This window comes from Coregonus clupeaformis, chromosome 13 (assembly GCF_020615455.1).
Source record: "Coregonus clupeaformis isolate EN_2021a chromosome 13, ASM2061545v1, whole genome shotgun sequence".
Classification (NCBI taxonomy): domain Eukaryota; kingdom Metazoa; phylum Chordata; class Actinopteri; order Salmoniformes; family Salmonidae; genus Coregonus; species Coregonus clupeaformis.
This window is the reverse complement of record NC_059204.1, coordinates 20137865-20282043: the sequence shown is the minus strand read 5'-3', so window position 1 is coordinate 20282043 and position 144179 is coordinate 20137865. Positions and strand designations below refer to the sequence as shown.

The following is a 144179-nucleotide window of genomic DNA, read 5'->3' as shown; positions in this document are numbered from 1 at the left end:
GGTGCGTCAATCAGAGTAACATCATAAAAAAATCCCCATAAGAATCTATCAGTTTAAGCTAGAGATATCTGTTTTTTGCATTGGATGCGTCTCAATCCACCGCATCCGCCAATATCGCACTTCTGCATCTGCGGTGAAAGGTGGTAGAGCTAGAGCGGTGTTTGTCAGACCATGAGACATCCCGAAAATCTGTCTTCTCATGAAAACGTCTGTAGCTTCCGAACGGTTTGACGTACACGATGGTGGTATCCGTTTTGCTCTACCATTGTCTGAAGGTAACCGGTACCGGTTTCAAAAAAATGAATGGAAGGATGAAGGTACTGTAGTTTAGTGCCTACCCAAAAAAAGGGGTTAAATATGTGTTAAAAAAATACAACAAATATTTCCTGAGCTTTTTCATATCTCCTAGATATAGGACAAACCTTGTTTCTTATGATACATTTTTTGACTGTCTTTTTTGCCATTTATGAATGTGTTATTCAATGCGTTTCTCTAGGCTACAGTAGTAAAGGCCAAATTTAATATTTTACCATTTTGTTTTTAAATATACAGTTGAAGTCGGAAATTTACATACACCTTAGCCAAATACATTTAAACTCAGTTTTTCACAATTCCTGACTTTTAATCCTAGTAAAAAATTCCCTGTCTTAGGTCCGTTAGGATTACCACTTTATTTTAAGAATGTGAAAGGTCAGAATAATAGTAGAGAGAATTATTTATTTCAGCTTTTATTTCTTTCATCACATTCCCAGTGGGTCAGAAGTTTACATACACTCAATTAGTATTTGGTAGCATTGCCTTTAAATTGTTTAACTTGGGTCAAACGTTTCGGGTAGCCTTCCACAAGCTTCCCACAATAAGTTGGGTGAATTTTGGCCCATTCCTCCTGACAGAGCTGGTGTAACTGAGTAAGGTTTGTAGGCCTCCTTGCTCGCACACGCCTTTTCAGTTCTGCCCACACATTTTCTATAGGATTGAGGTCAGGGCTTTGTGATGGCCACTCCAATACCTTGACTTTGTTGTCCTTAAGCCATTTTGCCACAACTTTGGAAGTATGCTTGGGGTCATTGTCCATTTGGAAGACCCATTTGTGACCAAGCTTTAACTTCCTGACTGATGTCTTGAGATGTTGCTTCAATATATCCACATAAGTTTCCTTCCTCATGATGCCATCTATTTTGTGAAGTGCACCAGTCCCTCCTGCAGCAAAGCACCCCTACAGCATGATGCTGCCACCCCCGTGCTTCACGGTTGGGATGGTGTTCTTCGGCTTGCAACCCTTCCCCTTTTTCCTCCAAACATAACGATGATTATTATGGCCAAACAGTTCTGTTTTTGTTTCATCAAACCAGAGGACATTTCTCCAAAAAGTACGATCTTCGTCCCCATGTGCAGTTGCAAACCGTAGTGTCACGTTCGTTGAGTAAAGGATCGGACCAAGGTGCAGCGTGGTATGCGTACATGGTCGTTTATTAATATAAACACCGACAAAATAACAAAATCCAAAAGAACGTGAAGTTCAAGAGGCTAAACATCCAACAAGCCAAACAGAAACAAGATCCCACAACATAGGTAGGCAAAATGCCCCCCCCCCAAGGTGCGACCTCCGGCCGCAAAAACCTGACTCATTAGGGGAGGGTTCGGGTGGGCATCTAGCCTCGGTTCCGGCTCCGGGCGCGACGTCGGTCTTAACCTCTTCTCCCATGCTGCCTCCCCTTTGCACGTCCGGTCTGGACCCCGGCGCGATGCTCCCCCTCTCAGACCTCCCACAATGCACCAAGCCCTTTCTGGACCCTGGTGTGGGAGACCCCGACCCTGAAGAGGGGCCGACGTCTGGTTCCGGCATGGGGGAAGAGTAGACGACCGGACCCGTACTAGGCACCGGTGAAGCGGATTTCCCCGGCTCTGGTAAGGAGCAGATAACCGGTGCTGGACTAGGCACCGGTGGAGTGGACTGCTCTGGCACTGGAGTGAAGCGGCTGACCGGAGCTGGACTAGGCACCGGTGGAGCGGACTGCTCTGGCACTGGAGTGGAGCAGCTGACCGGCGCTGGACTGGGCACCGGTGGAGCGGACTGCTCTAGCACAGGAGTGGAGCAGCTGACCGGCGCTGGACTGCAAACCGTCGCTGGAGACTCTGGACTGCAAACCGTCGCTGGAGGCTCTGGACTGCAGACCGTCGCTGGAGGCTCCGGGCCATGGACCATCACTGGAGGCTTCGTGCCATGGATCATCACTGGAGGCTTCGTGCCATGGATCATCACTGGAGGCTTCGTGCCATGGATCATCACTGGAGGCTTCGTGCCATGGATCATCACTGGAGGCTTCGTGCCATGGATCATCACTGGAGCCCGGCAAGTGCGGGGTGCTGGCACAGGACACACTGGGCTGTGAAGGCGCACTGGCGACACAGTGCATAGAGCCGGCGCAGGATATACTAGGCCGTGGAGGTGCACTGGAGGTCTGGAGCGTAGAGCTGGCACAACCCGTCCTGGCTGGATGCTCCCTTTAGCCCGGCAAGTGTGGGGCGCGGGCACAGGACGCACTGGGCTGTGAAGGCACACTGGCGACATAGTGTGTAGGACCGGCGCAGGATATACTGGACCGAGGAGGCGTACTGGAGACCAGGAGCGCTGAGCCGGCACAACCTGTCCTGGCTGGATGCTCACTTTAGCCCGGCAAGTGCGGGGCGCAGGCACCAAGCACACCGGGCTGTGAATACGCACTGGAGACATGGTGCGTATCACCTAGACAGTATTTTTTTTATGGCGGTTTTGGAGCAGTGGCTTCTTCCTTGCCGAGCGGCCTTTCAGGTAATTTTTTTACATTTTAGTAATTTAGCAGACGCTCTTATCCAGAGCGACTTACAGTTAGTGAGTGCATACATTTTTCATACCGCCCCCCTGTGGGAATCGAACCCACAACCCTGGCTTTGCAAACGCCATGCTCTACCAACTGAGCTACACGGGGTTATGTCGATATAGGACTTGTTTTACTGTGGATATAGATACTTTTGTACCTGTTTCCTCCAGCATCTTCACAAGGTCCTTTGCTGTTGTTCTGGGATTGATTTGCACTTTTCGCACCAAAGTACGTTCATCTCTAGGAGACAGAACGCGTCTCCTTCCTGAGCGGTATGACGGCTACGTGGTCCCATGGTGTTTATACTTGCGTACTATTGTTTGTACAGATGAACATGGTACATTCAGTCGTTTGGAAATTGTTTGTTAAAAACGAGTTTTAATGACTCCAACCTAAGTGTATGTAAACTTCCGACTTCAACTGTATGTCTATTGGTATGTTATGCAGATCACATGTACCATCCTCCTCCCTTACCTCTTCAATGAAAATCCCATAGGCCTCTACATTATGGACAAGGTATGTGTATGAAAACCATTATCAAAATAGTTTTTTTCATTCACATTTACCACAAAAACCAAGGTATGAATATTGTTGTGTGCATGTTTTGTTAATCATCTGTATAATTACTAATTTTTGGATTCACAGACTTCACCCTCTGTATACCTCTGATGAATATAACAGGAAACCTGTTCGATCACCATGCACTGCAAAATCATACTGGCTATGGCGTCAACATGCCAACATCAACATGCCAGAGGATATATCCATGCAACTTGAGGCTCTGCTGGGAGTTTACCTTATATTTGGATTGTTCTTATTCTGCTTTGCCACTAAAATCCTAATAAACACTGACAATTAAAATATTGTGTTATTGTTAACATTTACTTTTACATCATTTAGCAGACGCTCTTATTCAGAGCGACTTACAAATTGGTGCATTCAACTTATGATAGCAAGTGGGACAACCACTTATTTTCTTCTTTTTTTATGGGGGGTGGGGGAGGGGGGGAGAAGGATTGCTTTATACTATTCCAGGTATTCCTTAAAGAGGTAGGGTTTCAAGTGTCTCCGGAAGGTGGTCGGTGACTCCGCTGTCCTGGTGTCATTGGGGAGCTTGTTCCACCATGGGGTGCCAGAGCAGCAAATAGCTTTGACTGGGCTGAGCGGGAACTGTGCTTCTGTAGAGGTAGGGGAGCTAGCAGGCCAGAGGTGGATGAACGTAGTGCCCTCGTTTGGGTGTAGGGTCTGATCAGAGCCTGAAGGTAAGGAGGTGCCGTTCCCCTCACAGCTCCGTAGGCAAGCACCATGGTCTTGCAGTAGATGCGAGCCTCCACTGGAAGCCAGTGGAGTGTGCGGAGGAGCGGGGTGACATGAGACAACTTGGGAAGGTCGAACACCAGACGGGCTGCGGCGTTCTGGATAAGTTGTAGGGGTTTAATGGCACAGGCAGGGAGCCCAGCCAACAGCGAGTTGCAGTAATCCAGACGGGAGATGACAAGTGCCTGGATTAGGACCTGTGCCGCTTTCTGTGTAAGGTAGGGTCGTACTCTGCAAATGTTGTAGAGCATGAACCTGCAGGATCGGGTCACCACTTTGATGTTAGCAGAGAACGACAGGGTGTTGTCCAGGGTCACGCCAAGGCTCTTTGCACTCTGGGAGGAGGACACAATGGAGTTGTCAACTGTGATGGCGAGATCATGGAGCGGGCAGTCCTTCCCAGGGAGGAAGAGCAGCTCCGTCTTGCCGAGGTTCAGCTTGAGGTGGTGATCCGACAACCATACTGATATGTCTGCCAGACATGCAGAGATGCGATTCGCCACCTGGTTATCAGAAGGGGGAAAGGAGAAAATGAATTGTGTGTCATCTGCGTAGCAATGATAGGAGAGACCATGTGAGGATATGACAGAGCCAAGTGACTTGGTGTATAGAGAGAATAGGAGAGGGCCTAGAACTGAGCCCTGGGTGACACCAGTGGTGAGAGCACATGGTGCAGAGACAGATTCACGCCACGCCACCTGGTAGGAGCGACCTGTCAGGTAGGACGCAATCCAAGAGTGAGCAGCGCCGGAGATGCCCAACTCGGAGAGGGTGGAGAGGAGGATCTGATGGTTCACAGTATCAAAGGCAGCGGATAGGTCTAGAAGGATAAGCGCAGAGGAGAGAGAGTTAGCTTTAGCAGTGCGGAGAGCCTCCGTGACACAGAGAAGAGCAGTCTCAGTTGAATGACCAGTCTTGAAACCTGACTGGTTTGGATCAAGAAGGTCATTCTGAGAGAGATAGCAGGAGAGTTGGCTAGAGACGGCACGCTCAAGAGTTTTGGAGAGAAAAGAAAGAAGGGATACTAGTCTGTAGTTGTTGACATCGGAGGGATCGAGTGTAGGTTTTTTGAGGAGGGGAGGGGACATGGCCAGCGGTCAAGGATGAGTTGATGAGCGAGGTGAGGTAAGGGAGAAGGTCTCCGGAAATGGTCTGGAGAAGAGAGGAGGGGATAGGGTCAAGCGGGCAGGTTGTTGGGCGGCCGGCCGTCACAAGTCGGGGGGAGAAAGAAGTCAAAGCATAGGGTAGGGCAGTGTGAGCAGGACCAGCGGTGTCATTTGACTTAATAAATGAGGATCGGATGTCGTCAACCTTCTTTTCAAAATGGTTGATGAAGTCATCCACAGAGAGGGAGGAGGGAGGGGGAGGAGGAGGAGGATTCAGCAGGGAGGAGAAGGTGGTAAAGAGCTTCCTAGGGTTAGAGGCAGAGGCTTGAAATTTAGAGTGGTAGTGGCTTTAGCAGCGGAAACAGAGGAAGAGAATGTAGAGAGGAGGGAGTGAAAAGATGACAGGTCCGCAGGGAGTCTAGTTTTCCTCCTGCCCGGAGCCCTCTTCTGTGAGCTCGTAATGAGTCGTCAAGCCACGGAGCAGGAGGGGAGGACCGAGCCGGCCGGGAGGATAGGGGACATAGAGAGTCAAAAGATGCAGAAAGGGAGGAGAGGAGGGTTGAGGAGGCAGAATCAGGAGATCGGAGGGAGAAGGATTTAGCAGAGGGAAGAGATGATAGGATGGAAGAGGAGAGAGTAGCAGGAGAGAGAGAGTGAAGGTTGCGATGGCACATTACCATCTGAGTAGGGGCAGAGTGAGTAGTGTTGGAGGAGAGCGAGAGAGAAAAGGATACAAAGTAGTGGTCGGAAACTTGGAGGGGAGTTGCAGTGAGATTAGTAGAAGAACAGCATCTAGTAAAGATGAGGTCAAGCGTATTGCCTGCCTTGTGAGTAGGGGGGACGGTGAGAGGGTGAGGTCAAAAGAGGAAAAGAGTGGAAAGGAGGCAGAGAGAAATGAGTCAAAGTAGGGAGGTTAAAGTCACCCAGAACTGTGAGGGGTGAGCCATCCACAGGAAAGGAACTTATCAAGGCGTCAAGCTCATTGATGAACTCTCCAAGGGAACCTGGAGGGCGATAAATGACAAGGATGTTAAGCTTGAATGGGCTAGTGACTGTGACAGCATGGAATTCAAATGAGGAGATAGACAGATGGGTCAGCGGAAAAAGAGAGAATGTCCACTTTGGAGAGATGAGGATTCCTGTGCCACCGCCGCGCTGACCAGATGCTCTCGGGGTATGCGAGAACACATGGTTAGACGAGGAAAGAGCAGTAGGAGTAGCAGTGTTTTCTGTGGTAATCCATGTTTCCGTCAGCGCCAAGAAGTCGACATTTCTATGCGGCTGCCTATTGAATCGATGATAGGCTTTCTGTGGTGCCAGGGCATGTAGCTTATAGCTGTGCTTCAGCTAATGTATAAATGTTTATTGGTAGGCCTATTTGGTCATCATTTTCTCATGTTAAGCCTAACATTTCAGGAAGCTATACATGGTGTTGCAAGGCTGCTATGATTTAGACTGCTGGCTGGTGGCAGACCTGGTGCCAAGATAAAGTGACTAAGGGGGTAATTTTTGGGGGGTTCTTGCATTGGAATTATATAGAATTTTGCTTACATACCACAATAAACATAAAGTTAAAATGCCATTGATCATTGAGTGCTTTTGAAATCTGTAGCCTATCTGTGCTGCACTGTATCAGCACAATGGACAGCACCCTACAACAGCAAGGCCGTTTTGGTGATGAATATAGGCTACAATATAGATAAGTTGTTTGTAATAGGTAAATTGCCCTATGTGAATGAAGCCGAACACACAGCTATCTTACCAAAATAATTAAAGTAGTAGCCTAGTTATTCATGCATGCAAACATCAAATACTGAATAGCAGTTTGGCTTAGAATACTGACAATTGCGAAAGAATGAATGTGGACAGAACAAAACAGCAGTACCAAGTAGTAGGCCTAGTAAATAAAATATCAGATCAATAAAGGCATGATACAATCTATATTTAGGCTAGTTACATTAACAGTAAACAAAAGGTGAACAGAGATCCAAATAACCAAAAAATAGCTTACAGCCTACTACAGTGAGATGCAGCCATGTACAGCTGTCTTGACAAATAAATAGGCCTATATAGGCCCGCTTCAAACATGGAATATCCTGCCACTCGCTCATGAGTTCAGCAACACGTTTGTGATATGGCACAATACACTTCTGTGAATCAAATTCGACCAATATAATCAATTAAGCAATGCCAGCCTACCATAAACATGTTTTCAATACCTACAGTTCCATTTACAGCAAGGGAAACCAATAGGCTACCAAGAAAAACATAATAGAATGTATCTATTTCTATGACGAAACATACCGATTCTTGCATTGGGATTATATTGACATTCTGCTTAAATCACGCTATACCACAATAAACATAAAAGTTCAAATGCTTTTGACCAAGACGTGACAGGTTCAATGGCACGAAATCTTCACTGCGCTCTATCAGTGCCATGAACAGCGCCCTACACACTAAAGCAAGATTTTGATAAAAACCAACCAGCTAGATTGTTTCAATTTTACCCTTTCAAAAGAGTTGCAGCCTGTTTGATGTTCTGTGGAATTTCCTGAGTAATCGATCATTCCATTCTCCCTGAAATCGTCTTGTAAGATCCCCCTCAAATGCCAGTTGGACTGGTTGAGTTTTCCTCTGGTGTAGCATGCTTCTTCTGTGTTGACTGAACACGTTTATCATAGTGGAAAACGAGTTCTCGCATGTACCTGTGGACGCCCCAAAAGTATTTCAGTGCAGTAAGCACGGTCGGCATAGCGAAGAGAGGCCCAGAAAATCGTTGCAGGACATTTCGCCATTGACAGCATCCAACGTGCTGAAGAACAGTCTTTTACACTCAGTCTCTCCTCCTCTGTCCTTACTGTACTGTTCACCACGTATTGCTGGAGATTTGTAGTTACATAAGGTCATCATTTGCTTGGAGCTGGTGCATCAAATCCTTTGGTACTATCAATATTATTCTTCCAGTTAGAATACCCAGCTTGGGTAAATGCCTTGTCTGTGTTAACATTTGACCCAACACAGAACTTTCGACATGGGAAACAAAATGCTGCATCGGCACTAACCGAGTATCCCAGCCACTCTCTTCGTCTGAACCAGTTGCTATGAAATGAATGTTTTCGGACAGAAATCCTGCGGCTAGGGTAGGATTCTAGGCTAACCTGGGCCGGCTCCTCTGTTCCAAGATCATCAGGAACAGTCGGAGGTGGAGCCGGCAGTGGAGCCATTATCCTGGGGGAGCTTGTGGAAGGGTGGGTAGGCTCTCCACACAGAGATAACTGGAGCTTGGCAGCATCATCACTGCTGGGCTTGGCAGCAGCCTCCGTGGTTTGATGCTGCTGCTCATCGCTCTCCTCCTTTGTTTGGGTACTTTGGAAAAGCCCATTTCTGATATCCATTGTGGCAGATTAGCTGGTTCGAGCTAGCTAAATAGGCTAAGGCTAATAACACTAACGCTTCAACTGTAAACTTGACCCAGCCCTTAAAAATTCAAATCAAATATTACAGGCAGAGGCATATCACGTTATTCACTTAACCTACCACAGAGATGAGAAGTGTTTTTTCCCGCTTTTTATGGAAACCCAAAAGGAGTCATACCTAACCGCCCAGTGGCTTTCCATAGCCCCCCTACACACACAGCAGCGAGCCCTGTCCATTGTGCTGACACAGCACAGCGGAGATCTATTGTTTTGGTGCCAACCTGTTACTCAATCATTTGAACTTATTTGCTATTTTTATATAGGGACATACAGTAAAACTAAAACATGGAGTTGGGTCCATCATTTAATTACTTGTTCAGTAATTAAAGTTGGAAATTCAAACATTGAAGATTATAAAATTAATTTGATACAACAGCATACTAATCAGCAACCAATTGATTAAAAAAGATAAACAACTGTCCTGAATAGCCTACCTGAACCTGCATGACATGAGCGGTCCTCGCTCTCTCTCCCAGCTTGGATAGAAAGTTGTTGTGCGTAAAACCAGTCTATTAATGCCAAATAATACAGTCAGTCCACCCTCAAAACACTAGCTTACTAGGGATTGTTTCATTATGCAGTGTAGTCTACTATCTATAGCTATATAGCTTGCCATATTTAGCTGATATTTATAAACTTTTTATAAAAATTACACATCAAATTTGATTTTTGAGTAGTCAGCTTGAGGATAGATTTAGCCACTATTTACTGTTGAACTCAGCAGGTTGTCTGGCCAATAGCCTACACAAACGGGCTGCAATCAAGGTAATTAAATTAAATCCAACTTGAGAGACTCCCCTGGGCTCCTGAAGTCCTCCTGAGACATTGTGCATTATGCAACAGAGAAAATGGATACCTTGACTGCAGAGCTCCACACACAACCCCCCCAGCACAGCAACACGTTACCTCTCTCACACCAAAGTAGAAATACCTTTAAAATACTCCACACTGCCCGCTCACTCACACTTGTAGGCAATTGGGTGTCTTCTATGTGTGCACTACTGTGTGTGTCCTGTAGGTGTCAGCCAGGTAAACACTCATGCTGGACTGGGCTTGGGCACCACATTATTTGTCAAAACAACCTTTTTTGCAATATAATGCATTTGATACAACCAAATACAAGTTATTATCACATAATGTCCTTGCCCTCTCTGGAAATGTAAGTTTCAACAGCAGATCCTCCTCTCCACAAGAAAATAGATTGATAGGGACTCCATGATTATTGTCAAGTGGAATTATCTGGCTATGCTCCAGTGGCCATTAGGTCCTATCATCTCTATCGAGCTGATGTCAAATGGTTAGAGACAAATTATCAAATTCTATTTTCACTGTCGGAAGAATGGAGCACTCTGGGTTATATCAAATGAATGTCTGCATCCAATTTCCGGTAGAATAGGCTGCATAACTTAAAGGGACATTTCTAAAATGTTCTATTTCATATTTATCATCTCCAGCACCCCCCAACATCAACATAAGTGAAAATTGCACATTTCTATATTTTGTAGCAAAAAAAGATAGAGGAAGAGAAGTGTTTCTAATGACATCATTGGTATGCATCTCGTGATTTTAACCAATTATGAGTAGGCGTTGCCTACTAATTGTCTTCTAATTGTCTACTAATTGGTTGATGATGTCATTGGAAATGCTTATCTTCCCCTATCTTTTTTACTACAAAGCATAGAAACTGGCCATTTTCACATATGTTGATGTTAGGGGTGGTGCTTGAGATTATGAAGTTGACATTTTTATTTTAGTATATCTAGAGGATGGATTTGCAAAAGTTAGAGGGGCTTGGGGGCATGGCTTCAGGCCTCAACTGGGCTTGTAATACCCACATTAACATTTCATTTAATGGAAGAGCTAATTTAGGTGAATTACTCTGACAAGTTGGAAGGTGTTGGGGCCTTGATTGGAAGCAGTGCATGCAGGCATGCTAAGTATGAGAGGTGGTTTGTGTATACAGTTGTGTGTCAGAGCTGGATAAGTGAACCCTAGACCTGCAGTTGTCCATAAAAATGTACCATGTTGAATTGTAGTTGCATCAGACTGTAACAGACACGTCAACCTTACATTTGACCAATGTCACACTAGAGTAAACCCAGCATGTGAAAAATACTAATCAAATCATATAATCATACTTTGGGCCCCATACATTCACATGTGTTCCTACAGGCATGGATATCTTGAGTATTTATGTAATTACATTATTTGACATTTCCCTTCCTACTTTTCACTCTGCTGACTTGGTTCAAAAGCTGAGGGATGTATTTCTTAAGCCATTCCCAGAAAGCAAATTAAATTATTGTTTGTTCTAAACAAATTACCCAATAATGCCATTCCTAATCCCCCAGTCAATAAGGATGTTTACCATTGCTAATTCCACAAACAAATAATTAATCATCCGAACTGTGAGATGATCCATTGCATAGTTTATATTGTTTGATGCGGGCATTATATGTCACACCTGAAAGTTATGCACTTAATGTCACTAATTATTAAAGAAATCCCCTCACCTGGTTGTCTAGGTCTTAATTGAAAGGAAAAACTAAAACCTGCATGCCCTCCATGGAATGAGTTTGACACCCCTGGCCTAGAGAGTGCCAACCTTTCCTGCCCACTTCTCTCTTCATCACTTCTACTTCCTGTACCACTAAGGACAGTTTGAAATCACCTGACATCACCTGGCATTACTAATTCATAGACAATGATTAAAGTAATGATGGTATTTATGAGGAGAGGGTGCTGGTGGTAGTGGTGATGGTGGTTGAAAAGAGTGACCTTCAGAGAGACAGGCAGATCAGCAAACTTAGGTACAAAGTCAATGACAGGATTTTACAGCAACAAAGCGGACTACACAGGTCAACTTTGAAATCTCATCTTTGTTTAAATGTCTGTCTTTAAAGATGTAAACAGTCTACTGTATACTGTAGCATGATGGTAGTAGTGGCACTGCAAGCATATAAATAAGACGAATGTGTTCAAATCAAATCAAATTGTATTGGTCACATGTGCCGAATACAACAGGTGTAGACTTTACAGTGAAATGCTTACTTACGAGTCCATTTCCAACAATGCAGAGTTAAAAAGTAAGACAAATATTAGCTAAATAAAAAAGGAAATAGTAACACAATAATGAGGCTATATACAAGGAGTACAAGTACCGAGTCAATGTGCAGGGGTACGAGGTAATTGAGGTAAAACAGTATGTACATGTGGGTAGGGGTAAAAGTGACTAGGCAATCACGATATATAATAAACAGTGTAGCAGCAGCGTATGTGAAGTGTGAAAGTGTGTCTATGTGTGAATGTGTGTGTGTGTAGCGGGTGATTTGGATGGCGTCAGGCGCAGGAGGGTAAATCACAGAATAAATGGTTTATTCGGTAAGACAGCGGTACGCAGCAATGCGTAAAACACTCCAGTGCACTGGAGAAAACAAGGCACACGGGTGAATATCCCGGCGATACAAAATACAATAGCTCCTCCGAGCTATAATAACCTCCACAATAAACAATCACACACAAAGACAAGGGGGGCAGAGGGAATACTTATACATGTACTGATGACGGGATATGAACCAGGTGTGTGTAATAAACAAGACAAAACAAATGGAATGATGAGATGATGAGCGGCAGTGGCTAGAAGGCCGGTGACAACGAACGCCGAATCCTGCCCGAACAAGGAGAGGAGGCAGCTTTGGAGGAAGTCGTGACTGTACCACCACCCCCCCCCCCCTGACGCGCAGCTCCAGCAGCGCGCCGGCACCGGCCTCGGGGACGGCCAGGAGGACACGGAGCAGGGCGAGCCAGATGGCGATGGTGGAAATCCCGCAACAGGGAGGGATCGAGGACATCCCTCACCAGGACCCAGCACCACTCCTCCGGACCGTACTACTCCCACTCCACGAGGTACTGAAGGCCCCCCACCTGACGCCTCGAATCCAGGATGGAACGGACAGAGTACGCCGGGGCCCCCTCAATGTCCAAAGGGGGTGGAGGGACCTCCCACACATCAGTCTCCTGGAGCGGACCAGCCACCACCGGCCTGAGGACACACACATGAAACGAGGGGTTAATACGGTAATCAGGAGGGAGTAGTAACCTGTACGTAACCTTGTTTATTCTCCTCAGGACTTTGAACGGCCCCACAAACCGCAGGCTCAGCTTCCGGCAGGGCAGGCGGAGGGGCAGATTCTGGGTCGAGAGCCAGACCCGATCACCCGGGTACAAAGACCGGGGCCTCACTACAGTGGTGGTCAGCGTTGGCTTTCTGGCGACGCACTGCGCACTGGAGGTGGACGTGGGCAGCATTCCACATCTCCTCTGCACGCAGAAACCAGTCGTCCACCGCAGGAGCTTCGGTCTGGCTCTGATGCCACAGTGCCAGAACCGGCTGATACCCTAAGACACATTGAAAGGGAGTTAGGTTAGTGGAGGTGTGGCAGAGAGAGTTCTGGGCACATTCGGCCCATGGCAAGAACACTGACCACTCCCCCGGCCGTTCCTGGCAGTAGGACCGCAGGAACCTACCCACATCCTGATTTAGCCGTTCCACCTGCCCATTAGACTCAGGGTGAAACCCAGAGGTCAGGCTGACTGAGAACCCCAGACATTCCATGAACGCCTTCCAGACCCTGGATGTAAACTGGGGACCCCGGTCAGACACTATGTCCTCTGGCACCCTGTAGTACCGGAAGACGTGAGTAAACAGGGCTTCCGCCGTTTGCAGGGCCGTGGGGAGACCGGGCAGAGGAAAGAGGCGGCAGGCTTTAGAAAAGCGGTCCACAACGACCAGGTAGTGTTTCCCTGAGAGAGGGGAAGATCAGTGAGAAAGTCAATTGACAAGTGGGACCATGGTCGTTGTGGAACTGGTAAGGGATGTAACTTACCCGCTGGGAGGTGCCTAGGTGCCTTACTTTGGGCACACACCGAGCAGGAGGAGACATACACCCTCTAGTCCTTAGCCAAGGTAGACCAACAGTACTTCCCGGTCAGGCAGCGCACTGTATGGCTGATACCTGGGTGACCAGAGGAGGGGGACGTGTGTGCCCAATAGATCAGACGATCACGGACAAGAGACGGCACGTACCGCAGCCCAGCTGGGCACTGAGGTGGAGATGGCTCTGTGCGTGACGCCCGCTCTATTTCCACGCAAGATCTCACCCCGTGGGGTCAAAATGATCACAAGAACGGTGAGCAAAAATCCCAGTACCACACGGGGGGACCTAGTGAATGAACTGCAGAGAGCTGGGACCAAAGTAACAAAGCCTACCATCAGTAACACACTACGCCACCAGGGACTCAAATCCTGCAGTGCCACACGTGTCCCCCTGCTTAAGCCAGTACATGTCCAGGCCCGTCTGAAGTTTGCTAGAGTGCATTTGGATGATCCAGAAGAGGATTGGGAGAATGTCATATGGTCAGATGAAACCAAAATAGAACTTTTTGGTAAAACCTCAACTCGTCGTGTTTGGAGGACAAAGAATGCTGAGTTGCATCCAAAGAACACCATACCTACTGTGAAGCATGGGGGTGGAAACATCATGCTTTGGGGCTGTTTTTCTGCAAAGGGACCAGGACGACTGATCCGTGTAAAGGAAAGAATGAATGGGGCCATGTATCGTGAGATTTTGAGTGAAAACCTCCTTCCATCAGCAAGGGCATTGAAGATGAAACGTGGCTGGGTCTTTCAGCATGACAATGATCCCAAACACACTGCCCGGGCAACGAAGGAGTGGCTTCGTAAGAAGCATTTCAAGGTCCTGGAGTGGCCTAGCCAGTCTCCAGATCTCAACCCCATAGAAAATCTTTGGAGGGAGTTGAAAGTCTGTGTTGCCCAGCGACAGCCCCAAAACATCACTGCTCTAGAGGAGATCTGCATGGAGGAATGGGCCAAAATACCAGCAACAGTGTGTGAAAACCTTGTGAAGACTTACAGAAAACGTTTGACTTGTGTCATTGCCAACAAAGGGTATATAACAAAGTATTGAGAAACTTTTGTTATTGACCAAATACTTATTTTCCACCATAATTTGCAAATAAATTCATTAAAAATCCTACAATGTGATTTTCTGGATTTTTTTCCTCACTTTGTCTGTCATAGTTGATGTGTACCTATGATGAAAATTACAGGCCTCTCTCATCTTTTGAAGTGGGAGAACTTGCATAATTGGTGGCTGACTAAATCCTTTTTTCCACCCACTGTATACAGGGCCGTCTGAAGTTTGCCAATGAACATCTGAATGATTCAGAGGAGAACTGGGTGAAAGTGTTGTGGTCAGATGAGACCAAAATGGAGCTCTTTGGCATCATCTCAACTCACCGTGTTTGGAGGAGGAGGAATGCTGCCTATGACCCCAAGAACACCATCCCCACCGTCAAACATGGAGGTGGAAACATTATGCTTTGGGGGTGTTTTTCTGCTAAGGGGACAGGACAACTTCACCGTATCAAAGGGACGATGGACGGGGCCATGTACCGTCAAATCTTGGGTGAGAACCTCCTTCCCTCAGCCAGGGCATTGAAAATGGGTCGTGGATGGGTATTCCAGCATGACAATGACCCAAAACACACGGCCAAGGCAACAAAGGAGTGGCTCAAGAAGAAGCACATTAAGGTCGTGGAGTGGCCTAGCCAGTCTCCAGACCTTAATCCCATAGAAAATCTGTGGAGGGAGCTGAAGGTTCGAGTTGCCAAATGTCAGCCTCGAAACCTTAATGACTTGGAGAAGATCTGCAAAAAGGAGTGGAACAAAATCCCTCCTGAGATGTGTGCAAACCTGGTGGCCAACTACAAGAAACATCTGACCTCTGTGATTGCCAACAAGGGTTTTGCCACCAAGTACTAAGTTATGTTTTGCAGAGGGGTCAAATACTTATTTCCCCCATTAAAATGCAAATAAATTGATAACATTTTTGACATGCGTTTTTCTGGATTTTTTTGTTGTTATTCTGTCTCTCACTGTTCAAATAAACCTACCATAAAAATTATAGACTGATCATTTCTTTGTCAGTGGGCAAACGTACAAAATCAGCAGGGGATCAAATACTTTTTTCCCTCACTGTACCCTCCTGCGCCTGACTCCTTCATCACCACCTCATCACAGAGAGATTGAAAATGTCAGTGAAGACACTTGCCAGTGTCACACCCTGACTTATGGGACTCTTGTATGTTAAGTCAGGGTGTGGAAATCTATGTTGTATATTCTATGTTCACATTCTAGTTGTTGTGGTTCTATGTTTGGCCGGGTGTTATTCCCAATCAGAGGCAGCTGTCGCTCGTTGTCTCTGATTTGGGATCATACTTAAGTAGCCTGTTTGCATCATTAGTTGTGGGATCTTGTTCCGTGTGTAGGCTTGTTTTGTGTGTAGCCTTAGGACTTCACGTTACGTTGTTTTGTTCGTGTGTTTATCATTGAAATAAACATGTACGCATTTCACGCTGCGCCTTGGTCTGACCCGCCCTTAAACGAACGTGACAGAAGATCCCACCAAAAATTGACCAAGCAGCGTGCCCAGGAGCAGACATCTTGGACATGGGAGGAGATCCTGGACGGAAAGGGATCCTGGACATGGGACGAGATTCAGGCTGGGATGGATCGCCGTCCTTGGGAGGAGACAGTGGAGGCCCGGTTTAGAGAGGAGCAACGGCAACGCAGAAGGCGCCGGCCCGAGGAGGAAGCCCGAGAGACAGCCCCAATAAAAAAATTTGGGGGGGCTAAAAGGGTGGTCGGGGATCGATGGAGAAGAGCCCCGACCACTGCACTTGTTGGGGCTCAGGGAGGAGTCCTCACGGGAGGAGGACTGGGCGCGGGGAGTGAAAGACTGGTACAGTCGGTGATCTCTAACGTCAGTTCCCAGTCCGGTACACCTCGTGCCTGCGTCTCGCACCAAGCTAGTGGTGTGTGTGCCCAGTCCAGCCCGGCCCGTTCCTGTTCCTCGCACCAAGCCAGTGGTGCGTGTTCCCAGTCTGGTACGGCCCATGCCTACTCCCCGCACCAAGCCAGTGGTGCGTGTCGCTAGCCCGGTACGGCCCGTGCCTGCTCCCCGCACCAAGCCAGTGGTGTGTGTCGCTAGCCCGGTACGGCCCGTGCCTGCTCCCCGCACCAAGCCAGTGGTGCGAGTTCCCAGTCCGGCCCGGCCCGTGCCTGCTCCCCGCATCAAGCCAGTGGTGCGTGTTCCCAGTCCGGCCCGATCCTGTTCCTCGCACCAGGCCAGTGGTACGTGTTCCCAGTCCGGTACGGCCCGTCCCTGCTCCCCGTACCAAGCCAGTGGTGCGTGTCGCTAGCCCGGTACGCCCCGTACCTTCTCCCCGCACCAAGCCAGTGGTGCGTGTTTCCAGTCCGGCCCAGCCCGTTCCTGCTCCCCACACCAAGCCAGTGGTGCGTGTTCCTAGTCCGGTTCGGCCCGTGCCTGCTCCTCGCACCAGACCAGTGGTGCGTGTGTCCAGTCCGGCACGGCCCGTGCCCACTCCCCGCACCAAGCCAGTGGTGCGTGTCGCTAGCCCGGTACGGCCCGTGCCTGCTCCCCGCACCAAGCCAGTGGTGTGTGTCGCTAGCCCGGTACGGCCCGTGCCTGCGCCCCGCACCAAGCCAGTGGTGCGAGTTCCCAGTCCGGCCCGGCCCGTGCCTGCTCCCCACACCAAGCCAGTGGTGCGTGTTCCCAGTCCGGCCCGATCCTGTTCCTCGCACCAGGCCAGTGGTACGTGTTCCCAGTCCGGTACGGCCCGTCCCTGCTCCCCGTACCAAGCCAGTGGTGCGTGTCGCTAGCCCGGTACGCCCCGTACCTTCTCCCCGCACCAAGCCAGTGGTGCGTGTTTCCAGTCCGGCCCGGCCCGTTCCTGCTCCCCACACCAAGCCAGTGGTGCGTGTTCCTAGTCCAGTTCGGCCCGTGCCTGCTCCTCGCACCAGACCAGTGGTGCGTGTGTCCAGTCCGGCACGGCCCGTGCCCGTTCCATCGGTGCTTGGTCAGGCACCGGTCAGCAGCTCCAGTCCGGAGCCAGATCAGTCCGCTCCACCGGTGCTTGATCCAGCTCCGGTCAGCTGCTCCACTCCGGAGCTAGAGCAGTCCGCTCCACCGGTGCCCAGTACAGCTCCGGTCAGCGGATCCACTCCGGAATCAGAGCAGTCCGCTCCACCGGGGGGCCTCCGAGGCGGAATGCCCACCCGGACCCTACCCTGTTATGTCAGGTTTGTGCGGTCGGAGTCCGCACCTTTGGGGGGGGGGGGGTACTGTCACACCCTGACTTATGGGACTCTTGTATGTTAAGTCAGGGTGTGGAAATCTATGTTGTATATTCTATGTTCACATTCTAGTTGTTGTGGTTCTATGTTTGGCCGGGTGTGATTCCCAATCAGAGGCAGCTGTCGCTCGTTGTCTCTGATTGGGGATCATACTTAAGTAGCCTGTTTGCATCATTAGTTGTGGGATCTTGTTCCGTGTGTAGGCTTGTTTTGTGTGTAGCCTTAGGACTTCACGTTTCGTTGGTTTGTTGTTTTGTCGTGTGTTTATTCAGTTAAATAAACATGTATGCATTTCACGCTGCGCCTTGGTCTGACCCATCCTTAAACGAACGTGACAGCCAGCTGGTCAGCACATGCTCTGAGTACACGTCCTGGTAATCCATCTGGCCCTGCGGCCTTGTGAATGTTAACCTGATTAAAGGTCTTACTTAAAGGTCAGTATGACAATGTATGCACTCACTAACTGTAAGTCGCTCTGGATAAGAGCGTCTGCTAAATGACTAAAATGTAAATGTACTCACATCGGCTATGGAGAGCGTGATCATACAGTCGTCCGGAACAGCTAGTGCTCTCACGCATGGTTCAGTGTTACTTGCCTCGAAGCGAGCATAGAAGGAATTTAGCTCGTCTGGTAGGCTTGCATCACTGGGCAGCTCTCAACTGGGTTTCCCTTTGTAATCCGTGATAGTTTGCAGGCCCTGCCTCATCCAACGAGCATCAGAGCCGGTGTAGTAGGATTTGATCTTAGTCCTGTATTGACACTTTGCCTGTTTGATAGTTCGTCGGAAGGTGTAGTGGGATTTCTTATAAGCGTCCGGATTAGTGTCCTGCTCCTTGAAATCGGCAGCTCTAGCCTTTAGCTCAGTGCGGATGTTGCCTGTAATCCATGGCTTCTGGTTGGGATATGTATGTATGGTCACTGTGAGGACAACTTTGTCAACAAAACAATAACACAAAGCATTATGGCAGATGAAATGGTGGATTAATCTTTGCCAAGATCCATTTGATTTCCACGATTGATTCTCCACTCACCCTTATTTGGGGGTAATTGGTGCTCTGAGGCAAGATAATGCCTTTTATAAAAGGCCAACCCACTAACTAATCTGCTACAAATGGACTGGTGTGTTTCTATATGTTGAGCGGATTTTGTGGAGATTTTACACAAAAACAAAGGTTTCATTGTCTTTCTTATTGTCTTGACATCAAGCAACAGAAAAAGTGTATCCCACTATGCACACTTGACACTAAGAGACATGCAATAAGTCATCACATTAAGAGTCAGCTTTATACAGAAGTGTGTACTACTCTAGGGACACAGCAGACTGCCACACTCAAGTGGATTTAGACATGGACTGTGAGAAATGAGGCACAAAAATTATGTGCAAAAAGGATTTTGAGGAAGCACGCTTTCTTTTTGCACTCTGTCTACCAAAAGGGCACTCCTTTTTAATCTTCAAACCCAGTCTTTATGTTCCACTCATCTCAATCTTCTCTGTGTGAGGCCTGTGAAGGCTCACAGTGCTGCCTTGTTGTGGAGTGCTGCCAACTTCGACAGATGCTTCAGCCGCGGTGCTACGGAGTGCATTTCAAGTCGCTGATCAAGTGCAACAGTGTTTTTCTCTAGTTCACATAATAAACACACTCGTACATGCATGTATACACACATACATCTTCACACATACACAAACACACATGAGTGCTCATGTATTCACACACGCACATGTACCCATGCATGCACACGCAAGTGTACACACACACACAGATCTGCATTCTCCCTTTTCTCTACCTCTCCCACTCTGTGCAGTCACACATACTTAAGGTTCGGTTCATAAACAAATTACTTTTTGTTGACTTATTTATTTTGTCCTCTCTCTGTGTATTATGCTGCTGTAGAGAGGAATGGGAAAAGGCTTTGATGCTCCGTTGCTTAGCTGATGCTTTCAGTTTGCTTACTGAATCCCTACACTGAGCCCTCTCATTCTCCTTGGCATGACAGGGGCTATTGACTGCCAATGCAGATGGGATCACAGGGGCCTGGGCTTCCAAAAACTGTTAGAGGAGGGAACTAACTTAGCCATTCCACTTACATACTGAGCATGATGCAACAAAGGGGCCACTCTCCAAGACCTAATTCAACAGCTCCAATACCAAGCACTGCTACTTTGAGGATGTCTTGGAAATCTCACAGCGACATTAGTGAATGAAAGACACTTGCAGTTTAGTTAGTGGATATATGGGTCTCTTGGCCAAACAGGGAGAATATTTGTCATGTAATTTGTCATGGCATGGAATAAAAGCATGCACAAAAATAAACAAAATAAACAAAAATAAACACACCCACAAATCTAGTTGTTTCAACTAATTATTATTAAGTAACTGGTTCCACAGCCTTTGTTTTTTGGTTCACTCAACTTTTTGATCCAAGTGTTATCTGAACTAAAAAATATTAGTTGGCCCAAACTTTTGTCAATTAAAAATGATGTGTTTGCTCAACTTGTCTCATATGTTCAGTATTTGGTCATCTTAACTAAAAAAAGGCTGCAGAACTGGTTACACACACTCACAAACAGTGCTATTAACATACGACTTACGTATTTGACACACGATCACATTTTGCATATTAATTTACAGTCATTATTAGTCACCTGGGATTACAACTCACATTCACAACCTCTTGATTCATCGCATTCTGATCTTTCTGCTACGCCACTGTGTCTGTGTCAATTATCAGTTAATCTGACTATTCCCTCATTATTGATTTGATTTACTTATTTAAGCAATTTTAGGTTTTCAGTATAGTTGTCTAATGTTGGTACTCTGTCTTTAATGTTACTCCTTAATCACTATGATAAATACAATTGTTTTTCTTGAGTGTACTTTTAACAGAGCTGAGATTTACTTTGAAGTGCAAAGTGTAACCATACAGGTGAAATCAGTTATTGACACAGACATGGTGGCGTAGCAGGAAGATTGGAATGCTGTGAACCAAGAGTTTTTTAGTTCAAATCCCAGATGAGGATATGTTGAAAATGAATTACTGTATAAATTAACATGCAGAATGTAATCATGTGTGTCAAATATGTAAATTGAAAACATTGTACAGTACCAGTCAAAAGTTTGGACACACCAACTCATTCAAGGCTTTTTCTTTTTTTTTAAACTATTTTCTACATTGTAGAATAATGGTGAAGACATCAAAACTATGAAATAACACATATGGAATCATGTAGTAACCATAAAAGTGTTAAACAAATCAAAATATATTTTAGATTTTAGATTCTTCAAAGTAGCCACCATTTGCCTTGATGACAGCTTTGGACACTCTTGGCATTCTCTCAATCAGCTTCATGAGGAATGCTTTTCCAACAGCCTTGAAGGAGTTCCCACATATGCTGAGCACTTGTTGGCTGCTTTTCTTTCACTCTGCGGTCCAACTCATCCCAAACCATCTCAATTGGGTTGAGGTCGGGTGATTGTTGAGGCCAGGTCATCTGATGCAGCACTCCATCACTCTCCTTATTGGTCAAATAGCCCTTATACAGCCTGGAGGTGTGTTTTGGGTCATTGTCCTGTTGAAAAACAAATGATAGTCCCACTAAGGGCAAACCAGATGGGATGGCGTATCGCTGCAGAATGCTGTGGTAGCCATGCTGTTTAAGTCTGCCTTGAATTCTAAATAAATCACAGACTGTGTCACCAGCAAAGTACCCCCACACCATCACACCTCCTCCTCCATGCTTCACGGTGGGAACCACACATGCGGAGACCATCCGTTCACCTACTCTGCGTCTCACAAAGACATGGCGGTTGGACCCAAAAATCTCACATTCTGTTAATTACCCTCCTGCGCTTGACAGGACAGATTTCCACCGTTCTAATGTCCATTGCTCATGTTTCTTGGCCCAAGCAAGTCTCTTATTGGTGTCCTTTAGTAGTGGTTTCTTTGCAGCAATTCGACCAGGAAGGCCTGATTCACACAGTCTCCTCTGAACAGTTGATGTTGAGATGTGTCTGTTACTTGATCTCTGTGAAGCATTTATTTGGGCTGCAATCTCAGGTGCAGTTAACTCTAATGAACTTATCCTCTGCAGCAAGTGCACTTGAAGAAACGTTCAAAGTTCTTGAAATGTTCCATATTGACTGACCTTCATGTCTTAAAGTAATGATGGACTGTAATTTCTCTTTACTTATTTGAGCTGTTCTTGCCATAATATGGACTTGGTATTTTACCAAATAGGGCTATATTCTGTATACCACCCCTACCTTGTCACAACACAACTGATTGGCTCAAATGCATTAAGAAGGAAAGAAATTCCACAAATTAACTTTTAACAAGGCACACCTCTTAATTGAAATGCATTCCAGGTGACTACCTCATGAAGCTGGTTGAGAGAATGCCACGAGTGTGCAAAGCTGTCATCAAGGCAAAGGGTGGCTACTTTGAAGAATCTCAAATCTAAAATATATTTTGATTTGTTTAAAAAAAAAATTTGTTACTACATGATTTCATAGGTGTTATTTCATAGTTTTGATGTAGAATGTAGATTCTACAATGTAGAAAATAGTAAAAATAAAGAAAAACGCTGCAATGAGTAGGTGTGTCCAAACTTTTGACTGGGACTGTATGTTAAAACCACAGTGTGTGTAACTAGTTCCAGAGCCTTTTTTTAGGTAAGATGCCCAAATGATAATTTATAGTTTAATGAACATATGAGACCATTGTAAGTTGACTGACTTTTTGCCTATGTTTTCTCATGTTGGAGCTAAGTTTGGGTGAATACATTTTTTAAAGTTCAGGTAACACTTTGACCAAAAAGTTGAGTAAACTAAAAAAGGCTGTGGAACCAGTTAAATAATAATATTTAGTTGAAACAACTAGATTTATTTTACAGTGTGTAATTACCACACAACTTTGGCAACAGAGACTTTGGCAAACCTTAAAACAATTCTGATATATAGTGGACTCCTTAAGTGCTACTGTTGTTGAATTTGTGCCTTAAATGGGGCATGCTGATATCTGGAGAGCTTGTAAAATTATATATTTAATATAATATGCCATTTAGCAGACACTTTTATCCAAAGCAACTTACAGTCATGTGCGCACATATTTTTACGTATGGGTGGTCCTGGGGATCGAACCCACTACGCTGGCGTTACAAGCGCCATGCTCTACCAATTGAGCTACAGAGGACCACATTTGAAGTGGGACTAGTGAACAGTGAACTGTACTGTTAATGTTATACAGTGCCTTGCAAAAGTATTCATCCCCTTTGCGTTTTTCCTATTTTGTTGCATTACAACCTGTAATTTAAATGGCTTTTATTTGGATTTCATGTAATGGACGTACACAAAATAGTCCAAATTGGTGAAGTGAAATGAAAAAAATTACTTGTTTCAAAGAATTCTACAAAATAAATAACGGAAAAGTGGTGCGTGCATATGTATTCACCCCCTTTGCTATGAAGCCCCTAAATAAGATCTGGTGCAACCAATTACCTTCAGAAGTCACATAACTAGTTAAATAAAGTCCACCTGTGTGCAGTCTAAGTGTCACATGATCTGTCACATGATCTCAGTATATATACACACCTGTTCTGAAAGGCCCCTGAGTCTGTAGCACCACTAAGCAAGGGGCACCACCAAGCAAGCGGCACCATGAAGACCAAGGAGCTCTCCAAACAGGTCAGGGACAAAGTTGTGGAGAAGTACAGATCAGGGTTGGGTTATAAAAAAATATCAGAAACTTTGAATATCCCACGGAGCACCATTAAATCCATTATTAAAAAATGGAAAGAATTTGGCGCCACAACAAACCTGCCAAGAGAGGGCTGCCCACCAAAACTCACGGACCAGGCAAGGAGGGCATTAATCAGAGAGGCAACATAGAGACCAAAGATTACCCTGAAGGAGCTGCAAAGCTCCACAGCGGAGATTGGAGTATCTGTCCATAGGACCACTTTAAGCCGTACACTCCACAGAGCTGGGCTTTACGGAAGAGTGGCCAGAAAAAAGCCATTGCTTAAAGAAAAAAATAAGCAAACACTTTTGGTGTTCGCCAAAACGCATGTGGGAGACTCCATAAACATACGGAAGAAGGTACTCTGGTCAGATGAGACTAAAATTGATATTTTTGGCCATCAAGGAAAACGCTATGTCTGGCGCAAACCCAACACCTCTCATCACACTGAGAACACTATCACCACAGTGAAGCATGGTGGTGGCAGCATCATGCTGTGGAGATGTTTTTCATCGGTAGTGACTGGGAAACTGGTCAGAATTGAAGGAATGATGGATGGTGCTAAATACAGGAACATTCTTGTTTCAGTCTTCCAGAGATTTGAGACTGGGACGGAGGTTCACCTTCCAGCAGGACAATGACCCTAAGCATACTGCTAAAGCAACACTCGAGTGGTTTAAGGGGAAACATTTAAATGTCTTGGAATGGCCTAGTCAAAGCCCAGACCTCAATCCAATTGAGAATCTGTGGTATGACATAAAGATTGCTGTACACCAGCGGAACCCATCCAACTTGAAGGAGCTGGAGCAGTTTTGCCTTGAAGATTGGGCAAAAATCCCAGTGGCTAGATGTGCAAAGCTTATAGTGAATAGTTATGCATGCTCAAGTTGTCTGTTCTTTTGTCTTATTTCTTGTTTGTTTCACAATAAATAATATTTTGCATCTTCAAAGTGGTAGGCATGTTGTGTAAATCAAATGATACAAACCCCAATAAAATCAATTTTAATTTCAGGTTGTAAGACAACACAATAGAAAAAATGCCAAGGGGGGTGAATACTTTCACAAGCCACTGTAACTAGCTAAGAAATATGTTTCTCTTTTACATAACAGTTATGAGACGGAACATGGAAAATGTCTTCTACCTGTCTCTGACAACAAGAAGGAAGAAGAAACTGTTCAATAAATGTTTCATGAGTTTCATTACTGCATATCTCATAGTGAGCCTGTCACTCTGTAAATCAGCAAAGACACCACAATTAATCTTTGAAGATCAGAGCTAGAAAGTGGAGCAGTGCAGTCAGACCAACTCATCTAACTTATTGTCTCATTGCAACTAAAAGAGCCCAGTTATTACTCTGAGCAAAATTGCAACACCAGTAAAATATTATTTTCTTAGCTTATCTATTGTGGCGTGAAATTCCCTTTTGAAACTATTACAAGATGGAACAACAGGAACAACAGATAACGGCTCAAGCATATTGCAAATTGGGCTATGATAAATCACAGAGAATAGTTAGTGAAACACACTCCAATAAGGCACTTGCCTTATAACTCCTATGAAACTTCAGAATGGGCTGGAGCTGAAATTATACTACAACAATCAACAAGATTGTAAGTATACGGTGTGATGTCACGAGAGGCTGTGTCCTGGAGGGACGTTACATCCCCCTGAGGTGGCTGCAAACCCAGACAGCTATGGCTCCATCTGCTGGTATGGTCGGGAACTCCACCCCTCTATGGCCAATCTTCCCACGCAGCTGAAACAAATCAGGAGCTGATGAGCTGAATGTTTGGGAAGGGAAGAGACACACTGAGGGAGTGTGTGGGGGGTGAAGAGACACAGTCTCCAACCTGGGCTCTCGGGAGGACAAGAGTGCTGCACGTCCACTTCCATGAGGAATATAAGGATTTGGAGATACTTACCTTTGGGAAATAATCACCTTTGGATATATGCACCTGTGGAAATACGTGTGGAGATACATTTGGAAGGACGTTTTGCTGGGTTGGCCACTAGCTGCAACGTGGAAGACAGTAAGACTGGGGAAAAGTTATTTGAGCGAGGGAGAGTTATGATTTTGGATGTGGAAGAGACATCCCTGTACTGTTAACCCTGAAAGAGCCACCAGAGTACAGAATTGTGTTATACTTTCGTTAGTTTCCCAAGACCTTTAATAAAATCCTTGTTTTGGTTGAACCTGGTCTCCTTGCACTACTTGAGCAATCCCGCTGAAAGCTGTGTAGCCTCTCGTGACGTCACAGATGGTGGAGAATACGGGCACGCTCAAGCGTTAATAGTGCATGTCAGAGGAGGATACCGAAGGTTTGATCACCCAGTTTTCCAAGTTGGCCGTAGGCTCCCCGCCGACTGAAATGGAGGACATATTGAAAGCCCTTGTTGCTGGCCAGCAAGCTCCAGATGCAAGCAACCGTGGCTCTCTTGGAGGAGCAAAAGAAAGCCAACCTTCTGAAGGCAGAGGAATTGCAGTTGCAGAGACAGAGGGTTGTCCAAAATACCCGCCCAATAAAGGCAAGTGACTTTATATCTAAGATGGGAGCTACCGATGACATTGAGGCATACCTGCATGCATTTGAGGCCACGGCCACTAGGGAAGCCTGGCCCAAGCAACAGTGGGTTGGTCTGTTAGCCCCCCTTTCTAACCGGGGAAGCGCTGAATGCTGTCCGGGACCTGGGCCCTGACCAGGTTACTGACTATGATGCCCTGAAGTCTGAGATCCTCAGCAGATATGGACTCACAAAATTTGGTATGGCCCAGCGCTTTCACAGTTGGACCTTCCAACCAGACCAACCTCCTCGGGCGCAGATGCATGAACTTGTCCGAATCGCAAGGAAATGGCTGGGTCCGCAGAGGAATACAGCAGCGGCGGTGGTGGAGGCCGTTGTGGTGGATCGTTACCTACGCGCCCTGCCTTATGAGGCAAAACGGTTCATCAGTCAACAGGCCTTGACCACGGCTGATCTGACCGTGGAAGCTGTGGAAAAGTACCAGGCCACAGCGGAGATGCTGAATGCTTCCCGAAAAGACCCCAGGAGTGCGGCCCCACCACAAATGGGAAGGACCCGTCCAAAGGACCCCAAGGTCTCGAACCCAGCCACGTCAGGACTTATCCCGGCTCCAGGGGGAGCCAGAAACCAGGCGGGTCCAAGAAGAGTACACCAGGAGGGGGAAACTCGACAGTGTTACCGGTGTGGGGAGATGGGACATATCTCCTGGCAGTGTGGGAAACCAGCCGATGAACCTATGCCCACTGCGGAGTCCTCCAGCTCAGCACCCACACACCGGGTTGCCTCGCTCTTGGGAGTCGTAGATGGCGGCCCAGATCGACCCCCCCACCTGCCCGGTAACTGTGAATCACCATGATGTGGAGGCCTTACTGGATTCTGGTAGCCGGGCCACCCTGGTGCGTAAGGATTTGGTGGGCCCAACGTGTCTGACCCCCGGGGAAAGTCCTCCCAGTTTCCTGTGTCCATGGGGACACCAGAGAATACCCCATTACTGAACTTACAATGACCAGCACACGGGGAACCATACACACGACGGCGGGGGTGGTTGATTCCCTCCCCGTCCCTGTCCTAATTGGACGAGACTGCCCAGCCTTTTACCCACTCTGGAGAGAGTCTCAGGAGAGGATAACCCGAGTACCTCGGAAACGGAGAGGCAAGACTCATCCTGGGAAGGCTCCGGTGCAATCCTCCGAGTTACTCACTCCCGCCCGGGCTCTGATAGGGATGGCAGGTGCCCAGACCGACACAGAGACGGAGCTACAGAATCTGGACAAAGAACTGTCTGGTCTGAAGGGGACCGCTGAGAGGTATCGTTTGTTAAAGCAACAGTTAGACATGAAGACAGAAGAGTTAGATATCCTCCAGGCTAAACTCCAACAGAGCTCCTTCCATAAGCAACAGGAGGAGCTGGAGAGGCTGCGCAGGACCATCGAGGAGTGTGAGGAGACCCTGCGCAGTAGTAAGGAGGTCCAGAAGAAGGCAGAGGAGAAGTACAAGGTGTTGGAGAACAAGATGAAGAATGCGGAGGCAGAGAGAGAGAAGGAACTGAAAGCTGCTCAACAGAAGCTAAACTCTGCTAAAACCAAGGCTGATGCGTTCAGTAAGAAACTCAAGGAGAGACAACAGGAGGCTGAGTCCCTGGTCCTAGAGGTGGAGGAGTTGAAGAGAGAGCAGGCTGGCAAGCACCACGGCAATGCGGACGCCCTCTCCCGGCGTGATGCCTTCTTCGCTGCCTTTACCCCGACGAGGACGTCGGTCCCGAGGAGGGGGATGTGTGATGTCACGAGAGGCTGTGTCCTGGAGGGACGTTACATCCCCCTGAGGTGGCTGCAAACCCAGACAGCTATGGCTCCATCTGCTGGTATGGTCGGGAACTCCACCCCCTCTATGGCCAATCTTCCCACGCAGCTGAAACAAATCAGGAGCTGATGAGCTGAATGTTTGGGAAGGGAAGAGACACACTGAGGGAGTGTGTGGGGGGTGAAGAGACACAGTCTCCAACCTGGGCTCTCGGGAGGACAAGAGTGCTGCACGTCCACTTCCATGAGGAATATAAGGATTTGGAGATACTTACCTTTGGGAAATAATCACCTTTGGATATATGCACCTGTGGAAATACATGTGGAGATACATTTGGAAGGACGTTTTGCTGGGTTGGCCACTAGCTGCAACGTGGAAGACAGTAAGACTGGGGAAAAGTTATTTGAGCGAGGGAGAGTTATGATTTTGGATGTGGAAGAGACATCCCTGTACTGTTAACCCTGAAAGAGCCACCAGAGTACAGAATTGTGTTATACTTTCGTTAGTTTCCCAAGACCTTTAATAAAATCCTTGTTTTGGTTGAACCTGGTCTCCTTGCACTACTTGAGCAATCCCGCTGAAAGCTGTGTAGCCTCTCGTGACGTCACAACGGTCTTTGATATTTTGATGAGGAATATGAATATGTTTGCATTGAATTTGAATCATAGCTGATTTTTCAACAGAAAGGGACCAAATATCCTGTTATTTTATTGTATGCAGTTACTATTGACATGGAGAAAGGATGCCCTATGCTGAATACGGTAAGTGTCCCTGGTAGACCAACACAGTAACCATACCACAGGTCCTAGGTTCACGAGTCACTCACTACCTCAATATGAATGGGAAATGGGCTGTAATGCTGCATAAACCTTCACAACCTCACTACCTAACATTTTCACCTGCTACCTTAGGTGTCTTATGGAGATGTCCCTTACACGGCCATGTTCCACCCTACAAACGTATCGAATCGAGAGATCTGACCCCAATATGTCCCCCCGGGTCCCCAACCTGCCACCAGTCATCATGCTTTCCATTAGTCTATGACAGCAGGCCCTTCCTAGACAACCTTATAGAAGAGCAGGTTAGCAGTAATTATTCAACAGAAAGGTTATGAGTGGAACAGTCCTGTCACCCCCCTTCGTTTCATGGTCTTAGTGAATCAGAGCCCCCAAGGACTTCCTGTCACAGAAGATATTAGTCACTCAAGCAGCTCCAACCTCCCCAGAGGACTCAGACACACCACTAGTACTGCTATGGGACTACTGGATTGGCTTCTATTCTATTAGTCCTACTCTGACTTACCAGGCCCGGTATGATAACAAGTCGTGTCTTTATCTCTTGGCTGGTACATATGACTAATGCTTCTATTAGGCTGGTTCAGTCATGTACTAATATGCTGCTCTTTATCGTGACCCATTTCTGCAAATATATTCCAGATAAGAGTAAAATAAAAGCCATCGCTGGGAGTTTTTAAAATCATTGCATGATTCAATTTACAATTTTTGTTTCATTTCAGTGTCAGCCTCATATCTCTTTTTCCTTTTCGTGCTGTCAGATGTTCATATCTCATATTATCAGGATAATTGGTAGCAATTAAGAGGGTGTAGGCGGAGTGCATAATGTTTAAGAAATGGGATGTGAAATGAATGTGAGGTCAGTCACCCCACACAAAACCGACTGTGGTTCAAATGGATTGACAGCTGGAATAGTACAGGCAAAACAGTTTTAAAGGCTCAGATGTCAAAGTTCATTGGGAGGAAAGAAATTGCTTCAGGGCTTTTTCTACTCACTTCTCTTTTCTCAAAACTTGAAGCAGAATATATACTCAACATATTTGAGTTTCTTATCCGTTCTATCTCCTGAAGTCAGATGCTTTTATTTCCATTCCTGCCACCTGTACCCAGAATAATCACTAGATTATATACTGTATTATTGCATTGTTCTGTGTCTGAATACATTACACATGGGTAAAGTACTGATGGGGTTCATTACAATGATGCTTCATAGGCAGCCAATCTTTACTCAGAAGTTTCTGTGATTTGCAAAGGAAGAAAATAAATAATCTCAGACATTTATGTATTTTTAGACCTATTTATTATTATTTTGAAACACTTCATTTGTGAGCTCTACAAGTTAGACTTCAAGGTCTACAATCCCAAACATAACAAAAGCAGGTTATAAATGTTAAAGCAGGTTAAATCTGTCATTTAGTCCTTGAGCAAGGCACTTAATCCTAATTTGCTGTACTACTAAGGCTGACCCTGTAAAACAACACATTTTACTGCACCTATCCAGTGTATGTGACAATAAAACATCTTTATTATATTTTATAATGAGTTGGCACCTAATGTTTTCACCCCGGTGGTTGAAAAAAAACTGGTTGAATCAACGTTGCTTCCAAGTAATTTCATCCCAAATAATCTATGTGATGATGTTGAATGATTTACAAAAGTCATCAATGTAAGGGCATTTAGTCTTTTTTTCACCCAACTTTTAACCTAAATCCAATGACATGGTGACATTTTTTGTTGATTTCATGTTGAATTCCCTGGAGGTCAGCAGCAGCCCATTCTACTCCTGAGCTCATGGAGGCCTCTGCTTATGCTCAATCTATGAGTTTTGTAAAGCACATTGTGAATGCCTTCACTGCTTTTCAGTAGCTTTGAATGGAGCTAAACAATGCTATGTGTTCACTGTTCATAAAGCCAAGGTAAAACTAGTCAAAATAATTATTTAAAAACATCAGTTACATGCTGTAGATTTGAGTTCATACTGTAAGACCTTATTTACAATATTAATGTTTTGTTTTTTTACTTCATAATTTCACATCTGAATATAAATGAGCCCTTCAAATGTCATCTAACTATTCATCAAACTATGCAATGCAAGGCAACGCGGCAGTCCTGAGGTATACAATAATCAATTATGTGGGACTGGGGCAATGAATCACTGCACCTATACACGCAAACAAACATGTAAACACACTATCACACACCCCCACACACAAGCACACACCTTTGGACCAACAGCAGTGAGAAATTGAACTAGTCTTCTGTTGTTGAAGTGCATTTGTTCAAAGTCCTTCAGTAAGATAAGAGAGTGCCAGAGAAGCACAACTCGTTCAGCCAATTCATAATTTGTTCTATAATTGAGATTTGTTCTATACTTGAGGCTAATGAAGGAATTAAGTAATTAGCATTAGTGTATTACCCATCTTTGATTAAATTCAATGAATCAAACCTCAAACTTTACTTTTAAATTCAGACAAAACAGAGATGCTAGTTCTAGGTCCCAAGAAACAAAGAGATCTGCTGTTGGATCTGACAATTAATCTTGATGGTTGTACAGTCGTCTCAAATAAAACTGTGAAGGACCTCGGCGTTACTCTGGAACCTGACCGCTCTTTTGATTAACATATCAAGAATATTTCAAGGGCAGCTTTTTTCCATCTTCGTAATATTGCAAAAATCAGAAACTTTGTCAAAAGATTATGCAGAATAGCTCATCCATGCTTCTGTCACTTCTAGATTAGACTACTGCAATGCTCTACTCTCCAGCTACCCAGATAAAGCACTAAATAAACTTCAGTTAGTGCTAAACACAGCTGCTAGAATCTTGACTAGAACCCAAAAATGTGATCATATTACTCCAGTGCTAGCCTCTCTACACTGGCTTCCTGTTAAGGCTAGGGCTGATTTCAAGATTTTACTGCTAACCTACAAAGCATTACATGGACTTGCTCCTACCTATCTCTCCGATTTGGTCCAGCCGTACATACCTACACGTACGCTACGGTCACAAGACGCAGGCCTCTTTATTGTCCATCGAATTTCTAAGCAAACAGCTGGAGGCAGGGCTTTTCTCCTATAGAGTTGAGGAGATCTTTTTTAATTTTTTTTAAGGGGGAGGATCAGCTTTAATATTGCAGATAGATTGTAACTTCCATCAATGTATTTGTCTGTCATAGTTGACGTGTACCTATGATGAAAATTACAGGCCTCTCTCATCTTTTTAAGTGGGAGAACTTGCACAATTGGTGGCTGACTAAATACTTTTTTCCCCCACTGTATCTGCAGGGTCAGCTCCATGCAAATATTGCAATCCTTCAGCCATTCCTGGACCTGTGTCCAGAAACAAGCTACAAATGGACAGTACCAAAACAAATGATCTAATGATTCTGTCTCTTCACAGCCAAATCTGCAGAGCTGGGAAGATTGTATCCCCCATACAAATAACATTCTATTGGTAGCAAGAATTTTATATAATAATTTAAATTGAAAAATTCTAAGTTTTGAATCCGGCATCGTTTTGCGTATCAGTTCATAAACACTATGCCATGGAATCGGTACGTCAAAAATCTCTTCCCAACTATTTTGCAATCTATATGGGACAGCTGTCAATCTTTTGGTCCTTAAATGAAATTGGTAAACTTTTTTATTTATCACAATTTTCTTTAACCAATTATGTTCTTTAATGCAAGGCCGACAGACAAGTTCCTTACTTTTTCCTCTTTCCACTTTCCTCTTCCATTTTTGCGGTAATGCTGCAATTATTTGTTTGTAATTTTGGGTAGAACAGACATTTCCATATGTTTTTGTTAGCTGCATGTGCGACATAACTCCACCATTCCTACCGATAATATAATTTACGAAGATTATACCTTTTTTAAACATTTTCTAAAAAAAGAACTTTTTTTAATCAATTAGTATATTTGAGTTTAACCACAATATTTGTTGCAATAACTCCACCACCAATATATTGTTCTGGGTGAGACAATCTTACTAGTTTGCTAGAGAACCATTTCGGATTTAAGTATAATTTTTGTATGACTGAAGTTTTTAGTGATAGGTCTAATGCTTTAATAATTTCTGTCCTCCTAATTCATATTCATTATATAAATAGGCCCGTTTAATTTTATCTGGCTTGCCGTTCCAAATAAAATGGAATATTTTTTTCTCATATAATTTAAAAAACTGTTCGCTAGGCGTAGGCAAGACCATAAGCAAATAGGTAAACAGGGATAATACTAAAGAGTTAATCAGGGTGATTTTTCCACAAATTGACAGGTATTTACCTTTCCATGGTAGCAAGATCTTATCTATTTTTGCTAACTTTCTATTAACTCTTTTTGGAGTGAGATCATTTATTTCATTTGGGATATGTATTCCGAGTATATCCACATCACCATTAGACCATTTTATTGGTAAACTACATGGTAATGTAAATTTTTTATTTTTTAGTGATCCAATATGTAATATAGTACATTTATCATAATTTGGTTGTAATCCAGAGAGGTTAGAAAATGTATCTAGATCCTCTATGAGGCTGTGGAGGGATTGAAGTTGTGGATTTAAAAGAAAACATGAATCATCAGCGTACAATGACACCTTTTGTTTTTAAGCCCTGGATTTCTAATCCCTTGATATTATTGTTGGATCTGATTTTAATAGCTAACATCTCGATGGCAATAATAAATAGATATGCCGATAGTGGACAACCTTGTTTCACTCCTCTTGACAGTTTAAAACTTTCTGAGGAATAGCCATTATTTACTATTTTACACCTAGGGTTACTATACATGATTTTAACCCAATTTATAAGAGATTGTCCAAAATTGAAATGCTCCAGGTATATATATATAAACCCTAGTCATACTTTATCAAATGCCTTTTCGAAGTCTGCTATGAATAGTAGGCCTGGTTTCCCAGATTTTTCATAGTGTTCTATAGTTTCCAGTACTTGCCTTATATTATCTCCAATGTATCGCCCATGTAAAAAACCTGTCTGATTAGAATTAATAATGTCAGACAATACCTTTTTAATTCTATGCGCTATACATTTTGCTAGAATTTTTGCATCACAACACTGAAGTGTAAGGGGCCGCCAATTTTTTTAATGGACTGGATCTTTATATTTTCCACTTGTATCCTGTTTCAGTAATAATGAAATCAGACCTTCTTCTTGAGTATCTGATAATCTACCATTTACATAGGAGTGGTTAAAACATGCTAATAACGGTCCTCTGAGTATATCAAAAAAGGTTTGGTATACCTCGACTGGTATGCCATCCAACCCTGGAGTTTTACCAGACTTAAAGTCTTTAATTGCATCCAGAAGTTCCTCCTCTGTAATTTCACCTTCACATGAGTCTTTCTGTATGGCTGTTAATTTTACATTATCAATAGATAACAAATCTCTACAATTTGCTTCAGTTAGAGGAGATGGAGGCGACTGAAACGAAAACATATGCTTAAAATACTTTGTTTCCTTCTTCAAAATATAATTTGGTGAATCATGGGTGACTCCGTCATTTGTAACCAGTTTCAATAAATTATTTTTGGTAGCATTCCTATGTTGAAGATTAAAAAAGAATTTGGTGCATTTTTCCCCATATTCCATCCAGTTTGCTTTATTTTATAATATATTACACTTGATCTTTCTTGAATAAGTTTTTCCATCTTTTTGTTTTTCCTCTAATTTATTCTGAGCCTCTATGTTACAGTTTTTATTGCTATCTATCTGTTCTGTTAGACCTTCTATTTCCTTTGTTAGTGTGGACTCTTTTGACCTAAATTGCTTTTGTTTTCGAGATGAGTACTGAATTGCATGGCCTCTAAAGGCACATTTAAAGGTGTCCCATACAATAAGGGGATTTGCTGTACCTATGTTATGTCGGAAAAAATCAGTTATAAATTCCTCTGTCCTAGTTAAAAACAAGTTATCATCCAATAGGCTTTGATTGAGTTGAGATCTTTGTGGGCTACACTCAGCCTTGTCTCAGGGTAGAAAGTTGGTGGTATATTGATATCCCTCTAGTGGTGTGGGGGCTGTGCTTTGGCAAAGTGGGTGGGGTTATATCCTGCCTGGTTGGCCCTGTCGTGGGGTATCGTCAGACGGGGCCACAGTGTCCCCCGACCCCCCATCTCAGCCTCCAGTATCTATGCAGCAATAGCCTATGTGCAGGGGGGGCTAGGGTCAGTCTATCTGGCCTGATGACTCCTGGCTGTCCCCAGTCCACCTGGTGGTGCTGCTGCTCCAGTTTCAACTGTTCTGCCTGCGGCTATGGAACCATGACCTGTTCACCGGACGTGCTATCTTGTCCAAGACCTGCTGTTTTCGACTCTCCCTCTCTCTCGCTCTCCCTCTCTACCGCACTTGCTGTCTCGACCTCTGAATACTCGGCTATGAAAAGCCAACTGACATTTATTCCTGAGGTACTGACCTGTTGCACCCCTGTGATTATTATTTGACCCTGCTGGTCATCTATGAACATTTGAACATCTTGAAGAACAAGCTGGCCTTAATGGCCATGTACTCTTATAATCTCCCACCGGCATAGCCAGAAGAGCACTGGCCACCCCTCAGAGCCTGGTTCCCCTCTAGGTGTCTTCCTAGGTTCCTGCCTTTCTAGGGTGTTTTACCTAGCAACCATGCTTCAACATCTGCATTGCTTGCTGTTTGGGGTTTTAGGCTGGGTTTCTGTATAAGCACGTTGTGACATCTGCTGATGTAAAAAAGGGCTTTATAAATACATTTGACTTGAAACACACACCGAGGAAAGAAGAGGTAGGTAGTAAGAGCATCACACTGTGGTGTCTACAGTGCATTCGGAAAGTATTCAGACCCCTTGACTTTTTCCACATTTTATTACGTTACAGCCTTATTCTTAAATGGATTCAATTGTTTTTCCCCCTCATCAATCTACTCACAATACCCCATTATGACAAAACAAAAACAAGTTTATACGTTTTTGCAAATTTATAACAAATACAAAAACTGAAATATCACATTTACATAAGTATTCAGACCCTAGTACTTTGTTGAAGCACCTTTGGCAGCGATTACTAAAGGACATTCAGAGACTTGTCCCGAAGCCACTCCTGCTGTGCGCTTAGGGTTGTTGTCCTGTTGAAAGTTGAACCTTCACCCCAGTCTGAGGTCCTGAGCGCTCTGGAGCAGGTTTTCATCAAGGATCTCTCTGTACTTTGCTCCGTTCATCTTTCTCTCGATCCTGACTAGTCTCCCAGTCCCTGCAGCTGAAAAACATCCCCAAAGCATGATGCTGCCACCACCATGCTTCACCGTAGTGATGGTGCCAGGTTTCCTCCAGATGTGACGCTTGGCATTCAGGTCAAAGAGTTCAATCTTGGTTTTATCAGACCAGAGAATCTTGTTGCTCATGGTCTGAGAGTCCTTTAGGTGCCTTTTGGCAAACTCCAAGCGGGCTGTCATGTGCCTTTTACTGAGGAGTGGCTTCCGCCTGGCCACTCTACCATGCTGCAGAGATGGTTGTCCTTCTGGAAGGTTCTCCCATCTCCACAGAAGAACTCTCGAGCTCTGTCAGAGTGACCATCGGGTTCTTGGTCACCTCTCTGACCAAGGCCCTTCTCCCCCGATTGCTCCGTTTGGCCGGGCGGCCAGCTCTAGGAAGAGTCTTGGTGGTTCCAAACTTCTTCCATTTAAGAAATAAGGTAGTTCTGTTTTTTATTTTAATACATTTGCAAAAATGTCTAAAAACCTGTTTTATGGGGTATTGTGTGTAGATTGATGAAGAACAAAATGTATTTAATCAATTTTAGAATAAGGCTGTAATGTAACAAAATGTGGAAAAAGTCAAGGGGTCTGAATACTTTCCGAATGCACTGTATGTCCCTGTACTAGTTTGTCCCTATTGTTCTTACTGTTTACCTGAATGAAGCCAAGTAAGTTACTGTCTTTGACTGCCATTTAACCTAAATGGTATTCAAATGTAATCTTAACAATGTATAGTCATGGCTAGAATACAAACCCATTTCACATGTAGGCAAGTGGGAATCATGTATGTAGAGCACATGCCATTAGGTGTGACTCAACAGTGATAATGAAATGGTTATTCAACCTTACTATCAATTGTCCCTATAATTATCCAATATGACATTTAATTTCACGAAGAAGTATTGCTTTTGTCCCACCCGAGGGACCCAAGAAGGCACTGTAAAAGTTCTGTGCAACACCCCCACCAACTGGAAATATTGCAGAATTACACCTATTACCCTGAGTCAAATTCTACCTAAACTTCATTTTCTATACTGAACAAAAATATAAACATAACATGCAACAGTTTCAAAGATTTTACTGAGTTACAGTTCATATGAGGAAATCAGTCAATTGAAACGATGGATTTCACATGACTGGGAATACAGATATGCATATATTGGTCACAGATACCCAGTGGTGTAAAGTACTTAAGTAGTTTTTTTGGGTATCTGTACTTTACTTACCTACTTATATTTTTGACAACTTTTACTTTTACTCCACTACATTCCTAAAGAAAATAATGTACTTTTTACTCCATATATTTTCCCTGACACCAAAAAGTACTCCTTACATTTCAAATGCTCAGGCAGGACAGCAATATGGTCCAAATCACGCAGCTATCAATATAACGCGTTGTCATCCCTACTGCCTCTGATCAGGCGGACTCACTAAACACAAATACTGTGTTTGTAAATTATGTCTGAGTGTTGGAGTATGCCCTGGCTGACCAAATGTTTTTTGTTTTGTTTTTTTTGCCGTCTGGTTTGCTTAATATTAGGAATTTTATGTATAGTATTTACTTTTACTTTGTACTTTTACTCAAGTGTGACAATTGAGTACTTTTTCCAACACTGTACTTAAGTACATTTAAAACCAGATACAGTTGAAGACGGAAGTTTACATACACTTAGGTTGGAGTCATTAAAACTTGTTTTTACACAACTCCACAAATTTCTTATTAACAAACTATAGTTTTGGCAAGTCGGTTAGGACATCTACTTTGTGCATGACACAAGTAATTTTTCCAACAATTGTTTACAGACAGATTATTTCACTTATAATTCACTGTATCACAATTCCAGTGGGTCAGAAGTTTACATACACTAAGTTGACTATGCCTTTAAACAGCTTGGAAAATTCCAGAAAATTATGTCATGGCTTTAGAAGCTTCAGATAGGCTAATTGACATCATTTGAGTCAATTGGAAGTGTACCTGTGGATGTATTTCAAGGCCTACCTTCAAACTAAGTGCCTATTTGCTTGACATCATGGGAAAATCAAAAGAAATCAGCCAAATTGTAGACCTCCACAAGTCTGGTTCATCCTTGGGAGCAATTTCCAAACGCCTGAAGGTACCACGTTCATCTGTACAAACACCATGGGACCACGCAGCCGTCACACCGCTCAGGAAGGAGACGCGTTCTGTCTCCTACAGATGAACGTACTTAGCCAGTAAATGCAAGCACTTACAATCACAGTCACTTTGCTTTAGAAAAAAACATCCTATAATAGAACCCTATACATAAAAATACAAATAATTGATGAGCTTATCAAAAGTACATGTTCAGAACGGCACAAAACCGCACTGTAGGAATATGAGGACATCACCACTGATACAACTGTATTAGAAATCAGTGTGTCAGGTCATGCCTTTGTAACAAGGACACCTATAACTTGTGAATTTTAAACATAAATTAACAAAACGCATAAGGAATCTGTGTCCTTGGGCTTGCTAGCGTTAAGCTGTCATTACTTGAAGTTGAAGAATTTACGGTTCATCTTCAGTAAAAGCAGGTTTTCAAAGTTTCTGGAATCCAGCCTTGCTCTCCTGGTGCAGAAAACAAGTCATGCAATGCTGAACAGCCTTTCACATGCAGCTGATGAAGGTAAGGGTGTGTTTAGCCTCAGAGATAGCTTACAGACTGCCGGGAAGGACTTGAGCAACTCCATATGATCAGCTGAACAGGCCAGGTATCTGTCCAGCTGTTTGGAGCTTTCTTGTGCTTGAGACGTCTTCATGGCAGAGAAGAAGTCCTCCTCATCTGATGAACTGGTGCCATCACTCAGCTGCAGCAAGGGTTCTTCCAGGTGGTCCTTTATGTAGTCCATTCCTGAAATACAAGGAAGATGACAATAGAAATCATGCCGTTATGAGCCTACATTAATCCATCCCCATCCCCCATCTATATAAACCAAGCAACAAGGCTAAGTATTGGACTGAACCACAAAGTCAGGACTGTAGTTTAAAGGGGTGGTTCTCAAATATATGAAGTGTCAAAATGTACACTATACACAGTTGATTATGAATAATAAAATACTGTTAATTAACCACGTTGTCTTACCCATTCTGATGGTGGCGTCATCCTTTGTCCATGTTGTTTTGAATTTGGGGAGAAGGATTGCAGCTGCGATCAGCTCAGGGTCGTGAAACATGTGGCTGAAGCGCTTCTTTAGTCCCAGTTGTAGCGCATCCACCAGAGGCTTACAGTACTTCAGGGACAACTTGATTCGGTCAAGTTTTGTGATCAGCAGGTTGATAGTTGGAAGTAGCAACACCATCTGGTCATTGGTTTCAGCCTGCAGGATGTTGATGGCCTTTGCGACTGGGCTCATGGCGGCAGCATACTCTGTGTGGAAGGCGAGTTCAGCTGGACTGAACCTATGAAAACATTTATAATAATAATAATAATAATACTGTTTCCTAACCCTATACAAAGGGGACCACTAACCATTTAACCTGATTTAACTACAGTAATCAATAGCTGGATGAGTAGTTAACTAAATGGATCAATGATAGTGTATGGCTACAACATGTGAAACAGTTATTAGTCCCCAAGCAAAGGGTCAGGAAACACAGCAACAGATTTAGACAACATTCAAGACCTTAAATTATGACAAAATAATACAAAATCCTTACTTACATTGGAACCTCGAAGTCTGTGCAGAGAACTCTGGCGGCCGCCTCTCCTTTGTCTTTGACGATCCTCAGGAGTCTTTCTACAGCCATGAACCAGGAGTTCCACCTTGTAGCATTCAGCCGCAGCAGCTGGAGGTCGCAAGCATCTTCAACCATTTCAGCTGCAAGTGTGGATCTTCCACATTTGTTCCAAAGTGCTTGGCACTTGCCAAATGTTGTAAGCCTCACTGGATGTTGCTTTCAGGGCATCGACTGTAGATACTAAGTTGAGTAGGTGGCAAGAACAGCGCTGGTGCTTCGGCAGCTGGTACTCAAAACCATCATCTTCATTCAGGATCGTTGTCACATCAACAAACTCCACTTCTTCACTCTCCTCTTGTTCCTCTTCATCATATTCATGTCCTGGCTGATCTGCTTCACCACCCACTGCTTCCACTGCCTCGTTGTTTTCATGTTCTCCAAAAACTTGGAAAGCTTTCAAGAAGTTAGAGCCGTTGTCTGTTGATGTTCTCACAATCTTACCCCGGATTTCAAACTCAGAATGGATGTCATTTAGGGTGCCTGCCAACACATCAAAGGTGTGCGATCCTCTCAACCGTTTACAGGCCAGGGCTGCAGAGCATCTGTTGAGACTGTCAGGGTCTATCCAGTGGGCTGTAACACCAATGAAGCTCTGTCTTCTTGCAGACCAGCAGTCGGTGGTGATGGCGATGTGGTCAACTCCTCAGTCACCTTCTTCATTTCCGTGGAGGCTTCATCAATACTGGAGCGCAGTGTGGGCCTTGATAAGATCTTTGAGGTAGGCTGCAGATCCTTAACAAACTCTCTGAACGGTTCTTGTTCTACAACAGCGAATGTGGTTGAAGCCCTTGGACCACATACTTCACCACAGCTTTGTCAATGGATTTTTGAGACACTGTCTTCAGTAATGTGCTCTACTTGATGGTGGAGGGAGTCTTAGGGGCATGTTTTCTCTTCAGTGTGTTTGCCATCAGTTCTCCATATTTCTTAAAATGGTGTACATGCCTTCTCTGAAATAAGAAGAAAAGGAAAAGAGAAAGACAGTTACTTAGCTACATAACAACCATCACCGAATACTTATGGTATAGGATCCTAATTTTAAAGCTATAAACAACATTAGTTAAGTGAGAGTTTGTGACCACCATTTAATATTACAATGAGAAAAAAACTGTTATTTGATCTAGCCAGTAGGTTACCTCAATAACTTAAGTCTACAGTAATTAGCTAGGTAAGAACAACTTTATCAACTAACACAATGAATAAAATGGCTAGCTAACACCCGAAAGCTAACATTAGTTCGATAGCTAGCTTGACCAGGTGTTTAGAGAAAAGGTATTTGGCTAGACTAACGTTAGCTGACTAAAATGTGCCCAGATTCGGAAACTACTAGTTAGCTAGCTTGTTAAGAAGCTAGCTAGTTAGCTCGTGTCAGTTTAGTTAGATTGCGTTAGCTAACAAAGCTTCCGAATCTGGCCACAGTTTAGCCAGCTAAATTAGGTAGCTACTAGCTAGTGAACTACTTAGGTATATAGGATTAGCTAGCATCAACTAACACTGCTCGTTGCATTAACAAATGTGGGCTAGCTAGGTTAGCTAACGTTAGCTAGCATGCTAATTAGCAATCTCACGTTATTCTAGCTAGTAAGCTAACAGTAGGCTTACCTCAATGTGTTTTTTTAGGTTCGAAGGAGAGTTCTTGAACGCTAGTATTTCCTGAACTTTTGGTAAACATAGCAGACATTTCATCCGGTAGGATGAATCCTTCATTCCGAGAAAATACAACATTTCTTTTAGATACAGCCAAGGGTGTTCGTCCTCATCAGGAGGTCGTTTTGGAGCGATGTCGGACATGACTGTGCTACTGAGTGGATGACTGTTTTGCAAGTGACAGGCTCCGGGTGGTTGGGGTTTGCACTTTAGGACCCTTGGATTTGCGCAAACGGATGAGGATTGGATCAACTCTGCATGTCGTCGCCTGCTGCATTGCAAAACAAGTTCACCCATGTGTGCGGACTCGCTGATGTTGCTTGCATCTTTTTTCCAACATGATTCATTTTTTTCTTACAGCTTCAGATTGATTTGATTTTGTAGCCAGTAACGAAGGTGTCAGGGGAAATGTATTGAAGTAAAAGTCGACAGAAATATAAATAGTAAAGTAAAGTACAGATACCCCAAATAACTACTTAAGTACAGTAACGAAGTATTTATACTTCATTACTTTACACAACTGTCTGCTTCTCACTAAGACACCAAACATCTCAAATTTGGACTCATCAGACCAAAGGACAGATTTCCAGTGATCTAATGTCCATTGCTCGTGTTTCTTGGCCCAAGCAAGTCTCTTCTTCTTATTGGTGTCCTTTAGTAGTGGTTTCTTTGCAGCAATTCGACCATGAAGGCCTGATTCACGCAGTCTCCTCTGAACAGTTGATGTTGCGATGTGTCTGTTACTTGAACTCTGTGAAGTATTTATTTGGGCTGCAATCTGAGGGGCAGATGACTCTAATGAATTTATCGTCTGCAGCAGAGGTAACTCTGGGTCTTCCTTTCCTGTGGTGGTCCTCATGAGAGCCAGTTTCATCATAGGGCTTGATGGTTTTTGTGACTGAACTTGAAGAAACTTTCAAAGTTCTTGACATTTTCCGGATTGACTGATCTTCATGTCTTAAAGTAATTTATCTAGCTTATTTGAGCTGTTTTTGCCATAATATGGACTAAGTCTTTTACAAAATAGGGCTATATATATACAGTTGAAGTTGGAAGTTTACATACGCCTTAGCCAAATACATTTAAACTCAGTTTTTCACAATTCCTGACATTTAATCCTAGTAAAAATTCCCTGTTTTAGGTCAGTTAGGATCACCACTTTATTTTAAGAATGTGAAGTCAGAATAATAGTAGAGAGAATGATTTATTTCAGCTTTTATTTCTTTCATCACATTCCCAGTGGGTCAGAAGTTCACATACACTCAATTGGTATTTGGTAGCATTGCCTTTAAATTGTTTAACTTGGGTCAAACGTTTCGGGTAGCCTTCCACAAGCTTCCCACAATAAGTTGGGTGAATTTTGGCCCATTCCTCCTGACAGAGCTGGTGTAACTGAGTCAGGTTTGTAGGCCTCCTTGCTCGCACACGCTTTTTCAGTTCTGCCCACACATTTTCTATAGGATTGAGGTCAGGGCTTTGTGATGGCCACTCCAATACCTTGACTTTGTTGTCCTTAAGCCATTTTGCCACAACTTTGGAAGTATGCTTGGGGTCATTTTCCATTTAGAAGACACATTTGCGACCAAGCTTTAACTTCCTGACTGATGTCTTGAGATGTTGCTTCAATATATCCACATAATTTTCCTTCCTCATGATGCCATCTATTTATCTATATATCTATTTTGTGAAGTGCACCAGTCCCTCCTGCAGCAAAGCACCCCCAAAGCATGATGCTGCCACCCCCGTGCTTCACGGTTGGGATGGTGTTCTTCAGCTTGCAAGCACCCCCCCTTTTTCCTCCAAACATAACGATGGTCATTATGGCCAAACAGTTCTATTTTTGTTTCATCAGACCAGAGGACATTTCTCCAAAAAGTATGATCTTTGTTCCCATGTGCAGTTGCAAACTGTAGTCTTGTTTTTTTATGGCGGTTTTGGAGCAGTGGCTTCTTCCTTGCTGAGTGGCCTTTCAGGTTATGTCGATATAGGACTCGTTTTACTGTGGATATAGATACTTTTGTACCTGTTTCCTCCAGCATCTTCACAAGGTCCTTTGCTGTTGTTCTGGGATTGATTTGCACTTTTCGCACCAAAGTACTTTCATCTCTAGGGGTCAGAACGTGTCTCCTTCCTGAGCGGTATGACGGCTGCGTGGTCCCATGGTGTTTATACTTGCGTACTATTGTTTGTACAGATGAATGTGGTACCTTCAGGCGTTTGGAAATTGCTCCCAAGGATGAACCAGACTTGTGGAGGTCTACAATTTTTTTTCTGAGGTCTTGACTGATTTCTTTTGATTTTCCAATGATGTCAAGCAAAGAGGCACTGTGTTTGAAGGTAGGCCTTGAAATACATCCACAGGTACACCTCCAATTGACTCAAATGATGTCAATTAGCCTATCAGAAGCTTCTAAAAACATTACATAATTTTCTGGAATTTTCAAAGCTGTTTAAAGGCACAGGGAACTTAGTGTATGTAAACTTCTGTCCCACTGGAATTGTGATACAGTGAATTATAAGTGAAATAATCTGTCTGTAAACAATTGTTGGAAAAATTACTTGTGTCATGCACAAAGTAGATGTCTTAACCAACTTGCCAAAACTATAGTTTGTTAACAAGGAATTTGTGGTGTGGTTGAAAAACGAGTTTTAATGACTCCAACTTAAGTGTATGTAAACTTCCGACTTCAACTGTATATATATACACACACAGTACAAGTCTGTATACCACCCCTACCTTGTCACAACACAACGGATTGGATCAAACATGTGCAAAGCTGTCATCAAGGCAAAGGGTGGCTACTTTGAAGAATCTGAAATATAAAATATATTTCGATTTGTTTAACACTTTTTTGGTTACAATATAATTCCATATGTGTTATTTCATAGTTTTGATGTCTTCACTATTATTTTACAATGTAGAAAATAGTTTTAAAAAATAAAGCAAAACCCTGTAATGAGTAGGTGTGTCCAAACTTTGGAGTCCACTTTAACATTATGGGGTATTGTGTGTAGGCCAGTGACAAAAAAATCTCAATTTAATCAATTTTAAATTCAGGCTGTAACACAACAAAATGTGGAAAAGGTCACCACATTTAAAATACCCAACACAGTGATTTTGCGGGACAGTGTAGCCTACGTGAATACATGTTGGCCTCATCGCATCCAAATCATTTGATCTCAATCAGTTTCATGGGAATATGCATTTAGTCTAATGCGGCCATTTAATTAGGCTACTTTTGTACCTCTTCATCAGAAGCACTCATTTTGTAAGTAGTTACACCTAACTGGCCTCTCTTCAAGTTTAGCTGGAATTTAGCCTGAAAGGATTTGATAAAAGTTGGTTGCCTATGATATTGGCCTATGTCTCCTCTTGCGCTGCGCAGAATATCAGATCTCAACAATGATTTGAGAAGTGTTTAACATCACCAGTAGATATATTTTCATAAGCGCAACGTGACTGCAAGAGACTATTTGTAATGTCTGACTGAAATACGGGACAAATCAACTTTGTTTTCCTAAATTAGTAGTGTTTGAATTTGTTGATAAAAGCGGAACATTATTGTTTAGTTACGGGACACGGAACTAAGGGCCAAAATGAGGGACTGTCCCGCAACAGGGACATGTGGTTACCCTAGCACTCAAGGGCTGTGAATACTTTCTGAAGGCACTGTATGTATGGTAGTCAGAATCTGCATAGATAGACCAACGTGGAAGTTCAAAGTACAGTATGCTGATTTACATTTACAATGTTCATTCTATTGCAAGTTGTTATCTCTAGTTACCTAGGCACTTTCTTTGGTTTTGATTTTGGCCCTAATATACTAATAAACGCAACTGGGGAATGTTTTTTCACTCCAGCTCAGCAGGTGGCGGTGTGTACTGTTTTGTACAGTAAATTCACGCGACTAGTAGAGGAAACCCTCAACCCAAACAAATCGTCGTGTGACGTGGCTAGTCGCGCAAGACCTTGCAAGATAAATAATAAAATCAAGAATATTATACGAAATTTCGGATACAATTGCTAGGTTTGTAACCTTTATCTAAACAATGTAACTTCTTTTGTAGAGTTATCTATCACCTTTCTAGAAGAAATGGTAGCAATATTGGATAAAAGCAGGCTAGCTAGCTAACGTTAGCTAGTAAGCTAACAGCTAGCTAAGGGAACGTGCAATGTCTAGCCATTAAAGTGGAACTGACAGCGTTTTAGCTACTTTGCAGATATGAAACGAACAGACAATCATAATATCAGTAAAAATATAAAATTCCCAGTTTATGCTTCAAAACTAACTTCATACGAGGTTTTAAAAATATGTTCTATTTGACTCAGAATTCCATGACGTACAGTAAGGCATTGTTGGCAGAATAGATGGATGCAGTTCAATGCATGATTCATATAATTAACCAATACATTTCTTGGTAGTCCAACAAATATTGCTATCAGGTTCTAAATCACAGCTTGCCTGGTACATTGTTTTCTGCCTCCACCTATTCGGGATGCACTGTTTCAGTTTCAATGACTCGGTATTTTTAACAAAAATTGACAACTGTGACTAAGGCAGGGAATGTCTACAATGAAACTAGAAAAGGCAATTATCACAAGTCAGTCTTAACGTGGCTAATAGGTTAGCGACCATGGCAAACACAAGGCCCGCGGGCCGAATAGGACACACAAGCGAGTATAAATGAGTCAACAGTTGAGTCATCTACTTTATGAAATTATAGCCTGATGCGCTTGTATTAGTGAATTCAACTTCAATTGCGCTGCTTTCATGTGTCCCCGGTTTACAGCGGGCAGCCGAGGGAAAGTGTACAGACACATGCCACAGTCCTAGTTAGGCTACTAAAATGTTGCAGTATGGCTTTGGTTTTTAAAGCTTGACAATGAATAGCCAAAAAACTAAACCTGCAACAAAACACCATGCAAAGGAGAAACATGTAGGCCTATTACAGCAACATTTGAACAGTAGCCTAGGCTGGCTACTCAACTACAATACATTTTGAGTGCACCATACAGCAGTGCTGCAATTAACCGCGTCGGTGATCCATGCATTGCAAAAAAATGAAAAAGATGTTTTAAGTTCAAATGTTACAACAACTTATAGCTACGTTTTTGTTTGGAGTTAAATATTTTTTCATTAGCGTCGCAGCATATTATGCACATCTGCAAACATAGCAGCAAAGGCTGGACAAATATGTATCTCTTTGTTTAAACATGTTAAAATGCTATATACAGCATTATAAAGTGGACATTATAAAGGGCCATATTTGTTTCTAATAAGACAATAGCCAGTTTGGGTCGCAGATGCACGTTTTTTTAATTAAAACAAATAGACTATGTCTGGCCCTCGAATTCGTTTTCAATATGGCCCTTTTGCAGATTGAGTTTGTCACCCCTAGGCTAGCGGATCTATTTATGTAGCTATTTATTTATTTATTTAGCAAGCTAAAACAAGGAGCCTAACGTTAGCTGCTGGGAGGATGTCTTGTCATTGGAGGAGTGGGTGAGTGACCGACTTTTTCCCCTCATCATTTTTCGGTGGCTACAGCTAAAGATTCAGGTGTCATTTGGTTAGCTAGCAAGAAATGTGAATCGCTTTGCTAGATAGCTAGCTATGTTGAATTTGAACCATTGACGTCATCAGACCCGGGCTTTTAGCCTCGAATGATTTTGGCTCAGCCCGCGTCTTTTGCCCACAATTGGAAATGCACTGATATTATTCTGCATCTACATAGAGAGACATAGGCCCACACAGGACAGACAGAGGAGTGTACAGGAGAACAGAGAGAGAGAGAGAGAGAACACAGGTATTGTGGTTAGTGATAAGTTAAGACAGTTAAACGTTCATCAGGTTTAAGATTGAGTGAACTGCTATTATCATTAAGGAACAGAAATGATCCCATATTTTACCTTTAGCTGAATTCAGGTAAACATTATTTGACTGTTCTCCTGTTCTTCATATTGCTCCTCTCTCTCTTTCGCTCTGTGTGTGTGTGTGTGTGTGTATGTTCAGAATACTCCATATTGCCACAGTACTGATACTATTCAATCTCTGTAATAATATAGGGGATTCAGGAAAAGCAGAACTTCAGACAGCAAGGAAAAGAGGGGAGCGAGTGAGAGAAAGGAGCAGACAGGACAGAGAGAGGGGAGGCCCACACAAGACAAACATGTATCATATTCCTCTCAAGCCAGAGGAAGTAGTTGTTGCTAAACATTACCTCAAAAAAAGAAAGCAAGATGCCACTTCTGGCATGTCCTGTGTGTATAAACTGTTAGACCCTGATATGTTCCCATCACTGAAGGCAATCATACAGGTTGCGCTGACCATCCCAGTTAGCAGCTGTGAGAGATCTTTCAGTGCATTAAGATGTCTACATACCTGGCTTAGGAGAACAATGACCCAAGATAGAATGCATCACCAGGCTGTCTTGACAATTGACAAAGATATAGTTAACACCCTTGGAAAAGAGTGAAATCATAGACAGGTTTGCACAGCTGACAAATAGGTGATATAGATTGATGCTACCCTCAACAGGAAAGTAGCTTTCTTTTACTGTTGTAACGCAACACACACACAAAGAGTTGGGATTTTTTACTTACAGTATCATTTTGATTAATTTCTAATCTGCATGGATGGACTATCATCCTATTACTGTGTAATATAACTCGCAAACATTGTGAATATTTAGTTGGCGAAAGGATTTTATGCTGGTATGTACATGTGTGTAAAAGTGTTGTCACTACAGTAAAACCCACAAACTTTGTCAGGGTCCTCAGGGGAAGAGGGGGGTTGGAGGGGGTATATTTGTTTTTGTGTAATTAAATGGGTAGAAATATTGCCCTGTAGCTAATTTACCTTGGAATCTGTGATTTATTACCACAAATACTATAAAATTATGATTTTCAAGTCTGTTTGGTTGCTGAGTTTGTACATATTATCAGCAAAAGTTGTATATGTCCCCCACTCTACAGTTATAATACAAGCCTACTGCTAAACTGAGTTTACTCAATTCCAACATAATCCAAAGGATGGCAGCCTAAAATCCCAATCCTGCTATATTGCAGTAACCATAACATTATTTCATGCAAAACATTAATTTGTGGTCTAGGCTGCCACCTTTTGGATTATTTTGAAACTGCACAGTGCGCGCAGCATGACAAACTCTCATTATTTAGCAGTAATGTGACTAACATCATCAATAGGCCAATCAAATATTGTACATGGTTTATGAAAACATTGCAACAAAATTATGATAAAAAATACTTTTCCCAAAAATATTTCTTCATGGAAAATGACCATCTAGTTATGCACTTGTAATACATTTTTATAAATATTATTAACAGGAGGTATGCAATTACCTAACACCATATTCCATTGGTTTACTGACCACAATCCATTGAATTAATATTAAGAAGTGTTGATTATTTGGCGTCAGGAGAGCACAGTGCATGGAAGAAACCAGTGAGATATGCAACAGAGTTAAAACCAATTTATGCTTAATCTGAAAATGTGGTCGAGGGCGCCCTTACGAAAAAATATATACACACAACTGCAGTTAGAGTGCAGTATAACTGCAGTACGCTACAAATACTGCATCCAAAAGAGCACTTTCTTTTACTGCAGTACTTTTGTAGTGTAACTGCAGTTACAGTGAAGTATAACTGCAGTTCAACTGTAGTACACTGCAGTTATTCTGCAATTACTGCGTCCAAAATAGCACAGTCAACTGCAGTTAATGCACTTTTACTGTAGTTTCAATACTGCAATCTTTTTTTGTAAGGGCTCGGTATGGAGGGTGTGACGCAATTGGGAAGCCTCTCGGAGGCCAAATTGCACTCCATACCGCATCGCGGTGCGCCTCGTAAATGTAACAATGCGGAGGGCTCCATATAGCTCCGAATTGCCATGATTGGTTGACTGTAGGTGGAGGCGGGAGGTCCTGTATAAACACAAACTCGCTTCCTTGACAATTTCCTTCACAAGCAGGGACGAGCAGGTTACTATTCCCCATCGGTTATCAGTGCAAGTTTGACGGCCAACTATCTGAAAAAGTTTGAGAGGGTTTATATATTGTTCCCTCAGATTTTAGCTCATCTCGCTCTGCTAGCAATAGTTGATAATCTTGTTGATGACGTGCATGGGCAACTGAGGGAGAGAGAGCCTACCTTTTCATGGTTGTTTGATCGATAGGACTGTGATGTTCCCAAATGTAAGAGGACTCCCGTGGTATTTACACTGATCAAAAATATAAACGCAACATGCAATTTCTACGATTTTACTGAGTTACAGTTCATATCAGGAAATCAGTCAACTGAAATAAATAAATTAGGCCCTAATCTATGGATTTCACATGACTGGGAATACGGATAGGCATCTGTTGGTCAAGGATACCTTAAAAAAAACCAGGGGCGTGGATCAGAAAACCAGTCAGTATCTGGTGTGACCACAATTTGCCTCATGTAGCGCTACATCTCCTTCGCATAGAGCTGATCAGGCTTTTGGTTGTGGCCTGTGGAATGTTGTCCCACTCTTCAATGGCTGTGCGAAGTTGCTAGATATTGGCGGGAATTGGAACATGCTATTGTACAGGTCGATCCAGAGCATATCAAACATTGTCAATGGGTGACATGTCTGAGTATGCATGCCATGGAAGAACTGGGACATTTTCAGTTTCCAGGAATTGTGTACAGATCCTTGCGACATGGGGGCCGTGCATTATCATGCTCAAACATGAGGTGATGGCGGCGGATGAATGGCACGACAATGGACCTCAGGATCTCGTCATGGTATCTCTGCATTCAAATTGCCATCGATTAAAATGCAATTGTTTGTTGTCCGTAGCTGATGCCCGCCCGCCTGCCCATATCATAACCCCACCGTCACCATGGGGCACTCTGCTCACAACGTTGACATCAGCAAACTGCTCGCCCACACGATGCCATACAGGCTGTCTACCATCTGCCCGATACAGTTGAAACCGGGATTCATTGGTGAAGAGCACACTTCTCCAGCGTGCCAGTGGCCATTGAAGGTGAGCATTTTCCCACTGAAGTCGGTTATGATGCCGAACTGCAGTCAGATCAAGACCCTGGTGAAGACGAGCACGCAGATGAGCTTCCTTGAGACTATTCATGACAGGTTGTGCAAACCCACAGTTTCATCACCTGTCTGGGTGGCTGGTCTCAGTGAAGAAGCTGGATATGGAGGTCCTGGGCTGGCGTGGTTACACGTGATCTGTAGTTGTGAGGCCGGTTGGAGTACTGCCATATTCTCTAAAACAACGATGGGGAGGCAGTATATGGTAGACAAATTAACACTAAATAATCTGGCAAAAGCTCTGGTGGACATTCCTGCAGTCAGCATACCAATTGCACAGGCCCTCAAAACTTGAGACTTCTGTGGCATTGTGTTGTGACAAAACTGCAAATGTAAGTGGCCTTTTATTGTCCCCAGCACAATGTGCACTTGTGTAATGATCATGCGGTTTAATCAGCTTCTTGATATGCCACACCTGTCAGATGGATTTATTATCTTGGCAAAGGAGAAATGCTCATTAACAGGGATGTAAACACATTTGTGCACAACATTTGAGAGAAATAAGCTTTTTGTGCGTATGGAACATTTCTGGGATCTTTTATTCCAGCTCATGAAATATGGGACCAACACTTTGTGTTGCGTTTATATTTTAGTTCAGTACACATATTTTTAAAATCCGTTCAGGTGTATTTTGTGGCTTTTGGCGAATGCGTTCTAATGCTCTAAAGTCGCGCTGTTCAAAGTGAATGATGGCAGGCCCGTGTGGCAAATGGCTATTTTGCATACAGGCCAACTGTACCTCTGATTGGTTATGGCGCACCGGTCTGCGTAGACAGATGTTTTTATTTTATTAGGTTTTATTTACTGCAGTGTCTATTAATTTTCCAAACGCAGGGCAGCTTTCCCACTCTATATTGCTATAGAATTTTCACAAATGCCTTACTATATGTAATTCCCAAACATTCTATGAATTTATGAGAATGTGAAAATTACCATATCTAAGTGCTGGCTTGTCAGAAAAAAAGAAGGAAAAAAATCATAATGTTCTTCCTGGGAGTGTATAATTACTTCCACTTTAATGTGCTGTCACTGGTGTTTTATGTTACACTGCCTACCTTGGCATTTTACGTTTGGCTCAGACAACTGTTATCTTAGTGTATCAGTCCCTAATCTGTAATTGAGCTAATCTAGCTAGCTAGGTAAACTAAATCTGCAAGAATAGCCTATGCCTTGTCAATATGGCAAGGGACCTCTACCTCCAGCTAATGATTGGATAGAATGTCCTTTTTAAAACTGTTTTTAGTTGCCATTATACACATTATGTTCTTATTTTATTTTCATCAAATAACAAAAGGTATGTGTTAAGATGTCGGACAGCGAAGCCCCCAGTGACCCTGTTGGGAGTTCAGAGGTGGCAGAGACAGAGGCACCACTGCAGCAACCCTCCCCTGTGACACTACCAGACAGTGCTCAACAGACACCAGACAGCGCTCCAAAGACACCAACTGGAGACAGCACCACAGATAACTCCACAGATGTCGCCCCGACCAGGAAGGGAAGGAAGACCAGGAAGAGACCAGAGCCAAAACCTCCAGTTCAAGTCCAGGAGACTCAGGAGGAGAAATCCAAAGTAGAGGAAGAGCCAGGCAAGGTAAGACATGCTGTGATACAGCTGGGTGAAAGATTCAACAAGCTTCACTTCTAACCTTAAAAGGCCAATCAGCAGTTGAAACAATAACAAAGCGTGTTCCCACCACTGTTTTGGTAAAATTCTGAGGGATGGAGCTGGAGAAATGTGAACTCTCAAATTTATAGACAGAGCTATGGATGCAGGGACTGACCATCCATGATATCAGAATTATAGTTTTAAACATGTTTTGAGGCTATACAGTGTTTGTTAACATTTACTTTGCTTAGAAACATTGGAGTAAAACAAGGTAACATTTTGGGTTCTGATGGTATGCAACTAAGCTCATGAGGCATTTATAAATTGTATTCTTCAAGAGTCAGTGGGTACATATACAGTGGGGAAAAAAAGTATTTAGTCAGCCACCAATTGTGCAAGTTCTCCCACTTAAAAGGATGAGAGAGGCCTGTAATTTTCATCATAGGTACACGTAAACTATGACAGACAAATTGAGAGAAAAAATTCCAGAAAATCACATTGTAGGATTTTTTATGAATTTATTTGCAAATTATGGTGGAAAATAAGTATTTGGTCACCTACAAACAAGCAAGATTTCTGGCTCTCACAGACCTGTAACTTCTTCTTTAAGAGGCTCCTCTGTCCTCCACTCGTTACCTGTATTAATGGCACCTGTTTGAACTTGTTATCAGTATAAAAGACACCTGTCCACAACCTCAAACAGTCACACTCCAAACTCCACTATGGCCAAGACCAAAGAGCTGTCAAAGGACACCAGAAACAAAATTGTAGACCTGCACCAGGCTGGGAAGACTGAATCTGCAATAGGTAAGCAGCTTGGTTTGAAGAAATCAACTGTGGGAGCAATTATTAGGAAATGGAAGACATACAAGACCACTGATAATCTCCCTCGATCTGGGGCTCCACGCAAGATCTCATCCCGTGGGGTCAAAATGATCACAAGAACGGTGAGCAAAAATCCCAGAACCACACGGGGGGACCTAGTGAATGACCTGCAGAGAGCTGGGACCAAAGTAACAAAGCCTACCATCAGTAACACACTACGCCGCCAGGGACTCAAATCCTGCAGTGCCAGACGTGTCCCCCTGCTTAAGCCAGTACATGTCCAGGCCCGTCTGAAGTTTGCTAGAGTGCATTTGGATGATCCAGAAGAGGATTGGGAGAATGTCAGATGAAACGAAAATAGAACTTTTTGGTAAAAACTCAACTCGTTGTGTTTGGAGGACAAAGAATGCTGAGTTGCATCCAAAGAACATCATACCTACTGAGAAGCATGGGGGTGGAAACATCATGCTTTGGGGCTGTTTTTCTGCAAAGGGACCAGGACGACTGATCCATGTAAAGGAAAGAATGAATGGGGCCATGTATCGTGAGATTTTGAGTGAAAACCTCCTTCCATCAGCAAGGGCATTGAAGAGGAAACGTGGCTGGGTCTTTCAGCATGACAATGATCCCAAACACACCGCCCGGGCAACGAAGGAGTGGCTTTGTAAGAAGCATTTCAAGGTCCTGGAGTGGCCTAGCCAGTCTCCAGATCTCAACCCCATAGAAAATCTTTGGAGGGAGTTGAAAGTCCGTGTTGCCCAGCGACAGCCCCAAAACATCACTGCTCTAGAGGAGATCTGCATGGAGGAATGGGCCAAAATACCAGCAACAGTGTGTGAAAACCTTGTGAAGACTTACAGAAAACGTTTGACCTGTGTCATATTCAACAAAGGGTATATAACAAAGTATTGAGAAACTTTTGTTATTGACCAAATACTTATTTTCCACCATAATTTGCAAATAAATTCATAAAAAATCCTACAATGTGATTTTCTGGATATTTTTTTTCTCATTTTGTCTGTCATATTTGACGTGTACCTATGATGAAAATTACAGGCCTCTCTCATCTTTTTAATTGGGAGAACTTGCACAATTGGTGGCTGACTGGTACTTTTTTTCCCCACTGTCCAAACGGTAGAGTCCGGTACAAATGTTTTCTCTCCATCTCTCGCTCTCCTCCAGGCATCCAGTGAGTTGACAGTATCCCAGGGAGGATGGGGCTACTGGGGGAGCTGGGGAAAGTCCATCATGTCAACGGCCTCAGCCACTGTGGCCACTGTAGGTGAGGAGATCAAAAAATGGATGGACATATTTTGATGTCAGAGTTTTTGGTTTGTCTCTGTCTGAGTAATAGCCCTTTTGTGTTCTCATTATGGTGTCATGTTAAATGTGTTTTTTTGTGAAACAATATGTCTGCCCTTTCAGTCAGCATATGTAAACTTTAAAAGATCTAAAAATAAATGTATTCCTTTCGTTTCATTCTAAGGCCAAGGGATCACCCAGGCTATTGAGAAGGCAGAGACTTCACTGGGAATCCCCAGCCCCACAGAGCTGTCTGCACAGATTAGAGAGGAGGACAAACAAGAGGGTAATGATGGCACACACGGGTCATCAACATGATCAACATGAGTCATCACTGTTGTAACTATGCACATTAGGTTGATGTCTGACATGTATATTACTTCTAGGTGAACCCAGTAATGAGACTGATAAAGGGGAAGGAGATGGAGCATCGGCCATGGGAAGCGCCATGGGAATGTTCTCATCCCTCAGCAGTGTTGTTCAAAGCACTGTAAGAAACAATGCTTCTCTGCTTTTTTGACGATTACCATTATCATATGTTGTTTATGGGCAAAAGTGACTTGGTTACTGACTTAAATATCTATGGTCTATAGTCCTCTGTAGCTCAATTGGTAGAGCATGGCGCTTGTAACGCCAGGGTAGTGGGTTCGATCCCCGGGACCACCCATACGTAAAAATGTATGCACACATGACTGTAAGTCGCTTTGGATAAAAGCGTCTGCTAAATGGCATATTATTATTATTATTATATTCCAGGGGAAAACGGTCCTAACAGGAGGTTTGGATGCCCTGGAGTTCATAGGCAAGAAGACCATGGATGTCATAGCAGAGGGAGATCCAGGGTTCAAGAAAACAAAGGGTCTCATGATCAAGACTAACACTCTTTCTCAGGTGAATGGATGTTAGAGAAGCCACCTCCAGTGTTGTGCTTACACCTTATTTGTGCTGGAAAGCTTTCTGACCAAGATTGAATGAGGATTTTGTTTTGGCTGAAGGTCTTACGGGAGGCCAAGGAGCGAGAGGAGCAGCAAACAGCCGAGGAGTTTTCCTCCGACACGGAAAAGAAGGCCCATTACGGAATGCTGTTTGATGAATTCCAGGGCCTAGCCCACTTGGAAGCTCTGGAGATTCTCTCCAGGGAGAGTGAGTCAAAGGTAATACTGGGCAAGTTCCACATTTCTTACCTTGTACAAAGAAACAAGTAAACAGCCTCTCAAAACATTATTGATTGTGCACAGCCTTCACTTGATATTAAAACAACTTTTTGCACACTTGTAAATGGAGAACCTACAACCATGGCAACCTCTTGAGATATTTTAGCTCCTTTTAGTACAGGGGTCAGCAACAGATCAAAAAAGACTCTAAAATCACCAGGAATTCAGCTAAAATTGAGTTTAATTTAGGAAATCTGTTCCAAAATTGAGTTTAATTTAGGAAATCTGTTCCCAAGTATTCCCATAAATATGAAATGATTGTTATTTTTAAATACAATCTCTTTTTGGGCTTAGTTGTAATCAATTTGCGATGTACCAATTATTCTATTATTTTCCGGCCCCCTGACCATTCGCTCCGACAAAAATCGACCTGCTGCTGAATCTAGTTGCCTACCCGTTTTAGTAGATCTTATCTATGACTGAATCAGTTGTCTGTTGTGTTGTGTGGTGTAGGTGAAGTCTGTTCTGACCACTCTGTCTGGAGAGGAGCTGGCCCAACTCAAAGAGGACCTGAAGCTCATCAAGGAACCCTTCTCTCTGGTAGAGTTTGACGACGAGGAGGTGGAAGAAAAGAAAGGTAGCCTACTGTCACAGAACAGTCACATAAAGTCTACTATCACAATGTTACATTTACAGTCTTTTAGTACTCAAAACAGTGGTTATTTTAGCATGTAAATCTTGGTGGGGCAAACTCAACCAATTTTTTTTTGATGGATGCCAGCAAAGCCACTACAAAACATTAAACTATACATTAATAGCACTATAACGGTGACAAACAGTGCCCACAAACTGTTAGGGCCTACATAAAGCTGTCCCAACAGCGGAGCTTTCCTATCAGCACCATGGAATTGGACTGAATCTTTACCACCGCTACACCTGGCTATCAGCGGAGTCTGGCGGCGAAACAGTTCATTCATCCTCATTTACTGACTTTTTAAAAACCATAGCTGATATGGCTGACTTCTTAAATAAATATGGTTTCTACTGACTCCTTGTGGATTTGTGTAACTCGATAAGAACCGCATTCTCCTTCAATAATAATGAATGTCGACATGAGTTGTTACTTTTGAACCATACACAAACATTATAAAATGTATGTTCAGTAAATTCATAATGTTTGTTCTTTCATCATTAACACTTAACTCTAAGTATAAGCAAGTGCAAGCAAACGAGGTAGGCCTTGATTCAGCACTTTCAAAATGGACACAGACAGATTCAGATGTTAGTTCAGATCAATTCAGCAAGATGTTGAGGCCTTAACTTTACTCTTCTGTAAGTCACCACACGGAGAGCGAGAGAGAGCGACGCGGTTAGCCTAACATTTGAAGTATTTTATTAGGCCTATGTGGTCTAAAAAGGAATTAAAATACAATCACGAGCATCCAGTTACCACTATACCGACCAACAGACAGTGCATTGCGCAAACAAAACAACATTCGCAATATCAACTGGAATTACATGGGACTATTACTGAAAAAATATGGTAGATATAACGTGATTTGACATTTTATTTGTGGCCAATGACCTTGAGCCTTCTTGGACGGGCACCTGTATTGTAAATCTATAGCAGCACCCAAGGGCCAAGCTCTCCCTGTAGATTATGCAGTGACGTAGTGTCCCCATGAGTGACCGAACACTGAGCCAATCACGGTGCAACTAGAGAACATTACCAATACCTACGCTCTGTGCTTTCGCTGGCTGCCCCTCCACCACAGAAAGCACTGAGTTAGGCTGAAACACCTGCTTTTGGAGCTGTTACTCAAGAAAGAGAGTATGCGGCTTTATTAACTCAATTATTATAATTTTTGTTTGCAAACTGATTTGTAACAAGAATTAATGCCAAAATAACATGCAAAACAGGCAATATATATATTTTGCTACATTTACATTTACATTTTAGTCATTTAGCAGACGCTCTTATCCAGAGCAACTTTCAGTTAGTGAGTGCATACATTTTTCATACGGTGCATTCAAGTGCAGTCGCAAAAACCATCAAGCGCTATGATGAAACTGGCTCTCATAAGGACCGCCACAGGAATGGAAGACCCAGAGTTACCTCTGCTGCATAGGATAAGTTCATTAGAGTTACCAGCCTCAGAAATTGCAGCCCAAATAAATGCTTCTTCACAGAGTTCAAGTAACAGACACAAACATCAACTGTTCAGAGGAGACTGTGTAAATCAGGCCTTCATGGTCGAATTTCTGCAAAGAAACCACTACTAAATCAATAATAATAAGAAACCTGCTTGGGCCAAGAATCGCGAGAAATTTGTCCTTTGGTCTGGAGTCCAAATTTGAGATTTTTGGTTCCAACCGCCGTGTCTTTGTGAGACGCGATGTGGGTGAACGGATGATCTCCGCATGTGCATTTCCCACCGTAAAGCATGGAGGAGGTGGTGTTATGGTGTGGGGGTGTTCTGCTGGTGACACTGTCTGATTTATTTAGAATTCAAGGCACACTTAACCAGCATGGCTACCACAGCATTCTACAGCGATACGCCATCCCATCTGGTTTGGGCTTTGAGGGACTATCATTTGTTTTTCAACAGGATAATGACCCAACACACCTCCAGGCTGTGTAAGGGCTATTTTACCAAGAAGGAGAGTGATGGAGTGCTGCATCAGATGACCTGGCCTCCACAATCCCCCGACCTCAACCCAATTGAGATGGTTTGGGATGAGTCGGACCGCAGAGTGAAGGAAAAGCAGCCAGCACTTGCTCAGCATATGTGGGAACTCCTTCAAGACTGTTGTAAAAGCATTCCAGGTGAAGCTGGTTGAGAGAATGCCAAGAGTGCGCAAAGCTGTCATCAAGGCAAAGGGTGGCCACCTGAAGAATCCCAAACACAAAATATATTTTGATTTGTTTAACACTTTCTTGTTTACTACATGATTCCATATGTGCTACTCCATAGCTATGTTGTCCTCACCACCACTCCACAATGTAAAAAATAGTACAAATAAAAAAAAAACACTGGAATGAGTAGGCGTGTCCAAACTTTTGACTGGTAGTGTATATCATCCAGATGCAGCGCTCCTAGTGGCCGGGGACTTTAATGCAGGGAAACTTAAATCCGTTCTACCTAATTTCTACCAGCATGTTAAATGTGCAACCAGAGGGAAAAAAACTCTAGACCACCTTTACTCCACACACAGAGACGCATACAAAGCTCTCCCTCGCCCTCCATTTGGCAAATCTGACCATAACTCTATCCTCCTGATTCCTGCTTATAAGCAAAAACTGAAGCAGGAAGCACCAGTGATTCGGTTAATAAAAAAGTGGTCAGATGACGCAGATGCTAAGCTACAGGACTGTTTTGCTAGCACAGACTGGAACATGTTCCGGGGATTCTTCAGACAGCATTGAGGAGTACACCACATCAGTCACTGGCTTCATCAATAAGTGCATCGATGATGTCGTCCCCACAGTGACCGTACGTACATACCCCAACCAGAAGCCATGGATTACAGGAAACATCCGCACTGAGCTAAAGAGTAGAGCTGCCGCTTTCAAGGAACGGGACTCTAACCCGGACGCTTATAAGAAATCCCGCTATGACCTCCGACGAACCATCAAACAGGCAAAGAGTCAATACAGGTCTAAGATTGAATCATACTACACTGGCTCTGACGCTCGTCGGATGTGGCAGGGCTTGAAAACTATTACAGACTACAAAGGGAAGCACAGCCGCGAGCTGCCCAGTGACACAAGCCTACCAGACGAGCTAAACCACTTCTATGCTCGCTCGAGGCAAGCAACACTGAAGCATGCATGAGAGCACCAGCTGTTCTGGATGACTATGTGATCACGCTCTCCGTAGCCGATGTGAGTAAGACTTTTAAGCAGGTCAACATTCACAAGGCCGCAGGGCCAGACGGATTACCAGGACGTGTACTCCGAGCATGTGCTGACCAACTGGCAAGTGTCTTCACTGACATTTTCAACATGTCCCTGACTGAGTCTGTAATACCAACATGTTTCAAGCAGACCACCATAGTCCCCGTGCCCAAGAACTCTTAAGATAACCTGCCTAAATGACTACCGACCCGTAGCACTGACGTCTGTAGCCATGAAGTGCTTTGAAAGACTGGTCATGGCTCACATCAACAGCATAATCCCAGAAACCCTAGACCCACTCCAATTTGCATACCGCCCCAACAGATCCACAGATGATGCAATCTCTATCGCACTCCACACTGCCCTTTCCCACCTGGACAAGAGGAACACCTACGTGAGAATGCTATTCATTGACTACAGCTCAGCATTCAACACCATAGTGCCCTCTAAGCTCATCACTAAGCTAAGGATCCTGGGACTAAACACCTCCCTCTGCAACTGGATCCTGGACTTCCTGACGGGCCGCCCCCAGGTGGTAAGGGTAGGTAACAACACATCTGCCACACTGATCCTCAACACGGGGGCCCCTCAGGGGTGCGTGCTCAGTCCCCTCCCTGTACTCTCTGTTCACCCATGACTGCATGGCCAGGCACGACTCCAACACCATCATTAAGTTTGCCGACGACACAACAGTGGTAGGCCTGATCACCGACAACGATGAGACAGCCTATAGGGAGGAGGTCAGAGATCTGGCCGTGTGGTGCCAGGACAACAACCTCTCCCTCAACGTGACCAAGACAAAGGAGATGATTGTGGACTACAGGAAAAAAAAGAGGACTGAGCACGCCCCCATTCTCATCGACGGGGCTGTAGTGGAACAGGTTGAGAGCTTCAAGTTCCTTGGTGTCCACATCACCAACGAACTATCATGGTCCAAACACACCAAGACAGTCGTGAAGAGGGCACGACAAAGCCTATTCCCCCTCAGGAGACTAAAAAGATTTGGCATGGGTCCTCAGATCCTCAAAAATTCTACAGCTGCACCATCGAGAGCATCCTGACTGGTTGCATCACCGCCTGGTATGGCAACTGCTTGGCCTCTGACCGCAAGGCACTACAGAGGGTAGTGCGTACGGCCCAGTACATCACTGGGGCAAAGCTTCCTGCCATCCAGGACCTCTATACCAGGCGGTGTCAGAGGAACGCCCTCAAAATTGTCAAAGACTCCAGCCACCCTAGTCATAGACTGTTCTCTCTGCTACCGCACGGCAAGCGGTACCGGAGTGCCAAGTCTAGGTCCAAAAGACTTCTCAACAGCTTCTACCCCCAAGCCATAAGACTCCTGAACAGCTAATCATGGCTACCCGGACTATTTGCACTGCCCCCCCACCCCATCCTTTTTACGCTGCTGCTACTCTGTTAAGTATTTATGCATAGTCACTTTAACTCTACCCACATGTACATATTACCTCAACTACCTCAACTAGCCGGTGCCCCCGCACATTGACTCTGCAACGGTACCCCCCTGTATATATAGCCTCCCTACTGTCACTTTATTTTACTTCTGCTCTTTTTTTCTCAACACTTTTTTTGTAGTTTTTTTATTCTTACTTTTTTGTTTAAAATAAATGCACTGTTGGTTAAGGGCTGTAAGTAAGCATTTCACTGTAATGTCTGCACCTGTTGTATTCGGCGCATGTGACCAATAAAATTTGATTTGATTTGATTTGATATCATATTTGAGAGACATAGGCTATTTGTGGTTGGAGTCAGTGATAAACTTAGCTTGGGTTGTTTTAACCTAGGCTACTGTAGGTCTAATTCAGATTAAGTACCACGATAAAGACATTTGAAAGTTGTTACCTGGTTGTGGCAAAAAAAATACAAAAATCAGCAAAAAAAGAAACGTCCCTTTTTCAGGACCCTGTCTTTCAAAGATAATTTGTAAAAATCAAAATAACTTCACAGATCTTCATTGTAAAGGGTTTAAACACTGTTTCCCATGCTTGTTCAATGAACCATGAACAATTAATGAACATGCACCTGTGGAACAGTCGTTAAGACACGAACAGCTTTCAGACAGTAGGCAATTAAGGTCACAGTTATGAAAACTTAGGACACTAAAGAGGCCTTTCTACCGACTCTGAAAAACACCAAAAGAAAGATGCTCAGGGTCCCTGCTCATCTGCGTGAACGTGCCTTAGGCATGAGGACTGCAGATGTGGCCAGGGCAATAAATTGCAATGTCCGTACTGTGAGACATTTTACATTTAAGTCATTTAGCAGACGCTCTTATCCAGAGTGACTTACAGGAGCAATTAGGGTTAAGTGCCTTGCTCAAGGGCACATCGACTTTTTCACCTAGTCGGCTCGGGGATTAGAACCAGCGACCTTTCGGTTACTGGCACAACGCTCTTAACCACTAAGCTACCTGCCGCCCCAGAGACGCCTAAGACAGCGCTACAGGGAGACAGGACGGACAGCTGATCGTCCTCGCAGTGGCAGACCACATGTAACAACACCTGCACAAGATCGGTACATCCGAACATCACACCTGCGGGACAGGTACAGGATGGCAACAACAACTGCCCGAGTTACACCAGGAAAGCACAATCCCTCCATCAGTGCTCAGACTGGACTGAGGGCTTGTAGGCCTGTTGTAAGGCAGGTCCTCACCAGACGTCCCTGGCAACAACGTCGCCTATGGGCACAAACCTACCGTCCCTGGACCAGACAGGACTGGCAAAAAGTGCTCTTCAATAACGAGTCACGGTTTTGTCTCACCAGGGGTGATGGTCGGATTCGTTATTATCGTCCAAGGAATGAGCGTTACACCGAGGCCTGTACTCTGGAGCGGGATCGATTTGGAGGTGGAGGGTCCATCATGGTCTGGGGCGGTGTGTCACAGCATCATCGGACTGAGCTTGTTGTCATTGCAGGCAATCTCAACGCTGTGCGTTACAGGGAAGACATCCTCCTCCCTCATGTGGTACCCTTCCTGCAGGCTCATCCTGACATGACCCTCCAGCATGACAATGCCACCAGCCATACTGCTTGTTCTGTGCGTGATTTCCTGCAAGACAGGAATGTCAGTGTTCTGCCATGGCCAGCGAAGAGCCCGGATCTCAATCCCATTGAGCACGTCTGGGACCTGTTGGATCGGAGGGTGAGGGCCAGGGCCATTCCCCCCAGAAATGTCAGGGAACTTGCAGGTGCCTTGATAGAAGACTGGGTAACATCTCACAGCAAGAACTGGCAAATCTGGTGCAGTCCATGAGGAGATGCACTGCAGTACTTAATGCAGCTGGTGGCCACACCAGATACTGACTGTTACTTTTGATTTTGACCCCCCCCTTTGTTCAGGGACACATTATTCAATTTCTGTTAGTCACATGTCTGTGGAACTTGTTCAGTTTATGTCTCAGTTGTTGAATCTTGTTATGTTCATACAAATATTTACACATGTTAAGTTTGCTGAATAAAAACACAATTGACAGTGAGAGGACTTTTCTTAAACAGGTGGGGCTTAGTGACGGGTCGCCACTGTACTCACAACAGAAACAAAATACTTTTGGTGTATGATTTTCTTTTTCTGTGGGTGATAAGCCAACTGAAAAACATCAATTGTTATCTTGTTTTAGGGAAAGATGGCGGTATGTTTCTGTGATAAATACAGTGAGCAAAAGCAATACATTTTGTTTATTCATATTTTATTTTCAGATGAAAATGGTGCTGAGTTTCTGAGGGAATTAACAGAGGCCCTTGATGGACTACACATATCCACAACAGCTGACAAACTTGGCAAGGTTGGCACAATACATTTCTGTCTTGATTGAATTTCAAGCCAGTGATCTTGTGGTCTCATGCTAGCGGTCCAATAATATAGCAGTGTTTGTTGCCATTTTCTGGAGAGTTTTGGTAGGACTGAGTTGTGAAAGGACTGAGCACTACTTCACTTTGCTTTTTCTGCATGGTAGATCACTAATCTCTAACCAATTTTCTCTCTGCAAACCCTCATCAGGCAAGTAAGAATGCACGTGACCAGATTGCCCAAATGACCAAACCCATAAAGGAAGAAGAAAGGAATGAAGAGGAAGTGGAAAAAATCTATACTGTTGAGGTATGAAAAACAAAAATGACATTGTGACTATTGGAATGGAGCTTTACTCATTTCTGTTGTAACTACTGATTTGAGTGTTGTTGATTCCTCTCAGGATGTCCACTCGTCAGCGATCAGAAGCCTGGCTGAGCTAACAGCCAGATCCATAGAGCAGTTCCACAAAGTGGCCGAGATGATCCTGTTCTGTACCAGCCAGGAGGTCACCAATTTGGAGCAGGCCAAAATCCTCTCGCAGTAAGTTCCATCAGCCATCTACAGAGAGTTCTATTACTAGTCATAGATATAGCTCTGGTTCACACCTCCCTAACCTTCAGATATAACGTGTGTGTATTGATACCCTCATTGTTGTCATATCCTAGTATGTGATTGTGCTCTAACTCAACATTTTGTACTCCCCTTACAGAATAACAATTGTTTTGTGTAAAGAGATATCACTACTTTCCAAGAAGTTCACCTCCTGTTTAACTACAATAGGGGTAAGATAATGATTCTATACAAACTATATCACAAAGTATATTTAGCCTGTCACTAAGCTTACACTCTTCAAAGCCACATTCACAGAACTCAGCTTCAGATGTTAGTATTCATGTTCTTACACAACGTAACTTTTCATCATGGAACTTATTTGTACTGCATCACTATGAAAATTTATAAACTGTCTTTTCAGTTTCACAAATACTGCTTTCACATAGGATTTACGGTATTTTGCCTGTAAAAAAAACAGGGCAATGTTTATATGACCCTCTTACAAACAGGCCCATTTTTACCACATTCTTGCCTGCATGCGCCTTTTATGCCGGCATGCCGGGGACGAGTGGTAGTAGTGGTGTGCAGATGTGGGTAGGCGTCTATATTAATAAATCCATTAAGAATAATCACCATCAAAAAGATATCCATTATTACTTTGTTTAGGCAGGTCCAAAGAAACATAAGACTAATAAAATGTATTTTCAAAAGAATAGAATAGCCATCCAAATGAAATCAATAGTTTGTTATTTTATTGATTAAACAGACAAGACACACCTACCCGATCAGTCAACACACATACACTGAGTATACAAAACATTAAGAACACCTGCTCTTAACATGACAGACTGATCAGGTGAATCCAGGTGAAAGCAATGATCCCTTATTGATGTCACTTGTTAAATCCACTTCAATCAATGACGGGGAGGAGACAGGTTAAATAATTATTTTTAAGCCTTGAGACAATTGAGACATGGATTGTGTATGTGTGCCATTCAGAGGGTGAATGGGAAAGACAAAATATTTAAGTGCCTTTGAATGGGGTATGGTAGTAGGTGCCAGGCGCAGCGGTTTGTGTCAAGAACTGCAAAGCTGCTGGGTTTCACACTCAGCAGTTTCCCGTGTGTATCAAGAATGGTCCACCACCCAAAGGACATCCAGCCAACTTGACACCACTGTGGGAAGCATTGGAGTCAACATGGGCCAGCCTTCCTGTGGAACGCTTTTGACACCTTGTAGAGTCCATGCCCCAACGAATTGAGGCTGTTCTGAGGGCAAAAGAGGGGAGAGGACAACTCAATGTTAGGAAGGTGTTCCTAATGTTTGGTATACTCAGTGTATATTATAGTAAGAATATAATGGAATATAACAGAATAAAATACAAATAATATCTTTCCCACACAACTTAACACAGGAACGTGTGGAACCGCAAAGAAAGTGATATTTTGAAACAGAGCCCAAGCCTATGCTTTTTTGATCCACGTTTAATCTCTTTCTTACCCTCACTCCACTTTGTTAGGGAGCAGGCATAGGGTCTTATCTTCAAGATATCGATAGAAAATAATAGCAATCTATATTTTCTAACGCATGTGCGTCTCGTGTTCATATTTCACAATCTCCTTTTGGAATTGCCGATACGTGATTGAGCAAAGTAATAGGCCTGCTCTTGATTTAGGCTACATTATTGCATGCTAAATGTTTCTGATAAGTGATAGATGAGCAAACAAATAGATAGATGCGCTATACGGCCTCCAATTATTTGCCCAACTGATTAACCAAATAGCCTATACAGACGGAAATTCAGTTAAATAAAATCACATTGATTGATTATTAAACAACATTTTTACACTGACATTTTAGTCATTTAGTAGACGCTCTTATTCAGAGCAATTTTCAGGCGCAATTAGGGTTAAAACAAGTCAGTGAAGTCACAGGCTTTTGGTCGGGAGTAGGCCTAGGCTACTAAACGACTGCTAGCAAAATAATCCACTTGTTAAACTACATAACATGTCAAAATGTTCTAACAAAATGAACCAACTAGACAAGATGATCATGAGCAGCACTCACCTCAACTTAGCTAACATTTCCCCAGCCTAATTGTAGCCTAACCAATATCCAAACAGAGATGCAGTGAAAACAAAAATCTTACACTTAAAAATGTATCTTACACTTATACATTTATCAAATTATTCAGTACGTAAATCTGAGACACTCCGTTTAGTATGATATGTTACATATGGTATCTATTCATTTGTGGATGTCCATCACCCATTTTGTATGATATGTTACGAATTACAATTGTATTAAATGTAAAAAATTTGCTAAACGTACAATATGTTAAGAATTCTAGCTAGGTGGCTAACATTAGCTAGCTGGCTAACGTTAGCTAGGTTAGGAGTTAGGATTAAGTTTAGGAGTTATGTTAAAGGTTAAGGGGAAGGGTTAGCTAAAATGGTTAGGGGGAGGGTTAGCTAACCTGCTAAGTAGTTGCAAAGTAGCTTAAAGTAGTAAGTAGTTGAAAAGTTGCTAATTACCTAAAATGCTAAAGTTGTCCGTAATGACTTTCGAACTCGCAACCTTTGGGTTGCTAGACGTTTGCATTATACTCACACCCATCCACCCTGACCAACCACCCTACTTTTGTTTTTGCCTTAAGTAACCTTATTTCTAATGTAACCATACCAAATGTAACATATCATACTAAACTGGATATCATGGATTTATGTTTACTGTGTTATGTGTAGTCTATGAGACCAGGCTGCCACACACATTTACATTTACATTTTAGTCATTTAGCAGACGCTCTTATTTGCTACAAATGTATTACAAGGATTGGATGACTTTGGGAGTTTCAGTAAGCAACAGTTTGATACATGCCTAAAATTGCATTAGCCTACTTTATTCCAATATTTTCGTCATTCAGTGATATTTATTCCCACAGTAATCATTAGTAGTGGGCTATGCGAAGTGACATGCCTTGCAAAGTTTAGAACTGCCAGGAGGACGGTAACGGGGCGCTGACTAGCAACCATCAAGAGTTTAAGAGCCTAGTGCGTGCCAATGCCACCTCAGCATTGCAGCTATGTTTCATACTAAGCTGTAGGCAGAACTTTACCGAAATGATAACTAGGTTGTTTGGCGAAATACAAGTTTCAGCTTTGATACCGGCAATACCTTTATGGTATTGGTTAAGTTGGCAGAAAAACGTCTTTAGTATGAAAGGGATAAAAGTAATTAACCCTACTTAAGAGTGTCAATTCATTTAATAAGCAGTTGCAGGGTAATTATTGCAATCCTGACATGAATGATTCTAATGGAGATGCCTATAGTTAATTAGACCCAAAGAGAGGAGTGTAAATCAATCTTAAAGGGAAACTGCTGGATTTTGGCAATGAAGCCCTTGATCTACTTCCCCAGAGTCAGATGAACCCATGGATACAATTTTTTTTATGTCTCTTTGTGCAGTTTGAAGGAATTTGCTGAGGGAAATTTTACTGGGGGGAGGGGTGGTTCAAAATAGGAGAGGGTTCTCAAACTTTATTTTTTGCTTTGGGAAGGGTTGTGTGTTTTTTGGGGGGTGCACAGGGGAGGTTAGTGCGTTTTTCCCAGGTTTACATTCGTTCTTCTGCTCGTATTTTCCCTATAAACAATGGCTTGACCAACTTTTGATATCGCCCTAATAAACTTTAGAAACGTTTGTGAAGGATTGGTATGGTGTGGACACCTAAGCCTATAGGCCTTTGCATGCAATGCCCTGATACATTTAGTGCTCAAATCTCTGACAGCTGACCTGTGAGGTGGACAATTATTGTTTTTGGAAAGTAGCTATAAGGTTTTGCATATGCTACACATCGAAACACAAGGAATAGTGTTTTTGTAATTTGTTATAGGCAGTTTTTAAAGACACGTAAATGTGGCTCATTTGGCCAACATACCTCATTTATTGATGGCGCAGGTTGGATCTGAATGCATATGGATTTCCATTACATTTCTCAAATGTCCGGTAAATTTAAAATGTTCCCTGTCATGTTGGCCGGCGCCATATTTTCCTAATGGAAACTCTGAAATGGCATATTGTTTTTATGAAGATTTTTGAATATTCACATGAAAATCTGTCACCAATTAGATGGAAACCTAAAGACCCACTTTGATTATGCCTGCACATCATGGTTCACCGGCAGCCCCAAACGTCTAAAGAATAAGCTACCCGCCAAACAAGCTTGTAAGAATTGTACTTAAACTCCCCCTCATACTCATCTGGAGGTTGAGCATTTCTTTGTCTCTATCTCTGTAATGTGTCTGTATCTATGTAATTATATATGTATTTATGTAAAAAAAATAGGGACCACAATGGAAATAAGCCCCCGACTTTATTGTGCAATCCCGGTCACTTAAAAAAATATTTCTGTATATATGTATTTTTTAAACTGACAAATAAAATCAATCAATGAATCAATCCAAACTGTGCAGCGGCCAATTGATGAATGGAAAGAGACATCTGTTACAAAACACCAAAAAGTTTAATGACGTCAGGAGATTGTCAAGCCAAGCCTTCGATACTGGGTAAGCCTGCTGGGTAGGGAGGGATATATTTTCTGGTTGAAAACGCAAACCATGATATTTAAGTGCCCAAAGTCAGTATGCTTTGTTTATTGGTTGTGTGGTGCATCGGCACAGAAACCTGTTGGTGGAAAATGTGTTTAATATATTTTATATAATTATAAATGGCATAGAACCTTAAAAAATCTGATTTCCCCCTAGCTGATCATTGTCTGCAGCAGTCTCTGATTGTAGTGTAATGAAACAGGCAGGGAGAGTGAGCTTGTCAGTGGTGGTCAACGAACCCTCAACCTTCTGACCCGTTGCCCTGCGTGGCATCGACTGTGCCACAAAAGCATGCTGAAGTGGCAAAGTCGATATCCACGTTTATAAACACAGGATCTCTACAGTTATTGTTATTTGTGGTCGTAAACATTATTTTAAGTTAATTCTATGAGGGGGGAGGGTGTTCAATTTATTTTACAATACGAGGGGAGGGTCATGTGAAAATATTTGTAACTTTGGGGGGGTTCTTTTTTTTATGACACCTTGAGTTGGACCCCCCCAGTACATTTTGATCTGTCTCAAACTAGCGTTAGTGCAATGAGTGGAAGTCTGTTTTTTTAAAATATGTTCTATTTATATCTGTAAATCAACCAATAAAATCAAGCCACACCTGGCCATGATTACAGACACCTATGTGTGTCCTTTCAAAGTATATAAATTTGTGACCCGCAGTGTTTTCATTATATCCTGATGAAGACTGTTGAAACGTTGGTTATAAAATTATTGCATCTGAGCTCCTAGAGTGTGAGGCTCTCCTTTTCTTTTTCAAGCATGCTAGTAGATACCATAGACTTGGAGTCATTGTGCTAACACTAGTTAGCATTGGCTCACAAAACTACCTCTCTTCCTTCATACTGGATGCAGAGACATAAAACTGGTATCCATGAGTGAGTTCAGCTGACTCTGGGGAAGTAGATAAAGGGCTTCTTTGCCAAAATCTGTAAGTATCCCTTTAACAGGTGTAGAATATTCCTAGTTCACTGAATCCAGAGACTAATAAGACCAAAACATTTTGTTTTGCAGTCTAATGAAAAGGGAGATGTCCTCAATCCACTCATAACGGGAGTATTTTTGGAGGTTTGTTTCTAATTCATTATCGTACATTGCTGCATATCACATCCTCTTAATTCTGTCTGAAAGCTGAATCATAACAATGTGTGTTTGTGTGTGAGAGATTTACAAATGTGGTGCATTGTTTATGTATCTATGTGCTGTATGTATCTCGTCTTCTTTAGGCTTCCAACAGTGCATCGTACATCCAGGATTCCTTCCAGCTCCTCATACCTGTATTAGAGGTGTCCCACATTCAAAGTAGTGCTGACTCTAACCAACAGTGACCACATCTCTCTCCCAGCTGTGCCAACAAGGGACCCTGACAAAAAGCATTGACGGTTTAAAAAAATACTTCCTCAGCTTTCATTTATATTGATTTCAAAGCCTATCTAAAGTGTCACACCTCAGAAGAAATGTACCTTTGACAAACAGTGTTTACTCGTCGTGGAGTATTGTAGTGCTGTTGTTGTATAGCACAGTAGAAATACCAATGTACAGTATTTGAGGAGTCTAGAGCTGACATGTTTGAATGACACAGACGTCTGCATTTCTCATCCAAATATTATGCTTATGTACTGACATTAATTGAATAATATACAGTTGTCCATGTCTCTGTTTCACAATTACCATGATTCAATGCATTATTCATAACACCAGGACTTCAGGATAACCCCAAGTACTTCAGGTGTCTGTATTACAAATGAATGTGATTTCGCTTTGGCACACATAAAGTCGAAAGTTTACATACACCTTAGCCAAATACATTTAAACTCAGGTTTTCACAATTCCTGACATTTAATCCTAGTAAAAATTCCCTGTCTTAGGTCAGTTAGGATCACCACTTTATTTTAAGAATGTGAAATGTCAGAATAATAGTAGAGAGAATGATTTATTTCAGCTTTTATTTCTTTCATCACATTCCTAGTGGATCAGAAGTTTACATACTCAATTAGTATTTGGTAGCATTGCCTTTAAATTGTTTAACTTGGGTCAAACGTTTCGGGTAGCCTTCCACAAGCTTCCCACAATAAGTTGGGTGAATTTTGGCCCATTCCTCCTGACAGAGCTGGTGTAACTGAGTCAGGTTTGTAGGTCTCCTTGCTCGCACATGCATTTTCAGTTCTGCCCACACCTTTTCTATAGGATTGAGGTCAGGGCTTTGTGATGGCCACTCCAATACCTTGACTTAGTTGTCCTTAAGCCATTTTGCCACAACTTTGGAAGTATGCTTGGGGTCATTGTCCATTTGGAAGACCCATTTGCGACCAAGCTTTACCTTCCTGACTGATGTCTTGAGATGTTGCTTCAATATATCCACATAATTTTCCTTCCTCATTATGCCATCTATTTTGTGAAGTGCACCAGTCCCTCCTGCAGCAAAGCACCCCCACAGCATGATGCTGCCACCCCTGTGCTTCACGGTTGGGATGGTGTTCTTCAGCTTGCAAGGACCCCCTTTTTCCTTCAAACATAACGATGGTCATTATGGCCAAACAGTTCTATTTTTGTTTCATCAGACCAGAGTACATTTCTCCAAAAAGTACGATCTTTGTCCCCATGTGCAGTTGCAAACCGTAGTCTGGCTTTTTTATGGCGGTTTTGGAGCAGTGGCTTCTTCCTTGCTGAGCGGCCTTTCAGGTTATGTCGATATAGGACTCGTTTTACTGTGGATATAGATATTTTTGTACCCGTTTCCTCCAGCATCTTCACAAGGTCCTTTGCTGTTGTTCTGGGATTGATTTGCACTTTTCGCACCAAAGTACGTTCATCTCTAGGAGACAGAACGCGTCTCCTTCCTGAGCGGTATGACAGCTGCGTGGTCCCATGGTGTTTATACTTGCGTACTATTGTTTGTACAGATGAACATTGTACCTTCAGGCGTTTGGAAATTGCTCCCAAGGATGAACCAGACTTGTGGAGGTCTACAATTTTTTTGGCTGATTTCTTTTGATTTTCCAATGATGTCAAGCAAAGAGGCACTGTGTTTGAAGGTAGGCCTTGAAATATATCCACAGGTACACCTCCAACTGACTCAAATGATGTCAATTAGCCTATCAGAAACTCCTAAAGCCATTACATCATTTTCTGGAATTTTCCAAGCTGTTTAAAGGCACAGTCAACTTAGTGTATGTACATTTCTGACCCACTGGAATTGTGATACAGTGAATTATAAGTTAAATAATCTGTAAACAAAAATTACTTGTCATGAACAAAGTAGATGTCCTAACCGACTTGCCAAAACTATAGTTTGTTAACAAGACATTTGTGGAGTGGTTGAAAAACGAGTTTTAATGACTCCAACCTAAGTGTATGTAAACTTCTGACTTCAACTGTACATATCTATTTATCTTCAGGTGTAATTGTATTACCAGAATATTAGTAATTGAATGATGACAACTATTTTAATTGTATTTTAGTAGGAAAAGTGATTGTGGTAATCTGTGTCCTGGAACTGTATCAGGTTTTCCTTGAACTTTTGGAGGTACATAACTGTCAGGTATTTTACGCTTTTCAAATAAAGATAATTTCTTAAACAAAATCCTATTAAAGCTTCGAATCGATTATTGTGGCATACCAAGGTCCATACAGGTGAAGATTTGAGTGAATGTGACACAATTTGTAAAGCATTTCATTTGTAAAAACGTTTGCAAGCCAATTAACTCCTGGATAATTGGGTTATCATTGTGCTGAAACCTTGATATTCTGTATATAGGGTCATGACATGAAACAAACCACATTGCCAACTATAAAGTTCCACACTATAGATATGTAGCTATTTAAGTTTGTATTTTTCTGGGAGAAAACGGGTGTATATCACGGAGGTGGTGTATGCTCCACAGTCCACACTCGAGCAACTATATCCAGGCTGGGTACCAGTGTACTGCTGGTCAGAACATCAAGTGAGACGTGAAGGTGCGCTTTTTCCCCTCTGCGCCTGCCTAGATGTATTTCTATGACTTCCGATAGAGCAAGGAAGCCAACGTTATGCAGCAACGTTAGCAAGGGCTAGCAGTAGCCCCAGCGGAATAAGATCATACGGCGGATCAGGTAAACATTGACATTTGTGCGTTATACGTTTCATAGTAGCTAGCTAATACAATAATATGTGAAAGTTAAACAAATTACCAAACAGAGTTGGCTAGCTATCCATTTCCCTGGCGGTTTCCAGCTAGCTTGCTAGCCATCTTGACTTCATCAATGCTGACAAAACGAGCTAACGCTAGCAAACTGAGCAAGCTAGCTAGCCCAATGTAGCTTGGCTACGTGTAGTTGTAGCTAACTATGTGTAATGGAATTTTATTTTAGTTAACCTCCCAGTGTGGCTAGCTAGCTACCATTGGTATACTATATTTCCCCTGTAACTGGGCTAGTTAGCTGACGTTAACTAGCTAACGTTACATAGCTAACGTTAAATTTCATTTGGATGCTAGTAAGCTACATAGCTTGCTGTATGTCATTTAATTGTTGCTAGGTAACCTTAGTTAGTTAAAGTGTTTATACAAATGTAAATAATTTGCAGAAAACCAACACCGGAGCTGTTTTATCCAGCCAAGTTCGTTTGCTATGACTTTATCTAGCTAACATCAGTCGTGTGACTCGTGTCGTACTGATGGGATTCAGGCCAGGCAGGTTTTGATTTAGGCGCCCAGCCATTCATATGTACTCTATATGACCAAAAGTATGTGGACACCTGCTCACATGTCTTTCCAAAATCATGAGCATTAATATGGAGTTACCTTCACTGGAACTAAGGGGCCTAGCCCAAACCATGAAAAACAGCCCCAGACCATTATTCCTCCTCCACCCAAACTTTAAAATTGGCACTATGCATTGGGGCAGGTAGCGTTCTCCTGGCATCCGCCAAACCCAGATTCGTGAAGCGTGATTCATCACTCCAGAGAAAGCGTTTCCACTGCTCCAGAGTCCAATGGCTGTGAGCTTTTCACCACTCCAGCTGACGCTTGGCATTGCGCATGGTGATCTTAGGCTTGTGTGCGGCTGCTTGGCCATGGAAACCCATTTCATGAAGCTCCCTACGAACATTTCTTGTGCTGACTATGCTTCCAGAGGCAGTTTGGAACTCGGTAGTGAGTGTTGCAACCGAGGACAGATTATTTTTATGCGCTTCAGCGGTCCCGTTCTGTGCACTTGTGTGGCCTACCACTTCACGGCTGAGCCGTTGTTGCTCCTAGATGTTTCCACTTCACAATAACAGCATTTATAGTTGTCCGGAGCAGCTCTAGCAGGGCAGAAATTTGACGAACTGACTTGTTGGAAAGATGGCATCTTATGACGGTGCCACGTTGAAAGTCACTGAGCTCTTCAGTAAGTCCATTCTACTGCCAATGTTTGTCTATGCATGGCTGTGTGCTCGATTTTATACACCTGTCAGCAACGGGTGTGGCTGAAATGGCCGAATCCTCTGATTTTGAAGGGGTGTTCACATACTTTTGTATATATAGTGTATCTTATGTGTTGAATCAAGCTACTGCACACAGCTTTAACTGTCTATCATTTTGCATTTAAAATGTAGTTAATTGATGATTAGCTGAATGGCATAGATAATGTTCAACCTCCTCTTGCGCCCCACAGAGTAAATTTTTTCAACAGACTGTTCCCCGAAAGTGCTGCAGAATTGTCAGCGTTTTCAGTCCTTTCCTCAACCTGCAAAAATGCCAGCTGCACTGGCAGATACCAGTCAGATTATCTGTGAGGTCTGGGCAAGCAATGTGGATGAGGAAATGAGGAAAATCCGACAGATAATTCAAAGCTACAACTTCATTGCCATGGTAAACTATCTTCCTAAATATGCTAACTTTTTTCATTGATTTTCTTAGTAGATCTGTGAAGGTTTTGGTATGTATTGCGTCAACTTCTTTTGCCATTAATGATGTCCTTCTTGTTCCAACAGGACACAGAATTCCCCGGCGTGGTGGTTCGACCCATTGGCGAGTTTCGCAGCACGGTAGACTACCAGTACCAGCTCTTGAGGTGCAACGTGGACCTTCTGAAAATCATCCAACTGGGACTGTCATTTATGAACGAGGATGGAGACTATCCCCCTGGAACGACGACATGGCAGTTCAATTTCAAATTTAATTTAACGTGGGTGTTAATCCTCGTATCCTTGTTATAATACAGTATAGCCAGTAATGAGATTAAAACTATGTCATGCTTATGTTTTTGGGGTAGGATCTGATGCCTCATTAGAAGGCTCTTGAGTAATAGTCTATTGTTTATAATGTTGTTTCACTGTTTAGTTTGCTCCATTCTGAAAAAAACACATCTGATGTTCTTTTGTAAACAGAGAGGATATGTACTCCCAGGACTCGATAGACCTACTTCAGAACTCCGGCCTCCAATTCAAAAAGCACGAGGAAGAGGGGATCGACACGCTCTACTTTGCTGAGCTCCTGATGACATCTGGTTTAGTGCTGTGTGAAAATGTCAAGTGGCTCTCCTTTCACAGGTAGGGATGTGTTGAGAGATGTCAGTGGGCCTAGTGTTTTTCCTGGTAAACAGGATAAACTCTGGGCCCTAGTCATGAACACTCCCAACAGTGCCCCAGTAGTCATTTGAGAAATCAAGTTGTAATGAATCTCCTTGCTGTATTTCTCATTTGCAGCGGGTATGATTTTGGCTACCTAGTGAAGCTGTTAACAGACACTCGGCTACCTGAGGAGGAACATGAGTTCTTCCAGATCCTCAATCTCTTCTTCCCTGCAATCTATGACGTGAAATATCTGATGAAGAGCTGCAAGAACTTGAAGGTAAAGAGACATTCCTGGTAACTTGCTTATTCATTATTTGTTATTTGTAAAACCAATGAAAGCACGGTTGGCTGTCAAGTGTCTGACTGGATTCGAACAAGTCTCTTAGCTAATGCAAGGTTACTCATCACACAAGCATGGCTCTTCAAACCCCCTCAGTTACACAATCAATGGTGGCCTATAGTGAGGTGTGCACCTTTAAAAAATATTTTATTTCACCAAAGAAATGACTGACATGAAATGTCCTTTGACTTCCCCCGAGGATGTTGAGGTAGAGCATATGGCTCTAGTTAGCTGACTGTCACCTGTGTGTTTGTTCAGGGAGGACTCCAGGAGGTGGCTGACCAGCTGGAACTAAAGAGGATTGGGAGACAGCACCAGGCCGGCTCTGATTCCCTGCTCACAGGGATGGCCTTCTTTAGGATGAAAGAGGTACCTATTCTATTCCTGATGTCTTCCATGACAACTGATAGGTGAAAGGACTTAGATTTAACATTGCACTTGTCAAGTCATTTCAGAAGAGTGGTCAGGAATGAAAATAAGCTGTAAAAGATGATTGTGACATAGTCCCAGTCCTCTTGGGAAGAGTTTGTGAACTAGACTTGATGGGGATTGGCATCTAGGGAGTAACTGATTCTGACCATGTTTCTGTTACAAATGAAATAAGTTGTCCTCTACTTTTGCAGCTTTTCTTTGAAGACAACATTGATGACGCAAAGTATTGTGGGCGATTGTACGGATTGGGCTCTGGGTCCACTCAAAATCAGAACGGCATCTCAAGCTCTTCCCAAGAGGAAACCAACAACAAGCACTGATCGACTGCGAGGCCATCAAGTGGAAGACGCACTTGTTTTAACCCATCCAGTAGATGTTTATTTTCTCCCCCCACTCCCAGAAAACATGAGATTAATTTCTGTATCCTGCTTCACCAGCTGCAAAAAGGACATTTGGTTACCATAGACTCTCCTCTTGAACCCATTTTGTTCTGTCATAGTTGATTTTACTGCGTATTGTCACATTCAAATTCCCTATTGTACCACTATTGAGCCTTTCTATCGCCCAGGACCAATATTCAGAAACCTATGTTTATCAGCATTGCAGTAACTCTTCTTTTAAAAGCATGGGACCAGCTCTTGTGTATTGTACTGCGAATAAGAAGTTTAGCATTTGAAAGTGCTCAACAACAATTCTCTGCACTCCTGCTTTTCAAAACAACAAACTTTATTTAAACCCAACTGTAGCTCGAGCATCGGTAGGTATCGTTCAGAAAACCAGTTTGTTGGATACATGCTTGTAGGGATTGTACAATTTTAAAGTAACATTTCACTGAATCCGTGATATGTTTTAGCATTTTTCCTTTGAGAAAGGAGACTTTTAGATTGGTGCCAGGCTGGTCTTGAGTATGAATGTGTTACAGGGGCACACTGCAGTTCTGTGCAACATTTTGCTTTTAATTTGTTCACTGCTCAGTTTAAAACAATGGTTTGTGGTTGCTATTGTTTTTACAACATGCATTGTTTGAAACAGTTGTATATTAAAACATTTTTCTATTTTCAATGTTTTGATTAGCTTGTTTCAGACATGCCCAAAATAGTATTCCCTAACTCACCGTTCAGGGCATGCCTTATTGAACCAATTTTCTGTCCCTGTTAAGGTTTAAATAGGCTACATTGTCGCTCTACGCTGACCTTTTTTACAAGGAGCACGTGTGCGCCTACGTTAAAATGTAGGCGCACAGACATTTAGGAGTACAATGAAAAAGGAGGTAAAGCTAGAATACTTAATTTTTTACTGCACTGGTGCTCCTAAATTAAAATTCCAGGTCTCACAGGAATGTAGGCGCATATGCGAGTAAAATGGTTGCACTATAGAGCTTTTTATCCATATTTTATCCTCATTGTGCCTAGCCTGGCATACGTTCCTTCTTCCTAGACCAAGATTTGGCTATAGCTGTTAATCTGACAGAGCCAGACATGCGACCACTTCTCGCATATGCTCCTAAATATTTTGCTGTGCGACCTGGAATTTTTATTTAGGCGCAGATGTCTAGTAAGGCTCTACGTTCATTAGTATGTGATCCTCTGGATGATTAAGGTTTTTCTATTTATTCTTCCTTAGTGAGGGATACTCTGACCAAGGTAATGTACACAGAATTGGGTGCCATTGTTTTGTATGGACATGGCCTAGGCCCCCAGCAGTGCGTGAACAGTTACTTCAATCATTGTTCATTCAAGACTAAAATCCTACTTCTGATGAATCAATACATGTCAATTTATTTGAAGGCTGGTGTTCGTATAGTAAATCAGAGAGTGAAAAGGTTTATTTATTGATATACATACATATTTTCCATTCTTACTAAGTGCATTTTACATTTAACAAAAACAAGTCATAGAAAAATAACATGCATCTATAACCATTAAGATAGGAATCGCTGGGAGGCCTTGCGGAGAGAGGGAGTTCCATACTTGCGGAACAAGGCCACTGCTTCATTCTTTAGGTGATCAGGAACAAGAGCAGAACTCTTACTCAAATAGAGAAGAACTAAGCAGCACTCCAGAACATCTGGGTATGGATATTCCTGAAATGGGAGAGCAAAAATATTCAAAAACAATAGCAGCAGGAAAATGTTCAGTAAAAAAGTATGAGGGTGTCTTACTTTGACATGGTCTGGGATGTCAGCCAACTCTTTGTGGTGCTCAGAAACCATGGCAATCAAGGAGGGTAAGGATTCAGTGTCAGGTCTGAAAAACAAAGATTACAAAAGCTCAATATCTGACAGACAATCATAACTTTCACTTACACCAACTATTTGTCTGAATACACTATTACAGTTTCAGACTGTCAAGTAACAAATCATTGCAGTTGTCTTTCTATGCTAAACAGCTAACTCTAAAATGTCCAAAGGCACAATTAGAAATATAAAAAAATATGCCGTACCCTTGCCCTGCATCACTGGACTCTTGGCTGTCTGTGGGAGTGGAGCCCTGGGCCAAGGTGGGCCTTTCAGTCTGTCCCTCCCCAGGGCTGGCTTTAGTCTCCTGGGTTCGGCTGTGCTGGTGCACCATGGAGGCCAGTCTCTGCTTGATCTCTGCTATAGTCCTCTGGGTGGCCTGGCAGGTCGCGTGGGGCTCAGACAGCAGCACCTGGCAAGCGTTCACACACACTCCTTTCGTCACATCTCCATTCTGAGTGCTCAGACACCATCCCATCCCATCTCCATTTGGAGTGTCAGTAACACGGCCGTCTAATCCATTGTTGTGGTTCTTGCTGGCTGAGTGCAGTCCATTAGTCATGTCTCTCTGAGCTCCTGCTGTGTTAGTGCTGTGGCTCCACCACATGTGGTAGAGGTCCTGGTAACACACAAATGCCTCCAGGCTCCGAGCTGCAGCCAAGGCCTTCTCATCAGAGGGGTCCACCATCTTTTTGTGTTCTGAGATGGAGTCGATACCTAGCAGAGAAAGAGTAGGGTTCAAAAGGACGCATTTCCTTCATACATTTGGAAGATGAGAACCATACAGTTAGTGTCCACACTTCCATTGAAATGAATTGAGTACTGTATGCAGATTGCCCTGTTGTCACCTGTCTGTGCACATTAAAGAAAAGTGTGTCTGCAGTTAAAGGGTTGGGCCTTTCTTCCTGGAATGGACTAGTTCACACAGATTAAAAGGGTTGAGGTAGCAATACACTTGAGCGTAACGTGAGTATCTTTTATCAAACGTGAGGCCTCATGAATGTTATTGATAATCAACTAGGCCCGTGCAGCTCAGTTGGTAGAGCATGGTGTTTGCAACGCCAGGGTTGTGGGTTCGATTCCCATGGGGGGAAAAATGTATGCACTCACTAATTAAGTCGCTCTGGATAAGAGCGTCTGCTAAATGACTAAAATGTAAATAATTGTTTTGCTGTTTTACCATTCTTGTTATCAACACAATTTTGCTGAGGTAGGCTTGTACTTTCCAGTAAATGCCATTACAGTAAATCCTAGCTTTGTATTCAGTTTTATCTCTCAGACATGGCAGATAAGAGCATATGGATAAGACAGATCAAATCAGAGCTGGCATGGGTATAAATCGAAGTATTGCCAAGACTTGAACACAAACAGAACCTCCTGAAGTTAGACTCAGACATTTCTCTGAGACCTCACCACATCCATTGCAGACATGATGTCCTGTGATCTCCTGTTGATGATCCCCCTCTACTGATGGTTAAATATATAACATGTAGACTTACAACTAATTTAACTTGCACAAGCAGTGCCAGCAGTACAGGAGGGCAGGCATGCAGGGGCCAGAACTGACTTTAATAGTCTGGAGAGGCTTTGAAACAGAACCCGTTGCCAGAAGCTGTAAAGAAATAAGGGACCGATATGACCAACATGAAGATGGGCTGTACTACCTGACCACAGCAAGTGGGGTCGTGTACCAGACCTTCTGTGATATGACCACCGTAGGCAGCTAGACACTGGTGGCGAGCGTGCACGAGAACAACATTTACGGGAAGTGCACGGTAGGCAACCACTGATCCAGCCAGCAGGGCAGCAACCCCAACCGGCCAGACAGAGAGGGGAACTGGGCCAACAGGTCCACTTTTGGAACACCAAAGGGTGCAACCGCCGACGCCTTCCAAGAGCCCTGGGTATTATGACAACATGGCGGAGGACATGTCAGTGTGGCACGTCCCCAACAACTCCTCTGGAACACACTGGAACCTGGCCTCCATCCTGCGCTACCACACAGAGACGCTTCCTCACCCTTCAAAGGGGAAACCTCTACCAACTCTTCAAGCGTTACCTGGTGAGATACAATGTGGGGTCTTGAAACAACAGAGGACCAGCCATTCTTATCATCTACAACCACGGAGACACACAAACCACCAGAGACTTTTATGGACCCAAGCCAAGAAATGAGTTTAAGCCTGGCTTCAACACATTCAGAGAGATCAATAACGAATGGGCATCTGCTCTGGGGTTAAACCAACTGGCTGCAACTCTGAACACTACTATATTGGCGGTGGACACTTCCCTGGGGCAGCTCCTATACTGGTATGTCCACGGACACTGCACAGGCTGGAGTGCATCTAAGAAGAACTCTGAAGCTGCCATGCCACTCTTCTACTGTTAAAATCCATCCAAATGTCTTTATTAAAAACATGTTATCAATGCATTATATTACAGTAAAAAAATGTTTTTAACTTACTTACTAACCAGTCTGTGCCACCAACTGTATATTAAGATTATTTTTTATATACATACAACAGCCAAAAAAAACACCTGTTTTAAGATATGTATTGGACACACTGCTCTATGGTAGCATTTCTAAATCAAATGTATCTAATTTTATTGGTCACATACACATATTTAGCAGATGTTATTGAGGGTGTAACGAAATTAAAGGTACTGTACAAATACAATTACTGTATATGTGCAAGAATAATACATTGTATACATTTTGATTTATCTTCACATACATACATCTCAGTGTGTAATCCCTGCCATGGATAATAAAGATGGCTAAACTAAGATGTTGCGTCACCTTGAGGAAACAGCAGCCTGCAGGTCTCTGACATCAGCGAGAAGTGACCCGCCTCATTCCCTCTGGCCACGCCCTGCAACAGCTCCTCTAGGGCCGCCCCCCAGTCACCTAGCAACCAGCTCACTGCGCCCAGGGTCAGGTCAAGGGACAGAAGGATCAGAAGCTGGAGGGGGACAAGAGCATTGCAGTGGGTTCAGATTAAAACACAGACAGAGGCACCACTGTCTACAACAGAGTAGATCTTCCACTAAATGTCTACAAACTTACATTTGCAGACTAAGATCATGTGTCAATATCTCTCCATCCCATCAACAGAATAATTTTACCCCAGCCCAGCCTCTGTCCACTGATGACCTACCTGTTTCATAGGAACGTTAGGTGTCGTCTGAGGATTCTCTATGGCCTTCAGTTGTTGGTGAAGAGCTTTGAGTTTCTCTGGGTTGCTGGGGGAGACAGCAAACCCCCTCTCCCACACAGCCCTCAGGGTAGCCAGGAAGCCATCTTCGCTCTTACAGGGAGTAGACCAGGGATGGATGGAGGAACAGGTCCAAGTCACTACGTCTGTCCCTGTTAGACTCACAGTGAGCAACTCAATAGTGCAGTAATGTAACCGGTGGGCCTATAGCAGAGGAGAGGGGGACAGTAGAGATAAAGCATGAAAATCAACACCCATATCTTATCTGACCATCATCTATAGCTAATCAATGGGACTATATATAGTATCTTCATCTATGAGCATCAGCTAGTTCAGGGCAACTTACCAATAGGCTCTCATGTGTGCTGAGGAGTTGCTGTGCTCCCAGCCAATCCTGAGAGGACGCCAGGTCTTTGGCACATCTCAGGGAGAGTGAATAGGACAGGTCGCTTTCACCAACGATCCTCGCCAGACTGGAGGCTGTCTTCAGTGAGATAGGGTCGTTTTTCTTGGCGATGACTTTGGCTGCGTCGAAGCTGGAGTCCACAGCGAGATAACTGGGTGATAAATACACAGCGAGTTCCATTAGCATCAAGTCAGCTATTCCGAGGAACCAGCTTTTACTCTCCATGCATTGCACAGTGCACTTTTACACCAAGATGCAGTTTTATTAATGAAAATAGGTACATGTTAGAGTCTGTTATTTACCATTTAGCAGCAGTAGACAAGTGGCCGTCTTTCTCCAGCACGGCTGCCCAGGTGGTGTAGAGCTCCTTGAGCACAGGGTCGTCTGGCTGCAGCCTAGCCTTGGCCAGGGCTATGGCCTCCCTGAGAGAGCACACAAACATTTCACTCACAGCTCAGAGATTACAATGATCACTCCCATTGATAGGTCAGTCACAGGTAACACAACCTAAAATCCTACCACTTAGTAGAAGTTAATTACTCTAATGGATCTTCCTACAACACTAACTTTGTTATTCTTTATTTCATCATTTATGTGTAAAATAAACAGATGAACGTGTGTGTCTGCTGAATAACCTGTAGAGCTGGTGGGACTTGAGGAGGTCGATGGCCTCGTAGACCTTGTTGATTGAGAGAAGATGGGAGGCAGCCTTGAGGAACTGCTCCTGAAGACACAGCTGCTTCACATAGACCTCCACTGTCCTCAGCCACACCTGGTAACCAGCTGAGAGGGTTTCACAAGTACTATTACACACATGCATGCATACATACATACATACAGCACTTCACCACAGAGAAACAGATTACTGTGTCAAGGAGCAAGAGAACAAAAACGTATACTATCAGACTAACTAAATTGACAAGTTGGTTGCTGAATCGGAATAACTTAATATTCTAAATATGCATTATAAAATGGAATAAATATGAAAGACATAAAACCATTTCACAATTTAAATGAGTGCTCTTTACCCATAGGTGCAACAGAGAGCAGGTGATCACTCAGCTCTCCTTTCTCAGTGGCCACTTGCAGAGCTCCAGTGATGTCACCTTTCCACAGTCTCAGGTACACTGCAGACTCATAGTGACCTGCCTCCACATGGCCCTCCTCTACAGGATCAAAGAGACACCACAACATAAGGAGAATGGAAGTGACTTGTTAGTCACCTTTTACCCTAACACACATACACATACAGTACCCGTCAAAAGTTTGGACACACCTACTCATTCAAGGGTTTTTCTTTATTTTACTATTTTCTACATTGTAGAATAATAGTGAAGACATCAAAACTATGAAATAACACACATGGAATCATGTAGTAACCAAAAAAAAGTGTTAAACAAATCAAAATATATTTTATATTTGAGATTCTTCAAAGTAGCCACCCATTGCCTTGATGACAGCTTTGCACACTCTTGACATTCTCTCAACCATGAGGTAGTCACCTGGAATGCATTTCAATTAACAGGTGTGCCTTGTTAAAAGTTAATTTTTGGAATGTCTTTCCTTCTTAATGCGTTTGAGCCAATCAATCAGTTGTGACAAGGTAGGGGTGGTATACAGAAGATCGCCCTATTTGGTAAAAGACCAAGTCCATATTATGGCAAGGACAGCTCAAATAAGCAAAGAGAAACGACAGTCCATCATTACTTTAAGACATGGAGGTCAGTCAATACGGAACATTTCAAGAACTTTGAAAGCTTCTTCAAGTGCAGTCGCAAAAACCATCAAGCGCTATGATGAAACTGCCTCTCATGAGGACCGCCACAGGAAAGGAAGACCCAGAGTTACCTCTGCCACAGAGGATAAATTCATTTGAGTGGTCTGAAGAGTCCAAATTTGAGATTTTTGGTTCTAACCGCCGTGTCTTTGTGAGACAAAGAGTAGGTGAACAGATGATCTCCGCATGTGTGGTTCCCACCTTGAAGCATGGAGGAGGTGGTGTGATGGTGCTTTGCTGGTGACACTGTCTGTGATTTATTTTCAATTCAAGGCACACTTAACCAGCATGGCTACCACAGCATTCTGCATCGATACGTCTCATGACAATACGCCATCCCATCTGGTTTGCGCTTAGTGGGACTATCATTTGTTTTTCCACAGGACAATGACCCAACACACCTCCAGGCTGTGTAAGGGCTATTTGACCAAGAAGGAGAGTGATGGAGTGCTGCATCAGATGACCTGGCATCAACAATCACCCGACCTCAACCCAATTGAGATGGTTTGGGATGAGTTGGACCGCAGAGTGAAGGAAAAGCAGCCAACAAGTGCTCAGAATATGTGGGAACTCCTTCAAGACTGTTGGGAAAGCATTCCAGGTGAAGCTGGTTGAGAGAATGCCAAGAGTGTGCAAAGCTGTCAAGGCAAAGGGTGGCTACTTTGAAGAATCTATAATATATATTTTGATTTGTTTAACACTTTATTGGTTACTACATGATTCCATGTGTTATTTCAAAGTTTTGATATCTTCACTATTATTCTACAGTGTAGAAAATAGTAAAAATAAAGAAAAACCCGTGAATGAGTAAGTGTTCTAAAACTTTTGAACAGTAGTGTGTGTGTGTGCGCACACACACACACATATATATAAATAACATACATAGTGCACTCGGAAAGTATTCAGACATTTTGTTAAGTTAAAGCCTTATTCTAAAATTGATTAAATTAAATGTTTTCCATCATCAATCTACACACAATCCCCATAATGACAACGCAAAAACAGGATTTTAGCAAATTTATAAAAATAAAAAATAAAGCAGAAATACCTTATTTACATAAGTATTCAGACCCTTTACTCAGTACTTTGTTGAAGCACCTTTGACAGCGATTACAGCCTCTCGAGTCTTCTTGGGTATTACGCTACAAGCTTGGCACACTTGTATTTGGGGAGTTTCTCCCATTCTTCTCAAGCTCTGTCATCTTGGATGGGGAGCGTCACTGCAAAGCTATTTTCAGGTCTCTCCAGAGATGTTCGATCAGGTTCAAGTCCGGCTGGGCCACTCAAGGACATTCAGAGACTTGTGCCGAAGCCACTCCTGCGTTGTCTTGGCTGTGTGCTTAGGGTCATTGTCTTGTTGGAATGTGAACCTTCGCCCCAGTCTGAGGACCTGAGTGCTCTGAAGCAGGTTTTCATCAAGGATCTCTCTGTACTTTTCTCCCTTCATCTTTCCCTCGATCCTGACTAGTCTCCCTGCCGCTGAAAAACATCCCCACAGCATGATGCTGCCACCCCCATGCTTCACCGTAGGGATGGTGCCAGGTTTCCTCCAGACATGACGCTTGGTATTCAGGCCAAAGAGTTCAATTTTGGTTTCATCAGACCAGAGAATCTTGTTTCTCATGGTCTGAGAGTCCTTTAGCGGGCTGTCATGTGCCTTTTACTGAGGAGTGGCTTCCGTTTGGCCACTCTTCCATAAAGGCCTGATTGGTGGAGTGCTGCAGAGATGGTTGTCCTTCTGGAAGGTTCTCCCATCTCCACAGAGGGCCTCTGGAGCTCTGTCAGAGTGACCATCGGGTTCTTGGTCACCTCCCTGACCAAGGCCTTTCTCCCCCCATTTGCTCAGTTTGGCCAGGCAGCCAGCTCTAGGAAGAGTCATGGTGGTTCCAAACTTCTTCCATTTAAGAATGATGGGAGGCCACTGTGTTCTTGGGGACCTTCAATGCTGCAGATTTTTTTTGGTACCCTTCCTCAGATCTGTGCCTCAACACAATCCTGTCTCGGAGCTCTACGGACAATTATTTCGACCTCATAGCTTGGTTTTTGCTCTGACCTGCACTGTCAACTGTGGGACCTTATATAGACAGGTGTGTACCTATCCAAATCATGTCCATTCAATTTACCACAGGACTCCAATCAAGTAGAAACAGCAAGGATGATCAATGGAAACAGGATGCACCTGAGCTCAATTTCGAGTCTCATAGCAAAGGTTCTGAATACAGTGGCCACCATCATTTCTGTTTTTTTATTTGTAATACATTTACTAACATTTCAAAAAACCTGTTTTCGCTTTGACATTATGGGGTAGTGGGTGTAGATTGATGAGGAAAACATTTAATTTAATCAATTTTAGAATACGGCTGTAACGTAACAAAATGTGGAAAAAGGGAAGGGGTCTTAATACTTTCCGAATGCACTCTATATACAACAGCATGTGGACACCCCTTCAAAATTAGTGGAATTGGCTATTTCAGCCACACCCGTTGCTGACAGGTGTATAAAATCGAGCACACAGCCATGCAATCTCCATAGACAAACATTGTTAGTAGAATGCCTTACTGAAGAGCTGTGACTTTCAACGTGGCACCGTCATAGGATGCCACCTTTCCAACAAGTCAGTTCGTCAAATGTTTGCCCTGCTAGAGCTGGCCCGGCCTACTGTAAGTGCTGTTATTGTGAAGTGGAAACGTCTAGGAGCAACAACAGCTCAGCCCCGAAGTGGTAGGCCACACAAGCTCAAAGAACGGGACCGCTGAGTGCTAAAGCGCGTAAAAATCATCTGTCCTCGGTTGCAACACTCACTACTGAGTTCCAAACTGCCTCTGGAAGCAACGTCAGCACAAGAACTGTTCGTCGGGAGCTTCATGAAATGGGTTTCCATGGCCGAGCAGCCGCACACAAGCCTAAGATCACCATGCACAATGCCAAGCGTCGGCTGGAGTGGTGTAAAGCTCACCGCCATTGGACCCAGGAGCAGTGGAAAACTGTTCTCTGGAGTGATGAATCACACTTCACTAATCTGGGTTTAGCGGATGCCAGGAGAATGCTACCTGCCCCAAAGTTTGGTGGAGGAGGAATAATGATCTGGGGCTGTTTTTCATGGTTCGGGCTAGGCCCCTTAGCTCCAGTGAAGGTAAATCTTAACGCTACAGCATGCAATTACATTCTAGACGATTCTGTGCTTCCAACTTGGTGGCAACAGTTTGGGGAAGGCCCTTTCCTGTTTCAGCATGACAATGCCCTGTGCACAAAGCGAGGTCCATACAGAAATGGTTTGTTGAGATCGGTGTGGAAGAACTTGAATGGCCTGCACAGAGCCCTGACCTCAACCCCATCGAACACCTTTGGGATGAATTGGAACGCTGACTGCGAGCCAGGCCTAATCGCCCAACATCAGTGCCCAACCTCACTAATGCTCTTGTGGCTGAATGGAAGCAAGTCCCGCAGCAATGTTCCAACATATAGTGGAAAGCCTTCCCAGAAGAGTGGAGGCTGTTATAGCAGCAAAGGGGGGGTCATGTAGTATATATATATTATTATAACAAGTGTTAGTGTTAAAAAGTGTGTAATCATTATGAACGTGTAATAACAATCATATAATACAACATAAGATAGCGTCCTCACCCTCCTCCTGGAACATCCTATAGAGGGCGTCTCTGTCTGCGAACAGCCCCAGTTGGATGTGATCTCCCAGGCCTGGGACACAGTTGGCAGGAGGTGCTGAGGACAGACGGGGGGACAAAGACAGGGTCAGAGTCAAACACTGCTCTATGAAGGACAGACAATTATGACCTGCCTTATCTTTCTGGACCATGTCTCATGAATCTTATGATGCAGACTTAACTAAAGACAAATCCTTGTGCTTTTTTTAAAATATGCTGGCACCTACACATGAAAATGTAGCCAGGAAACAATAGTTGAGTACTTGTTGATTGTATAGGTCAGGGATCCCCAACTGGCGGCCTGCGGGCCGAATTTGGCCCACGGTGGTTTTATTTGGCCCCCAAAGATTTGAGCAAGAAAACATGACACCAGGAAATCAGCTCCAAGTGATTTTAATTTAAGAAATCTGTTCCCATATATTCCCACGCATAATAGAGACGTGATTGTATACAAATGTAAGAAAGGGTTGAAATGATTATGTTTTAGTCAAACATATCTGTTTGGGCTTCTTGCGGTCAATTTGCAGTCTACAAATTATTTGTAATTACATTCCGGCCCCCCGACCATCCACTCAGGAAAAAAAAATCTGCCCGCAGCTGAATCTAGTTGATGATCCCTGGTATAGGTCCTCAAAAGGTGTAGCTACATGTCTAATCTTGTGGTATAATACAGATAAGGATGGATTGATAGTCTCACCCTCAGAGTGCCTGACTGTGGCCAGGTTGAGACAGTCCTGCTGGAGGTCTTCTCTGGGTCGGTGGTCCATGGACGTACTGAGGGGCAGCATGGAGCGAGGCTTCCTCTTCTTCAGAGACACCTCTGGAGGAAAGACCGACCGCAAGAGGGGTTGGAGTGGATGGAGACGGATACTTACACTAGTCATTTAATATAGGGCCCTACGTTTTTCCTGGTTAGGTCACGTGGTCAGGAAAAACTCTGTGCCCTATGAACAATGTTCTTACAGTGTATTTTGATAGGATTCCATAACATACAGTACCTGTTCTCTCCACTTTTTTCATTTCTTTCTTTACAGTGAGTAAGGATTTCCCTCCATTTTGCACTTTATCCATCACTGGTCTGTCCATCTGATTACTGGATGAAGACACTAAAATAAAAAAAAGAGTAGTATGTGTGAGCTGTATGACATGATCATTATTTACTTATTGCGTATGGCAGATGCAATTGAAGGAGATGACTGGATTGAGAAAGACAATGTAATAGTAGATTGGACATGGCTACAGTGCTACCTGTCACTGAGGAGATGCTAGTGGTCTCGCTCCCCCCCTCCTCCTCTTCCTCATTGTCAGACGGTCTTTCTCCTGGTGCCGGGGACGCCCCTCCTTTATTCCCCTCTCCATTTAGAGACAAGCTTTCCTCAGCCTTTGCTCCTCCTTTCCCTGTTGTCTTCTTCTTCTTCTTGGCCTTTAACTTGGCCTTTTGGTCAAGTGTCTTTTTCGCTAAGAAGAGAAAGGCATTTTTACATTTGTATTATCATTAGAACATTATACAATTCATTGCACTCTAAATGTTATGGATCTTTACAATCAAATATATTAAAATGCTCAAATGTTAACCATTTACACAACCAGAAACTTTTTAAAAAGCAACTGTGAATAAAACTAGGAGAAAAAAATAAATGTTGTTACCTTTGGGGGGCTTGGTGAACTCCTGCTTGGACACAGCCCACTCCTGCACAGTGAAGTCATCTGCTCCTGTCCAGACCAGGTCCGGGTCCACAGGAGACCACTGGACACACAGCAGCCGGCCCCTGTGGCCCCTGTAGTTACACAGCCCCTCCTCCTTCTGCACGTCCCACACCTGGGGACCACATAGATTATATAGCAAATGAAAGCTATCAAATATAGAACGATTCTATATGTATTGTGACTCGATACTGCGATTTTAATTGCGATTTCATGTTCCAAACATATTGCTCACGATATGTCTGCTGCAGAGAGACAAGAGAGAGCATGATAATTAAAAAAAAAAATCAGTCATGGAAATAAAAGTGCTGAAAACATGTTGGCTCACTATTTAAAAAGTGGATGGACAACAAGCTATAGGATGAACTATACCAGAGTTTTGGCACAGGTACAGCCAACTAGTGCTAGCTAACGCTACCTAGCAACAACAAAAAATGAAACTAATCGATACTTGGGAGTCCATGTATAGATATATTGGCCAAAATAATATCGCAATATGTAACTGTATCGATTTCCCCCCCCCCATCACTATATAGAACCACATGGAAGAAAACAGTAGGCACTAGTAAAAGGTGTAAAGGCTGGGTCTGTGTAGCTGTCGTTAGATAAATAACACATTGGGACGGACCTGTGCTGTACCATCGTAACAGACGGTGACCAGTCTCCCGTCGTGGTGGGGGCTCCAGGCCAGGCCGGTGATCTTGGCTGTGTGACCCGTCAGGCTCCGATATGCCTCTGTCATCACAACGGGACTCTCTGGAGGAGTCTCTGAACACATACAAAGAAAAACAATGACCAATAGAAATTTAAATACTGTGAAATTAACCAGAAATTGCTAACCCATGCATAGCTAAACATCTTCCAACAACATTAGTTACCATAGCTACCATTCCCAATAGAGCCCTCTGCTGGCCCACTGCTGCCTCTACACCCCATATTACCCTCACTGCATCATACCTTGAGATATGCACACTTGTCTTTCACACAGATCAGACAACATATCAGTAGAATATTTAAGTTAACACTCAGATCTCAAAATAAGATTCAGCCCTAGAATATACCCCTGGGGAACTCTCCTCACCTATGACAGTGCGGAGGTCGTGGACGTAGACCAAGGCGTTGCTGGACCCAGAGGCCAGGAGGTACTGCAGCTCGGGCAGGGAACTGTGGTCATGGTGCCAGCGCAGCACGTTGATGATCTTATGGTGCTGCTGGATGGTACACAGCAGCTTGAGAGTCGGAGCCTGGTACACCTCTATGGACCTGAAAGAGAGACAAAGCCAGGAAATGTAGTTAGCCCCATTTAATTTCAAGCACTTTGAGACCTAGCGTAAATGGATACATAAATAAAATCTACCACATTACAGTAAAACCATCAGTACAGCTATAGTCTTTCATTTTAGACAGGCACTCAATCATTTTAGATGACAGTTGGTTCCAGGCAATTCTCCAGGCCTATATACACAGTTTAAGGGAATGAGAGGACTCACCCGTCCTCATTGCCGATGGCCACAACTTTACCATCTGGTTTCCAGCTGAGATCTGTGTGGGGTGACAGCTTGTGCTGCAGAAAATAGAACATGACCTTCAAAACCTATTCAAATTACCAACATTATATTCAATTGCACATCGCCACATACAGTGATTGGGTAAAATACTTAAGGAATTATGTCCTGCTGAAAAGGAAATGCATAAATGTAGATATCCTTTCCAACTCACCTTGATGCTGTTGGTGTCCTTGATGACCCTGTCAATGTCTGTGGCCTCTCCCGCCAGTTTCCAGGGGTCATGCTGTAGGATGAGGCCCTCTCCAGCACAGCTATACAGGCTGTAGGACAGACGGTCTCCTGCTCCACCTGGATGACACACTGACTGTTACACACTGTTTCAGCACCCCCTTGTCTCACTTATTCACACAAACACACACACAATCATACTCATCCAGCGTATATTATGGTATATTATCTGATGATCTGATGGTTGCAGAGTCTGATAATACTAATCCGTTAATGATAACCCTCAAGAGGTCACATCTCAATCTCAATGTCCACATGACATTCCGAGCCACCAGCAGGAGGAGCCTTTCCAGTTGAAAGTGTCTAAACAAATTAACAGGTCTTTGTTGGTTTAGAAACCATCAGCAGATCCTTCACACAGGAGCAATTATGTTTACTGCTCAAAAGACTGAATGACTGATATGGTAATCAAAATGTAATCTGCCGGCAGCTGGTAAAATTAACTTTCACCATCTTGATTTCCCAATGAATGGCTCAGGGAGAGAGGTAATCGTTTTCGCAACTCATTCAATTATGGAGTATATTACAAAAGCGTCAAGAGCTGCATGCTTTCTGCTGACTCATGGCTTTGGCACAACGCCCATCACAGAAGTTGCTGGGTCAGAGGGTTCTCAGCATACAGTACACACACTTTGATAGACTTATTAAGAGCTTACCAAATGACAGAGGGGGGACTGGGGGTCCCCAGGCTAATGTGTACACAGTCTTCCTGTGATAAGTGCTGGATACCTGAGGCGGCCTGGGAACAACACAATAAAGACCATTCATTAATGTCATAACAGATATGAAATGTCATTATCTTGGTGAGAAGTGATGATAATCACTAACAGTATGGATTTGATTAAACTGCCAACATACAGTATCTCAGATACTAGAGTTAAGAGAAAGTTGTAGACGAAGTGTTTCTCTTACTTGTTAGAGAAAGCATCGTAAATGCCAACTTTGCCGTCATCGGTTCCAAAAGCTAAGGATCCTTCTTTGGTTGGATGCCAGGACAACTGCAATGAACAAGGAATTGGGAATTGTCACACACACATGCGCTAGCCATCTTCACTTTTACCATAAACCAGTAGACAATAACTGATATCAATATGCCCTAAGAGTCTCTTACCGCTGTGACTTTGGACTTGATGCCCTGCCAGAAGGTCTTGGTGTCATACTTGTTCTGGATAGAGAGGGTGCTCCACACGCGGATCATGCCGTCTCCCACCCCCAGGGCCATGCAGCCCATACCCACAGGAGAGAAGGTAAGGGTGTACACAAACCCCCCCAGGGTGGGAAGGGTCCAGCAGCAGTCCAACGACGACAGGTCCCAGCATTTTATCTGGAATAATGATAAGAGAAGCAAATTGAGTGAGAAATTCTTGCCAACATGGATTCTGTAATCACTCTCGGCACATATGCACACTAAGTACTGCTGACAGACTGCATGTTTGACCACTTATAGGGCGCAATTTTGACTTCTCAAAAACTCACACCATACTCAAAGTGTCACTGTTGTCAAAAGAGACATTCAGTAAATTGCTTTAAAGCTGCATCGAGTGTGTTTAACCCCATCTCACCTCTCTGTCCATTGAGGTGCTGAGCAGGAGCTCTCTGTTGTCCTGAACACACACTGAGCTCATGTTGAACACGATCCTGCTGTGGTTCTGGCCCTCTGACGATGTTCCCAACAGGCTCCACTTCTGCTTGCCTCCCTTGGTGAGGTCCCACAAGATCAGCTCACCCCTTCACACACAGGGGGATGTTAGTACAGTCTGGGCAAAATGAATGATCAAAAGACTAAGTATTAGCAAGTTGCAGACTAAATCATATTTATCACAATTAACTTTACCATCCTCAATTATGTTTTTATAGTTCATACCCAAAGCAGCTTGACACGACTTGCGTTGGCTTCCCCTTGGGCCAGTGCACAGTGAGCCAGAGTCTCTCCTTGACTGCAGGATCCACCCCTGTCCCTCTTCTCTTCAGGAATGGTAGCTTCATGGTCATCACACCTGAGAGAGGGAGACAATCATGTTTAACTCCAAGAGATGGGACCCTCTTAAAGAGCATACTGCACCAACTCTCAATAGTAGTATAATATGCATAAATGCTATGGAGGATGCAGGTTGATAACTCAGTTAGGTTGTCGTCTCACCTTTGCCTTTCAGCGTGCTCCAGATTCTTATGGTCTGGTCCTTGCTCCCAGATGCAAGATAACATCCCTTTTCTTTGCCTTCTGTCATCACATTGGTTGTTTCTGAAAATATAATTGTAATAAGTAACAAATTAACAAAGTGCTTCACATCATAACATAACAATAAATACAACAGTACTAACAAAGAAACAAAGAAAGGAGAATGAAAAAGGATAGCTAATTAAAATCATACATTAAAAGCATCTTTATAAAAGTGTATCTTCAGAAGGGATTTAAAAAGACTCCGCAAGCCTGATCTCCTCTGGAAGACCATTCCAAAGTCTAGGGGCCCTAAAGGCAAATGCTAATTTTGTTTTCAACCTAGACTTTGGAATGGTCAACAGTGCCCTGCCAGAGGATCTCAGGCTGCTTCCTGGTTCCTAGGAGATATAAGATCCGAGATATAGAATGAGGCTAAACCAAGCCTAGCCTTAAACGTGTGTAATACAATTTTAAGCGACTGGTAGCCAGCTAAGAGAAGCTAAAATAGGTGTGATATGGTAATAGATACATTTCCTAGTGCCTGTTAAAAGCTGAGTTGCAGCATTTTGAACTTACTGTAGATGGAGTGATTTCTGACTGAGTTACAGTAATATAGGCATGAGGAAATAAAAGCATGTATAACTTTCTCCAGATCAGTGACTGAAATAAAATACTTGACTTTAGCTATATTTCTTAGATGAGCAGGACTGGACAACCTTCTTCACATGCAGCTTGAGGTTTAGGTCAGGGTAAAAAAAGGACACCAAGGTTTCTGGCCATAGGCTTTACATTGGTGGACAAAGGGGTAAAATGTATTCTGTTAACCACATCAGCTTTTAACAGGCACTAGGAAATGTATCTATTACCATATCACACCTATTTTAGCTTCTCTTAGCTGGCTACCAGTCGCTTAAAATTGTATTACACACGTTTAAGGCTAGGCTTGGTTTAGCCTCATCCTATATATCGGATCTTATATCTCCTAGGAGCCAGGAAGCAGCCTGAGATCCTCTGGCAGGGCACTGTTGACCATTCCAAAGCATCGCAGTGCTAGCTGTGCCACTAGAGATCCTGGTTCGAATCCAGGCTCTGTCGTAGCCGGCCGCGACCGGGAGACCCATGGGGCGGCGCACAATTGGCCCAGCGTCGTCCAGGGTAGGGGAGGGAATGGCCGGCAGGGATGTAGCTCAGTTGGTAGAGCATGGCGTTTGCAACGCCAGGGTTGTGGGTTCGATTCCCACGGGGGCCAGTATAAAAAATGATGTATGCACTCACTAACTAAGTTGCTCTGGATAAGAGCGTCTGCTAAAATGACTCAAATGTTTAAAAAAATGTAAAAAAATCTGATGACTAAAAATAGATAGTCTTCTCATCATGCCACTTGTCACTGACTGAATACATTTAGGATCGCTCGGCACAGCATCTTTCATAACCCACCAGCTGTGTTGTCGTCTGCCCTGCTGTAAAGCACCTCCTCATTGGGCAGTGGAGCCCAGGCCAGGGCGTGGATCTCGTCGTCATGGCCACGGAGACGATGCACCACCTCACCTTTCTTACTGATGTCAATCAGGACAATCATGCCATCTTTGTACCTGAGAGAGATTAAGATACATAACCATATGGAATGTTTTCCTGGGAAGTCATTTGTCCCTGGTATTTGCCTTTCGTGATGCATATAGATGGATGCTGTGAAATGTACTAGGGCTGACCCCAATAATTCGACGGGTCGATTGTTTGGGCGATAGGATGTTGGTCGACCGAGATTTTTTTTGGTCGAGCAGTAGCAAATATATATTTTTTTTAATGGCACACGAGACACCTGTCTTATTCGCGCCCATCTCAGTGACCTAATCCATTGCGGAGGCTGAGGGGATGCCACAGTCCCAAGAAGAAGGGGTGTGGCTGCACAATGTACGTCGCTCTCCAGAATGTGCTCTCCCGCCATTTTGTGCACATTCATTGTTTCATAACTTCATTGTGTGAATTGTTCGTGTTTGATTGTTAGTGTCTATCAATTCCCCATTACATATGTGATATATGTAATGGTAGTACATTTACCGTTAATTCCTATAACTTCTAATCTACAATGTTTGTTTGGTTACGGTAATGTCTGTCAATGCATCCAATATATTATTACTCCAGTCTTTTACCGTTCTCATTGTCAAAGTGGACACGTTGTTTGCAGAGTGCACAACCTATGCTACACTTGTGAGAAACAAGTTTTGTTCATTTCATTCCATTTATGAGTTTTGTCAATTTAGTCATTGTCTTTTGTTTGGAGCGCTCCTGTCAATGTTGAGTAAGGACGCGCACCTGATTGCGCATAGAAGTAGCCCTATAGGCTACCTGGACTGCCTGCAAATGTAGGAATATAAAATGTGTCCTTTTGGGGATCTGATAGTGGTGGTGCATTAAGCCAGACATACTAATGAGCTGTCGAGCTTCTCAAAGTAATATTTTCTTCACCTCAAACAGCAAGCAAACAAAGTCTGTTTTTACATCCATTGAGAATGACAATAACTCCTCAATGTATTTGAAAAATCGTTCTAGCTCTCTCCCCCTTTCGATAATCACTCAGCATGAAAGGGAAAAAAATATCATGCTCTGACCCAGTGGAATCTTCATAAAATAGGCCTACCTGATTACTTCTTATCCCTTGCGCAAATAGCCTACAGCTGTGTCTGTCCCGAGCTCACTGGCACGAGAAACTGACGGCCCAGAATAGTTTATACAATGTTGCAAGGAGCTTCAGGCCGGACCCAAGTTAATAGTTGATACAATATTTCAAGTTTGTTGCAGACAGGCCATGCATAGCCAATGTGACTTATAGGATATTTTCTACCTCCAGGCTGCAATGTTTTTATTTGTTGGCTTTATAGGCTATTTTTACATAGTTGGCAATAGCAATAGAAGTTACTTTTTAGGTTTGTATAATTTTCATTTGGATAGAATTTTGATTAACCACATGACAATGATTTTGAGATACGAAGACGTTATTATAAATGAAATGAAACATGTGCATATGAAAACCATAACTAGCATGCAGATAGGTAGAAATTGTAAGATACATTGTCATTCCACATGAGAAAGTTTGCAGAACTCTTGTGTAGCCTATTACTGGCAACTTCAGGCAGAATTTGTGAAAGCCAGTAGGAACGGGAGGAGGATGGTTGGGACAGGTTAAGTAGTTTTTTTCTTCTGTTTAACTTGATCTCTGGCTCAGTCTTGAGTAATTTGCGTCTTATTTCATCAAACAGTGAGCTTAAAGCATCAGACAAGCTCAATGCATATATAGTTGATTTTATTAAAAAATCCGCGTTTTAAATTTCGACCAATCGATTGGTCGAAAGAACAGACGACTTTCAGTCGACCAAGATTTTTGTTGTTGTTGTGGACAGCCCTAAAATGTACACTTCTCAGTCTAAGAAATTATTGTGCATGCATGCACCACTAGAGGTTAAATCTCCTACCCCACAGCAACGTAGTGCCAGTTGTGAGGGGAGCAGGACAGGCAGAAGATATTCCTTGGTTCGGGGAAGAAGCTTTGAGATTCACCAGTGTTGTACCAGTAGCAGACCACAATGCCCTTCTCATCCCCTGACACCACAAGGTTCTTCTCTCCGGGGGACCAGTGGAGGGCTGTGATGGTGTTCTGTGGGCCAATGACATAATAGACTTAGATACAATACTTTGAAAAACTATATTTAGAAAAGTAATCTTATACCTGGGAGAGACAGACAAGATGCAATCAACACAATTCTAAAAGGACTCTTAGTGGAACTAACCTGGTGAGTTTTATGCTCCTTTACAAGGACCATCTCATTTGTGTCCCAGAATTTAACAGTCCCATCATCAGAGGTACTGGCACAATTATGGCTTTGGCCGGCATGCTGGCAGAATGAGAAGCCAGACACTCTCTCTCTGTGACCAACCAGTTCACCTGAAAGCAAGACAAATTAGAACAGAAATTAGCCATGTTGATATGGAACATATCCACTTACTGACTTCTAGAACACAAAATGGCTGATATAAGAAGAATAGGATACTTACCAACAACTGTAGAGGATGATGCTCTAACGTCAACCAAATATATGGTGTTTTTAGCTCCAAACGCCAATATACCTTTGTCATTCGTGTCACTGCATCGCGAACAGTACCAGTTCGGAGAGGCTGGAAGAAGTCTTTCGTGCATTGTGAAATAATTAGTCGACATTCAGAATCTTAATTAATATACAATAAATCAAAATCTATTCACATCACTGAGGTATAAAGAACAATTCACAAGCACATGTCTTATTCAAGTGCAGCATTCATGCTGCATCATAAACAGAACGAAAGCCGTATGATTTACCAAATTGTCGTAAAAAGTACGGAATCTGAAAAGGGTTAAACTATATCAGTTTGCTGGCAAAACCTTTTTTTTTCTTCGAATTTGATAGATTAATTTTGTTCTTATGATTATTTAATCCACTATGTTTTATCAGATCATATTTGTATATAAATATTATGCATTTTAACCATTGACTGTATATGAAGATTTTAACAATGATAAAACGAGACCACACCAAAGACAGCCCAGTAAGAAAATAGGCTAAAACCAGAGTTTCTCAACCCAGAGGCGCAACATCCTGAGACTTTAGGGAACGCTTGAGAAACAGACCAAACAGACCAGGCCACGGGTTGGGGTTTGAGAAGTCAATAAGATAAGTGAAAAAAGTATTCCTTAGTTGTAATTTTCTCAAAATCTAAAGGTGCAACCTAGATTCGAGCCAATATCTTAAGTAGGTGAATATGTTATTACTACAACCTTGGGAAAGTGACAAACTAACACGTTTTCATTTTTGTAAAAAACTACTTTATATAGAAGGAGTGCCTTTAATTTGACAGCCTGCACATGCGCAGTTTAGTGCGAGACGGCCATTAGACCCGATTACGTATTTCGCCATGACATCACCTACATGTTTTCTGTTGGCTGCATTTCCTTCACTCTGCCATCCGACTCATCCCAAACCATCTCAATTTGGTTGAGGTCGGGGGATTGTGGAGGCCAGGTCATCTGATGCAGCACTCCATCACTCTCCTTCTTGGTCAAATAGCCCTTACACAGCCTGGAGGTGTGTTGGGTCATTGTCCTGTTGAAAAACAAATGATAGTCCCACTAAGCCCAAACCAGATGGGATGGCATATCGCTGCAGAATGCTGTGGTAGCTATGCTGGTTAAGTGTGCCTTGAATTCTAAAAATAATCACAGACAGTGTCACCAGCAAAGCACCCCCACACCATAACACCTCCTCCTCCATGCTTTACTTGAACTCTGTGAAGCATTTATTTGGGTTGCAATTTTCTGATGATGGTAACTCTAATTAACTTATCCTCTGCAGCAGAGGTAACTCTGGGTCTTCCACTCCTATGGCGGTCCTCATGAGAGCCCGTTTCATCATAGCGCTTGATGGTTTTTTGTGACTGCACTTGAAGAAACTTTCAAAGTTCTTGAAATGTTCCGTATTGACTGACCTCCGTGTCTTAAAGTAATGATGGACTGTCGTTTTTTTCTTTGCTTATTTGAGCTGTTCTTGACATAATATGGACTTGGTCTTTTACCAAATAGGGCTATCTTCTGTATACCCCCCCTACCTTGTCACAACACAACTGATTGGCTCAAACGCATTAAGAAGGGAAGAAATTCCACAAATTAACTTTTAAGAAAGCACACCTATTAATTGAAATGCATTCCAGGTGACTACCTCATGAAGCTGGTTGAGAGAATGCCAAGAGTGTGCAAAGCTGTCATCAAGGTAAAGGGCGGCTATTTGAAGAATCAAATATAAAATATATTTTGATTTGTTTAATACTTTTTTGGTTACTACATGTGTTATTTCATAGTTTGGATGTCTTCACTATTATTCTACAAGGTAGAAAATAGCAAAAATAAAGAAAAACCCTTGAATGAGTAAGTGTTCTAAAACTTTTGACAGGTAGTGTCTTAATACTGTACTGTCGTTGACGAGACTGTCCTCTTGCCGTAAATCAAAATGTGTTGACGACGTAAAAAAACATGGCGACCTCCGTAATTGCAGGGGGTGATAAATCGAATACAATTTTACTTGAAATGCCACCCCATACAGAACCAATCAGTCGATATAATCGAGAACTAGCATAATAAATCACGTGATATGAATCAGACAGAGGGGGTGGGGCGCTCAACGTTTCATATCGTAATTTCCGATTAGGCAAAAATAATCAACCACGGCTGTAATTACACCCCGTATAAATTGGTGGCGGTAATGACAAATTGTATTGTACTGTAACTAAAACTAGAAGAAAATCTTCTGACGTCCTTTCCCGTCGTCAAAGGTAGGTAATCGCATTATTTTTTTAACTGTGATTTACAAAGCTAATATAATGGATTTCAAAAAGTGTTTTTACCCCGGGATAGCCCGCTAAATGACCCATAGTAGTAGGGGAGAACATTTATTGAGTGCAAATCGATCAGAATATATAGTCGATTTCACTAGTAATGTTACACTTTCTGGTATGGATTTAAACTCCCTCTAGCCAATGCTTACACCATTCCTATCATTTTAAATCCATGACAGGGAGTGTCCAAGTGCACACTTCTGACAAAGCAAAAACATGTTTTTAGATAAACTGAAATATCTCATTTACATATGTATTCAGACCCTTTACTCAGTACTTTGTTGAAGCACCTTTGGCAGCGATTACAGCCTTGAGTGTTCTTGGATATGACGCTACAAGCTTGGTACACCTGTATTTGGGGAGTTTCTCCCATTATTCTCTGCAGATCCTCTCAAGCTCTCAGGTTGGATGGAGAGCGTTGCTGCACAGCTATTTTCAGGTCAATCCAGAGATGTTAGATCGGGTTCAAGTCCGGGCTCTGGCTGTGCCACTCAAGGACATTCAGAGACTTGTCCCGAAGCCAGTCCTGCATTGTCTTGGCTGTGTGCTTAGGGTTGTTGTCCTGTTGGAAGGTGAATCTTCGCCCCAGTCTGAGGTCCTGAGTGCTCTGGAGCAGGTTTTCATCAAGGATCTCTCTGTACTTTGCTCCATTAATCTTTTCCTCGATCCTGACTAGTCTCCCAGTCCCTGCCGCTGAAAAACATCCCCACAGCATGAGGAGTGACTTCCGTCTGGCCACTCTACCATAAAGGCCTGATTGGTGGAGTGCTGCAATGATGGTTGTCCTTCTGGAAGGTTCTCCCATCTCCACAGAAGAACTCTGGAGCTCTGTCAGAGTGACCATCGGGTTCTTGGTCACCTCCTTGACCAAGGCCCTCCTCCCCCGATTGCTCAGTTTGGCCTGGGCGGCCAGCTCTAGGAAGAGTTTTGGTAGTTCCAAACTTCTTCCATTTAAGAATGATGGAGGCCACTGTGTTCTTGGGCACCTTCAATGCTGCAGAAATGTTTTGGTATTCTTCCCCAGATCTGTGCCTCGACACAATCCTGTCTCGGAGCTCTTCGACCTCATGGCTTGGTTTTTGCTCTGACATGCCCTGTCAACTGTGGGACCTTATATAGACAGGTGTGTGCCTTTCCAAATCACGTCCAATCAATTAAATGTACCACAGGTGGACTCCAATCATGTTGTAGAAACATCTCAAGGATGATCAATTGAAACAGGATGCACCTGAGCTCAATTTAGAATAAGGCTGTAATGTCACAAAATGTGAAAAAAATAAATAATGTATGCACGCATGACTGTAAGTCGCTTTGGATAAAAGCGTCTGCTAAATGGCATATTATTTATTATTTAAAGAGGTCTGAATACTTTCCGAATGCACTGTATGTCCTTAAGCGTGAAGGTGCTCTTGATCACTCGCTTTAATAAATTAAATGACTGGTGGAAAATCCCCCTATCCTTTGTTTACGCCAATCAAATGAGATGACAATTGGGATGAAAGGAACAGATAGACAAAGTCATGACCCAATGTGGTGTCATGACTCTCCCTGGGTGAGGATCAAAGGCCTCACATCAGCTTGGCAAATGGCCGACAACATCCAGACTCCCTTACACACAGGGGGGCTGTGCCAGTCTTGACACCTTAATACTGCCATAAATTAGAGAGGAGGATAATCTATCTCTGGCATTCTAGTATGGTGAAAGGAGTGCCTTTGTTTCAGAGACCTTTTGCCTCCCAAAAACTTCAACATCCAACAATGAACATTGGGACAATATATTTCAACATCCAAACGTTGGGAATGATGAGAAATGGAATATGGAAAATTAATGTATATTTTGTGATGTCATTAAAAATGGTATAAAGGCGTTTATAACGAAAACACTGTGACTTGAGGAGCTTTTACACTGTGTATATCAGGATTACATCCTTTACCTTGTGTAGAAAATATCAAGGAGGAAGACAATGTTTTCATGAAGATAGGAATGTGATTTAAGCTTTCTAACAAAATCATAGTGATGATAATACTTTTGCTTCGTAACTAGCCACGCCTGAGGGAGCTCAGAGAGCGTGTCAGTATGACGGAAACACCCCTCTTTACCAGAGTGCATAAAAGATTGAGATAATAATTATCAGATCAGACTAGACAGACCTCAAGCTGCAGCTTTTGTCCAAATTGGTCCCGACCCTGAAAATCAACATGAGGTGAAGACGACAAAGTTGCCTCAACTAACATTCAATGTTACGGCTCAGTAGCTGTTCTAAGTACTGTATCTAAGAAGGTGAATTTAAGTGGGACCATCCTGTTACTCTCTTCAAACTATCGTCTACTACACTACTCTCATCACCCCACAGGGGATCATCAACACGGCTGATTAGCCGTCCTCAGAAGACCACTTCCAGAACGAGTGAAAGTAAACAGACAACTAAGAAGAAGGACATTGTGACCTCTTGTGGACAATCTGAGCCTTACATCTAAAAGGCCATCTGAAAGAGAAGGCCCAATCGACCCCTTCCCACGAAGGCCTGGGTCCAACAGAGATACACGATGAAGACCTCCAACACGTAAATACATGCATTGCTTTTCTTCCCAAACGGGCGGCAGTTCCTGGCAAAGTATTAGGATTACTGTGAGCATAGGTCCATGTGTATCCAAGTGTTTTCTCTCTCTCTCTCTCTCTCTTAACTCACCATCTTATGTAACAAGTGTCGTATTGTGTTAGTCCGCTAGGGACCCGTTTTCATTTTATTAAGTTGTACGTGTTTATATCTTGTGTTATCATTTTTAATTAGTTAGTAAATAAATAATTAAATCAATTTGTGTGGTACGGAATGATCAGTAAGACCCGGGTTCGTGCGGACTTAATGAGCCTACGACTTTCAGAATGAGACTGATATGAGGTAAATTATTAATAAATGACTGTTAAATGATAAGAGATATCTAGATATCTTTAGAGTTAATTCGGGAAACGGTAACTCGTAAAAAAAAAAAATCTCATTCCTAATGAGTTAATTGTTACATTATTAATTTAATCTAGTAATAATTAAACATAGTAGGTAATATTCGATAAATAATAGTCATCACAATAATGAAAGTCACGACAGTGGCCAGTGGTTCCCAGCTAGGAACCAATATCCAAAGTGGGTACTTAGAAATACTAATTTCTTATGATAATATGCCTACATTTAAAATGCATATGAGAGGGTTCTTAGGGCGCATTATTGTCAGAGCAAGATGTGATTGGGGCTATAATGACCAAAAAAGTTGAGAACCACGACTAGGCAAGTATTAGATATTACATTATAACAATTCCAACAATAATCATCTATTAGCCAAGATGCCCGATATATTCCTGTCCCATGCTTGTTGAAGCCCAAAGATGTGTCTTCACCTGTCTCTGGAGCCATTTCAGATTACTTATGGCCATGCGAAGCACAACTTCCTACCCGTCTTTAGATTCCCTATAAGAAAATAATTAAGTGTAAGCAAAGTAACTCCACTAGTCATGACTTATGATAGATAATTATGTGTCCTATGTATCAGATCATTTTAATGTAATTAGTGTTATATTTTAATTTATAATTAATCAAACTTAATTCTCAATATCTTGTTTTTCTTTACAGATGCCATCTTTTAGAAGGAAAAAGAGCCACGCTGGTTTACAGAGACCTGACTAGAGGCGTGATAGAGTGTACACCCCTGCCATCAACTTGGATCGGTGAGAAAGTTGCTCAGGTCAGTTCTGTTAAACTTAATTTAACCAGGATAGTCCACTCGGTAACAATTGTCACTACTCTCTACGGAGTACTGGGAGATCAGAGCCAGTTCCCTCTGCAGCAGAAGTTGTGCCCAGCTGCAGTGATGCACCTCCTCCACATACACCAGCATAAAAAAAAGGAAAGCGGTGTATGTTGAGGCCTGGAAGGGGTTGAGGGAGCTACTCGACATGCCTGCAGTGGAGCTGGAATGTCCTCCACCCAACCCCATCTGCAGTGTGTGTGGAGTTTTGGGGGAGGCTGAGCTATGGCTCTGTGGGTATTGTGGCTCCGATAAGTATTTCTGTGCCACCTGTGCTGTGAGAACACACAGCACTCTCAACATTCTCCACCAGTTGGAGTTATGGAAGGTAATGTATTTTAAGTTATGTCAACAAACCTATCAACTTCTGATCATGTATAGGGCTGTGGCGGTCACGAAATTTAGTCAGCCGGTGATTGTCAAGCAAATAACTGTCGGTCTCACGGTAATTGACCGTTAATGAACATAAACACATTTAGCATCTCCTGGCTTCCACACATAGCCTACAAGCCACTGATGCAGACCTTTGTAACATCTACATTTAAAAAAGTCTAATAAATCCATGTAATATAGCCTACACCATCACAATTAATCCATTATTTATTTTAGACAGGTCTAAAGAAATTAAAGGAAGAAAATGTAGCCTATTTCAGAAGAACAGAATAGCATACTCAGAGTTGTCCTTATGTTAGGTCCTGATCTGGCTATGCCAAATGGCTGTGGGCTACACTAGTTCATTTAGCAGACAAGATTTGCTTTGAATTCCGTGGCATTATTTTATAGTATGAAGAATAGAATTGAACAAAGCTGAATAAAATAGAAAGGATATTTTCTCCAAATGATTTGTGGGAGTGCGCACATGCTGCTATTCTGTGTTGAGGGGTTAACAAAGAAATAGGTATTCCTATATGCTTAATTTAGAGTTATTAATATAACTTTAGTTGTTCTACAAACGTTGGGCTATATGTTTAGATTTTTAATACATTGTAAGGCTGCATGATGCAACTCTAATGATGATTTGAAAAAAGTTGCTTGAAAGGCATGAGCTCTGCTTTGTTTTTTGCGCAGGCTGTTCACACTACATCAGTCACTCATTCACAATTTGACAAGCACTTGATAATGCCTAGAATTTCACGGCAGCATCCCCTTTGTGTGGCCGTAATACACCCTAAAGAAATCCATGCCTTTTGCGGCCAGTGGCCGCTGTGCCCTTCTCCGTGAGTGGTGCGCGTTCCAAATAACCTCTCACTCACATGGCTCGCCATCACGTGATCGGGTCTTTCTCACAGGCTACAAGTGAAGACAGGCACATCTGGGACGCAACTGCGCGCGTCCTTATCCAATTCCGAGGTGCATATTGAAGATATTGGAAGAACTGTCCACATTTACTTTGTCAGTCAACAAGATGAGTAGGCCAATCGAACAGCAAAAGCACTAGCCTATGACAATCTACTATCCCCCATAGTACAAAAGTCGACCTATTCTATTCTGTGCGATAAATAAATATTCCAAACATAGTCTGGGACAGTTGTGGGATACGATAGATCCCAAATTAATACAACCACTAGCATCAAAAAACATATTTTTACGCAATGTGGCTGACAACAGATCAGAACGTTTAGCATAAAATGTTGATAAACTATTAGGCTATTTCTGCACATCAGAAGCGCAGCAATGCGCAAATGGTAGTAGGCTATAAGCGCGAATGTTCCATTAGCTGTAAGAGTTGGGGTGAGGTGTGACCCAGGTGCAACGCAGGATAGACAGTAGGCAAGGATGGTGAAACAGGGATCTTTACTGGTGGTCCAAAAACCAGGATACAAAACAACGGACTAAACACGAAAACAAATGAGGAGCACATAGGTCTCCAAAAAAACAGGCTGACAGCAAACAATACGTAATACTAACTCTGACTGGAAAAGCACAATGACACAGGGAGAACACTTCTCGAGTACCTGTAACTCCCTCACGTGATCCGACACTGATCCGTACTGCTTGACATCAAGGAACTAGCAGAGAGAACTGAGCAAAGTAACACAGGGAAGTGAGGGCATAAATACACAGGTGAATCAGATAGCCACAGGTGACACCAATAGGCAGATAATTAGTCCCGACTGTGAGTGAGGAGGTGCCTATGGTTGTCGGAGGATGACACCTAGTGGGTCGCTCCGGAACTGCGACCCACTCCTGTAACATTAGTGGAAAACACCATTATCAAAAGTGACCGGAAATGCAATTATCCATGTAATGCATTTTTATGGTGAAAATTATCTTCCCCAAACTTGAAACTCACGCGCTGCTTATGTATGTCAGTTAGGCTCTACACTCCTTGTAAGGCGGATTAATGTGCTTAATTTTAAGAAGTTATTTGGCCGCTTTAGTTGTGATACAAACCTTATGAAAACATATAGGCATATGGGCTAGGCTACATTACGTGTGCGACTATGATTTGAAAAAGTCACAAGAAAAAGGCTTTGTTTCTTATGCTGGGCATCATTCACAAGTGATAATATATAATTGTGATAGGCTAATATTGTCACCCATCAGACTATTCTTGATTTAATCTTGTCTTTACATATACTAAATAATATATGTGTGAAATTCGTTTTGATATAGAATGGACCATTATCATGCACATGTCTCGAAACAGGGTCATGGGAAAAAATACATGTAATCTCTGCACGTAAATAGCAACTGGAGGACGCTTTTCCTGCGGTTCATTTTCATGCCAGGTAGGCTATACTCCTGTTGTAAAGAGAAGCAATGTGCTTAATATTAGGAAAGTTGAGAAATAAATATAGTAGGCCTCTTTTAAGTAGAGGCCATCACTCTGTTTTCTCGCGCAATTGCATAGCCTATAGAAATGTTGCGCAACATGAGCTCATGGCCTCTCATGAAGTGATTGATTAGATTTTCCATTACATTTGCATTGATGTCAGAGTGATTAGAGGGACAATAGGGTGCTGAGTACCAGGCAGTTAGCAAGTTTGGTAGGCTTCTAATGACCAGCAGCAGCATCAGCGCTTGGAGAAGCCTAATTACCGTGACTAAACGGTCACTTGGAATTTGACTGCCTTCATGACTCGTGACCGCCGGTGTGGCGGTAATACTGTCACCGCAACAGCCCTAATCATGTACAGTACCCGTCAAAAGTTTGGACACACCTACTCATTCAAAGGTTTTTCTTTATTTATACTATTTTTTACATTGTAGAATAATAGTGAAGACATCAAAACTATAAAATAACACATGGAATCATGTAGTAACCAAAAAAGTGTTAAACAAATCAAAATATATTTTATATTTCTTCAAATAGCCACCCTTTGCCTTGATGACAGCTTTGCACAGTCTTGGCATTGTGTCAACCAGCTTCACATGGAATGCTTTTCCAACTGTCATGAAGGAGTTCCCACATATTCTGAGCACTTGTTGGCTCCTTTTCCTTCACTCTGCGGTCCAACTCATCCCAAACCATCTCAATTGGGTTGAGGTCGGGGGATTGTGGAGGCTAGGTCATCTGATGCAGCACTCCATCACTCTCCTTCTTGGTAAAATAGCCCTTACACAGCCTGGAGGTGTGTTGGGTCATTGTCCTGTTGAAAAACAAATGATAGTCCCACCAAACCCAAACCAGATGGGATTGCGTATCGCTGCAGAATGCTGTGGTAGCCATGCTGGTTAAGTGTGCCTTGAATTCTAAATAAATCACAGACAGTGTCTCCAGCAAAGCACCCCCACACCATAACACCCCCTCCTCCATGCTTTACGGTGGGAACTACGCATGCGGAGATCAACCGTTCACCCACACTGCGTCTCACGAAGACACAGCGGTTTGAACCAAAAATCTCAAATTTGGACTCATTTTCACATCTATTAGCACATAAATCAACAGATCATCAAAATGGGATATGTTTCAAAATAAGTACAACAAACTAATTCAGTCACTTATTCACTGCAGCAAACCTACAAAGTCTCTGCTTTTCACAATGTATTATTCACACAACTTTTGATATGATTTTCTTGTCATTTGTTAAAATACATTCTAAATATGACTTAATCAATTAGCTCAAAATTGATAACTACTGAACCAAATTGTATAGTGTATACCAAAAGTATAGTAGTTTGCATTTATACTGAGTATACAAAACATTAAGAACACCTGCTCTATTAGTTAACATATACACAGTGTACAAAACAGTAAGAACTCCTGTTCTTTCCATGACATAGACTGACCAGGTGAATCCAGGGCTGTGTTCCCAATGGAAGGTGTTCCTAATGTTTGGAATACTCAGTGTATAGTTTTCCCCTATAGAACTTGCACACATACACATACACACACAGACTCACATTCATTCCTCAACCACTTTCATCTTCTGAATCACTGTCCTCTGATTCACTGTCCTCCTCTACATCTGTGCTGACCGAGCCATCACCAGCCAACATTGAAAATGGTTGCTGGAGCTTTAATATGTTCTGCATTTTATTTGGGAGCAGCACAGAGGCAACCAGGTGAATGTGTGTTTGGTCGGCCTCACACTGCCCAAGAGAAACAAGGGCCTCTTCAAAAAGCATCAGCTCTCTCTGGCAATAAAAAAGGCCATTGTGTAGGTCTGCCTCTATAAGGTGCCTCTCCTCCACTGCCCTAAGGCACATGTTATGCAGCATCACTTGGCTTGCTTGGTCCGGAGCAGACTGTCCCCCAAGCTGTTGGACACCTGGGACCAGACTGGATGGTCTTGCTGGAGAACATCCACATAGTCCAATCTTGGGGGGAATTGAGGTGACTTGTTCCTTCCATTGTAGGCGTTGATCTGCTCTATTATTCTCTGCTATGTCTGCTTGATTTTTCTGGAGAGCCGCACAGCAATGGTTTGTCCATCTGAAAAACAATTGAAAGAAATGGTAATGAAAATCTTGAAGTTTGATAGAAATCTTTCATATAGTTCAAAACATCTGGGTGAATGACACTTAGATAACAACAGCATTATGCCAGGGTGTGATGCAGTGTTCAACAACACTGAATTGGCTGCAGTACCTGCATACTTTCTGACCAGGCCACAATAGAAAGAGCACTCCAGGACCAGCCTATGGATTGTGACCAGCAGACAGTGATCTTCTTAGTCTGCAGACTTTCCAAAATTGCTGCACAGTGTTGAAGATAGAGTACAATCTGGTTAGAAGACTTAATGTAGAATGGATTAAGCAGGGAAGGGGGGCACTCAGTCTTTGGGATATGTAGTGGAAAAGGGCAGGTGACAGCAGTATACAGTGTGCATGCTGACGGATAATCAGAACAGGAAACGTTCATAGATGAACATCAGGGTCAGGTAAAGACCATAATGGCTATAGATGGTGCAAACACTTCAAGACTCTAGGGTCAGATGGCTTTCATGTTTTAGGAAGTCAAGTTTTATGGGTGGGGTGGGTTGTGGGGGCTAGTACCTTTCCGTTCACCTTCCCACGCATAGGGCTGACAGAAGAGAGAAGTCTTCAATCTATACTTGAAGGTTGAGGCAGTCTGATTCTCTCACATCGGCAAACCATTCCATAAAGAGGAGCTCTGTAGGAGAAAGCCTTGCCTCCAACTACTGAAGCCCTGCTTCCAATTCATCTGATGGAATTGGCAGAAAAAGATAATTACATATAAACAAAAATTATGAGCAAAACACATGGAATCTATCCTAGAATGCTGTCTAGCAGCAACATCAACTCCTCCTTTGCCTTAGGTTCCTCCTTCAGGTGAACGTAATTTAGATTGTTTAAAATACATCAGCGTTCTTTTTTTATATTAACACAATCCTGAACAATGGGCCATCTCAATACTTAACTGATTTCCTGTTATAAATGTTTCTCTTGTTCCTCTCTGACCCTGGCTGCATTTTAGAGGAGGGCATTGGTGATGGTGTCAATATGATGAGAGGGTGTCATCTCTTTTGTGATCTTCCCAAATGTTCTAAGGTAGAACCACAACCTCTCCATCTGTTCTCCGTCAGCAAGCCCACTACCAGTCACATACCTGGTACCATCAGTGACCTGAAATGTAAAGTACAATCAGAAACCATAATGAGCATTACAATGGGTGATGATGATTAATTAAGGGAATAGGACAAATTACAACTAGCTTTTCTTAACACTGTTAGCGTAACTGTCTGCAACTACAAATAAGTGGTGTTTAACAGAATAAATGATAAATACATTTTTTTATTCATTACCTGACAGTCAACATCATGAGCATAGGCATGAAAGGCCTGCACTGGAAATGTGGTGTCCACCATCAGATCGGGACTGTTTTCTAAATGTCAAAATAATTTAGTGTAGGAGCAGTTCTTTTGTGAATTTTTGTGTAAAACATTACTCATGATTACAAAGCAGGTATGGAGGAATCAGTTTCAAGCCATTCATTAAACCGTATCAAGCGATTCATGAATCTCTTACTACAGGGTGGTGGTTAAATATTCAATACATTATCTAATGTATTATTATAGCTAACATAGATTGACCTATCAATTTTACCTGTAAATGAGGCTTCAGCTGGCAAGCAATGTCATAGTGAAGAAATTTGATGTTTGATCCCTTTGTTGCTTTCAGGTCCCCCAGCATGAACACAAGCTTTTGCAAGCCTGAAATGTCAGTTCAAGATCAGTCATCGTAGCAAATGTCATACATAACTACAATGCATCAGCTACACATCTGAAGCATCCATCCATCCATCCATCCATCCACATGCATCCATCCACATACTTCTCTCCTCTTTTCAGGTTCAGGAACTTCAGCGGATGCTCGTGCCTGCACGCCACCCCAATCACACCAGTTATGTCCAGTTTCTGGGTTTTGTGTTTGGATCGCAGCCCTTCCCCGGCTTGAAATTCTGGGCACCCCTGTAAAATGAAGTGAATAAGCATGAGTGAAAAAAGTCCTCCATATTCACTATGCAGTTCATGTTTCATGTAATCTGTAAATTAAGGACAGAATAGTCCAATGCTAGAGTCGTATCACCAATGATAAATGGCTTCTCCTGATTTCAATCAAACCTTTTAACTTCTCCAGCATTAGCCCAGCTGTTGGTTATACACAAAAACACACATCACACAAGTCACACAGAAGAGGGCTAGTGAAACTAACCAATTGTGAGATGCATCCCATTCTTCAAAATCCAGTATACCTCAGTTGGTGTGTCTGATGCTCCTCCTACAAAGCAGTGGACTTTGTCTTGGTCACAAAATAACCACCCAGTATGTTTGGGACCCTCAATGCTGGTCCCAGACAATATTTTCCTGGGGAGCCCAAATAGTGCATCAGCTAGAATAATTTGATGACCGTTTTCCTTTAAAACAATGATGCAAATAATGAATTCTACAAAATTAGGGATACAGGGAATGGACATTTGCTCTGGGTATTACTTCAACCTTTTTGCTCTTTGGGAAGCATAGGTCATTTACGCTGTAGTTTCTTCGTGAATGTATCTGGCTATCTGTAGTATGCACTAAGCGGATGATTGGTCCACCTAGCTTTACCAGAGCCCCGTTATCCAGCGAGTTGTGGATCCAGACAGGAGTTCGTGGCAACTGTAGTGGCCTGGGTGGCGGAGCCAAAACTTTGCCCTGTCTGGGAATCCCGTACTTGAGCTGTTTCCGCCGCCCACAACTTGGACGAGGGGTTGGGTTTTTGAGAGGCTTGCAATGGCATTGCCGCATAACATTACTACTGTTTGCAAGGCAATGATAGAAGATATATAATAAAGACAACTGAGGTGGTAGGATCCTGATATATTTCCCCTTAACAATTATGAACAATATTGAATTCATAATATATGAGGACAAATAAGAATCTTAGCTTACTGAGACTCTATAGTTGTTCCTTAATTTGAGGAGCCTAATGGGAGGGATATGTAACCTGAAAACTAGCTGTTATTGACAGAGAGGTTTGAAACTATTTGTTATTGGTCTATTAACTTATACCGCCTGGTGATGTTGCTAGGCAGGCCAGAACTCCACCCATGCAAAATGAGCTGAAATGTCAGGTGATCTTTTCAAACAGCTCTTACACTAAGAGGATACTATCATCAATAGCACAGTATTATTCCAACCTCATAGTGTGGAAATATATATAAAAATGGGAAAATCACATTGTTGACTGCACTGCCCCTTTAACTTAAACCACCTGGTGATGTCTGTCACCAGGCAAGCCAAAACTCCACCCATTAGAAGGTCCTTTGTGGATTGTATTTTTAACCAGCAACTATCAGGAAATAACACTTCACACTTTTACAGTATTAGTTTCATCAGCTGTTGTGATATGATACAAAACCCAGGAAAAACAGAATTTTGACTGCACTGGGCCTTAAATATTACTTTCCTGTGGACATTTTGGCTCAAATTCCCAATGGCATAAGGTCCAACCCCTTGCAGAAAAGGCCAGTAAATTCAAATGGAGTAGTATTAAAGATTTGTGACACAGGAGATGTTTTCGGTGATGGGTTTTTATGCGTCGATGTTGTTTAAGTGGGATAGCATCGTCGTATACACGGCTATGGCCTTCCCTGCTTTCACTTTCCTTGTGGGTTGTTGTCCAGTGTCTTTCTTGTACCTGTCCAATAGAGATTGGTTGTCTTAAAACAATATACTGTAAGGCTGACCTTCTCTGGCCGTCCTACTTGTAGGTTGTGTTCTTTAATTATACTATTTTGTTTAAATATTATATAATTGGTTGACTTCCTCTTCTGAATTCCTCCAACAGTTCAGAGAAATGACCATTGACGAGGCCATTGCACAGCTTCAGTTCAACGACCAAAAGGGGGCAAAGAAAATAAAAGAGGTATGTTTTAGCTCCTCCATTTGATCCTTGTACAACTATCTACAGCATGCTTTACCTAGTTTTGGAAAATAATGCACAATTTGCTTTAGGCTTGTGATATGCTAATGTGCTGTAGTTCTATAATTATACTGACAACATCCACTGGTATGACTTGTAGTCAGTGGTTGAGCGCTGTCTTTCTTTCACGATGTGATACATTGTTTTATTTCAAGGGTTCTCTTGCAGGCCCAGGAGATGGCAGTCCGTAATCACAAAGTGGAATACAAGTCCAATATATATGTTGGTAAGTGTCAACTGTTGTATATCTTCTTGAAATCTTACACATACACGTAACCTCTTGTTAGAATCATCTCTAAAAGGTATGACAGAAATTGCCCACGTGTGCCCTAAATAGCATGATTGAATTTCTGATGTAAATTGTTTTAACAAAAGGTAATAAAAAGTGATGGTGATGATCATCAAAGGGTGTATAGTGCATTTTAATTACATCCTGACTTTTTAAAATGGAAAAGTCACTAGAAATGTCTTGATAAATCCCAATAGGGATGTAATTTTAGATACCTAAAAAATAATTTTCTTCACTTCAGAGGCTGAGTATGATTTATGCAAATGCAAAGCAGAAGTTATTATAGATAAACAAATGGAAACTGCAAAAACTGATGTTTGCATCATCGCATCATTGTATCTGTCCCATTATGGCGTCTGTGAGAGCATGGACAGTGCCATTGAGGCCATCTCCATTTTAAAGTAGTCAATTGTATTCTACTACTTCTATGAGTTGACAAACAAACTGCCACCTAGAGTGTGTTGTTTGAACAGGTATAAGCCAAGGTTGGCGATTTACTGCCTCCTACAGTTGTGGAATGTTTCCTCACAAGTATAATTCATTAGCTGATCCCTCCTGGTGACCTGGATTGAATAATGTGATCCTTCCTTAACCCATAGTAAGTCCCACCCAGTTGACTACTTCAAAATGGTGAAGACAGCTTTGCACACTCTTGGCATTCTCTCAACCAGCTTCACCTGGAATGCTTTTCCAACAGTCTTGAAGGAGTTCCCACATATGCTGAGCACTTGTTGGCTGCTTTTCCTTCACTCTGCGGTCCAACTCATCCCAAACCATCTCAATTGGGTTGAGGTCGGGTGATTGTGGAGGCCAGGTCATCTGATGCAGCACTCCATCACTCTCCTTCTTGGTCAAATAGCCCTTACACAGCCTGGAGGTGTGTTTTGGGTCATTGTCCTGTTGAAAAACAAATGATAGTCCCACTAAGCGCAAACCATATGGGATGGCGTATCGCTGCAGAATGCTGTGGTAGCCATGCTGGTTAAGTGTGCCTTGAATTCTAAATAAATCACAGACAGTGTCACCAGCGAAGCACCATCACACCTCCTCCTCCATGCTTCAAGGTGGGAACCACACATGCGGCGATCATCTGTTCACCTACTCTTTGTCTCAGAAAGACACAGCGGTTGCTACCAAAAATCTCACATTTGGACTCATCAGCCCTATTTGGTAAAAGACCAAGTCCATATTATGTCAAGAACAGCTCAAATAAGCAAAGAGAAACGACAGTCCATCATTACTTTAAGACATGAAAATCAGTAAATCCGGAAAAAAGTGCAGTCGCAAAAACCATCAAGCGCTATGATGAAACTGGCTCTCATGAGGACCGCCACAGGAAAGGAAGACCCAGAGTTACCTCTGCTGCAGAGGATAAGTTCATTAGAGTTACCAGCCTCAGAAATTGCAGCCCAAATAAACGCTTCAAAGAGTTCAAGTAACAGACACATCTCAACATCAACTGTTACTTTATACTAATACAATTGCTCAGAGAAAGAGATTTTGTTTAAGCAGTAATAACTTTTTTCTAAAAAAGATAGTGGTCAAAATTATTGCCACCCCTGTTTGAAATACCTTTCAATACCTCACCTTGCGAGTATAACGACACTCAGCCTTTTTCTAAAACATTTTATGAGACTGGCAAACACATTCGGAGGGATCTTAGACCATTCCTCCATACAGAATCTTTCCAGATCTTTGATATCCTTCGTCTGCGCTTATGGACTACCCTCTTCAATTCAAACAGGTTTTCAATGGGGTTCAATTCCGGAGACTGAGATGGCCATTGCAAAATGTTGATTTTGTGGTAAATTAACAATTTCCTTGTGGATTTCAATGTGTGCTTGGGGTTATTGTCTTGACAACCAGGTTTTTGGCTAAAATGTCCTCGTACTGGGTAAAGTTGACGATGCCGTTGACCTTAACAAGGGCCCCAGGACCAGTGGAAGCAAAACAGCCCCATAACATCAAAGATCCACCAACATATTTTACAGTAGGTATGGGGTTCTTTTCTGCTCATGCATCCTTATTTCAACGGCAAACTCAACAATTGTGTGCGTGGCCAAAGAGCTCTATTTTCATGTCATCCAACAAATGTAAATGCCTGGAGTTTGCTAAATGGCATTGGCACTTAGATTGGAACCGGTGCTATGGTCAGATGACATGAAAATTGAGCTCTTTGGCCACGCACACCAGTGGGTTTAGCGTCTATATAAGGATGCATAAGCAGAAAATAACCCAATACCTACTGTCAAATATGGTGGTGAATCTTTGATGTTATGGAGCTATTTTGCTTCCACTAGACCCGACTGTATATATTTTTGTATTAAATGAAGTGCATTAATAAGGTAGACAAATGAGTTGGTGCTGCATTGCCATTATTTTCACAAATTGTCAGAGACCGAACTATTCTATACTTTTGCAATCTAGCCACTGCAATGCAAGCTCAAAACTCCATTTCAACTTTCATCATTCATGCATTCATATTGTCTTTCTGGAAGAGGGTAAACTTGGCTTATTTATCATGAGAAAATAGACAGCAGTACGACATTGCATTATCATGTTTTGACCTGTGCAAAGCACTGCTGAAATACCTCAACCACAGCATCAACACGAAAACCTTGTCAGAAGGCACATAACCACGGCTGAATAGACATTTTGGTTAGCCTCCAACAACTCTGTGAATCCAACAGCCAAATCCCCTTCAAGTCGGAGTTCCCCTGATAGTGTCTGGTTTTGGATGACAACAGTAACCAAGCCATCTCCCCATGTGTAATCCTGTAACACCAGCTCCCATTTCTATGCTCCATTTACTTCTGGATCTGTGACTGTTATGAGTGTGGACAGGGCTGTCCTTCGGGCCTGACTGCATTTACAAAACGGTGCAACTTGACAATGCTTTAAAACGCAGCAGTAAAGAAGAAGCAGTCTAGCATTGACATGGTGTTTTCTCCAAGGGAGCACAGTGCTGTATCTTGATCTGCATCCACATTTTATTGTTTTTTATATATATACAGTGGGGGAAAAAAGTATTTAGTCAGCCACCAATTGTGCAAGTTCTCCCACTTAAAAAGATGAGAGAGGCCTGTAATTTTCATCATAGGTACACGTCAACTATGACAGACAAAATGAGAAAAAAATATCCAGAAAATCACATTGTAGGATTTTTAATGAATTTATTTGCAAATTATGGTGGAAAATAAGTATTTGGTCAATAACAAAAGTTTCTCAATACTTTGTTATATACCCTTTGTTGGCAATGACACAGGTCAAACGTTTTCTGTAAGTCTTCACAAGGTTTTCACACACTGTTGCTGGTGTTTTGGCCCATTCCTCCATGCAGATCTCCTCTAGAGCAGTGATGTTTTGGGGCTGTCGCTGGGCAACATGGACTTTCAACTCCCTCCAAAGATTTTCTATGGGGTTGAGATCTGGAGACTGGCTAGGCCACTCCAGGACCTTGAAATGCTTCTTACGAAGCCACTCCTTCGTTGCCCAGGCGGTGTGTTTGGGATCATTGTCATGCTGAAAGACCCAGCCACGTTTCATCTTCAATGCCCTTGCTGATGGAAGGAGGTTTTCACTCAAAATCTCACGATACATGGCCCCATTCATTCTTTCCTTTAAACGGATCAGTCGTCCTGGTCCCTTTGCAGAAAAACAGCCGCAAAGCATGATGTTTCCACCCCCATGCTTCACAGTAGGTATGGTGTTCTTTGGATGCAACTCAGCATTCTTTGTCCTCAAAAACACGACGAGTTGAGTTTTTACCAAAAAGTTATATTTTGGTTTCATCGGACCATATGACATTCTCCCAATCCTCTTCTGGATCATCCAAATGCACACTAGCAAACTTCAGACGGGCCTGGACGTGTACTGGCTTAAGCAGGGGGACACGTCTGGCACTGCAGGATTTGAGTCCCTGGCGGCGTAGTGTGTTACTGATGGTAGGCTTTGTTACTTTGGTCCCAGCTCTCTGCAGGTCATTCACTAGGTCCCCCCGTGTGGTTCTGGGATTTTTGCTCACCGTTCTTGTGATCATTTTGGCCCCACGGGGTGAGATCTTGCGTGGAGCCCCAGATCGAGGGAGATTATCAGTGGTCTTGTATGTCTTCCATTTCCTAATAATTGCTCCCACAGTTGATTTCTTCAAACCAAGCTGCTTACCTATTGCAGATTCAGTCTTCCCAGCCTGGTGCAGGTCTACAATTTTGTTTCTGGTGTCCTTTGACAGCTCTTTGGTCTTGGCCATAGTGGAGTTTGGAGTGTGACTGTTTGAGGTTGTGGACAGGTGTCTTTTATACTGATAACAAGTTCAAACAGGTGCCATTAATACAGGTAATGAGTGGAGGACAGAGGAGCCTCTTAAAGAAGAAGTTACAGGTCTGTGAGAGCCAGAAATCTTGCTTGTTTGAAGGTGACCAAATACTTATTTTCCACCATAATTTGCAAATAAATTCATAAAAAATCCTACAATGTGATTTTCTGGATTTCTTTTCCTCAATTTGTCTGACATAGATGACGTGTACCTATGATGAAAATTACAGGCCTCTCTCATGTTTTTAAGTGGGAGAACTTGCACAATTGGTGGCTGACTAAATACTTTTTCCCCCCACTGTATATATATATATATTTTTTTTTTTGGGGGGGGTGGATCAGCTTAATATTGCAGATAGATTGTATCTTCTATCAATGTAATTGTCTGCATCACTTCCAATCCCCCAAGTTTTTTATATATATACTCCCCTTTATTACTATTCAACCCCGCCATCCTTTCCCTACTTGGAGTAAATTAGTGAACAACAATGCCCAGGCCTCTACTTCCGGTCTATACTTACTATTTACACCTTATGGACACAGTTAATTTTACAATAATTATATTATATATATATATATATATTTTTTTTTTGCTCCTGAACTTCTTCTACTCTCAACATCTCCGATCATTTTCATGATGTCCATCCGGTTTGCTTCTATATGCCATATCTTTCTAACTGTGCTCTTTCCCAAAAGCTCCCAACATACAACCTATATACTTATTATGGACACAGTATGCTTACATTATTAGCTATCTTTGTTATTATTTGTTGTTATTTGTTATTAGTCCCATCCTTCAACTCTATTCAATACCTCCCATCTATCTCTTAACACCATCCATATAGGATTTCTATTTGCCATATATATTTCAACCGTACTGTGATGTTTTACAAAAGTTCTGAACCTTTCTACCTTTCGATCTGCATCCAAAGTTAGACTTTTTTTTTTTTTCTGTTTCCCAATACCCGTTGACTTGCATTCACCTTGATATTTTGACTTATTCAACCCATCATCACAACGCTCCATCGTTCTGTGACAAAACTGTTTACAGTTCCTGTGTATATTATCATTTTTATATTAAGGTTTTTCCCATCTTGTAAATGTCACAGGTTGGGGAGCAGTCTGGGAGGAGGAGAGACCTGGAGCTGGGTCACTGCTGTTCCTAATTGCCCTAGTTCCCCGCTCCTTATGTTACAGATCTGGCCAGCATGTCTGTTCTGTCTGTCATTTCATCCTGCCAAAGCCCATGTCGGCTCCGAATGGCTTTGAGTGTATTTTAAAATAAAATGCCATCTCCTGGCCCCAATTTCAGCAGACAAGTGCCCTCAATTTCAGGTTAGCCTTGACTATGACTATCCCCTCGTTTCCCAGAGCACAGAGCTCATCAGAGCCACCAAAAGCATAGCAGCTGTTCTTGCTTCGAATGTTTATTTTCTCTCCCCAATCACACCTTAGTAAAGCACAGCACAATCACAGACATGCATACATCAGAGGTTTTTATGTACCGGTATGCAGTATAACAAATGCTGCCATGATTGACACATTTGCAGAAAGTGGCTATTTACTTTCTCCGCCCAAATATGGTGACTCCCAGCCTCTTGGTTGTTGCATAAGAAGCATTTTCTCCCCCAATTGTCTGGAGACAAGCTGGCTAGCGTAATGACTCACCCAATTAGCTGATATTGTACAGATGATTGCCTCCAATCAACTACACGGAAATATACAATTGCAGTGAAACATTTTACCCAAAGCTTTTGCAGCTGTCAAGAAAGACCAAAACCCTGAAGGGTTGTGTTGAGGAAACCATCTTGTCTATCAGCTCTGTACAAGTAAAGAGGATGTTAGATGAATTCTCGCTGTGAAATGATAACACTGATTCATAACTATACGAGCACGGCAATTAAACAATGATCTGAGTGAGCTGATTGAGGGAGAATGATACTATAACATCAGCAATGTGTTATTCCTTACATTGGTATGTATGGCAGCAACATTGTCACATGAAATATTTGCATTAGGGAATAAGGCAGGCTCAGTGTGCATCAGCCACATGACATGAGTTTGGTTTCAGGTTTTAAACAGCACACTGATTAACCAGTGTTAATCAGTGTATTTTGCTACAGGATGGGGTTGTGAAACGATTCACATTCATTTTGATTTATATATGAAGGAACTTGATAAATAACACATTGAATTGCTGGGCCAACTTCCTGTTCAGAAATAAGTATTCACCTCTGATGTGACTGGGTATGGTCTCTTCTGGGCTTGGTACTATGAGGTCCCAGGATAGATCCAATGATAAAAGATTAAAGACATTCAATAATGCATCATATCAACCATATGCTCCACAGCCAATGAGTCAACTGGATGCGTGATTTGCTAAGAGAGATGGTTGTGAAAGCATCATGTGAAGCCATGCATTGAGAAATGTCATGTATAGATTTCTTCTCACTCCCTGGGTGAAGTATTCTTTCTAGATTTTTCCACTGAGCGTGGAAGGACAGCCACAAATGATGTTAGCTCCCAAATGAAATCCATCGCAGACACCAGCGGCAGCTCACACGGCCAGGCAGCCTGCACAGGATGTTTTGCTCTTGAGAAAAAGCAACAACAGAAGCCAGCTAGTCTGAAGGCTTCAATAAAACAATATTCACAGCTGTCCCTAAATAAACTTGCTTACAGAGCGTCCTCATCAAATTGGCAGTTTCCTGAGTGGGGTCTGGCTTTTTTCAACCCAAATAATAACACTACCTGCTGAATCATGAATGCATCCTTACAATAGGTATATTGTTATTTCCATCATGAATGCGTCTTTATAATAGATAAGCACTGCAGGATCAGCAAGGAGGACATTTTGGGCATTAGTTCTGTTCCTAGAATAAGAGTTAGTATAGAAGATCTTTGTAAATGCCTGACTAGTTTATAGTTATAGATTTCCATTAACATAATACTTTTTGCAGTAATGTTTCAGTGGTTTTATAATATAATATGAGGCTTTCTGCAACATAATGGATTCATGCTGTGATAATCATAATGAAGGAAGCCAGTTTGCCTGCTTGTCTCTAGGTGTCACTGTTGTGTTGCGCCTAAATGCACTTTGCACCAAATTATGCAAAGACCCAACAGCACCAGAAAAATGTGTTGGAATATGTTTCTCTTGATTGAATGGAGCACATGCCCACAATTTATATTCTGGGCAGATAAAATCCAATATCATGTTTAAATTGAGCAGCTATTGAGAGGCACAAATCCAATTCTATTGTTATGCATGTTGCAATTTCAATATTTAAATTGGTTACGTGTGACCTTATCATCTCAGAATGAACGGGATTGCTGAATTTGTTTAATACTGTGTCATCCTATCATTCCTATAGTTACTAGTATTACAAAGGTCATTGATATACAGTATGCTGCTATGCAGTTGTGGTGATGGCACCGTATTGGTAGAGAGGGGGCATATTCAAAAAATACTTTCCTTACCACCTCTTGCCTCCAAATCTTGAATTCTTCTTCTTTAAATGTCAACCATACAGTTGACATTAATTATAGTTATGCTATACAGCTCCACGGTTTATAGGGTCCGTCCGGTCTTTCTATGACAGCCACACTCAAAACTTAAAAACATATTTAGATATATTTTTGGGGAACTCAGTCGGGCTTTCAACTTTCTGCTGTTGAGAGTTGTAATAGTAGAATGCACAAGGTGCAATTTTGACATTTAGTAGTGTATGGGCAGTTTTCCTCTAGTTATCACATTCACTGACAGACCTTAGAGAGCTATGTATAACCTGTCAAATTTCCAGTTGATCAACTAGCCCATGTTAGCTAGGTAAATTAGGCTAACCAGCTATCTAAATCTTGTAGTTATCATGGCCGGATTACGTCACCAGGGGCCTCGACCCCCATTGATTTTGTTGAGTCAATCAGGTATCATATGAACACACATAAGACATGCCAAAACGTACAGAATTGCAGGAAATTAGCTTTAAAGCTGAAAGTGGGGGTTTGCTATTATGCAGATAAATGAAAATATCTATCCGGTGCTTTGCCACCTAGGACATTTGTGTCACTGGACCTTCTCAAATAGTATTTGAGTACCCCTGCCCTATGAGATGAACAGTGCCAGAGTCAGAGCACTTCCTAGTGTACAGTACCTATGACCTGCTGTGGGGAAAGTCACCTAATACATGTATGTGTCTGTAGGGATCCGGGGCATTCAGGCCGTAAAACGAGCCATAAACACAGAGACAATCAGGGCTCTCCATGCGACAGGGGGTCACAGCCAGCCTCCCACCTTACCTACCCTATACCGTACCTTCATGCCTGAAGTCTTTCAAACTGTAAACTTTAACTCTGTATCCAGCAAAAACATTTTTTTATTAACAAAGACATTGTACCTCTATCCATTTTTATTAACAAAGAACATTGCACCTCTATCCAGATAATGAAATATTGATTTGGAAATGTATTGTAAGCCCGTGAAAGCTTTTAAAGTGCCTAGTGCTTTTGCTCGGAGCCAACTTCATCTATTATTTTTCAATGGTGTACATTCTAAAACTAGAAATTGATAATGTCCCTCTGACACACATTATTTTTGATTTATTGTTTGAGTGATTAGTGTCATCGCTTCGTTTAAGGGGAACACAGCATCTCAATTTCCCAGAAATGTTTATAAAACAATTATCTGAGTGCCAGTCAAGGTTTTTAAATGGAAATGGCAGTGGGACATCAGGCACCTGGTGATGTTCAAATATGAATGGCTCATGTGGTTCTATGCCAAATAACCAAAAGAATGAAGGATTTACATGTATCCAAAATCTTTTGTACCATTGAAGTCCCTTTGAAATATCAAAATGTGGATTAAACCAGTCAGGCACAAATGGGAAATCCCATTTTATAGAGAGTAACTTTACTTGATTGCAGGCAGAGAGGTAAACATAGTAACATTATGAGATCACAGACCCTATATATCCCCACTGTACACATGCCCATACAGTATGTGTGTTGGTATTTTGTCTCCCACCATAAGATGGTATGTAAGAGAGGAGCTGTGACTTTGCCATGCTGTAATGCTCTGCTCCGCTGTGGCGCTGCATTCCCACAAGTAATTAACTTCTCTCTGTCTCTGACCCTTCTTTAGGCTCCAGCAAATTAAAGTCAGGGCTGCCTGTCACTCTCCCAAAACAAATGTCCAGCCCAGCCCACAGTTCATCAGGCTCCTAAATGATGAAACAACCCAGCCACTGCGCCTGCACTAATCTCTTCTCTAATTCAATGATAACTATCACCTGTTTAAGCACACCACCATGCTCCGGATTGTTTGTGAATAATTGGTCGGACCCTTGTCCTTGATTAATTTGATTGGCACATTATTCACTGTCCTCTGGCGATTGCTTGGCACCGCAGGTGTGCGGTTTCATTAATTAGAATCTTAATTGATTTGGAAATGTTGCACAAGTTTGGTTGGGGGGTTGGGTTGTTGCGCATCTTGGTATGTTTTCTCACTTAAGAAGATAAATTAAGCTCCTTTTTTTTGCAGATTGTCGAGCAGATTCCACGCGGTATCAGACATCGAGAGCACAGGCTGCTAATGGTGTTGTGGTGGTTGTTGTTGTTGGACCTGACCAAGGTTAACTGAGTGGAGAGCGGGCTCTGACTTGAAATAGAGTCAACTTTACAATCGTTCTTTTCGATTGCCTTGAACCTGAAAACAGTGAATGCTTACTATGACAAGAGTTGTGACATGATTGGGACCTGTGTAATGGAAAATGTCAGAAAAACCCTCAATCTGGCAGTTTCTCCCCTTCCTCTGAAGATTACATTTTAGTCATTTAGCAGACGCTCTTATCCAGAGCAACTTACAGGTAGGGAGTGCATACATTATTGTTTTTTATATTTTTTTCATACTGGCCCCCCGTGGGAATCGAACCAACAACCCTGGCGTTGCAAACACCATGCTCTACCAACTGAGCTACATCCCTGCCGGCCATTCCCTGGACCAATTGTGCGCCGCCCCATGGGTCTCCCAGTCGCGGCCGGCTACGACAGAGCCTGGATTTGAACCAGGATCTCTAGTGGCACAGCTAGCACTGCGATGCAGTGCCATAGACCACTGCGCCACTCGGGAGACCTAAGATTAAACTGGATTGTTACAATTACGGCTAGAAAGAGACCATTGAAAGAAAGCATGCCTGGCCATTGTGTAGTCACATAACACACACGTGCAGTAAACATAGTATACACTCTATAAAGCATGTTCTTTGTCATGCCACACCAATTCGCTTAAATTGGACTCCAATGGTCATGAAATTTCAGTCTAATTCCTTGCATTATATGGCACTGGAGAGTGTGTGATTCAGAAGCAACGGTTGGGCCATGTGGCTAAGGTGCTGAGGTTTGACTAGGAGGGGAGAGGAGCTGTGTTGCAGGGCCCGTGAGGATCGTTAATGGTGCTGATTACTGAACCCAAGGTTGGGAAACTCCACAAGGTGATATACATTTTTCTGACACACTCTGCCCAGTGATCAACACGAAAGACATACGGCATAAATAGAGCAGTAAAACACACAGCTTTGCAAACTGGTTTTGCACTGGAAGGTAGTGGGGTCATAAAGGTTTATATGTGATTTCATTACAGTGGTGTTTCACATTATCGATACTAGATGAACATTCACAGGCTTACATGTTATTCTCTGTGCAAGAATATAGTTAAACTAACCAACTCTCTCTCTCCCTCTTGTGTGTGCCTGTCGTACACAATATTCTGACAAACAATGAACTATGAAACTATGGTCTCACATCTGAATCTGTATGAACTATGTCTCACAATCATCACACGACACCCTACATCTGCCTTATAATAACTCTTTGTCAGCAAAGTCCAGTATCTCAGTGGATCAATGGAATCCTATCCTCAGTCTTGATTGGATGGCTGTGGATTGATCAGTGACAAAGCAGACTACAGTGGTATTATATCCAGGTGAGTAATGGCAAGGTAGGGAAACCCCTCTCCACATCTCAACCCTCTTCATCATGTAATCAATCACATTTATTTAATCGCTAATAGACCAGACACTAACTAGAGGCAAGAGACAGAACTAGTCTGTTTGGTAACATCGCTAATAGACCAGACACTAACTAGAGGTAAGAGACAGAACTAGAGGTAAGAGACAGAACTAGTCTGTTTGGTAACATCGCTAACAGACCAGACACTAACTAAAGTCTATTAATCTAAAGTGGAAGTTGGGAAAGTTATATTTGAGTGTATCAGTGAAACGTGAGGGAGGCCCCGCTCTCTCGCTTTCCCAGACGCTTATTTAATTTCATTCCAATCTCCTTTGCATTATTGTAGCCTTTTCTGTAGCCTGTCAACTATGTGTCTGTCTATCACTCTTCTCTCCTCTCCGCACAGGCCATACAACCGCTTCACACGGCGTGGCTGCTGCCACTCTAATCTGATGGTCCCTGCGCGCACGACCAACGCGGAGTTCCAGGTCTCCGGTAGCCTCTGGAACTGCCATTCTGCGGCCAACAAGGCAGAGTTCATCTCAGCCTATGCCACCCTCCAGTCCCTCGACTTCTTGGCGCTGACGGAAACATGGATTACCACAGAAAACACTGCTACTCATACTGCTCTTTCCTCGTCTGATCATGTGTTCTCGCATACCCCGAGAGCATCTGGTCAGCGCGGAGGTGGCACAGGAATCCTCATCTCTCCCAAGTGGACATTCTCTCTTTTCCCCCTGACCCATCTGTCTATCTCCTCATTTGAATTCCATGCTGTCACAGTCACTAGCCCATTCAAGCTTAACATCCTTGTCATTTATCGCCCTCCAGGTTCCCTTGGAGAGTTCATCAATGAGCTTGACGCCTTGATAAGTTCCTTTCCTGAGGGTGGCTCACCCCTCACAGTTCTGGGTGACTTTAACCTCCCTACGTCTGCCTTTGACTCATTTCTCTCTGCCTCCTTCTTTCCACTCCTTTCCTCTTTTGACCTCACCCTCACACCGCCCCCCCCTACTCACAAGGCTTGACCTCATCTTTACTAGATGCTGTTCTTCTACTAATCTCACTGCAACTCCCCTCCAAGTCTCCGACCACTACTTCGTATCCTTTTCTCTCTCGCTCTCCTCCAACACTACTCACTCTGCCCCTTCTCAGATGGTAATGTGCCGTCGCAACCTTCGCTCTCTCTCTCCCGCTACTCTCTCCTCTTCCATCCTATAATCTCTTCCCTCTGCTCAATCCTTCTCCCTCCAATCTCCTGATTCTGCCTCCTCAACCCTCCTCTCCTCCCTCTCTGAATCTTTTGACTCTCTATGTCCCCTATCCTCCCGGCCGGCTCGGTCCTCCCCTCCTGCTCCGTGGCTTGACGATTCATTGCGAGCTCATAGAACAGGGCTCCGGGCAGCCGAGTGGAAATGGAGGACAACTAGACTCCCTGCGGACCTGTCATCTTTCCACTCCCTCCTCTCTACATTCTCCTCCTCCGTTTCTGCTGCTAAAGCCACTTTCTACCACTCTAAATGTCAAGCCTCTGCCTCTAGTAAGCTCTTTGCCACCTTCTCCTCCCTGCTGCATCCTCCTCCTCCTCCCCCTCCCTCCTCCCTCTCTGTGGATGACTTCGTCAACCATTTTGAAAAGAAGGTTGACGACATCCGATCCTCATTTACTGTATTAAGTCAAATGACACCGCTGGTCCTGCTCACACTGCCCTACCCTATGCTTTGACTTCTTTCTCCCCTCTCTCTCCAGATGAAATCTTGCGACTTGTGACGGCTGGCCGCCCAACAACCTGCCCGCTTGACCCTATCCCCTCCTCTCTTCTCCAGACCATTTCCGGAGACCTTCTACCTTACCTCACCTCGCTCATCAACTCATCCTTGTCCACTGGCTATGTCCCTTCCATCTTCAAGAAAGCGAGAGTTGCACCCCTCCTCAAAAAACCTACACTCGATCCCTCCGATGTCAACAACTACAGACCAGTATCCCTTCTTTCTTTTCTCTACAAAACTCTTGAGCGTGCCATCTATAGCCAACTCTCCTGCTATCTCTCTCAGAATGACCTTCTTGATCCAAACCAGTCAGGTTTCAAGACTGGTCATTCAACTGAGACTGCTCTTCTCTGTGTCACGGAGGCTCTCCGCACTGCTAAAGCTAACTCTCTCTCCTCTGCTCTCATCCTTCTAGACCTATCTGCTGCCTTTGATACTGTGAACCATCAGATCCTCCTCTCCACCCTCTCCGAGTTGGGTATCTCCGGTGCGGCTCACTCTTGGATTGCGTCCTACCTGACAGGTCACTCCTACCAGGTGCCGTGGCGAGAATCTGTCTCCGCACCATGTGCTCTCACCACTGGTGTCCCCCAGGGCTCAGTTCTAGGCCCTCTCCTATTCTCTCTATACACCAAGTCACTTGGCTCTGTCATATCCTCACATGGTCTCTCCTATCATTTCTACACAGACGACACACAATTAATCTTCTCCTTTCCCCCTTCTGATAATCAGGTGGTGAATCGCATCTCTGCATGTCTGGCAGACATATCAGTGTGGATGTCGGATCACCACCTCAAGCTGAACCTCGGCAAGACGGAGCCGCTCTTCCTCCCGGGGAAGGACTGCCCGCTCCATGATCTCGCCATCACGGTTGACAACTCTGTTGTGTCCTCCTCCCAGAGTGCAAAGAACCTTGGCGTGACCCTGGACAACACCCTGTCGTTCTCCGCTAACATCAAAGCAGTGACCCGATCCTGTAGGTTCATGTTCTACAACATTCGCAGAGTACGACCCTACCTTACACAGGGAGCGGCACAGGTCCTAATCCAGGCACTTGTCATCTCCCGTCTGGATTACTGCAACTTGCTGTTGGCTGGGCTCCCTGCCTGTGCCATTAAACCCCTACAACTCATCCAGAACGCTGCAGCCCGTCTGGTGTTCAACCTTCCCAAGTTCTCTCACGTCACCCCGCTCCTCCGTACACTCCACTGGCTTCCAGTTGAAGCTCGCATCTGCTACAAGACCATGGTGCTTGCCTACGGAGCTGTGAGGGGAACGGCACCTCCTTACCTTCAGGCTCTGATCAGTCCCTACACCCAAAGGAGGGCATTGCGTTCTTCCACCTCTGGCCTGCTGGTCCCCCTTCCTCTGCGGAAGCACAGTTCCCGCTCAGCCCAGTCAAAACTGTTCGCTGCTCTGGCACCCCAATGGTGGAACAAGCTCCCTCACGACACCAGGACAGCGGAGTCACTGACCACCTTCTGGAGACACTTGAAACCCTACCTCTTTAAGGAATACCTGGGATAGTATAAAAGTAATCCTTCTACCCCACCCCTACCCCCACCCCACCCCCACAAAAAAACATTTTTTTTTTTTTTTTAAACAGAACAAATTTTAACAAAAAACTAATAATAAAAAAATAATAATAAATGAAATAGATATAAAATAAATAATATATAAAAAACACTAGAAATAAAAATATAAAAACAAAAACCACAATAAAAAAAATTCTATATATAAATATAAAACAAACATTTAAAAATACAAATTTAGACAAATATAAAATAATTTTTTTGTAAAGTGGTTGTCCCACTGGCTATCATAAGGTGAATGAACCAATTTGTAAGTCGCTCTGGATAAGAGAGTCTGCTAAATGACGTAAATGTAAATTTATATCAGCAGATGTCACAAAGTGCTATACAGAAACCCAGCCTAAAACCCCAAATGGCAAGCAATGCAGATGTAGAGGCACGGTAGCTAGGAAAAACTCCCTAGAAAGGCAGGAACGTAGGAAGAAACCTAGAGAGGAACCAGGCTCTGAGGGGTGGCTAGTCCTCTTCTGGCTGTTTCGGGTGGAGATTATAAGAGTACATGGCCATTTAAGGCCAGATTGTTCTTTAAGATGTTCAAACGTTCATAGATGACCAGCAGGGTCAAATAATAATCAGTGGTTGTAGAGGGTGTAACAGGTCAGTACCTCAGGAGTAAATGTCAGTTGGCTTTTCATAACTGAGCAGTCAGAGGTCGAGACAGCAGATGCGGTAGAGAGAGACAGTCGAAAACAGCAGGTCCGGGACAAGGTAGCACGTCCGGTGAACAGGTCAGGGTTCCCTAGCCACAGGCAGAATAGTTGAAACTGGAGCAGCAGCACAACCAGGTGGACTGGGGACAGCCAGGAGTCATCAGGCCAGGTAGTCCTGAGGCATGATCCTAGGGCTCAGGTCCTCCGGGAGGGAGAGCGGGAGACAGAGAGAATTAGAGGGAACATACTTAAATTCACACAGGACACCAGATAAGACAGGAGAATTACACCAGATATATCCCCCGGCACATAGACTATTGCAGCATAGATACTGGAGACTGAGACATGTGGCCCATGTCTAGACATGTGGAGCCTCGCTTAGCCTGGCTGTGATAATGAATCTGTGGCCCTCAGCACTTAAACCCAGGCTGTATGTGCTAATATAATTTGTCTACCCAGGCCTTGACTGTCAACCAGGTCCCTAAGAGGGGTCTGCAATTTGCACACATACTGTACATTTGCTGGAGCGGAAGCATGCACGTGTCAGAGGGTGTGGAGACCTTTATCATGACCATTTCTTCCTGCCTTCCTGTATTGTACTAGGTTATATTCATATTTCAATTACTGAGCAATTTTATAATATTAGCTCAATAATAAACAAAAGATCAATCAACAGTGAATAGAATGATAGAATAGAATACAGAACACCTCTATGGCTGGTGTGAAAACAGCGTGATCCTCAATGTTTCAGTCACTCAGTATGAACACATTATTGGAAAATAAATAGAGGTGCTGAAGAATTGGAAATATTAGCATGAGGTGCTAAAATCCAGAGCACATAATTAAATGTACAATGAATGTCATCTTCAGTTAGGGCGTTTACAGGATACATTCCTAGCCCATTATTATTTTCTAAATTCTTCAAGCTCTACAACCATTTTCGATTCTTGCCATAGATTTTCAAGCAGATTTATGTCAAAACTGTAACTCGGCCACTCAGTGTAGATTTGGCCCTGTGTTTCAGGTTATTGTTATGGGTATGCTGGCCTACACATAATATCCCATAATGTCAAAGTGTCAAATTTTTACAAATTCATATAAAATGAAAAGGTGAAATGTCTTGAGTCAATAAGTATTCAACCCCTTTGTTATGGCAAGCCTAAATAAGTTCAGGAGTACAAATGTACTTAACAATTCACATAATAAGTTACATGGACTCACTCTGTGTGCAATAATAGTGTTTTCCAATGCCTTGCAAAGGGCACATATTGGTAGATGGGGGAAAAAAGCAGATATTGAATATCCATTTTAGCATGGTGAAGTTATTAATTACACTTTGGATAGTGTATCAATACACCCAGTCACTACAAAGATACAGGCGTACTTCCTAACTCAGTTACCGGAGAGGAAGGAAACCGCTCAGGGATTTTAACATGAGGCCAATGGTGAAATTAAAACAGTTACAGAATTGATGGCTGTGATAGGAGAAAACTGAGGATGGATCAACAACATTTGTCACGGATTCAGCCGAGGCTGCTCCTCCTCCTTGCTCGGGCAGGCTTCGGCGTTCGTCGTCCCCGGAGTACTAGCTGCTGCCGATCGATGTTTCGGTGTTTGTCTTGTTTGGTCTTTATAGTTTACACCTGTTTCCCATTATGTTGGATTGTATTCCCTATATTAACCCCTGTCTCTCATTGGTATTTTCTGTGTTATTGTTTGTTGTCATTCCGGCAGTTCTTGTATGTACGGGTCTTTGTGCTTTCCTTCCTGTTTGGAGGTTTGTTGTTTTGTACGTTGATTTTACTGTGTTCAGTAAAATACGTTGCCAGCCGCTCTGTGTCCTGCTTTTGATTTCGCTACCGCATACACGTCACGTGACAACATTGTAGTTACTCCACAATACTAACCTAAAGGACAGCGTGAAAAGAAGGAAGCCTGTACAGAATACAAATATTCCAAAACATGCATCCTGTTTGCAATAAGGCACTAAAGAAAAACTGCAAAGAATGTGGCAAAGAAATTAACTTTATGTCCAGAATACAAAGCGTTATGTTTGGGGAAAATCTAGCACAACACATCACTGAGTACCACTCTTCATATTTTCAAGCATAGTGGTGGCTGCATCATGTTATGGGTATGCTTGTAATCGTTAAGGACTGGGGAGTTTTTCAGGATAAAAAATAAACGGAATAGAGCTAAGCACAGGCAAAATCCTAGAGGAAAACCTGGTTCAGTCTGCTTTCCACCAGACACTGGGAGACGAGCTCACCTTTCAGCAGGACAAAAACCTAAAACACAAGGTCAACTATAAACTGGAGTTGCTTACCAAGACAACATTGAAGGTTCCTGAGTGGCCTAGTTACAGTTTTGACTTAAATCGGCTTGAAAATCTATAGCAAGACTTGAAAATGTCTGTATAGCAATGAGGAACAAACAACTTGACAGAGATTGAATAATTTTTTTAATAAGAATGTGCAAATATTGTACCATCCAGGTGTGCAAAGCTCTTAGAGACTTACCCAGAAAGATTCACAGCTGTAATCGCTGCCAAAGGTGATTCTAATCTGTATTTCATTTTTTAATAAATGTGCAAACATTTCTAAAAACATGTTTTCACTTTTTCATGATGGGGTATTTTGTGTAGATGGGTGAGAGAAAAATATTTAATCCATTTTAAATTCAGTAACACAACAAAATGTGTAATAAATCAAGGGGTATGAATACTTTTTGAATGCATTATATTATAACATGATGCAGCACCACTATAATTGAAAATGTGGAGAGTGTTTCTCAGTAATGTTTTGTATTGGATTTCCCCAAACATAATACTTTGTATTCAGGTCAAAAAGTTAACTGCTTTGCCAAATGTTTTATTAGTTTAGTGCCTTGTTGCAAACAGGATGCATGTATTCTGTACAGTTCCTTATTTTCACTCTGTCAATTAGGTTATTATTGTGGAGTAACTACAATGGTGTTGATCCATCTTCAGTTTTTTCCTATCACAGCCATTAAACTCTGTAACTGTTTTAAAGTCACCATTGGCCTCATGGTGAAATCCCTGAGCGGTTTCCTTACTCTCCGGCAACTGAGTTAGAAAGGACGGCCGTATCTTTGTAGTGACTCGGTGTATTGATACACCATCCAAAGTGTAAATAATAACTTCACCAATATTCAATATCTGCTTTTTTTTTTTTACTCATCTACCAATAGGTTCCCTTCTTGGAAAACCTCCCTGGTCTTTGTGGTTGAGTCTGTGTTTGAAATTCACTGCTCGACTGAGGGACCTTACAGCTATATTTGGGGTAGAGAGATGAGGTAGTCATTCAAAAATCATGTTAAACACTATTATTGCACACAGTCCATGCAACTTATTATGTGACTTGTTAAGCACATTTTTACTCCCAAATTTATTTAGGCTTGCCATAACAAAGGGGTTGAATACTTATTGACTCAAAACATTTCAGCTTTTCATTCTTAATTAATTAGTAATTTTTCTTTTGGACTCAATTTATAATTCAGTCTGTTCAACAAAATGTGACTCGTTTCAGGAAACTAGGCGTATGTCGCGCGTCAGTACTTCACAGGAGAGGCATTTGAACATAAACATACTTTTTTAAATCAAAATGTGTTTTTTTGGCAGAAATGCCTTCTGGGATGTGAACTTTCATGTGCCTTAATAACAAACTTTTATGCCATCTGTAAATACGAATAAAAAATTTAAGTTGTTCTAGTTGGTTTAGCCATGGAAAAAAACAGGAACCTTCCCACTAGCCATGATTGGCTAAGATAATGGATGGGCTGGACATGCCGAGAGATGAGTTCGGATTGGTCTGCCATGTAGCAGGCTTCTGTCTATAACAAAGGGCTGCTCAGTATGTGTAGGTAATCCTTTCTAACACTGCTTGTTTTAAAGATATCATGAATAACTGCAAAGTGTTGCTCTCCACTTTCTGGAGGACAGAGTTTTGAAATCAGTGGAATGCCTGGTGGAAGCAGAGTATGATAGCTAAGGAGGTGGAGAAAATTCTGGCATTTGATTGCAAATATGTGGAGGGAGTTGAAAAGAGAACACACAGAAGGCTGTTGATAAAACACCTGTCTCTGGATTACATCTTCAAACTAAGGGCAACTATGGCATCCGTGACAGAGGGAGAAGCGTTCATCCATGTATACAGGTAAGAGAGTCTAGCTAGCTACATTTTCAGATATATTATACATTTCTTATCTGTGTAGTAATATAATTAAATCTCAGAGCCATTTGCATTGCTAGTTATAGCCTAATGTTAGCTAGCAAACATTGAATCTAGTTGGTTAGCTACCTGCAAATTCATGCTGGGTAGTAACATTATGAGTTGGGATTATGGTTCATTGTTTAACTAGCTAGCTAAAACAAAATACTCTACTATGCAAGTAACCATTTCACTACACCTTCTGTATCCTGTGCATGTGACAAATAAACTTAGATTTTATATGATATAGTGTGTGTTTACCAGAGACCTACACCAAAGTCAAATTAGGATATAACTTTAGGCCAACGAGACAGTGCCCAAGTTCTAAAATTCTTTGGTAGAATGGCATGCTTTTATTTCGTCACACTCTCAACCGTAAGCTATTTTCTGTAATTAGCTTGCCATTAACTTCTAAATAATGATCTTGTTGTGAGTTTATTTTCCTGTAATAATAATAAATATAAATGAGCTAAGACGTTGTCAGCTATATGATTTGGTCATTATTTGAACTGGCTAGCCAGCTAACTTAACATTAGCTAGCTACAGTTGAAATCAGAAGTTTGCATACACCTTAGCCAAATACATTTAAACTCAGTTTTTCACAATTCCTGACATTCAATGCTAGTACAAATTCCCTGTCTTAGGTCAGTTAGGATCACCACTTTATTTTAAGAATGTGAAATGTCAGAATAATAGTAGAGAGAATGATTTATTTCAACTTTTATTTTTTTCATCACATTCCCAGTGGGTCAGAAGTTTACATACACTCAATTAGTATTTGGTAGCATTGCCTTTAAATTGTTTAACTTTTTTGTCAAACATTTTGGGTAGCCTTCCACAAGCTTGGCCCATTCCTCCTGACAGAGCTGGTGTAACTGAGTCAGGTTTGTAGGCCTCCTTGCTCACACACGCTTTTTCAGTTATGCCCACACATTTTCTATAGGATTGAGGTCAGTGCTTTGTGATGGCCACTCCAATACCTTGACTTTATTGTCCTTAAGTGATTTTGCCACAACTTTGGAAGTATGCTTGGGGTCATTGTCCATTTGGAAAACCCATTTGCGACCAAGCTTTAACTTCCTGACTGATGTCTTGAGATGTTGCTTCAATATATCCACTTAATTTTCCTTCCTCATGATGCCATCTATTTTGTGAAGTGCACCAGTCCCTCCTGCAGCAAAGCACCCCCACAGCATGATGCTGCCATCCCTGTGCTTCACGGTTGGGATGGTGTTCTTCGGCTTGCAAGCTCCCCCTTTTTCCTGGATGGTCATTATGGCCAAACAGTTCTATTTTTGTTTCATCAGACCAGAGGACATTTCTCAAAAAAGTACGATCTTTGTCCCGATGTGCAGATGCAAACCGTAGTCTGGCTTTCTTATGGCGGTTTTGGAGCAGTGGCTTCTTCGTTGCTGAGCGGCCTTTCAGGTTATGTCGATATTGGACTCGTTTTACTGTGGAAATCCAGAAAATCACATTGTATGATTTTTAAGTAATGAATTTGCATTTTATTTCATGACATAAGTATTTGATACATCAGAAAAGCAGAACTTAATATTTGGTACAGAAACCTTTGTTTGCAATTACAGAGATCATACGTTTCCTGTAGGTCTTGACCAGGTTTGCACACACTGCAGCAGGGATTTTGGCCCACTCCTCCATACAGACCTTCTCCAGATCCTTCAGGTTTCAGGGCTGTCGCTGGGTAATACGGACTTTCAACTCCCTCCAAAGATTTTATATTGGGTTCAGGTCTGGAGACTGGCTAGGCCACTCCAGGACCTTGAGATGCTTCTTACGGAGCCACTCCTTAGTTGCCCTGGCTGTGTGTTTCGGGTCGTTGTCATGCTGGAAGACCCAACCACGACCCATCTTCAATGCTCTTACTGAGGGAAGGAGGTTGTTGGCCAAGATCTCGCGATACATGGCCCCATCCATCCTCCCCTCAATACGGTGCAGTCGTCCTGCAGAAAAGCCTCCCCAAAGAATGATGTTTCCACCTCCATGCTTCACGGTTGGGATGGTGTTCTTGGGGTTGTACTCATCCTTCTTCTTCCTCCAAACACGGCGAGTGGAGTTTAGACCAAAAAGCTCTATTTTTCTCTCATCAGACCACATGACCTTCTCCCATTCATCCTCTGGATCATCCAGATGGTCATTGGCAAACTTCAGACGGGCCTGGACATGCGCTGGCTTGAGCAGAGGGACCTTGCATGCACTGCAGGATTTTAATCCATGACGGCGTGGTGTGTTACTAATGGTTTTCTTTGAGACTGTGGTCCCAGCTCTCTTCAGGTCATTGACCAGGTCCTGCCGTGTAGTTCTGGGCTGATCCCTCACCTTCCTCATGATCATTGATGCCCCACGAGGTGAGATCTTGCATGGAGCCCCAGACCGAGGGTGATTGACCGTCATCTTGAACTTCTTCAATTTTCTAATAATTGCGCCAACAGTTGTTGCCTTCTCACCAAGCTGCTTGCCTATTGTCCTGTAGCCCATCCCAGCCTTTTGCAGGTCTACAATTGTATCCCTGATGTCCTTACACAGCTCTCTGGTCTTGGCCATTGTGGAGAGGTTGGAGTCTGTTTGATTGAGTGTGTGGACAGGTGTCTTTTATACAGGTAACGAGTTCAAACAGGTGCAGTTAATACAGGTAATGAGTGGAGAACAGGAGGGCTTCTTAAAGAAAAACTAACAGGTCTGTGAGAGCCGGAATTCTTACTGGTTGGTAGGTGATCAAATACTTATGTCATGCAATAAAATGCAAATTAATTCCTTAAAAATCATACAATGTGATTTTCTGGATTTTTGTTTTAGATTCCGTCTCTCACAGTTGAAGTGTACCTATGATAAAAATTACAGACCTCTACATGCTTTGTAAGTAGGAAAAACTGCAAAATCGGCAGTGTATCAAATACTTGTTCTCCCCACTGTATATTTGAGCTTAACATTTTTTAAAAAATGAAATAATTTCCCTCAGCCTCATTGCAAAATGTGTAGAATATCAGGAAATTAGCTTTAATACAGCAAGATGTTCTCTCAGCCTGACGGCAAAATGTGTAGAATAGCATGAGATTAGCTATTGCACATTTTTCTCTTTGCTCCATGCCAAAATGTGCAGGAAGTTAGCTGTTTTTCCCACATTATTAATTTTTTTATATAATTTTTTTGGGCCCACCCGAAATTCAGCAGGCTCACTCACCAACACATTTCTGGCGTCACTATTGCTGTAGATGGGAATGCTTCATTTTGGTTTGTAAGCAGCACCCACGACTGTGATTAAATCAAGCTTCACAGGCCACTTGGTAGGCCACTCGTTGTATATAACAAAGCGAAGGATATCAGAACAACAACGGATGTCCATTGATTTCTGGAGGTTTTGTCTGCTGGCATTACAGGCAGTCTAAACAACGGTGGCACTTCTAGTCACCATGTGGTGGTTGAAGCCCCACTCGAAGGCCCACAGGACAAGAGGCTGTCACAAGCGGTTTATGCTGCAGTGCAAAACAGGCTTGGCTTTAATCTGCTTTAGGGTACTCTCATGTGCTTGTGGTGACTCCCAGATGCAGACAAGCCAATCATCCGAAATCCCTGTCAAACACATTGTGTTGTTCCTTGGTTTTCGCTCCGGCTCTCCTCAGGCTATATGGGCCAATGAGTCGATCGCTGAGTCACTGTAGATTAATAGCAGGACGCTGACTTTGGATTTAATGTGAGTTGAAGTCTATGGGTTGATCATTTCAGGGCAGTTAGTTTTGTCACAAGGATATCCTTATCATCATCCTCCTTGCTAGATGTAATGCATTGCATTGATTGACGCACAAGATCTGTTGGCTAACAAGCCAAACTCTGTAGCCATATTGCTATAGCCTGCTTTTGTACCTTTAGCAAGGCTAGAATACATCAGCATTACATAAATCAGCCTATTATGAATATCTCTAAGGAGGGTTACATTAAATACTAGGCCTGTTTTGAAAACCTATTACCATGGCTGTCAGAGACAATTATTTTGTTCATGGTTCTAAATCTGATTGTTATGACTCTCCTAATCTTCAATTTGGTCTTGCTTCGCTTTAGACGGACACTCAAAATCCTTTTGCGAGCCTATTTGCACAATAGTGTCCGAAGGATGCCAGGCACTTCGGAGTTAGCTGGGAGTGATAACAAAGTACTGCAAGGTGAATCGACTGAATTACAATACATTCCACAGAGTACATGACGTTTTCTTGTTCACTCATGGATTTCACCTTGGTGTCGAAAATCAACTCTCATTCCACTGAACTGCCGAAGAAAGCATCTCTATTTAAATCCAAACAAACAAGCAACGTTGTTTTCTCGTCTCTTCATGTCTATGGTTTATTTCTTAAGCGTTTTAGCGACGTCGGTCGTTTCTGCCTGTGGAATTTCATAGAAAAGCCATTTCACTTTGCATTCCTCCGACTCAAGGTTACTGTTCTATTTAAGGCCTGTTTTTCCATAAATCAGGGGATAATGTATTTGGCTGAGATCGTGGCATGGAGACTATTAATTCGCCTGGCTCCTCCAGAGGCACTTAAAGTGGCATTACTAACACTCCAAATGTATTATCTCAATCAGTTGACTTGCTGGAGCTCACTGAAAAGGGGATAAATAACACAAGGGAAGGAAGCGAGAGAGAGACGCTCACATTCCACTGAGGCCCTCTCTCTCCCTCCATTGCAGCCACGTTAAAATAAGATGAATGCCTTTATCTTCCCTACAAAGTACCATAAAGTATTCGGCTCTCGGAGAGCCCCCTGAACATAAACTGTGGTAATGTACATGTGAACTCGGCAACCAAATCACTGCTCTCTGGGTGCCATTATTCACCTCAGCGTTGCTGGAACACAAGCCCACAGTGTAGAGGGGCTATTTCTCACCACCATCATAATGTTCGGATATAATCTCAACTGGAGCATGTTAAATTATGGCATCCTGATCCTAGCCTGCTTTTCTTCCCCGCCTTCCATGCTTTTAGCTGGGGACATAGATCTGAAATAGGGAAAAGGCATGGTTAAAGGGAACACTTACATCATGGTCAGACAGTATAAATGCAAAGTCTGATGAACCTTCTTGGGGCGCTGGACACTTCCCCTTCATTATCATTCATCCATCAACAATATAATAATAACAATATAAGCCATTTAGCAGATGCTTTTATCCAAAGTGATTTACAGTCATGTGTGCATACTTTTTTAAGGGTAGGTGGCCCCGGGAATCGAACCCACAACCGACGCCGTGGAAGCGCCATGCTCTACCAACTAAGCCACCCATCAACAAAAAATACTAATACGTTCTTCTCTGTAAGTATTTGGAGGTAAATTTCTGGAAGTATCCTTATAATGCTGGCTAATACATATTCTGTATACAAACTCTTTGCGTTTTAACTTCTTGGTCGCAGTTATTGAGCAGTAGAGATTTGGAAGGCTTTCTGTATTAGAGGTAAAGATGCAACTCAATCACAGTGTTTTTACTTAACAAATTGTGGGGTAGATTCATCAGTATTAGCCAACTGCCAGACAGTATACAGACATTTAATCATCAGTGTTAAATGGAGTTAAACACTGTAGGAAGTGGTTTGAGAAACGGTCTATAGTTCACTCTCTCAAATGCAACATGCCTATGTCTCTCCATTTAGATTAAGCAATTAATCTCATTGCAATTACACGCTGTCAAGGGCTTTTATATCATTTTGATTGAATAACCATTTAAATTAAATTCCCCTTACACATTTTTTCTCCACTTTATGCTGTATGGCAGGAGTCAGTTTTTGTTACCCAACACCTTTTTCTCTTGCCTCTGCAGCATCACTTCCACCTCATGGCAAAACAACAGTATTAATATGTACTGGTACTATAACAGAAAGGCTTTTCTCTTTGGTTTAGTGGTAGCCAATCGTAACAAAACATGACATCAATATTGCTACCACAAGGGGTAGGAAAAGCTTCAGGATACAATTAACAAAGACACATTGTGGCCTGTTTTGTCTGCTGGTTTATCCTCCAAGTTCTCGGGTTAGTGACCTATGTCCACAGGCTCAGTTACTAGAGAGGATAAACATTGTGTTAATAATTGATACAGCACAAAAGCCTATACAATACTAATTATGTTTTAATATGTTTTAATTTATGTTTTTCGTTTAATCCTGCAGTATGAGTTCAATCTGAAGTAATCTGCCTTACAACCATGTCCCTGTGCTTATAAACATTGCATTTCTGTTCAGTGATCCAATAACTGTCCTTAGGCTTGAGAACTAATTGACTTATGTACAGTGAGTCTTTGAGCAATCGAGATCATCTCCCACCAACATTTTTGACAGAGAGCCTCGGCTCTCCTTCTACAAGCGAGGAATGGGAATTTGTCATTCCAAGTGGATATCATGAGAAAATCAATGAGTCGTTGCTGGACTTTGATTAAGGTTGTATAATCACCCAGTGTTTTTGGAAGGGAGAGGGATCCGCAACCTTTGAGAAGAAGTACTTTGGGACCTTCCTGCATCCTCCCAGCGTATTAATTTACATTCAAGGCAAATGTCTTATTGCAGCAGGCAAAGTCCACCTGAGCAAGGTACCACAGTTTCTCCTAGCAACAATGAACATGACACCTGAAAGAAAACCTAGTCCCTTAGAGACAAAGTATTTTTTTCTGCAATAAACAAGGAGCATAAAGTTAATTAGAATTTTTCTTCTTCCTTATCTCTATGTTTTTCTCTCTTTCTGTAACCCTGCAATGCAGATATTCATTTTTAATCTCTGTAATTGCCAACTGTATTCTTGTCATAATCCTGAGCCATGTCTCACTTGGTGTGGCCACAGCTGGCTGAACCGTATTGATGGGCAACAGGGTCTCAGGCAGGAGGGGGCAGATATCTTGTTCTCTGAGCGTGATACATCCTTTTGCTTTGAATAATGAAGTCGGGGAGGTGGACGGCAGTCACCCCTCGTTATTCCAGAGTAAATGTGTCTCTCGCAGCGAGTCCCTGTGATGGCTCACACAAGACAGATGTCAGGGCGCTGGTGGCATGGTTAGAGAGAGCTAGCTGGAGTGCCTGAAGAATTACTTAGATATATTCATTAAAAGGCTGTCATCAATGGATGGCTGTTATGCATTAATGTAGACCTCTCATCTATTTCGTACAAGAAAGACTTAGATTAGCACAATAAATGACATAGGTTTATTCTTTTTTGTCACACTTCAAAGTGCTTCTTTTACAGACCAGGGCGGAGTGGAAACTATCAGATTCTAAATGTTCACTGCTGGAGGAAGAGCTGTTGGAATCATGGCCTTTAATGGAGGGAAATTGTGATGTAGAACAGTGTTATTTTTGTAATTGTAGTAAGGCACTATTGACATCAGAAACTGGTTTGATTTACTGTGAGGGTTATCATAATGTTGCCTGTAGGAATCCCTGTTATGACTAATATATTCTATACACTTCATTGAATAATGAATTGTCACCTCCTCAACGTCACATGGATCCATGATAACGTTCTAATCCAGGTGAGGTGACATTACCATGTCTACCCTACCCTGACATTATCATTACATGAGATGACATTACCCTGTCCTAATAAGGCTGCCTCTCTTCTAACCCACTAACCGTTCTCTCTGTTCACCGTGAAGGTAGCCATCAATGTTTTTTCCTGCCAGGGGTTTGACCTCTGCACACCTCTGTGTGAATACACTGTTTCCGCAGCTGGACAATTTTCTCATGGCTTCTGGAAAGAAATGCTTTCAGCATGCTCAACCAGTGTCGCTCATTCAGCCGATATAAACTTTCAACCAGTTTTCCCCACTAAGCAATGAGTCGGAGTCAGAGCCCAAGCCTTCTCAGGTCTCTCCTCCACCCGTTACGGGGTCTAAGCCGCCAAAGCCTCCCACCATTAGCTCTGACAAGTTGAAAACCCTAGTCATTGGTGACTCCATTACCCGCAATGTTATACTTAAAAATAATCATCCAGCGATCATACATTGTTTACCAGGGGGCAGGGCTACCGACGTAAAGGCTAATCTGAAGATGTTGCAGGCTGAGGCTAAAACTGGCGAATGTAGATGGTATAGGGATATTTTTATCCACGCCGGCACCAATGATGTTAGGATGAAACAGTCAGAGGTCACCAAGCACAACATAACTTCAGCGTATAATTTAGCTAGAAAGATGTGTTGGCATCAAGTAATTGTCTCTGGCCCCCTCCCAGTTAAGGGGCGGTGATGAGCTCTATAGGATCTGGATCTAGTTTTGTCCCGTGGAATAAATATTGTGGATCTAAATGTTTTTCCTCATAATCCTGGACTAATGGACCACCATCTCATTAAATTTGCAATCGCAACAAATAATCTGCTCAGACCCCAACCAAGGATTATCAAAAGCTGCGCTATAAATTCTCGGACAACACAAAGATTCCTAGATGCAATACTGTGTGATCTGAAAAGTCATAGTCAATCGATCAATAATATAATAATACTTTTAGCAAAACTGTTTATTTTTAATTCACAATCTGTAGAAGCAATGAGAATAGAAAGGTTCAGAACTTTTGTAAAACATCACAGTACGGTTGAAATATATATGACAAATAGAAATCCTATATGGATGGTGTTAAGAGATAGATGGGAGGTATTGAATGGAGTTGAAGGATGGGACTAATAACAAATAACAACAAATAATAACAAGATAACTAATAATGTAAGCATACTGTGTCCATAATGAGTATATAGGTTGTATATTGGGAGCTTTTGGGAGGGAGCGCGGTTGGAGGGATATGGCGTGTAGAGGCGGGCCGGATGGACATCGTGGAAATGATCGGCGAGGTTGAGAGTAGAAGAAGTTCAGGAGCAGAAACGGATAAAGTGGAATTATTGTGAAGTTGACTGTGTCCATGGGGTGTGGGTGGTGGGTGTGGGCTGGAAGTGGAGGCCTGGGCATTGTTGTTCACTAATTTACCCCAAGTAGGGAAAGGATGGCGGGGTTGAAAAGTAATAAAGGGGAGTATACAGTGGGGGGAAAAAGAATTTAGTCAGCCACCAATTGTGCAAGTTCTCCCACTTAAAAATATGAGAGAGGCCTGTAATTTTCATCATAGGTACACGTCAACTATGACAGACAAATTGAGACGAAAAAAATCCAGAAAATCACATTGTAGGAATTTTTATGAATTTATTTGCAAAATATGGTGGAAAATAAGTATTTGGTCACCTACAAACAAGCAAGATTTCTGGCTCTCACAGACCTGTAACTTCTTCTTTAAGAGGCTCCTCTGTCCTCCACTCGTTACCTGTATTAATGGCACCTGTTTGAACTTGTTATCAGTATAAAAGACACTTGTCCACAACCTCAAACAGTCACACTCCAAACTCCACTATGGCCAAGACCAAAGAGCTGTCAAAGGACACCAGAAACAAAATTGTAGACCTGCACCAGGCTGGGAAGACTGAATCTGCAATAGGTAAGCAGCTTGGTTTGAAGAAATCAACTGTGGGAGCAATTATTAGGAAATGGAAGAGATACAAGACCACTGATAATCTCCCTCAATCTGGGGCTCCACGCAAGATCTCACCCTGTGGGGTCAAAATGATCACAAGAACGGTAAGCAAAAATCCCAGAACCACACGGGGGGACCTAGTGAATGACCTGCAGAGAGCTGGGACCAAAGTAACAAAGCCTACCATCAGTAACACACTACGCCGCCAGGGACTCAAATCCTGCAGTGCAAGACGTGTCCCCCTGCTTAAGCCAGTACATGTCCAGGCCCGTCTGAAGTTTGCTAGAGTGCATTTGGATGATCCAGAAGAGGATTGGGAGAATGTCATATGGTCAGATGAAACCAAAATATAACTTTTTTGGTAAAAACTCAACTCGTCGTGTTTGGAGGACAAAGAATGCTGAGTTGCATCCAAAGAACACCATACCTACTGTGAAGCATGGGGGTGGAAACATCATGCTTTGGGGCTGTTTTTCTGCAAAGGGACCAGGACGACTGATCCGTGTAAAGGAAAGAATGAATGGGGCCATGTATCGTGAGATTTTGAGTGAAAACCTCCTTCCATCAGCAAGGGCATTGAAGATGAAACGTGGCTGGGTCTTTCAGCATGACAATAATCCCAAACACACCGCCCGGGCAACGAAGGAGTGGTTTCGTAAGAAGCATTTCAAGGTCCTGGAGTGGCCTAGCCAGTCTCCAGATCTCAACCCCATAGAAAATCTTTGGAGGGAGTTGAAAGTCTGTGTTGCCTAGCGACAGCCCCAAAACATCACTGCTCTAGAGGAGATCTGCATGGAGGAATGGGCCAAAATACCAGCAATAGTGTGTGAAAACCTTGTGAAGACTTACAGAAAATGTTTGACCTGTGTCATTGCCAACAAAGGGTATATAACAAAGTATTGAGAAACTTTTGTTATTGATCAAATACTTATTTTCCACCATAATTTGCAAATAAAGTCATTAAAAATCCTACAATGTGATTTTCTATAGATTTTTCTTTCTCATTTTGTCTGTCATAGTTGACGTGTACCTATGATGAAAATTACAGGCCTCTCTCATCTTTTTAAGTGGGAGAACTTGCACAATTGGTGGCTGACTAAATACTTTTTTCCCCCACTGTATATATAAAAAACATGGGGGATTGGAAGTGATGCAGACAATTACATTGATAGAAGTTACAATCTATCTGCAATATTAAGCTGATCTACCCCCCAAAAAAAAAAAAAAAAAAAAAGATTCCTAGATGCCCTTTCATACTCCTTCCACCTACCCAAGGACATCGGAGTACAACAATCTGTTAACCGCCTAACCGAGGTTCTAAATTTTACCTTGCGTAATACCCTAGATGCAGTCGCACCTCTAAAAACTAAAAAAATTTGTCACAAGAAATTAGCTCCCTGGTACTCAGAAAATACTAGAGCCCTGAAGCAAGCTTCCAGAAAATTGGAACGGAAATGGCGCTCCACCAAACTGGAAGTCTTCCGACTAGCTTGGAAAGACAGTATCGTGCAATATCGAGCCCTCACTGCTGCTCGATCAGCCTACTTTTCCAACTTAATAAAGAATAAAAACAATCCAAAATATTTTTTTTATACTGTCGCAAACATTTACATTTTACATTTTAGTCATTTAGCAGACGCTCTTATCCAGAGCGACTTACAGTTAGTGAAAACATGTTTTTAATTTTCTATTTTTTTTTATTTTATTTTTTATATATTTTTTTAAATATTTGTTTCATTTTTTTTTTTAAGCTATCTAAAAAGCAGCATTCCCTAAGAGAGGATGGCCTTCACTTCAGCAGTGATGAATTCATGAACTAAAAAAAGATCGTAATCATTAGAAAGCAAATTACGGACTCCTCTTTGAATCTGCGTATTTCTCCAAAACTCAGTTGTCCTGAGTCTGCAGAGAACTGCCAGGACCTAGGATCAATGGAGACACTCAAATTGTATTATTTAGTATCTCTCGACACATTCACTAAAATAGTCATGGCCTCTAAACCTTCCAGCTGTCTACTGGACCCTATTCCAACTAAACTACTGAAAGAGCTACTTCCTGTGCTTGGCCCTCCTATGTTGAACATAATAAATGGCTCCCTATCCTCCGGATGTGTACCAAACTCACTAAAAGTGGCAGTAATAAAGCCTGTCCTGAAAAAGCCAAAACTTGACCCGGAAAATGTAAAAAACTATCGGACTATATCGAATCTCCCATTTCTCTCAAACGTTTTAGAAAAAGCTGTTGCACAGCAACTCACTGGCTTCCAGAAAACAAATAATGTATACAAAATGCTCCAGTCTGGTTTTAGACCCCATTATAGTACTGAGAATGCACTCGTGAAGGTGTTAAATGACCCTTTAATGGCGTCAGACCAAGGCTCTGCATCTGTCCTCAGGCTCCTAGACCTTAGTGCCGCTTTTGACACCATCGATCACCACATTCTTTTGGAGAGATTGGAAACCCTAATTGGTCTACACGGACAAGTTCTTGCCTGGTTTAGATCTTATCTGTCGGAAATATATCAGTTAGTCTCTGTGGATGGTTCGTCCTCTGACAAATCAATTCTACGTTTTGGTGTTCCTCAAGGTTCAGTTTTAGGACCACTATTGTTTTCTCTACAGTATGTATTCTACCTCTTGGTGATGTAATTCAGAACACAATGTCAACTTTCACTGCTATGCGGACAACATATAGCTGTATATTTCGATGAAACATGGTGATGCTCCAAAATTGCCTACCCTGGAAGCCTGTGTTTCAGACATAAGGAAGTGGACGGCAGCAAATGTTTTAATTTTAAACTCTGACAAAACAGAAACGCTAGTTCTAGGTCCCAAGAAACAAAGAGATCTGCTGTTTGAGCTGACAATTAATCTTGATGGTTGTACAGTCGTCTCAAATAAAACTGTGAAGGAACTCGGCGCTACTCTGGACCCTGATCTCTCTTTTGACAAACATATCAAGAATATTTAAAGGACTGCTTTTTTCCATCTTCGTAACATTGCAAAAATCTCAAACCTTTTGTCCAAAAATGATGCAGAAAAACTAATCCATGCTTTTGTCACTTCTAGATTAGACTAATGAAATGCTCTACTCTCTGGCTACCCAGATAAAG

The 144179-nt window shown here is 42.7% G+C and overlaps 5 protein-coding genes and 1 pseudogene across 11 annotated transcripts; 4 read left to right on the top strand and 2 right to left on the bottom strand.

Moving 5' to 3' along the window:
- Window positions 1-38227: 38227 nt before the first annotated feature.
- LOC121580207 lies at window positions 38228-41694 on the bottom strand. Its single transcript, XM_041895265.1, has 4 exons — window positions 41459-41694; window positions 39780-40806; window positions 39201-39517; window positions 38228-38969 (listed from the first exon to the last, which is right to left on the bottom strand). The coding sequence occupies exons 2-4, from the start codon at window positions 39929-39931 to the stop codon at window positions 38704-38706; spliced, it is 735 nt and encodes a 244-aa protein (XP_041751199.1). The 5' UTR covers window positions 39932-40806; window positions 41459-41694; the 3' UTR covers window positions 38228-38703.
- Window positions 41695-45431: 3737 nt separating this feature from the next.
- fam114a2 (family with sequence similarity 114 member A2) lies at window positions 45432-70022 on the top strand. Of its 3 annotated transcripts, none has more exons than XM_041894008.1 (14): window positions 45432-45531; window positions 51911-52195; window positions 54218-54317; window positions 54522-54623; window positions 54724-54827; window positions 55094-55228; window positions 55333-55491; window positions 56005-56128; window positions 63110-63195; window positions 63411-63509; window positions 63604-63743; window positions 63913-63985; window positions 69384-69437; window positions 69596-70022. In XM_041894008.1, the coding sequence occupies exons 2-14, from the start codon at window positions 51911-51913 to the stop codon at window positions 69695-69697; spliced, it is 1563 nt and encodes a 520-aa protein (XP_041749942.1). In that variant the 5' UTR covers window positions 45432-45531; the 3' UTR covers window positions 69698-70022. The 3 variants fall into 3 exon arrangements, with proteins under 3 accessions (XP_041749942.1, XP_041749940.1, XP_041749941.1); XM_041894006.1 differs by having other exon boundaries at window positions 51899-52195; XM_041894007.1 differs by lacking the exon at window positions 45432-45531 and adding an exon at window positions 46979-47007 and having other exon boundaries at window positions 51899-52195.
- Window positions 70023-72301: 2279 nt separating this feature from the next.
- Window positions 72302-76741, top strand: LOC121579420 (CCR4-NOT transcription complex subunit 8). Of its 2 annotated transcripts, none has more exons than XM_041894005.1 (7): window positions 72302-72461; window positions 74025-74203; window positions 74326-74519; window positions 74722-74883; window positions 75040-75184; window positions 75506-75616; window positions 75871-76741. In XM_041894005.1, the coding sequence occupies exons 2-7, from the start codon at window positions 74087-74089 to the stop codon at window positions 75997-75999; spliced, it is 858 nt and encodes a 285-aa protein (XP_041749939.1). In that variant the 5' UTR covers window positions 72302-72461; window positions 74025-74086; the 3' UTR covers window positions 76000-76741. The 2 variants fall into 2 exon arrangements, with proteins under 2 accessions (XP_041749939.1, XP_041749938.1); XM_041894004.1 differs by having other exon boundaries at window positions 74007-74203.
- A 751-nt stretch (window positions 76742-77492) lies between these two features.
- On the bottom strand, window positions 77493-96978 carry LOC121579419 (gem-associated protein 5). The gene is made up of 28 exons (XM_041894003.1): window positions 96687-96978; window positions 96422-96576; window positions 96107-96288; window positions 94074-94228; window positions 92616-92717; window positions 92340-92472; window positions 92038-92203; window positions 91587-91799; window positions 91388-91473; window positions 91132-91214; window positions 90399-90535; window positions 90170-90243; window positions 89761-89942; window positions 89308-89447; window positions 88623-88794; window positions 88224-88433; window positions 87974-88081; window positions 87673-87795; window positions 86938-87033; window positions 82565-82702; window positions 82172-82319; window positions 81839-81958; window positions 81477-81687; window positions 81074-81334; window positions 80716-80878; window positions 78122-78632; window positions 77841-77925; window positions 77493-77762 (listed from the first exon to the last, which is right to left on the bottom strand). The coding sequence occupies exons 1-28, from the start codon at window positions 96847-96849 to the stop codon at window positions 77601-77603; spliced, it is 4479 nt and encodes a 1492-aa protein (XP_041749937.1). The 5' UTR covers window positions 96850-96978; the 3' UTR covers window positions 77493-77600.
- LOC121579421 lies at window positions 79012-80703 on the top strand (annotated as a pseudogene).
- Window positions 96979-98699: 1721 nt separating the features above from the next.
- Window positions 98700-117822, top strand: LOC121579417 (39S ribosomal protein L22, mitochondrial-like). Of its 4 annotated transcripts, none has more exons than XM_041894000.1 (5): window positions 101581-101617; window positions 102677-102788; window positions 111588-111665; window positions 111891-111948; window positions 117435-117822. In XM_041894000.1, the coding sequence occupies exons 1-5, from the start codon at window positions 101601-101603 to the stop codon at window positions 117608-117610; spliced, it is 441 nt and encodes a 146-aa protein (XP_041749934.1). In that variant the 5' UTR covers window positions 101581-101600; the 3' UTR covers window positions 117611-117822. The 4 variants fall into 4 exon arrangements, 3 of the variants coding, with proteins under 3 accessions (XP_041749934.1, XP_041749936.1, XP_041749935.1); XM_041894002.1 differs by having other exon boundaries at window positions 111878-111948; XR_006002909.1 differs by lacking the exons at window positions 101581-101617; window positions 117435-117822 and adding an exon at window positions 98700-98990 and having other exon boundaries at window positions 111878-112147.
- The last annotated feature ends 26357 nt before the right edge of the window (window positions 117823-144179 follow it).

What these genes read in the sequence shown, in the direction of transcription:
- LOC121580207 (XM_041895265.1), bottom strand. Translation starts at nt 39,931, where the DNA reads ATGGTTGAAGATGCTTGCGACCTCCAGCTGCTGCGGCTGAATGCTACA. An exon ending in ACAGACTTCGAGGTTCCAAT is followed by an intron (nt 39,518 to 39,779) that starts GTAAGTAAGGAT and finishes ATGTTTTCATAG; the next exon opens with GTTCAGTCCAGCTGAACTCG. An exon ending in TGACGCCACCATCAGAATGG is followed by an intron (nt 38,970 to 39,200) that starts GTAAGACAACGT and finishes CTTGTATTTCAG; the next exon opens with GAATGGACTACATAAAGGAC.
- LOC121579419 (XM_041894003.1), bottom strand. Translation starts at nt 96,849, where the DNA reads ATGTCGACTAATTATTTCACAATGCACGAAAGACTTCTTCCAGCCTCT. An exon ending in TCAAGTCCAAAGTCACAGCG is followed by an intron (nt 91,474 to 91,586) that starts GTAAGAGACTCT and finishes TGTTCATTGCAG; the next exon opens with TTGTCCTGGCATCCAACCAA. An exon ending in GCCATCGGCAATGAGGACGG is followed by an intron (nt 89,943 to 90,169) that starts GTGAGTCCTCTC and finishes TCTCTCTTTCAG; the next exon opens with GTCCATAGAGGTGTACCAGG.
- LOC121579417 (XM_041894000.1), top strand. An exon ending in TCGGTGAGAAAGTTGCTCAG is followed by an intron (nt 102,789 to 111,587) that starts GTCAGTTCTGTT and finishes TTCCTCCAACAG; the next exon opens with TTCAGAGAAATGACCATTGA. An exon ending in GGGCAAAGAAAATAAAAGAG is followed by an intron (nt 111,666 to 111,890) that starts GTATGTTTTAGC and finishes GTTCTCTTGCAG; the next exon opens with GCCCAGGAGATGGCAGTCCG.
- fam114a2 (XM_041894008.1), top strand. Translation starts at nt 51,911, where the DNA reads ATGTCGGACAGCGAAGCCCCCAGTGACCCTGTTGGGAGTTCAGAGGTG. An exon ending in CAGGCCAAAATCCTCTCGCA is followed by an intron (nt 63,744 to 63,912) that starts GTAAGTTCCATC and finishes CTCCCCTTACAG; the next exon opens with AATAACAATTGTTTTGTGTA. An exon ending in TAACGGGAGTATTTTTGGAG is followed by an intron (nt 69,438 to 69,595) that starts GTTTGTTTCTAA and finishes CGTCTTCTTTAG; the next exon opens with GCTTCCAACAGTGCATCGTA.
- LOC121579420 (XM_041894005.1), top strand. Translation starts at nt 74,087, where the DNA reads ATGCCAGCTGCACTGGCAGATACCAGTCAGATTATCTGTGAGGTCTGG. An exon ending in AATTTCAAATTTAATTTAAC is followed by an intron (nt 74,520 to 74,721) that starts GTGGGTGTTAAT and finishes TTTTGTAAACAG; the next exon opens with AGAGGATATGTACTCCCAGG. An exon ending in AGAGCTGCAAGAACTTGAAG is followed by an intron (nt 75,185 to 75,505) that starts GTAAAGAGACAT and finishes GTGTTTGTTCAG; the next exon opens with GGAGGACTCCAGGAGGTGGC.